This window comes from Alligator mississippiensis, chromosome 1, assembly GCF_030867095.1.
Source record: "Alligator mississippiensis isolate rAllMis1 chromosome 1, rAllMis1, whole genome shotgun sequence".
Taxonomy (NCBI): Eukaryota; Metazoa; Chordata; order Crocodylia; family Alligatoridae; genus Alligator; species Alligator mississippiensis.
Genome location: NC_081824.1, coordinates 357,961,378 through 358,105,556, shown reverse-complemented (window position 1 = coordinate 358,105,556; position 144,179 = coordinate 357,961,378). Strand labels below are relative to the sequence as shown.

General features: G+C 41.5%; 2 protein-coding genes across 2 annotated transcripts; both read right to left on the bottom strand.

The window, feature by feature from the left end:
• Positions 1-69,848: 69,848 nt before the first annotated feature.
• On the bottom strand, positions 69,849-118,402 carry EFNB2 (ephrin B2). The gene is made up of 5 exons (XM_006265874.4): positions 117,428-118,402; positions 93,873-94,156; positions 75,951-76,043; positions 75,094-75,207; positions 69,849-73,502 (listed from the first exon to the last, which is right to left on the bottom strand). The coding sequence occupies exons 1-5, from the start codon at positions 117,568-117,570 to the stop codon at positions 73,120-73,122; spliced, it is 1,017 nt and encodes a 338-aa protein (XP_006265936.1). The 5' UTR covers positions 117,571-118,402; the 3' UTR covers positions 69,849-73,119.
• Positions 118,403-126,442: 8,040 nt separating this feature from the next.
• ARGLU1 (arginine and glutamate rich 1) lies at positions 126,443-137,261 on the bottom strand. Its single transcript, XM_059721094.1, has 4 exons — positions 136,660-137,261; positions 131,171-131,396; positions 128,734-128,817; positions 126,443-127,298 (listed from the first exon to the last, which is right to left on the bottom strand). The coding sequence occupies exons 1-4, from the start codon at positions 137,034-137,036 to the stop codon at positions 127,134-127,136; spliced, it is 852 nt and encodes a 283-aa protein (XP_059577077.1). The 5' UTR covers positions 137,037-137,261; the 3' UTR covers positions 126,443-127,133.
• Positions 137,262-144,179: the final 6,918 nt, after the last annotated feature.

Here is a 144,179-nt window from a genome sequence, read left to right as displayed (position 1 = left end):
CCCTAAGAATCAATGACAGGAAAGACTCAGCAGACTGTTAATCCCATTGTGGGAGATTTAAAAATGGATAATATGTGAAATAATTAGGATATGAACAATTTATGGCTTTACAGATTGTAACCAACAACTTGAAAAACTTTTGGAAGCAAAAAGGTGGCCAATCCTCAGTATGGAGCTAGACTTGTTTTCTTCCAGTAACAAGTGAGATTAAGATATAATCATTATCTTTATTAAATGAGAATAATTATTACAGTGAGGATGATAATGATGATTGCCCTACTGAAAGGAGGAATCTTGTTTTTTTTACTGGCTGTAAATTTCAGGCAATTTCCAAATGCAGTACAAGAGTGCACAACAGAGTGCACTGCTTTTCAGGTACTGGTTTAAAAGGTACAGATTATTAATGTAGCAAGGTCTGCATCCAGAATTCACTGATGTCAAGCATTTGGCAGAGTGGGGGTGGTGGTAAGAGAAAGATGAGTTTCAGTGACAGGTATGTTGTTCCAGTATTCATATATTCCTCTCTTTTTCTTTTTTTTTGGAGGGGCGGGTCTCCAGAGGAGTAAACACATCCCCCTCTCCCTTTTCACATAAATGAAGGTGTTATTTATGTCCCTGATATGCCGTGACCAAAGGAATCTTCTCTGGATAAATACAGGGTTTCGTCTTTCAATTGCCTCATCCTTCTCTTGCAATTAGTCTCACTGCTTCACTCCTTCACACTCACATTTAAAGAACAGAGCACGCATCTCAGTCTCCACAGACAGAATTGTATTCCCAACCAAAACCTTTAGCACTGAGCAAACTTTGAGAAGATCTTGCCACTCCCTGCTGTGTCTTGAGAGGAGGGACAGCCAGGCTGAAGCTCTTGCTGAGAGGCAGAGGCTCAGTGTCTTTGTGTCTCATGCCCAGAGGCATGGAGAATGGGGAAAGCAACTTCCTTATGAGAGAAGCATTGGGGAAGGGTTCATGACTCTATGGAGTTCCTTTATCCTCTGCTTTGGGAGCATGCCTTCAGGGGACATTCTTCCTATACTCACATAGGACTGACCTATGTAGGAGTTCAGAGAAGCTGGAGTGGCTCAGGAAGTGGGGAGAATAAAACTAGTTTCTCATAGTGATTCTGTTCAATTAAATGTTCAGAAGACAAAACGAGGCTCCTACGGGATAAGATGGGAAGTGAAGGGGAGTAAAGGGGACAGCAAGGGTTTGAGGGAGAGCAGTGGAGGTGGACTTTAGGGTGTGAACTAACAGAAGCATAGCTGAGAAAGAAACTATATATGTTACTAAATGCTAACAGTGAAAGTATCCTGGACTTTGTGCCCAGATGTGAGTTGCATCCACCAACCTGGGTTTTTTAACAGTACATCACTATGACTATCTTAAAGGCTTGTAATATTCAGTCACAGCTCCATCACTGTCCAGCCTGAAACCACTGCACCACACTGCCCCTCTGGATTCCTCCCACAGCACCATGCTATGGCTGTTGGGAGCATTTAGCAACCCCGGCAACAGTAGTGGTGGCGGGTGCAGGGTGGAGAAGACCGAGCAAGAGGAAGAGGGAGAAGCACTGCTTCATTGCAGCAAGTCACCGGCATGCTGCTTGCCCCAGAGCCCAGAAATTATTCCAGGCTTTGGGTGAAATAAGAGATACTGACAGTTATATACCCCACCCCGCTGCTCAGCCCATCTTTCACAACCCTGTCTGTAGAGCAGGGATAGAAGCCTGTCTGAGCTCACCAGACCTGCTCACCGGACCTCTAGTGGCAAGTCACAGCCATGCACATAGGAGATGTCACGGAAAGTTTTTAGTCTTAAGGTGTGACTGCTCCAAGCTCCAAGTTAGCACTAAGGTGATCACATTTGTGCAGCTCATAGCATTAAGCGTAACAAGGCCCTTAGTCATATAAAGACAATGAGGAGAAGGAGGGTTCATCTACCTTTTATATTAGCAGTGTTTCAGGGGTTTCAGCAGTGTAAAATAGGATTACACTTAAGCACATTAATCCACTCAGTTACTTAATAGTTGGAATATCTAGACCATTATTTCAGATATAGTTTTACATTAGGCTTTAGCTACTATTTAGCACATAGGCTGAAACTATGGCAGTGATCAACTTTGAATGCTGGACACTTTAAAATCTGGCCATTAGTTTCACAGCACTGGTGAAGTTTTGGTCCAACTGCCCTCTGTACGTTTCTTCCACTGGTACTAGAAGCCAACTATTTTTCTCATTTTGGGCCTAACATAAATCCTAAACTTTAAGAACGTATTGTTTTTTCAGGTTTTGAGCTGCCTGGAGAAACTTTGGATTTCCTTCCTTGGAATCTACAGAGGTTGTATAGGCATCAGGTAGGGATGGGTCTAGGAACAACAAAATCTGTATCTATGCAAGGGTTTGGACTACATTCCTTCCAAACTTACAATTCTACCATTCTGAATTGTTCAAAGGAAAATTGTAAAGACTGCATTCTATTTTACCCATTCCCTGTTAACCTATAATACCTATTATACATAAAATAAAATGCCCTACAGAAATCTCCTAAAGAATGGTTAATTAACATATAAACCACAAATGTCATAAATATTCAATGAGTGATGGATAGTGGGATAAACCCTGAGTGCATGCCATAAGTTTTTTTTTTATCTCCACAGCTATCTTGAGCTGGATATTTACAGTAAATTAAAGCTGCACATGCTTTACTCTACAGCCATATGTTTTATTATTCAACCAGATGTAAGCTATAAAACTTTTTTTATCTATTTTGTGGTTCAGTCTAGTACTAATAAAATAAACTACGAATACCTGACATAACTATGCTGGTATCTTTCCACTCCAGTGAAGTGCAATACTGATGCTTGATGTAGTGAAAGTGATCTAAAAATAGCACATTATTCCATTTTCTTATGATTTCATAAGGAGCTGTAAGATTTGAATGAACAGTGTTGGGCAATAACTTGCTCTTCTATTGATTTTTGGTTGATGGACTCTAACCTTCCTTGTTGGCTCATTTTTGCTTCCTCTAGACTGGAAAGGAAATATCATTCAGTCTGCTCCATATCTTGGAGCCTATATTATTGATATTCCTAAGTCATTACATTGGAGCATAAAGTTAATGTTATACTGAAATTATTGATATAACCTTGGCCAGGTGTATTTAGCTAAATTATAAAAAAAAAAATGATGCTAAAGTAAACAAGACAGTCCTTTTCCTAAGCCCTGGACATAGAAATGAACAAATGTGTTCACCTTGTGGGTATGTTGCTATCATGCTGCCCAGTAGAGTTATAAGTACAAATGCAAATATTTGCCCTTTGTGCCAAAAGTGTTAGGAGAAGAGTTGTAAAAATCTAGAACTCTTGGTTCAGAAATGATACCTTTTATTAGACCAACTAGGAAATTGCAAAAAAAATTATCTTTTTCTGTAAGCTTTCAGGCTCAAACACTCTTCATCAGGCTCTGAGAAAATTAAAAATGGTAAAAAGTCCCCATAGGTAGAAAATAAACTTAATTTTTGCACAAAGGGAGCTGGAGATGTCCCTCCAGGAGAAGAATTTGTTTTTCATACCACAAATTTTCACCAGCAACAAAATCAATATTTTGGGGGTAAATCTCACTGTAAGAGTATTCAAGAAAAAACAAATTCATCTCTTCACAGATGGAAGGGATAAATCTGGGGGGAAATTGTAAAGGTTTGGAAAATGCAGACAGTTTGGGGACCATTTGGAGATTCATTGTTGGCTTGGAATGATAAATTTAACATTAAGTTTGTCATGGCCATCTGGTAATAAATATCTCGCTAGCCAACCAACATCCATTCTCAAAATGTATAACCTCTAGCAGCCTAATGAGGGATTGAACACTGAATATTTATCAAAGGAAACTCTCTTTCCCTTCCAACCACTTCTCGTATACTTTCAATGAATTAATCCATTTTAACAAGGGAGTCCCTCCTCTTCCCCCACCCCTAATTCAACCACTAAAACTAAGGATTAAATCAGACATTCTCCTAGTCCAAAGTGAAGTGCTTTTATCAACTCTGAGTGTTAATTGTATAAAATCTGAAGCCTGGGGATTACCTCAAACTTCTAGTTTTATTTCAATTAATGGTTAAGATAAAAAGCTTTGTAAGCAGCACCATAAGGCTTGAATCTTTACTTCTTCCTCAGGATAATAGCCAAGTACTTGCTTAAGGAATACATGGAATTGAAAAAGCTTTGGTTGGTTTGTGCAATAATAAAATCAGAGTAAAAACAAAGTGCTATGTAATTTCCCCTCCTTAAATACCTTCGCATATCATTTATGATTGATTAAAAATAATTGAGCAGATGTTACAGGCAGTAATGCCTGTAAACCCTTTGTGCTTAGATTTAAATTTGAAATAATACAGATAAAGGGAGTGTGAAGAATTTCATACCATGGTCCCTCAAGTATTTGTAAAATGTAAGTGCTGTTTAGATACTTTCTTATACTTGCTACTTCATCATTTTTATGCTCCTGTTGAGCGGATAAGGTCTCAAGTGCTAGTTCCTGTGATAAACACATTTTCTTTTGGCTCACAAGTCATAGACAATGTAAAAAGACATTTTCCTCTCAAAATGCCAATATTGTGAACATCTGGTTCATACACTGCTTAACAAAATTTGTTCCACTGCTCTATTACATATAAACATCTGTCATTTATGTCAAGCAGTTGACAAATGCTCTATCATAAATTCTGAGAACCAACCTGCTAGATCATTAACTATCACTTTTATACAGAAAAACAGTTCCTGTACCTTCTTGAAAATTGAGAGACCTAATCACCAAAGGTGACACTATTCTCTACCAAGTGAGAAAATTTCTTTAATTTATACCAGCAATTTTCCATTTTCTTTCCTCCTGACTACAATACTTAATTACTGCAAATCACTCTCTACATAAAATACAATGATGTGCTACTGAGAGATGTTACATGATTACTGTTTAGAGAATGCGTTTATCTATTTAAAAGATTGAAAGTTTTCAGAGGCTTCATACCCTCAAGGTCTTCTAGCCATGCATGGTTTGATATGTAATTCATTATAAAGTGACTTTCCGTTGGCACGCAGTAGCTGAACTTCTTTTTAATTTCTTTCCATTTTATCATAGCTCTGACAAGGGGATAGAAATTCTGCGGCAATGGCAGTTCCTGTTCCTAAACATACCCCAGCCCCCTATACCATCAAACACTCCAGGCCCAGAATTACACCAGTGAAGATGCTCCTGGATCCTCCTGGCTGCCAGTTTTAAGCATGCCATGGACCAAGGTCTCAGAGTCAGCTGTAGAGGGATGCCCTGGAGTGTCTTCTGAGGTACTCAAGCCAAAATCTCTCATTCTACTAGAAAGTACCTAACCATTAGATATGTGACTACACTGAATGCAGGCTCTCCTCAATCTATTTTTGAAGAGGTTCTACTGGGTTCAAGGAAGAGGGACTATATCCCTGTAGTCCAGGGAAAAAAGGCATTCTTCTGAGAAGGGGGATCCTGATAATCTGGGACTAGTCCCTGCTGAGAAGACTGGTTTATATTAGTCAGCCATTGATTTTTTTTTAAAAAAAGGATTAACTCTAAAATAATGGTTTTCAACCTTTTTTCATTTGTGGACCCCTAAAAAATGTCATGTCCTCATACACAACTATTTCATCTTTGGGGACTCCCTATACTTACACATGCATAGCACTGCTATGGGCACATGTATGGCCCCCTAATATGACAACGTATTTATGACAGACCTTGAAATCTATTTCCTCTGTAGCTGCCCACTCTTCCCCCTGATATATCAAAGGTATGTTGATGATATCCTCATCGTATGGACACATGAAAAGGACTCTCTAAGGGGCAGCTGATGTCTGACGCTCAGGAAAAGGCCAGTCTCCTAAACGATTACTTTGCATTAGTCTTCTACCCATCCCAAGGGGTCACCCTGTCAGATAGGACCTAAAACATCCAAGGGATGGGAGATGGGCCCACAATTGAGGTAGATCAAGTAAGAGAACACCTCGAGAGGCTTGACATCCACAGATCTGCAGGCTCAGACAGAATGCACCCGAGTGTCTTGAAGGAACTGGCGGACATCATAGCACACCCTATGGCGAAGATATTTGAGAACTCATGGCACTCAGGAGAGGTACCAGAGGACTAGAAAAGAGCCAATGTGGTTCCAATATTCAAGAAAGGAAGGAGGGAAGACCCAGGGAATTACAGACCAATTAGTCTGATATCCATCCCAGGAAAGATCCTGGAAAAAAATTATCAAGGGTTCCATCAGCAGCAGGCTAATGGAAGGCAACTTTCTAAGTGCTAGCCAACATGCTGGAAGGTCCTGCCTGGTCAACCTCATCTCCTTCTATGACCAAGTGATGCATTGCCTGGACAAGGGAGATAAGGTTGATGTCATATATCTGGATTTCAAGAAGGCCTTTGCTTTGGTATCCTATGATGTCCTCATGGCTAAGCTAGAAAACTGTGGCCTCAACCATCTCATGGTCTGATGGCTGGGGAACTGGCTCCAGGGTTGGACCCAAAGCATTTTAGTTGATGGGAGCATGTCAACTTGCACAAGGTGACCAGTGGTGTCCCTCAGGGCTCAGTGCCCAAACCAGTTCTCTTCAACATCTTCATAAATGATCTGGATTCGGGTATCAGATGCAGACTGGCAAAGTGTGCAGACAACACTAAACTATGGGGGAAGGTGGTCACACTGGAGGATAGGCTGGGGATACAGGCTGATCTGGACAGGCTTGCAAGGTGGGTGGACCAAAAACTGATGGCATTTAACACAGAGAAGTGCAGGGTGCTTCACCTGGGGAGGAAGAACCAGCATCATACTTATAGGCTCAGCAATGCTACACTTACTAGCACCATGACCGAAAGAGACTTGGGGGTCTTGACTGACCACAAGATGAACATGAGCCAGAAATGCGATGCCATAGCCGGCAAAGCAAACCAAACTCTGGCATGCATTCATCAATGCATCTCAATGAAAACCAGAGACATCATCCTTCCACTCTATTCAGCCTTAGTGAGGCTGCAGCTAGAGTACCCAATCCAGATTTGGGTCCCCCACTTCAGAAGGGATGTAGATAAGCTTGAGAGAGTCCAAAGGAGAGCCACCCACATGATCAAAGGCCAAGAGAGCAAGCTTTATGAAGAGAGGCTGAGGAACATGGGACTCTTCAGCATGGAGAAGAGAAGGCTCGGGGGGGACTTGGTGGCAGCTTATAAGTATATAAGGTGGGAGTGCACCAAGATCTGGGAGAACAGTTGTTCAACAGTGGATAACAAGGTCTAATAGTCACAAAATTCTGGAAGGCAGATTTAGACTGGACATAAGGAAAAACACCTTTACAGTCCACGTGCCCAGGGTCTGGAACAGACTCCCCCCAGATGTGGTGCAAGCACCTACTCTGGACTCATTCAAATGGGGTTTGGATGCATATCTGGCTGGGATCATTTGACCCCAGCAGATTTCCTGCCTATGATAGGGAGGCTGTCCTCGAAGATTTCGCAAGGTCTCTTCCAACCCCTAATGTCTATGAAATGTATAAATCTATGAAATTTCACAGAAATTTAACATTTAATGCTCATACATCAAACTGACTCTGAAATACTCCAGCCAGCAAATTAATTTCCTAGGCACGACGGTGAAGGTTTACAATGGCTACACAGCCATGACATGACATTGTATCAGAAACCAACCAACCAACATAGCTCCCTTCATGCCACCAGTTTTCATCCTAAGCACACCACTAGATCCTCTACAGCTAAGCTCTACATTACAATCATATCTGCTCTGATGTCACTGTCTGGAATACTCACCTTAAGGATCTGAGAAGGGATTCCTACAGTTACAATACAATCTGCAAAATGTAGCTTCTCAAATCATCAAAGCCAGACTCAGATTTTGCTCTAACCTGCTACAATATTCTACAAACCTCTGGCTGGAATGATCTAGCTAGGAATGGTCCTGCTTTGAGCAGGAGGTTGGATTAGGTGATCTCCTGAGGACCCTTCCAACCCTAATTTTCTATGATGATATGATTCTATGATTCTAATACAAACTCTGTGACAAGGGCAACAGAGTTTCTTTAGTTGTCATCTAAAACTTCCAGTTTGAATACCTTAGACACATCATTAATGACCTCCAACCTCTCCTGGAAAAGGACAACTATCTGAAGGTAGCCATGGGGGACCAATCTGTCCTGGCTTTCAGGCAGCCCCCAATCTCAGATGTTGTCTCTCAAGCAACAGGCTACATACTTCCCATTCTCACTGAGGCACCAGGCCTTTCACCAAATGCTGGTTGTGCCCCAACAACAATACAGACCACATCATCACTGGACCAAATTATAATATCTGAGGTTCATTCACCTGCAACTTTACCAAATATATGCCATCATCTGCTTATAGTGCTCCTCTGCTGTCTACACTGATCAGACAAGGTGATCCCTATGTGTAAGAATGAATGAACACCGATCTGGCATCAGCTCCAGAAAGACACAAAGACCTGTGGCAGAACACGTTAACTACCATTGATCTCAGAGTAGCTGTTCTTAGGCAACAAATCTTTGAAAACTAATTTGAATGAGATACTGAGGAACAAGAAATTTATCCACAGACTGGATTGAGTTAAATAAGGTTTAAATGGGGACTATCACTCTTGATTCCCAGCATGCATTTGTTAAATATTAATCTACTATTGTGATATATGCTTACGTTTTTTTCAAGTATTATAATGAGGCAGTTTAAATTGGGATTGGTGGCATATGCTGACTGGGGTGACTACGGATGGTGAAAAATTATATTACAGTAGGGAACAGGCAGCATCTCTTCTGTGGTTCGTTGTCAGGCTTGCAGCATTTTTAAGAGGAACTTTTTCAAATGGTTATTTACAGTGTGGACCTTTTTGAAAAGAAAAAGTATATGTTGTTATCTCTATTGAAATATCTACTAGCAGAGGTTGGTTTCTATTTCTCTTCCCCCTTTTTTAAAAAATGAAAAGGAACAAAGGTTTAAACTTGCAAGAAGGTCTGCAAGAGGGAAGCCACATGCCAACAGACCATTTGAGGACTACCAAAGCAGAATTCTTTTCTTGCAGACATTAGCAAGCCCATAAAAGACTGTTTAGAGTTATATCTTTCCAGGACAAGGGACAAGGTTGCAGCAGCTGGTGGAGGAGAATGAAAGGGAAGGGAGAATTTTCCCCTTCTATATTATCCTCCTGTAGCTATAGCTTTCCCAGTTGACTGCACCCCATTTCCATACCCTCTTCCCCCTACTCCTGTTCTCCGTCCCCTTTCTAGTTCTGTCATTTCTTGCATCCCTGTCACCCCCTACTCTCTCCAGACATCTCTTCTTCCACTATCCCTCAATGATCCCTTTCCTGTTTGATGCCAAGAGGTACAACTCCATGTCATCACTCCATGTGCTCAAATTTCCTATGCCCAGTTCACACCTTTGAAGTGTCCTGACCCCCTTCTTCCTCTCTCTATCCCATTCCATCACTTTACTTTTACCCTTGGTTTCCCAAATGCCTCCTCCCACAAAACCAACAGCTGGCATAAGCATCAGTTTATAGTTTAAAATATTTATGCTGTAATTGTCATACACTTAAAACCTACTCATAATGTCTGACTAATCCTCTCTGAAAATATTTTTTAAAAACTCCTCGTAAAAGCCGATGTTGTGAGCTAGCTAAAAAAATAGAATATTTTTCATAAGACTAAACAACCATATTTTCACTATAGCCTTACTAATCTTAATTTTACCAAACTTCCAAGAAAAAAACTGCTTTCTAGCATGAGATGTGGAATACAATATTTTAGGAATATTGATTTCTTGCAGAAGTTTGAGAAGCTGAGAAATCATGCTTCTATTCAAAGCTAGCCTCAACCTTGCTCATAGTATGGTTCATAAGTTTTCATCTGGGTTGGGCCACCATTGCATTTCTAATTCATGCTTCCCATTCATTCCTTCAGAACTGATCTGTAAATGGCAGAAATAAAAATCCATTTCTTTAGTATTTTTTATAATTTCTAGGAACTTATGGGATGTTTCAGGATAAGGCCCCTGACACAAATTATAGTAATGGCGTAATTACTATGTTAATCACATCATAAACAGTAACAGTGCTACACATTCAGCCAACTTGTGGAATCATTAAGTAGCAAACCAGCCATAGTTATTACACAATAAATATGCATCATCTTTGTGGCTTGTTTGTATGGCACCATAAATTAAATGTGTAGCACCCCCATGTTGATGCAAACAATCAGCTGTACCCAGGGGTCAGCATCAGGACAAGGACAACCCTGGTCCCCATGCCAAAAATCAGCTGCCAAGAGAGTAGGCTGAAGAGCCCCTTCACTGAGGGAGCTGAGGGGCTCTGGCTGCTAAGAACCTGAACCTGGTAGCCTTTTCTGCCTCGTCCTGCAGCCTCTGCAGGGCCCAAAGAGGAAAGTACTTAAAAATACCAGGTTGCAGGGAGCCCAGCTGAACCCACATTTCTTAGATGTCCTGGGTCACAAGGACCCCAGATTGGGGAAGAGGCTGATTGTCAGATCCAACCCACAATAGCCCAGGGTCTTGAACCCACCTGGGACTATTGGGGCCAGTTTGACAATAACCTTATGTTGAACCTGGCCCCAATAGTCCCAGGTCTGGACCTTGAGATAGGCATGGGGGCAGCCCTGGCTCTAATACAAAGCTGATCCTGGCCCAGTCTTCAGGATCAGGCAGGGGCAGCTCAGCAATGGTGCATCTGGGATTGGAGAAATGTTATGTCCCATCCCAAACATTGCACCTCTTGTCGTGAACATCTGGCATGGCAGGAGACATGATTGGGTTGTGGAATAAAATTCCTCCAATCCCAAACTCACCATTGTTTGAATATCTACCAAAGCATGATCAGAACTGAATAAAAAAGTTCTCTTTGGAAGCAGCCAACTTACCCAAAATGAACTGGTAAAGACTAAATCGAACAGGTTCTCCTGAGATAGTACAAATGGGCATTGCTCCACTGAAGTCATTACAGAGAGGTTGAGCCAGCTGAGGATCTGACCTGAGGTTCATATGCTGAAAAGTGCATATGACATGCTGGCAAATGAGAATGTGGAAAATACTACACCTGCCCCTTGTCACAATCTACTTTGTTCACAATAAGGAGTTATTTCTTTGTAATTCTATATTAAATTATACTTTGATCCTGCAAGTCTTTCTCTCTGAGTTACCTTCATCTCTACTGGAGCCTTTACCCTTTAGGACTCCGTGTTTTATTAATGTAAGAAACAATAACCTTATGCAATTTACATGTATAACTAAACACTTGGATTTCAAGCCTCAAGAGTACAGTATTGGAACAGTAAAAGTTCCTTCCTGAATGAACAACCCATTTCAATTATACTCATAGCAACTCCATTTAGTTAGGAAAATAAAGCAACATTTATTTTATTTGCTAGCATGCTATTTATTCTGCTTTCTTATTTCTGTTGCAAGTATTTTCATGTATGTTACTCTGTTTAGTAACTTTAATGGATGAGCTTGTAGAGGCTGGAAATCCTGTCTTTAGGATAGTGAAAAAAGGCAACAAAGAAGCTGTAAATATAGAGACCAGAGGTGAAAATTCTAATGCATCAGCCGTGTAATTGCATTAATTCAATACAGTGATTAAAGAGCTTTGAAGCATTGCTACTGCCTCATCCAGACAGGTTCTGATTAAGCAACAGAGGTGTGAGAAAACTGTTATGGAGCACAGATTGATAGGATATAGGTTGAGGAAGAAAATAGGTTGGGAAGATTTAGAAAAGATATTAAGTGGCTCTGAGAAAAAAGAAAATGGGTTAAATATATAGTAGACCATAGACGATGCTATGGCATTACAAATCTGTCATTAGATTAATACTTGAAGGAGCACAGAGGACTGTTTGTAACCTCATAGGTTTTATTCAAAATTTACTTAGGAACAGATTAAATGAATGTTCATTTCAAGTTCAAACAATGATCGCTTGTACATTGAATTTAAACATCTGCTTTTAAAGACTGTTGTAAACAGTTGCTGAAATGAAGCAAATGTTATCTTCTGGATATGTGGAGAAGCTGCTTTTTTTTAGCCATGTGTGCATACATGCGTCCTATGTGAATCTGCATATACATAATCATAGCCACGTGGACATGCACATCCAAGGAAACTGTATCTTCTTGTAAGTCAAATGTTAGGACACATAAAAAAAGAGCAAAAAGAAAATAATTTGCTTGTTTAAAAACTGCAGAACATCACCCCAGTGGGTCTGCAGATGGAAGAGGGCCCTTAGCAGGCCATTTCCTTCCTGACTAAATAGAAAAGTATGTACTTCTTTACAAGTCAGTGCTCATGCACACTGCATGCCTGTCTCTGAACAATAAAACAGTAAGAAATTAAGCCAACAAACTTAGCTTAACCGTTACCATTTCTTCACCCACCAGCGTTGCTTTACCAACACAACTGAAAACCATAGGCCAGGTGTGGCACATTTAACTCCAACCCCTTCAATCTTTCCTCACTTAACAGCATCAGTTGTGGATATTCAGAGCAGAAGCGTGTTGTGCTGGAAGAGGATGGTTTCATAAAAGCCGTGAAAGAAAGCTTGGGAAACAGAGATAATATGAGGTGCATGGACCATGGAAAAAGGTAGTTGTGGTAATGGTTAGGTGTAGGTAAGTGAAAAATAAGAGCATATGTACTGTTAGGTGGGATTAACTTTTCATTTCTTTATTTTTGTTATTATTCAGTTGGCATGCAATGTGTGGAGTAATCCTGACTACTCTGAAGCACAGTTTTATGTACATTAATTTCCTAGTCTTTTTCAAAGTTTGAGTAGGGGCATCACTCCATGATGGCCTGAAAGATGTTGGAGAGAGCTGAACCCTAAAATGTAGGACATGCAGCTTCTGACAGGCAAATATAATTAACAGCTGCTGAGGATGAAGATTTATGGTCTAAAACATTTATATAAAAGCCTACTTTCATGATCAAAAGCTGCATGTAATAAATTGTATGTACAAGAAAAGTTTCCAAAATGGTTCAAGCACAATTTTTTGCTTATAATGAATAACTGCCAAAAGTGAGGTAAATTCTTTTTTCTTAATTACCGGTTGCACCATATAAATATGTTGCACCATCATGGTATGTTTTCTGGGAACACAGCATGCCTTTTGGAGAGATATAAGTAAACAGTGTATTATCAAATTGCCAAGGAATAATTCCCAGCCACAGCCAAATGCCCTACCCTTTCAATTAAAGAATGAAGAGAAATTAATAAATTATAATAAAAAAATTGATACAACCTAGAAAGTTCAAAGAACTGTTTTAAATTTCACACTGCAAAGCCAACTATTTTACAGAAAAGTAGGGATTTATAGATCCTTTTAAGCTCATTTTAGAACTCAAGACTAATGATGGAGTTACAATTGGAATTTTTCATAAATATGAACTGGATGCTCTGGTTTGGTCAAGTTGTACCAGACATGGGACTAGAGTGAATTATAAAAGCATCTTTAACTCATTTCTACAATTCCCTGAAGCAAAAGTGTCAGATGGCTTGGACCCTGGCTTACTTTACAGCAACCTCAAGGCCACTCTGTGTTCTATTTAGCAGTCTGTCCAAGAAGCCATTCAGACAGCCTATTGGAAGAATCCTGTTTTATGTTATGTGACCTCATGGCACTTACCCAACCACATAAATGTCATTTTCCTCACTTTCTGGGGATTCCCTTCCATGCTGGGTGAGTTGTCAGGAATCCACTATTGCTGTTTTTTCATTTTCTCTTAGTTATTTTTTTCATTAGGACCTTGGTTTTGCATCTCATTCAATGTATGTTGCTCTCTAGTCCTGTACTGCCTGTGTTGGCCCCGACCCTCTTCAATATGATGTTCTGCCATGCTTACAGATGCCTTTTGTGACTGTGACACTGGGATTGACATCAGTTACTGGACTGATGGCAAACTCTTCAATTTGAGAAGACTACAGGCAAAGACAAAGTTACAGGAAGTGACTGTTCATGATCTTCTGTTTGCTGATGACTGTTCCCTGAATGCCACATCTGGGTCTGACATGCAATGGAGTACGAACCATTTCTCTTCAGCTTGTGAAAACGTTGGTCTCACAATCAACACTAAAAAGACAGAAGTGATGCACCACCCTGTAGGCCTATGCAAATAGGGAAGTATTCGATTAGGATTCAGATTTGGATACAGCCAATTTGGAAAACAGAGAGCAATTCAATTCAGAGATTCAAATCATTGTCCCGAATTGATTCAGCTGAATCGGCTTCAGAAGATTCAACGCTGATTCAAAGAAATTCAGTGATTTAGATGGACCGGGGAAAGGCAGACACAGCTGAACAGCTGCAGGTTCTCCTATGGCTGCACAGGCTGTGCCTGCCTCCCCCTGGGTGGCAGGAGCCACAGGAGAAGCCTCCCATGGCTGCCCTGCCTGGCCCCATCCCCAACCCAACCCCCCCCAAAAAATCCCCCATACTCACTGGCTGCAGCACCAGTGATTGGGGCCTCTGGGCATTCATGGAAAAGCCCCCCTGTGCAGCACAGGGCAGTGGGGGGATCACTCCCTCCACTTGGCATCTGTGCGGCAGCTGCCCCATGCCATGGGTGCAGCGTGGCTCAGCAGGGCATCACACGTTGCCTGGGAGCTGGGGCCACTGGGGCTGAGTGGTTCTGGCCTCTGGCTGACTGCTGGATCCACCCCAGCTCCCAGACAGCACGCGGCACCCTGCCGAGCCACGCTGCACCTGCGTTATAGGGCAGCTGCTGTGCAGGTGCCAAGTGGGGGGAGGGCAATCCCGCTGCAGCCCACTGCCCCACGCTGTGTGGGGGGGCTCTGCCACAAGTCCTCAGAGACCCCAATTGCCACTGCCAGAGCCAGTGAGTATGGGCCTTTTTTTTAAGTGCCAAGAGGCTGGGCCAGGTGGTGGATGGGGCTGGGCAGGACAGCCATGGGTGCTTCTCCCATGGCTCCCCCAGCTGTGCCTGCCTCTGCACCAGCAGGGGGAGTCACAGCGGCTATGCCCTGCTGCCACTTGCCCAGCCAGTGGGGGTGGGGTGCAATGCAGGCACAACTCACTCCGGGGGGGCAGCAGGGCATAGCCCCTGCTCCCAGCGCTGCCCTGCCCACATGCAGTGCCCCCTGCCCCACTCCCTGAGTAACACACCCCCCCGCCCCAGCTAGGCAGTTTGTCCCAGTCCCAGCCCCAATCCCACCCTCCCCCACATCCCTTCCCTCCCCCCTCCCCCAATCCCAACAGACTTAGCACCTGGAGGCAGCTGTGTCAACTTCCTGTTTAGTCTATGGCTGAATCTCTGAAGTGGCTGAATCTTTTCCGAAGTTTTTCCAAATCAATTTGGATGCTTCAAATTGATTCAGAGCTTTTAATTGGTCTCCCGATTCAATTTGAATTTGGAGATTAGGTCCCTGAATTGGACCAAACCTCCAAATTGCTACTGAAGCTTTGCAGAGTCCTACCAGCCTGCATCAGGAAAGCCTTACATAAAGCCTACCATCACAGTGAATGGTCAAACCCTCCAGGCAGTGGGCAAGTTCACCTATCTCACATGGAGTTCACATTGATGATGAAACCAATGCCAGAATTGCTAAAGCAAGCATGGCCTTTGGCAGACTATGTGCAAATATGTGGTAGTGCAGAGATATCAATCAACAAACAAAACTGAAGTTTGTGTTGCATATCCTGATATATGCCTGCAAAACATGAACAGTGTACAGATGCCATGCTATAAAGCTGAATCACATTCACATGGGCTGCCTGAGGAAACCGATGAAAATGAGATGGTAAGATAAGATTCCAGACACTGAGGTTCTTACTCAGGCAGCCATTCAAAGCATCCACACTCTGTTAACAAATCCACAAATGAGATGGGCAGGCCATGTTACCAGGATGTCAGATGAGCAACTGCCAGAGTAGATCTTTTTGGTGAGCTAAAGGAAGGAAAGCACTCTCAGGGAGGCCAGAAGAATCACTTCAAGGACTCTCTCAAGTTCTCCTGGAAACATTTCAACATTGACCTGGAGCCTTGGGATGATCTCATTCATGATTGTTCCACCTGGCGAAGCCTCATCCATACTGGAGCTATTGTCTATGAGCAGAGAAGGGCTGAGGCAGAGCAGAAGCAAAAACAGCATAAATCTTGCAACAGCAGCATGCCTGCTGTTGATCAAGAAACCCAAAATGGCATCTCTTGCTCAGTGTGCCATATATAGTTCAAAGCATAACTTTGAAGCATGGCCTGATCAGCCATTCATGTGCTCACAGAAACCAAACCAACCAGTGATGTCATGGTCACCCTTGAATTCGAAGGATGAACAACAACAGCTATACATGGCTTCTAAGCTTCTGCCCTCAGTGGACAGTGTTTCAGCTACCAAATCCTAACAATTACTTCCTGTATGAACTATACTCAATATCCATACCTTTTGAGTCTCCTTTCCATATATTGACCCTGTCCCCGCCCCCTCCCCTGTCCCCCTCAACCCTTTTTAGATTGAGTACTGAGAGGAACATAGCACAAAGTGATGACACTGCAAGTCCTAGTTATAAATTGAGTTTGGAATTGTTAACATTATGTTTATCCCCTAAAATTGCTTATATTTGGAGCTTTCTTGTGCCCTTTTAATCCCACTGCTTTAAAGGCTGTATAGAGGACTACATGCTTTGCATATAATTATTCTTTTCTGAATACTGTCCTACTAACCCTGTGATGTTAGCTCCTTGGTATTCTGCATAGTAGCTTTATTTATCTGGATGAGTTAAAACCATAGAATCACAAAAAGGCAGAACCGGAAAGGACCTCCAGAGGCCTAGTCCAACCTCCTAGATCAGCCTATACAATTTAATTGTCTAACCTGTTAATAAAAATACACAGTCAACCCTGACACAACCGTAAGGTATGACACCCTAACCTGCCATTGGTAAGGCAGGGAGACAACAGTGGCCAATGTTCTGCTATTACAAGGTTGTTTAAAATACACTTAACTGCCTCCCAAGTGAGCTGTGGACTGATTTTAATGATCAGTGCTTTAATGATCAGCACTTGTAGATTTTCCCTGTTGCAGTCTAAACATTTTCCAGTGTTCTGCTGAGATTCTTTTATTTTTATTACTTTTTTACTCTTTTTTTTTTTTCTTTCTTTCTTTCTTTGGTCTTTTGGGGTATAAGCAAAAGTGTTAGTATTGAATGGTTTGGCAGGACATGATGGAAATCTCAGTGTGGCTAGGATGAAAACTAGAATTATGTAGTTAGCTGTATTGTTCTGAAGGTTTCCATTAAATGGATGTCTTTGGCTGGCCATCTTTCATTGTAATTTCAGTGTCTGTGAAGTTGACTCTCCCTAGAGATTAATCTATTTTAAGTTTAATAGATCAGAGGAAGCTATTGAAATACTTGTAAAACTCTTTACACTTGACTTCTACAGTCCAAATGAAGACAGTGGTGTCTATAATACATCCCTCTAAGTAATGCTAAAATGTATTAGAATATTAATTTGAGACACTTCCTTGGAACTGTCCCATGCAAATATAGTTGTACTGCAGTTCTATATATTTATATACAACCCTCCCAAGAGAATGTATATAATTGTTACAAATTAAATAATTTTCTTTTTTACCTGACTCGACTCCCCACAGTTTGCCATTTGATAGTCAGAACTAGCTATATACAAAACATCAGGATATGAACATAGTCTTTATGTTCCAGTAGACAAAGGACAGGATCTCATCCTCCTCTGAATTACCTTTTTTGCTACAGAGACTTTAAAACCAATGGAAGTTCCCAACACATGGGAGACTCCTCAAAAGGTAAAAATCCATCAGAGCAGGCTTCACACTATCCTTTCTTGCCCACATAACTCACTACAGGAGAAGTGACTGAGACAAAGAGGAACCACATAGAAGGACATCCTGGATGCATGAATGTCCTACTGTATGTGGCTGTCACAGCCCAGGTATATTAAGAGTTTTTTCTGCTGTCAGCCAGCCACATGATTCAAGAAGCAAAGAGGTGGCTAAGAAACAACTACATTATTCTTTCTCCCAAGCTGTGCTAAATAGGAACCTGGCACAGCTGGCATTCAAGCCCTATGCTGCAAGTAAGAAGAGGAAAGCATTGATAGAATAGGAGGTATGCCTCTTCTTTAATCAATGCCAGGAACTCTCACCTTTGTGACCTTCACTAACATGAACACATAGCACAAAGCACATATCATTTATGAACAATACACTACAATTTTCCACCTAGGAGAGAGAGAGAGAGCCACATGTGACCAATGTTAGTGACAATGCTGAATGCACTACTGGAAGGTGCATTGGTATCCCATTAGTGAAGGTCATGTAAAGACCTGATTAGAATAAAGACCAATGATGTTTACTTTCAGTATTCATGCCATAGTCACTTCTTGGTCACTTTAAACTCTATCTTGGTTCTCTCCCCAGTGGTGCTTGCCTTTGGTAATTTCTGAGAGCCAATTAAAAAGGAGCCTAAGCAAAATTAAGCAATCCTGGCATTAAGCAGACACAGACTTTACTGCACTTCAAATGGCCAGGTGAGAAACCCTGATTTGTATACAACTATTTTGCAAACAACCATGTTCATGCTTACCTCCCAGGAAGCAGGTGGGGCTGGGAAATGTTAGTGTCCTAAGCTCTCAGGCAATTTTATTTTGTAGCTCATGATACGTACAGCACTTGAATCTTTTTTGATAAGACAGAAAAGGCCAATTTATGAGAGAAAAGACTCATAAACAAAGGACAATTATATGACTCTCACATTAACAAAAAACGTAGTTACACCACCATCCCATGAGTTTTTACTTGCAGCTAGGCTACGTCATTATGACATGGGCCTGAGCTGGGAATGAGGCAGGCATGCACTGCCCCCGTGGGAGCAGAAAAAGGCATGATGCCTCCTGAAGTTTATGCCTGAGGGCATAATATGTAAGGTGACCTTGTCTACAGCATCAGTTCTAGGGCAAGGGCACATATTCCTCTTTCTCTCATTGACCAGTAACAGAACCCTAGTAAAACATCCTTCTCCCTCTTTCAAGGATTCGACCCCATAATAAGGAAAGTACCAGGACTTCAATTGAGTCTGTTCTCTACTGTCCAATTTCCATCTTTCTAGATGATCCCATTTAAAGTACCTAAGCAGAAGGCACCATTCTTGTATCAGTGTTACCTTTGCTCCATTTTCTACTTTGTTACCATTTTTAAACATCATTAGCAATTTCTAACTAGGTCTGATCTGCTCTGAACAAAACATGCAACAGGTTCCTCCATACCCTACTGTATGAATGAGAACTTTGAAACTTCTGCTGATTCAAGGAATTGGAGTGATTGACTGGAACAGCAGCATGGTAATAGGGTGAATTGTAAAGGCAATGTTGGAGCAGACAGCTGTTAAATTATTTTGGATAGGCAGTTTTCCTTATAAATATTTACTGTATTGAAAAACAGATAGCTATTGTAGTAGTGAGCTAGAAAATGTTATGAAAAATGACTGAGACTTTCCCCCATGAGGCCTTTGTCAGAAGCTGAAACTGAATATGTGTCTGGCAGTCTCACTTTTCAAAATTTGGGCTCAAACTTGCAGTCACTGTACAGAAAAAATTCCCACAGAATGACTGGATTTTTAAGGCTATGTAGTAGGCCAAAGGGAGTTTTTCTGGAATAAAAATTAAAAGGCTTACCAGTATCTGTACTAGTAATAATAGTAGTAATAACAGCAACAATAATATATACGATAAATAATGGGCCAGATCTTCGGCTGGTGTGAAGCAACCTAGTTCCATTGCCTTCATTAAAGCTATTCGCGGCTACAGCAGCTAGGATCTGGTCCAGCAGCTCTTTTCAGTAATCTTAAGTACAGAGAATCCAGTTTGATACTTGATTACATTTAAAATATTCTCCTACAATGCTGTTACTACTCAAATTCCTTTTATTAAAAACTTTTATTTTAAAATCCATCATTAAAAATAACTATGCAAATACATTTTTAAAATATCCCTTCTGTAAAATTAAAATAACTGAAAGATTTGAACCTGCCTTAATTTAGTATTCTTTAAATGGCTCCTTCATTATGTAAAATGCTGAACCTATGAGATAATTGACTTTTCCTTGCAATTAAACCTGCAATTAAAAAATTGTTATCATCACTTAAATAACTGCTTGTGAAACAATTCAGTGAAAAGACTAGCTGAAACCAAACGGATGGCCCTTTCTCAAAATCTGAATAACAACAAGGGTTTCATAGTCCGTCAGTCACAGCACCGGCAAGCTCTTCTTTTAAAACGCTTCCATTTTTCAAGCTGTTGGAGAGACTGCCATAGATCCTGGGGGCATACGCCTGAAAGAAAGATCATAATTCAGCAGTAGGAGGTCTGCTTATCTTGCTCAGCAGTGAGCTGGCAGAGGACAAGGACCCATGCTTTGTTTATGAAGGCAATAAACAGTACACCTGCTTTGTGGCCGAACTGGCTTTAAACCTTTTAAAGAGAGGGTGAGGAAAAGTGTGTGTGTGTGTGTGTGTGTGTGTGTGTGTGTGTGTGTGAGAGAGAGATCAGTGAGGCTATTTTGGGCTTTAAAAAAAAAACCTGTCTTGTCCTTATGGTATCCTTTGATCTCTTTGTTAAACTGTATTTTTTAGGGTTCTATTGAAATGTCATTCAGGAAATACCATTCCACTTCCCTAGAAATGGGAAGAGAGAGGATGATATTAAGTGGACAGTGAAAAGAAAGGCATGAATTGTTGTTATGTTAAGTTAAAGAGCAATAATTAGAACAGAGGAGGGAAAAGAGTAAAAGAAAGAAAATTAGATTCACATTAGTGCTTTGTAACATGTACCTCACAGTATGGGTCTATGATATTCTTATCTGCACTGCATTGCCCTTCCTCCTTGAGTAATACGTTTCATTTCAGTGGGGCTACTTGCAAGTATGGTACAACTTAGCCTGGGTACAATGCAGTCAGAAGGAGCTAAACTGATTATAACAGTGAATTGGAAAGAGCTCTCTTCAGAAGAAATGTATTTATACTGCAGTATATGATATTCAGGTGCTATAGGTAAATCTTACCAAGTGAAAAGATGTCTATTTATCTCTGATGGTAAAACAAGTTTTAAAAAGAAAAAGAAAAAAATGAATTGAGAAGAAGAAATATGGTGCTTAACTTTAGAAAACTGATAACATTGTTGCACTGAAAGCCTTTCGGCATCTGGTTTTTGTTTTATGCCTTTCTAAATCAAATGCATTATTGTATGTGACTGGGAACTACATTTGTCACATTTAACTGCATAGTCTTTAAAAATGATCTTCCATAAGTAGAAACTAAAGACTGCCATTTTTATTGAGGTATCAATGGGCCACATCTAACTCAAATGCATTTGAAAGGTTTTAAGAACTTTATAAAGTAAATATTCCTATTTTTCTTCAAGATCATACATTCTTTTTTCTCCTTTTCAGTTAAATGAATTAAAAATAGTTTTAACTGTTATAAGTAGAGGTTTAGGCGGTCTCAGTTTTCCATAAAGATAATGAGATATATTTCATCAAAAGGTTCATTAAAATTATTTTATGAAAAAGACGACACATCTTGCTATATATAACATTGTTAATTGGAAAAGCTGTGTTGAAGTACTGTTGAAGTTTGAATTCAAGTTCAAATTAAAGAAAATCTGTAACAATTTGTTTTTCCTTTGTACATTAGCCTGCACGATGCTATGACATTAACAAGTCCCTCAGCTACGTCAGCTTTCATTTCCCTGTGTGTTGCTGAAATAATGAAGTTTTTCAATATTACAATGGAATTTCTAAGCATGGCATATCCTAGAAAGTAACTGGCTGTTTAGCCAAACAAGTGTTGAATCATTATATTTCTAAGTGTCAGTCATATTCCTCGTATGTTTCCTGAATTGTCATGCCTCTAGTATCTTATTCACTTTTATAAGGTAAATATGGTAGCTAGAGAAAGTAATTATTTTTCATGTTATTATCTACACGGCTAATATCATCTAACAAAAAACAAATGTTTCCTTGAACCTATCACAAGCTAAACTTTCCCTGTCTGCCTTATATGATTAGTCCCATTAAGGTCAATCAAAGCCACTCATATATTTACTGGATTTGACCATTTCCTATTTTTAAGGTACAGCAAAGTAAAGCAAAATTTTGTCAATTTCAGAAATAAATATAACATGAACGTGCTAAAAATACATTTAATTTTAAACTCCAGACAGCAAAGAAATAAGTCAAAACAAGTAGCAAAAGAAATAAGTCAAAGCAAGCTTAATGGTAGCAGAAAAAATAATCATTAACATCTATGGAAGACTCACATTGCCTTTAAACTATGAGGGTTGGATCAGGCATTAAATCTAGGTTGAGTAAATCCACTTCCAGGACTAATTGGTAGATTAAGTCCTCTAAGGCTCAGAGTCAAGTTTAGCATTAGTGAAATCATCTTCCTTGATTTATGACTGCACAGATTTGCACAGTTGTTTTGGAAGAGGAAGTGTGATCTAGTAGTTAAACGTCAGGACAAAGAGATGAGAGTTCTAGGTTTTGTTTTGGGTTTTGCCACTGACTCTGGAAAATTGACTTAATCTCTCAGTTATTTTTCATGCCAGCACATGAAAAAACTCATGTTTTTTCAAAACTCAAAAAGTCTCAAGACTTCCAACATGAGCACCTAGAACATGCTAAAACACAATTTTCATTGTCTATAGTATAATTTTAAATGTATTGGGTAACTTTTTTTTAAAAGAACATATTTTTATTCTAGTGAATCAAATCCCGTAATGCTTCAGTAGCTCCATCTATAAAATGGAGCTAGATAATATGTGCCTCTTATAAAGGATTATGGAAAGGCTTAGTCCTTCAATGTTTGTACAACCATTTGACTTGGTGGAGAGAGGACTAGTTGTCACTAAAAACTATTATTTTTTAAAGTGTCAGAGGGGTATTGTTAATTAAACACCAGCAATTATGGAGCAGGAATTACAGAAAATGTTTTTGACTACTTTACAGAAAATGTTTTTGGCTAATACTTTCAACTGTTTATAAAGCTGTAAGCATGTGTAGTTAAAATGACATTGTGGAGTAAACCAGAAATTAGGTCACTTTGTGATTATTTGTCAGGTTAATTTATGCAGAAAGTAAACACAGTTATACTAGATTTAAATACACAATACCTGATTTTATATTACTTTATTCTTTGGCAGTTTTTTTCCCTAATGTCCAATTTGTACAACTCAAAATGACTATACAAGGCACAAGGCCACAAAGAATTAGGTATTACATTCTAGTAAGCTTATCCCTGAAACCTTTACTCAGTCCTTGAACAAGGAAAACTCCGGTTTTTCAAGACAGGACCCAATATTATTAATGAGTCGTGAAACTAAAGAAAAACTTGAAAGTAGAAGATAGATAACATGTGCCTCTTGTAAAGGATTATGCAAAGGCTGAGTCCCTCAATGTTTGTACAACCATTTGATTCAGTGGATAGAGGGCTAGTTATCACTATAAACTATTATTACTTAAAGCATCAGAGGTGTATTGTTAATTAGAGAAAAGCAATAATGGAGCAGGAATTACAGAGAATGTTTTTGGCTAATATTTTTAATTGTTCATAAAGCTTAAGAAAGTAGAAATAAATCTGAAACAATTACACAGTTGGTTTGATTTGCCCAATCAAAATACAAAATGTTCAGATGTTAATTGCAGCTGTTTTTCTCTTTGACTACTCCCATAGAGAAAAACATTAAATATCCTGGGACCTTGTCCAGTGGAAGGTTGTTTCTTATCAGGGAAATATCCTGTATTTGCCTGAAGATAAATTCTGCAGAATACCATCAAGAGAATACACCATTGTGGGCAATGGATCCTTTGAAAAGGCATGGTGCACTGAATATTAACATCATTTCACACATTCCCAAGATGCATGCAATTACCTCAGGGAGAAGAGCTGGGAATGTGAGGTCTCAAGGGCTTAGATAATGACATAAAATAAATTGCAATGATTACCTGTGTACTTTCCCAAGAAACGTATTATTTAAAACCTATCTAGGTCTTCAAGAATGCAAGACAGAGGAATGTCCACTTTATGAAATTGCTATTAATGTGTGACCTAGAGTTGAAGAGAAGGTTAATTATGGGTTTTAACAGAAGTATCATTCTGGCTTAATATCAGTGCCCAGGTCTTAAATATTGAAGTAAGTCACATTTTTCAGGGACAATTGCCTTTGAATGAAGAATGACAGGGCTCTGATCTTTGCTGACCCTTACAACTCCCACTGTGTAATCCATAGCAACTATGTTGCTACAGCAACCAAAGAACAGGTAGTAAAAATAGGAGAAGACCATGAAATCTGATGTCATACTTTCACAAGATACAAAATTGCAAATAATCTTCCAAAGCAGATTTATTAAATATTGGATGTATTTTATAGAAATTAGTTGAGATAGTCTTGCATTAACTAAGTGCATCCATGCTCTGAAACCAGAAAAATACTTGTGGGGCAATTAGTAATCCTGCCACACTAGTTGCATTAGTGTTCTGGTCTGTATTTTGTACCTTAAGAAATTACCCTCAGTTCATGCATCTTTCCTTAATGTTCTGATTTTCCTGAGTATTGTGTTCTGTTTCTGGTTACAATAGGGTTTGTAGTCATTCATAAATTTAATTGGAATGAATGGCATTTATATAATGGTCCTAAGCAAGGCTAGAAAAGTAGTAGTAAAAATTGTTTGCAAACTCTTCAGAAAGCTATGTACAGAATTTCATTTTGCTATGTTCACAGACCCTTTTTTTTCTCTTTTTACTTACATTCACCCAACAAGAATCTTCAGGGCTAAATACAGATAGTCAAAAAGGCTGAAGCTGAATCAATGCAATCTTCACAGGTTAGTTTAAGATGCATAGATTGAACCAATAAGCAAATGAACAGATATTCACTGTTGATTCTGGAAATGTATCCACATGCCCGCAGTGGCCCAGGCCATAAGCTGGTGGGTGCAAGAGCACACGTCCTGCTTCGCTAGAGCAGACTGCTTCAGCCATGGCTAGCCCACCCATCATGCAAGGAGGAGTTTGCAGGAGAAGTGCAAAGCATCCTGGGATGCTGGGGGACTGTGAGTTAACTTGAATATGGAGGGGATCTGGGACAGAAGTTCAATAAACTTAAATCAGTTAAGTCTGATACTACATCCATCCAGGTTTATCTTAAACACATTTCAGGCATTTTGAAAGCAATGTATGTGCACTGAACTTCTTTTGTGTTACAGATCTGAACCAGTTTCCAGTCAGTTGTACTGGTTTATGTGTAATTTTTGTCCCTAGCCCAGCTCAACATTCAAACACAACCAATATTATGACCTGACTAAAATATATATTGTGAAAAAGAATACTTAATCTATGATAAACAGAATATGTTTCAAAACAGAAGTATAAATACAAATACAATAAGAGCAATTATAAGTTAAACAACAAACATGAGAAATAAGGAGGAAATAACACAATGGAAGTTCAAAAAAAGCTGAATTCTTTACACGCATTTTTTAGAACAAAGGTCCAACTTTGTCAAAAGTTTCCTCAAAACAAAACCCTGTTCATTACAACTAGTTCACATTGCCCTATCTTTGAAAAGTGTATTAATTCCTGTAGCCCTCCAGTAGGCTGTTGTATGTCGCACTGAATGCATAGATTGTATGATCCAAATTACAATATATTCAGTACTCCTGTTACTATAATGAATGAAATCTGTTTTTGAAGAAAAGAAAGTTCCATGCAGGTCTACACCAATGATCCATTCAGTCCAATTTTTCCTGTTTCTAACAGCAGTCAAAGAGGAAACTGTAAAATCCCCACAATTCACCTAATTGTACCCTACTTTGCCATGGGGAGAAATTTCTTCCAAAACCCAGCTGGTGATCAGCCTATGTTCTGCATGAGAATTGATAACTCTTCAAATTTGATCCTTTCTAGTTAGTCCAACTAGTCAATGAGGAATGTGTCTCTTTGAAAGTTGCCTATGCATAGAAATAACCAGTAGCATTATGCTTTACTGCATGTGCTATGCTGTCAATTTTTTACCTTGAAAAGGAAACTGTGAAAAATGTGAAACTCAGTAAAACCAACATTTTTAGATGCAGATGTGTTTGGGGGGGTTTTTTGATACAGAAACCACAATTAGTTTCCAAATGAGATACAGACTTAAATGTCTAACAATGTAAACTGGGAAAAATATGTAAAAAAACAAAACAAAACAAAACTTATGGGTATGGAAGTTCATGTTCTTGTGAAGAAGAAGCAAATGTAAAGCTTAGTAACATAAAAAAAATCCAACTATTTAAGCTGGTCTAATAAAAGATATCAGATTCACCCAAAGAACCTTGTCTGCTCAGTAACACAAACATTTTAGGTGAATCCTTTTAATACAGAAAAGCAAGCAACTGGCAGTACTGGAGTACTGAAGATTTCTACGGTGGGTCAGTCAAAGTTACATCTGTGATCTCTGCAAACCCAGCTTCTTGAATTCATCATATGGTTTATTTTTTCTATATAAAAGACTTATTATCTGTATTTCTGTAATCACCAGCTCACAAGTTCATTTTAAATACATTATTATGAAGGTGGGGGGAATGAAATCTCATGCAGATTAAAGTGATTTAGGTGAGGATGGTTTTGTCTCTAGTGGGTTATGGAATAGAGAAAATCCCACACAATTTACTGATTTGTTTTGGTGCACTGGCTGGGGGAGTAGTTAACTGATTGCACGATTTCACAATGATTACACACTTGATTTATACAACACAATTTTATTTTAAAACTCTTTGCTACGTATATAACACTGCTTAGCTTTAAGAAACACCATAAACATTAAAAACACAATAATTACATATATCAGAAACAATGCTCCAAATGCATTTCCTTCCCAAACAATACTATAAGAATTAGTGTTATAAAAACAACTACAATTACAACTAAAATTTAAATTTGAATCAATACTATTATTTTTCATATTATACTTACAATCCTAGAATTCCGAGAAGCCAAATACCAAAATATGGTTTCATTCCTCAGTAGTACGATTTAATGGGTTGGCCTCAGTAGTACAGTTCAATGGGCTCACCTCAGCAATACAGTTCAATAGGCTGGCCTCAGCAGTGATAGGACTAAGTCCCCTTCCTTCAGTCCCTTTCAGGTGCTCCGCGGCTTCAGCGTGAACTAAGAGATTCATGTTCACGGAGAGGCTGGTTCAGGTGATCAGTCTGATCCGGGCTATACTTGCGATTCTTCCTTCATTGTTCTACAAGTATAGTCACCTCCAAATTGGGACAGTAAATTACAGTTTTTATTGAGTGAGCTGCCGTCAGTGAGCTCCTCCTACTCAACCTGTCATTACCCCCAAATTTGGGCTCAGATCTTACTCAACAGATTCTTTTGCCTTTGTTGAGCATTTTAAATTACCTTTGGGAAACTTCCATATCACTGCAAATGCCCTTTTCTTACCAATCTGGTCAAAAGGCCTTAGGGTTTGATCTCTCGGAATTCAGGATATTTGCTCTCTTTGTAAAAGACTTCTAAAGATGAAATTTAAATTAAGACTTTAAGCAAAGTCAGGACCTTTTGCACGTAGTCCCAAAACAATGACTTAGATAAGGATATAAATCTTATCTTCTTCCTGAAACTGGCTAATGGGCAACCTTTACAAACATTCAAACTATTTCATTCAATATGACAGGTTTATATGCCATTTTATTGACAAATACTTATTTTTACTACTCTCCATTCTTTATAACTGTTTTCATCACGAGTGTCACCCTGCCTGTTGCTACTGACAATTTATAGAAAAGGTAAAAAAATGGAATCAGTATTCCCATGTGCTTCATAGTTCCTTCCACAACACCATTAATAGGAATTTAGCCATTGAGTTCAGTGGGTCCAGGGTAAGGCCCTAAATACATTCATGCCATTTATGAAGAATATTTCTTTACATGTTAAATGTTATTCTTTGTCTTTTTTTTACTGCTCTCTTCCCAGGGTACCAACTCCTGGACACATCTAGGTTAATTATAGTAGCCTATGGCTATCACAAGCTTATCACAACCAACCAACCATCATGCTGAAGCTCTGTTTTCTTTGGGATAACACAAAACTGGCTTGGTAAGCATCATTGCAGCCAATCTCTAACCTCTGTTTTACAAAAAAGAAAATAAAAATGGATGAAGTTTACTAGAGAATCAACTGTATGGATTGTACCCTGTATGGAAGTTGAAAAGTTAGACAGCTTTTTTTTGTCATGAACTTATTATTCTTCATATACGTGTAAGGGGTTTATTTATATTCTTCGATCAATTTTTTTAAATCTATTTTCCAGGCTTCATTATTTTATCAGCTGACAAGCTGGAAAATATCCTTATAACTAAATGCTTTTATGTTTATATTTTGATTTATTTTCTTTAGCCAATCCCCATGATACCATTCTAATTTGATAATGTTCCATGAAACACAATGGTAGGAGAAGATGGAAATTTTCACATTAAGTTACCTAATAATCCTTCTCAGTCAAAGACATTGTTGAATATATAAAGCACTTGCAAGTAACCCAGTTACAAAAACATAAAACTACATTTTATGCTCTATGGGTATTGCATGTGCATATTTACTTGCCCATTATAATAGGCTGTTATTTTGTATAGACTTTAAAAATTTTATATGTAGTTTAGTTTTGTTGGAAAACATTAATTCTAGGAACTATAAATATGAAGTAAATCAAACCTCTATGATAACTGTACGATAAACAGGGCAGAGACTCTACACTTCTTGATCTCGAGTAAAGCATGATCTTGCAGACTGTTTAACTCTGATTCTTGTAAGGTGATATTAGTGGCAATTATATTTTGATGGTCTGTCAGATGTGAACAGCTGGTAAAATAATTGGCTCCAATTTAAAAAATAATTTTGCTATATAAATAGCCAAAGAAATCTAAGAAGAGGGTGAAGGGTTAAAATCCAAACCAAGTGCCCTTCCTCAGGAAAAGTCTGCATTTGTGACAAAGGGAAAATCATATATGAGATTAATTTGCTTTCATTGTATATAAATAAAGAGAAACTTTACTATGCAAATATTATCCATGAGGTTGATTTTTATAGGATGTCCTGACATCTTGATTTCATCATGCTCCAATATACCCCTTTTATAACATCATTTTAATATGTGAAGATTAATGGTGGATAATTAACACTGATCCAGAGCTTTTATTACAGTTTTGAACATCCAAGATATGTAAATGGTGAATGTCAAAATCATTACAAATGGACTGTTGCAAGGCAAGTAGTAAATACAGCAACGAATATGTGTAACTCTTTTTAAATTAATGTTTTCTGGGCAGTAAGCTTTCTCCCACTGAGAGACAGACACAGATGACAAATAGTAAAAAGATGTGGAAAGAGCATGACTTGGTTTCTCTTTTATTGCACTTTTTACTTTCTAAGGATTCTACTTGGACTTGCTATAATTTTTATGGGGTGGAGCCAGTGCAGAATGTGATGTGGATGATGTACTCTCTCAGAAAGGCTTGCCTTTTGTTCTTTCTTGCTTCTCTTCATCTCATCAAAAATTCATTTGCACTGAAAATATTAAGCTACATTTTACATGTATGGCACCAGGGAAAAGAAAAAGGCACCATCAGGGCATGCTGCCTTTTGCCCCTACTAAAGCCTTTTGATATTAGTTCCAGATGGTTAAGGGTCTGCAGGTATGGGGTGATTTGGATGAGTTTAGCACAAAATAGAATACATGCTTATTCAAATGAGTATATGTATAGAAATGAATGTAATAACCTATAATATTTTGGGGGAGGAGGATTAGACACAAGTTGGCTTCAGATGGCCTAGTTCCTAAAGATTCCTTCATGTTTTGGTAGTGATGTTGTAGTCATGATGGTTCTGGAAATATACAAGAGGTAAGGATTTTGCCGATTATATCTTTTATTGGACCACCTACATGGTTAGGATTGCCTGAGGCTTTCAAATGCAATGCCTTCTTCAGGTCTGAGGGAAAAGCAAACACAGAGAAAGTTCAAAAATAGTTTTCAGGCCTGTGAAATTGGAAAAGAAAGTCCCAGGGGTTGGAGAAAAACAAATAACAGAAGGAAGGGCAGCTTGATTAGTGGAAGATCATGGCCTTTCAAAAGGAAAGAGGGCTGTTATCACCTTTAGCATGAAGAAAGGTTCCCTGGAGTCAGGTAGATTATAATAAGTCTTGAAGTCAATATCAGTTTTCAGTCCTCGGTTCTTAGTGTCCAGCCAGCTTATGAATTTCCAGACCTCGCCTTTTGAAGGTGTTTTGTAAATTTCCCTTAAGTATGAGGAAAATGAGGTCAGAAAGTGAGTGGTTGTTGTGTGAAAAGTGTTCTACTACATGTGTTTGTGTGGCTCTGTCTTTAATCTTTTTCCTGTGGTCATTCAATCTGGTGTTGAGTTTTAGTCTACTTTCAACAACATAGTTTTCATGAGGGCACTTGGTGCACTGAGTGACATAAACTATATTTTGGGATAGGTATTTGCAGAATCCATGTATTCTGCTAGGTTCATTGTGTAGGGATGGATGTTAATTGTTGTTACAATGGAGATGTATTGACAGATTTTGATAGTGTTAAGGAAAGGCTGTATCCTATTTGATGTCTGTTATACAGTGTGGGGTTTGCTTCTGACGATGAGCTGGTCAAAGGTGATTTTTGAATGCCAAGAGTAGTGGGGAAAAGGGAAATATTTCTTTCAGGTCTGATTTTTATGGAGTATAGGCCATACTTGTTTGATGATTCTTTTTATGGGTTGAAGTGTGAGGTAGTAGGTGATCACCAAGTGCATACAATCACAGGAGGTTTCTTTTTGTATAATAGTAGATTACTGCAAAGTATCTGGGTAGCTTTTTGAAAGTTATGTTCTATTTTTCTACTGGAGTGTCCTTGTTGTATAAGGGAAGATTTCAGGCTGGCAAGGTGGGTGTCATGAGTATTCTCCTCAGAGCACGTGTAGTAGTATCTGAAGACCTGACTGTAGATTATAGCTTTTTTGGAGTGTTTGAGATGATTGGTCAACTCATCACCAGAAGCAAACCCCCCACTGTTCAACAGACATCTCTGAAGATCCCTGATACTTCTCATGGGAGTATAATCTGCACTGCAGAAAAGCTTTCATGCTAGTCTGTAGAGGATCCAGAATTTGCCTTCAGATTCTCTGAATTTACTTAGTTGAAGGCTGCTTCTTCTGCTTTTTCATTTTCTGTCTTTCCCTTGAGAGGACAAACAGTTGCAATTCTGCACACCCAACCATACCTTGACATCTTCTCCTACTGCTTTTTCTACAGGACCTGGAATACAGCCCTACATATGGAGTATAAAGGAGAAAATAACCCCACTGGGGGAAAAATAATTAATTAGATAACTGTATCAGAGAATTTCTCGCTTCAAAAATGCCTAATGGAAAGGCCTCACTCCAGTTAACAGTGACATGAATCTAATTATTTTTAGCCAAAATATTAAAAAAAATAAATCTTGTCCTTAGCCAATTCTGTGTTCTGTTTTGTGAAAATCCTATCTCACTCTGCAGAAACTCATTGTTTAACATCTGTGGAACAGCGCTTAAAGAAACATTATTGTTTAATATGATACAGCCTGTTACAACAATCTCCTCTTTCCTCTGGGCGTTCACCGCTTCACTACTTCAGATATTTAATAGGATTTGTTTTTTGTATAGGTGCCGAAGTTCTAAATTTATAGCTCTAGGATTACTTGGATACACCCTTGGGCTTTGTACTAGAGAAAGGAAGCTAAAGGAGCACTTTTCTCACCCTCCCTCTAAAGCAAGAACAAGAAAAGGATCCACAGACTAGAAGCTGAAAGAACCTGACTATTCACCACCAGCAACTCAAAGGGCTTTGCAAAACACCTTAAGAGAAAGGACTATTTTTTCTATCTTTATAGAGAAGAAAGCTCAGAAAAACTGCTACTGATCAGAAAGCAAGTATAGCTACAAACTGCCTTAGAATGTTCTCTCCACAACCTTTAAAAATTTAGCAGTAACAGTGAAGCAGTCTTTAAATACCAAATTTCAGACACCTGAAAAGAATTTGATTTTCATGTGTTGAAAACTACTAGGTCAGAAATATTAAAACATTCCTAAAAATATAGAAAATACCTTAAAAATAAATATTTGTCATTATTTACTTGAGTGCATGTCCTGATATACTCCATTATTACTTAGGAAATATCTACTCTACAGTCACAGTAAGTTCAGTGTTGTGTAGAGATAGTCAACTAGGTTTAACCAGGCTAATTCAGATTTGGTGGCAATCTAGCTGCAGCAGAATGGAGTTCAATATGACCAATTTATCCTGTGTCTTAACAGGGTAAATTGCTGTGACTGCAGAACAGACATAGCCTTAGAATAAAAAGTAGGTACAAGTTCCTAGACCAGATTTGCTCACTTCAGGCAAATGTTGACTTTTAATAGTGGCCACAGTTTCTCATTTAGATTTAGCCTAACAGATTTTTTTGAAATAGTGAAGATTAGGTAAGCACAACACAATTTGAATATAAAATGGCTTTGCCTGTTTTGGGTTGAGCTGGTGAAAGAACACTGAATATTTACAAATGCTATCATTCATGGCACTAAAATATTGGGTAGCAGAAATAAAAAGACAGGCTGATGCACTAAAGAAAAAAAAGGAATATGAGATTATGCCCGCTCTATTAGGCGTTCCCGAGCAGCCTTTGCCCAGGCAGTGGATCTGGTTTGTCCTGAGCTTGTGGGTGGACCCCAGAGGGTGCCTTGGCTGACGTCAGAAGACCCCCTTAACTCTTCTGCCACAACTTTGGATGGAGGGGGTCCACTGGATGGAGGGGGTCCCCCCTCAGTGGACGGGGTCTCCTTCGAGGGAGCCTCCAGGGTCGTCACGCCTCTCAGCGGGCACTCACAGGGCTCCTACCTTCCCTACAACCCGGCCAAATGCCACCTTCTGCAGTGGGTCTTCAAGCCTTGCTTTATCACTGGCCCCACTTGTTTCTTTGCCCAGACTTCCCGTTGTCCCACAGCAGCGGGACCTGGTGTCCTGGGCCGGGCTCTGGCGTGAAGGCAGAGGGGCCCTTATTTTCTGCCGCCCTTACCCTTATTCTAACACCCGCTGTGACACCACGTGAAATACCCTCCACCGTGATCACCTGAGGGGTGCAACCGTCAGACCAGAAGGGGCTTAGAAGGAAAGTATAGTGCCCCAGCCCTTGGGGCCCTGTGCTCCCCCGGTGCCTCAGTGTCCCCAGGTCTGGGTGCTTGTCCCTGCTCAGGGCTTCACTCTCTCTCCTCTAGGCGCCACTTCTATTTGGGGATGTAGCTATGGTCGCCTGAGGTCCTATAGCCATGGCTGGTTCCTCGTGGAGATGCTGTGGGCCTTCCTGTCGACACCCTAACTCCACTAGACTTCCCAGTTCAGGACTTCCTGCCACCTCTACTGCAGCTATCCCAGATGGGGTTCCTGCCGGTCTTGTTCCCATCACCTTCACTCCCCACTGTCCCTCAGCTCCTGGCTTCCCCATAGCGATTCCGGCTTTCCCAACGCTCGCTACCATGACTGCTTTCGCTGCTCCCCCTGCTCTCGTCACTCACGCTGTCCCCTTCGTTCTTGCTGCTTTCTCTCCCGGCTTCTCTGCTGGCTCCTTTGCCGGTTTCTTCACCAGCTTCGCTGCCAGCTCCTTTGCCAGTTTCTCCCCCAGCTTCTCTGTTGCTGCTGCAGCTGCAGCAACCCTTGTCATCCCGGGCTGTCAGCCGCCGCGGGTGCACACTGCTCACCTCGGGTTTTCCGGCGGGCTCTCTCATAGCCTGCCCGCCCCCTGTGCCCTCGGGGTTGCCTTTTATTTCCGCTGGGTGGTGTCTCTTGCTGACATCACCCGGTTCCAGCTGAATATGGGCATGGCTAATGAACCGTGCGGGCGGCTTTCCAGCGCGTGCTCCCCTGCTCCTTCCGGCCCCTGTGAATGGTAAGTCAGGGCTTTCTTCCCCTTCTATTTTGGCCTGGGGTTCCCCTATAGCCCCAGCGTCCCCCTTTTCTAAACCAGCATCCCGGGGACAGAGATACTTCTTTGATAAAACATGGCTGGTTTTAAAGTCTGAAGTTGCCACAGAAGAGAAGGCCCAGCTGCCTAGTTGTAAAATAGATTGGTGTGGAGATAAAGCACAGGAAAAATGTGGGCAACCAAGGCTGAGTTATTTTCAAACAGGAAATTTCTCAAAACCAGTTCTTTCATCTTGGTTTTCAATCTAAAACTTGCAGTGTTGAACAAGACTCCATCTAGTCTAGTTCAAAGATAAATGCCATCATTGTTGTCTTTGAATGAATGAAGAAGCAGGAATGAAAAGTAGATATTAAAGAGCATAGGGGCTAAGACACAGCACTGTTTCATCCCATTGTTGATGTCAAAGACATTTATTTGTTTCTTTGTTTTCATACACTATAGTTGCCTTCAGCTGAGTAACGTGAGCAAATGATGTTCAACAGTTGTGGGGGGGGCAACCCAATTTCTTCAGATAGTAAAAAGGCTCTGCCTGTTGACTGTATCAAAGGCCTTCGTCAGATCAATGAAGGCTATGTACAGTGGTATTCATTTTTCTCTATAACTCTCTTGTAGTTGCTTGACCAAAAATATTGTATCAATGGTGGCAAGGTTCTTTGGGTAGATGTGATATCTTTTAGTAGACCCACTGAGTAGTTCAAACAAAGTTTTTTACAAGCTTTCAGGCATAGGGAGATACTGCTGTTGTTCTGAGATCTCCAAGGAATAAAAGAAGCCAAAAGTGTGGCAGGAAGCATGGAAGACATCAAAGTTTGCCATTTGAAATGGAAACTCCACAACATGAATAAGAAAAAAGAAGCTAACAATCAACAGCAACGCTGACTGCCTGCCACACTTTTAACTTATTTCATTCCTTAGCGATCTCAGAACAACAGAGTCTTCCTATACCTGAAGAAGGGCACTTGTGCCAGAAAGCTTGCAAAGAACTTTGTTACAACTACTCAGTTGATCTAACAAAGGATATCACATCTACCCAAAGAACCTTGCCTGCCTATGTCCTTAGACCAACACAGCTACAGCCAAAAAACCTGTATCAATGGTGGAGCATCCTGAGTAAAAACAGCATTGATTTTCAGGATAGATTCTTTCACCTAGATATTGCAACCTAGGGAGCATAATGTGAGTGACAACTTTTCCAACAATGTTCAATAAAGACATACCTCTATAATCTCAAAGTAATTGTGAGGACCAGTATTAAAAGAGGAAAGAGGTGTGGCAAAAAAGGATGAATAAAATAGTGGGACCTATGCATACCTGATGCATGCATCAGGTACAGGATATCATTGATCCCTTCTAAGGATATCCCTTCCAAGGATGGGATTATGCAGTGTAGAGAAATGGATGAGGAAACAATAGAGCAAAACTAAGTGAATCTGGAAAAAATATTTGTCATCAATGGCAGAATGGAAGAGCAGAAGGGAACGTTATGAAATAGAGAAGCATTTTTGTACTCCTGCATTCTTCATAAAACCAGAAAAAGAAACATATATTATTATATTTTACTGAATGATGTTCAGGTGACCTTAATGCACTGTATTCATTCCTTCTCTCATTTTTAATCTTCTTTGTCTTCTTACTATGTAATACTGAAATGGTTACCACATCCTGTATAAATTACATTTTCATTAAGAAGCTGTGCCAATTAATAGCTGCCCTTGCATAGTGGCTATACTATTGCCAGATATTTTTTCAAATTAAGGTCACCTTTGTTAGCAGTTTCCCATAGGGCCAAGTTGGGCCTGCAAAGCAGTGGCCTATGTTGGTGGGCTGTGGAACTGTACTGCCACACAAAAGATTGGGACAGGATTATAGTTCAAAGGGGTACAAACCCTCCCTGCTGCACCCAACCTACTTTTTTCTTCCCAGGCACCCTTGGAATGATAAGTGTTCCCAGGACTAGAGGGAGGAAAGCATCACTGCAGCTGTAATTGGGCCCTGCATAGATTGTTGGGTGGGGGAGGAATGGGGGAAAGACACAGCCCTAGCTCCTGCACAAGACTCTCACACAATCAGCTTCTTGTTTAGTGCCACAATGTAATGATCATGTCAACAGCAGTCACTAAAAAAAATAGAACCCCTGGCATCTAGACAAGTTTCGATTAGAAAAAAAAAAATAATTTCTGCTGCTTGCAGAGGTGGAAAAAAACAAACAAACAGTGCTTTACTTAAAATTCAGTGCGCTCCTGCGCCAAGCCCAGCACATACCCAGAAGAGGCATCATGTTAGGATCCAGTTTTCCCAACATCTGTATAGATTGGGCACTTAAGTAAGGCTTTTTTAGCACTTTTATCTAATAGCTAATTGATAAAAGCTCCACTGAAGCACCCCATCTGTACAGATGCCATGGAACCAGGTCAATGTAATGCACTGATGCTTCCAGTAAAGCACTCGCCCCCCCCCCCCCCCCCCACATCTGTCAGCACCCTTCAGGCAGAAATTTTAAATAGATATTGTGTTTTTTCTTTTAAAAAAAATTCTGTTTTCAAAAACAAAATTTGTCATGTATTTCTTTCATATTTTGTAAGCCAAAAATGTTTTCTTTTATTCTGTGAAAGAAAAAGAAAAAAGAAAGAAACCTATTATTTACAAAAGGCATCTTTCCTCAACATGGCCATTTTCCTTTGTTCTTTTAAACTAGCTCTAATATCTAGTCTTACCATGGGATTAATAAAGCTAACAACCTCTCGTATCACAAGTAGTTAAGCAGTGAATTTTAAGTCATGGTCTTTGAAATACCTCTTATGATTTTGCACTCCTGCACATTCACCTTCATGTTAGCCTCTTCCTTCTTTCAGCTAGTTCTCATTGGGCATGTCTGCACAAGGCACTAACTGTGCAGTAGCCTAATAACACTGCACAGTATCATGCCAGGTAAAAACTGTGCTAATGCACTACTGCACAGTAGTACAAACAGTCCTCGACTTACAGCATTTCAAGTTACAACGTTTCACACTTAAAACATTTATAAATTGACACCCTGTTTCAACTTTATGATATCAGTTCCAACTTTACAGTGCTGGATCTGATGCGGCACCGCACCAGCAAACAAGTTCGCTGTGTCGCTCATCTCCCTGGAGAAAGTCTGTCCAAACTTCCTTGGACACTTTCTTTAAGAAAGCAGACAAGAGTACAGAAAAACTTTCTTTAAGAAAGAAAACTGTCTTTAAGAAAGCTGACAAGGGTCCAGAAAAACCTGCAGCCAAGACTCCTGAGAGATCCAGGGGTCAAAAAAACCCGTGGGAAAAAAAATGGAGCGGCACATGCAGGGGTAGCGCACACTGCTCAAAACCAGAGTCTGGCTGGCCAGAACCACACTCCAGTTGCCAGCCAGGCTTTAAGTGCCAGGATCGCAGCTGGTACAGCCCCAGGAGGCACCCAGGACCTTATGTAAGGCTAATGGGGCCAGCTAGCCCCAGTCGGGTAACCTGCAGCATGCCAGAGGGTATGTTGCACAGGCATTCCCTGAGGACAACTAGCAACGGCACAAAGTGTCCCACTGCTAGTTGTCTCCAGGGAACCAAATGTCAACGCTTATGTGTACATAGCCTAAGGGCACATCCACACATGCAGGCACACACGTTTGCAACAGCTCAAGTAGCAGTGGCACAAATTTGGGCCAGAGATTTGTGCCTCAGCATATGTGTCTAAACATACACTTTGGTGTGGGGCAGACTGTGCCACTTGGGGAAAACTGACCCTGCCCAGCAACTTGATCTGTAGCAGGGGGAGCTAGAGGATGGAGTCAATACCTATGCTGGCCCCAGCAGTATAAAAAGCTGCCTAGAAGAGCAGCTTATAGCTACTTGCCTTCAGAAGCTTCTGAGGCCTAGCCAGGTAGTATCTAGGGGCACTACCCCTTGTGCCAGCTGGACTGATAAAGCAGCCCCATAGGTGGTGGAAGGCCAGGGCTAATAGGGCTTAACCCCCACAAATAAGGGCCGGCAGATAGGGCTGCAAGACAGCCCAGCTGCAGGCTCTGGGCGGCTTCAGCAGGGGTGGAAAGGGGCGTACACGCAGTGGTGAGGGAGGGAGTGGAGCTGGGGCTGGGGCTGAGGCTGGGGCTGGGGCTGGGACAGGGGCAGGTGCTGCACAGCTGGGGCAGGGCATGGGATGGAGCTGTAAGCGGCTTATCTGGGGGGCATGGATCCTTCTGCTGCGCTTCCCAGGAGGGCATGAGGGGCATGTGTCCTCTGATCTGCACGTAGGGTAAGGGTGGGCTGCCATTGTGGGCTAAGGCTGGGTTGGCAACAAACCTTTTCCAGACAAGGGCCAGGCCGGGTTGTGCTCAGGGCTGGCAGCAGTGGTGCTGGGAGAAGAGCTATGAGAGGGACTGCAGCCATCCCAAAATTCACCATAGACCCCCCAGTCCCACCTCCCAGCACCACTGGCACCTGCCCTGAGTACAGTGCAAACCAAAGCCACCACTGAGAAGAGCCTGATGCAGCTCCCCAGTCCCAGTCTGCAGCATCAGCCTGCACTCACCCTGCGCGCAGATCCGGGGCACACACCCTACATGCCCTCCAGGGGTGATTGCAGTGGTGGAGGCTGCCATCCCTTCCCCATGTCAGGTGCTCCCTGGACAAGCTTTTCACAGCTCCAGCCCATGCCCCGCACCCCGCCACCTGCCCCGGCTGTGTAGTGCCTGCCCCAGTCCCACTCCCTCCCTCACTGCCATTGAGGAGACAGATTGAGGGCCCAGGGGTGTGGGAGGGAGAGAGGTACAGACAGGAGCAGGGGCTGGGGTGAGTGGGGCCCTGGCTGGGCTGGGTGGTGGGACAAAAGCAGGCTTGGGAGACACATCCCCCCAAGTCTGTGCACAGGGCGGAGGTAGCTGTTGCTGAGTGCTGCACTTTTCTCCCTGCTGCAGCTGCTGTGGGAGTGGTATGATGCCACATGCATGCTGTGGCTTGGCTGCACCACCCGCCCTCCCACCCAGCAGCAGGACACATGTGGTGTCATGCGGCTCTCAGGGCAGCAGGGCTCAAAGCCCAGGGCACAGTGGCAGTCGCCTCCACCCCACACACAGTTTGGGGGGGGGGTATGCCCCCTGGGCCTCTGCTTGTCTCACCACCTGGCCCAACCAGGGCCCCACTCACCCCAACCCCTGATCCCCTGATCCTGCCTATGCCGTGCTCCCTCTCTCACCACCAGGACATCAATCTGCCCCCCCCCCCCCCAACCCCATGGCCTTTTCCTCTCCTCCTGCCCCTTCCCCCACAGACTCACCTGCAGTGGGGTGAACATGCACACATGTGTGCTTATGCTTAACCCCCCCAAATAATTTGTTTTACCTCTGCCTATGAGCAGCCTTAACCTAGAGTGACCTCTGCACCATCTACCCACTGCAGCAGTCTGGCAGTAGAAGCTACAGCCTCGCTGTGACCTGCTGCCACCTGCCTCAGCACCTGCCCCCTTGGACCTGCAACCCCATGGCTGCGAACCTGCCAGACCCAGACAGGGACTGCATAGGCACCTGGACTATGGTTGGGCACTGCAGCAGAGCTGCCTGCACTTCTGACCCAGCTGCCAAAGGGCTATGGTTACACAGCTGGCCTTCAGACAGCACTGCTATCATGTCTTCTGGTGACCCCACTGCTATCTGGTCAGCTATCGCCTGGAAGATGTGCTTGTTACAGTGGCCCGCTTTGAACTGTCAAAGTGTGTCCTCAAATGGCCAGGAGAACAGCCACCTTGTCTGCCATCCAGTTGGATCCCCAGTGCTGGCCCTGGGAGTGGTTTGTGGGGGTGGGGATTATGGGTGGGAGTGTAGAGTTTTTGGGTGGGTTCATGGGGAGCTTGTTGGGCTTCTCATGATCCGCTGCAGGCAAAGCCCCTCAACAACACACAGCACTACCTGAGACCCAAGGGCTACACATGGCACATGGAACCGGCCTGGTCCACTGGTGTGTGCCTTTGGGTAGGGTCAGGGTGGCTTCTGCTGCCACCTGGGGCTCCCGGCATTGCAGGCAGGAGCTGCATGCCATCAGGATGAGCTGGCTCCTGCTTCCAAGTTGCCCACATGCCATCAGGCTGGGCCAGATCCTGCACCACCTGGCGGGCACTTGGAGGCAGAAGACAGCCCAGCCCAATGGTATACATCTCCTGCCTCTAGTGCCAAAGGGTCTGGGTGGTGGCATGAGCTGGCCTGGTCCTGTGTGAAGGCTCGTGCCAGCAGGCTGGGCCAGCTCTGCACACCACACGTAGCTCCCAGGCCTCAAGCAGTGCCATGCACCACTAGGGATCTCTGCCTATTGTGGGCCATGAGCTCCCCAAGGACCTGCTGCTGGCTGCTGCTGCTGGCTATGGAGCTGTGTGCAATGGGGGAAGGAGGTAGAGGACCCACACCACCCACACACACCCTCCCCTACCCACAGTCCCCCCCCACCCCACAGTCTTCCACCTTCACACAATGCCCCCACCCATAGTCCCTGCTTACCAGGGACAGAGCCTGGGTCCCAGCCAGCTCTGAGCCACTGCTGCCAGCAATGCCCCGCTCCTATTTCCTCTTGCGTGCTGAGGCAGTGTGCTGGAGCAGCAGGATCATGTGGCAGTCATAGAGATACTCTGGCTGGATGCTTGAGCATCTCTTTGGAGGACCCAGCCTCCAGTTGCTTCAGGGCACACTCCAGGAGTATGCTTGTTGCTACCTGGGCAACAAGCCAAAGCCTGCACCTGCACATGGTCAGCTTACCACAAGGGGCAGGGCCCTGGGCCCACATAAACCCCAGGCTGGAACTAGGGAGGGTCGTTCCCTGCTAGCAGCCAGAGGGGAAGGAGTCTCCAGGGAGGAAGTGCCCAGTGATGTAGCAACTGCCTGATATGCTGCACCTAGGGCTAATAGGGCTCCATGAACTCTGCAGGTACCCTTGCCTACTAGACACTTACTGCTGGGGGTAACGTTTGATGTTTTTAAAAGGGCAGAGCACACCCTGGTCTTTTGTATTATGTTATAGCCCAGGGGCTTATGTTTGTTTGCTGTTTATAACACTAGTCGTTTGGGTTGAGGCTATGGGGGAAGAAGGAGGCCTCATTGGGGGCCAACTGTAGCGTGGGGACCCCGGTGCCAGAGAGGGTGCAGCATGGGGGGGCATAGACCCCAGTACCAGAGAGGGCACAGCATTTGGGGAGGGGCACAGACCCCGGTGTCAGAGAAGCCACAACACAAGTGGCACAGAGACAGGGCTGCGGAGAGCCCAGGCGCCAGTGAGGCACAGAGACAGGGCTGCGGAGAGCCCAGAAAGGACAAGGGGGCCAAATCGCAGCAAGGCCTACACCGGACAATGTCAATGCCATCTACAAGACTTGGGGTGTGGTAAAGGGGTGGTTGGAGCTATGCACATAGCCCATAAGTCTGGGGTATCCCTGGACATCTATTTTGAAACAGGACCCACAAGGGGTTTGGGACCCATGGAGCTCAGGGAAGTCCATCAGGACCGTGCTCAAGTAGGCTTAAAGGCAGACCCCCCACTCATTACCATTACATCAAGACATGGTGGGCGAGAGTAGAGGGTGCCCAGCAGGCTGTATTGGCATGGTCAAGGGGCCCTAGGGGTAACACAGCCATTCTTGAGGACCCTATCCCATGACAGTGCACCTCTTTTGGCATCTCAAACTGCTCTGAAATGCCACAACAGACATGTGCTCCCTCATATGGACACGGCCTAAGGCCACATTCAGGCAAGCAGGGGCATGTGCTTACAGTGGCACAAATTGCCTCAGCACATGCGCCTGTACATCTACTTCATTGCAGGACAAATTGTTTTTGCTTTTCATAAAAAAAAAAAAAATTTCCTTCATCTACCAACCTCACTATTGGTGAAATTCATTCATGTGTTTAAAGGACGCAAAGGTACTTGAGCAATATTTTGAGGGTTTAAATTCAGTTTAAGTGCCTATTCTGGCCTTTCGCACAGGGTTTTATTTAATCCCTTAAGAAGAATTTCCCTATAGCTGGAAAACTTGTAACTTGCTATGCTTACAAAGACTTCAGACTTTCAATCTCCTTTATTATAAATGCAGCTTGCAATGAATGAGTCAAATGGTAATATGGTGACTCAGCTTAGCTTGTATGGAAGACTAAAAGTGACCTGTTACAGAGCATCAAGGAAGTCTGGAGGATCTAATTATCAATCCACAGAACTAAGCAGGCTGGTAAATTAAACTAGAAAACTGGCAGTAAACCTACCATGTTTGATCATGTTGAAATAAACATCATGAGAAAAGGACTCCTAGATATTTTAAAGGCCATTCTCAATCCCTACCTAGAAGCAAAAGGGAGATGTACTGCTTTTTTATTTTCCTTTAAGAGATAATAAAAGCACATTTGTTCCATTTATACAAGTGTTACATTTCTGAATTTTCAGACAAACTTTGACAGAAAACATCTGAGATTTACAAGTGTATAACACACTAGCAATAAAGAAAGAGACAATATCATAAGATGATTCCATTTAATCTATGGCTAGACTGACTAATACTATATGAGATAAAGTCATAGGGGGGTTACATAAAATACACATGTCTGTCATACATCATCTATATCAGAAAAAGAAAATGGAATTATGAGTGGTAGTGTTGGAGTAAGACTGTAACCACAATGGTACAAGACATACGTGAAAGGCAAGGATTTTTGTGGGAGATATCTTTTATCAGATCAACCATTTCTTTGGTTCAGTAAAAGATATTCCCCACAAAAATCCTTGCCTCACTGAAGGGATTATGAATTTAGATTTAGAAAGTTAGGAATTTCAGATGGCTATTCAGTTCTCTAGTTTATTTCCCTATCAGTGCTATTTTCCATTTCTATCTTTGAAAATAAAATCAAATACATAAATTCAAGCAGAATCAAATTGCACAAAAGGCACAAAATTATCAGAGATGCAACTATCTGCAGTGAGTACAGACTGACTGCCAAATAAGTCAGTCTGTAGTTTCACACTTACCTTTGGGTGTAGACACACAAACTAGTTGCTATGGAATAATTTACTACAGATTTTAATCTGTAGTAAATTACTCCAGAAAAAGGAGCAGACACATGACCTGCTATCCTAAGGTGACAGCAGGCACATCTACATGAGCCGCTACTTCAGTGGTTACTGTGCATTTATTTAGTACTTGTACAAGCAAGTACTAAATAAATGTGCAGCAACCTAAGTTACTTTATGATAGCGCCAGCAAATGCCTTTTAAGTGACGCTTACTGTGCAGTAGTCTAATACTACTGCACAGTAGCATTTTGGCACAGTTTTTGCCATGTGACGCTACTGCATGGTAGTATTGGGCAACTGTGCAGTCAGCATCTTGTTTAGACATGGCCAGCCTGCAGTAGGCACTATTATAGCACAAGGTAACTAGGTAGCAAGTGATTCAATTTGTGAGAGGGACCCCCAGATTAAACTGAGTAGAGAAGGGGATACATGACAAGTTCTAAATTTTAGTACTTCTACTAAAATGTGATGTATAATAAAGTTACATATTTGTCATTGGGTGACTTTACCCTGGATTCTAGTGATTTACTACATAGTAGACCTGTGCATTATGTGTCTACCTTGCTTTCATTACACAGTGGGTGCATCTACACGAGATGTTAACTGCGCAGTAGTGTGCCACAGCACAGACAGTGCTAATACACTGCTATATAGTATTATTAGGCTACTGCACAGTAGCATCACCTAAAAAACATTCACTGGTGAACTCCAGTTACTGTGCATTTATTTAGTACTTGATTATACAAGTACTAAATTAAATGAACAGTAACTACCAATGCACATCAGTGAATGTGTAGACACACCCAGTAAAGTCAATTTATTACTTTGTCTATTACTCTGTAAATGTGGCCTCATTTAAATGTGGCTGCATTTACATAAGACACTTACTGGTCAGTAGCTTGCTACTACTGTGCAGTAGTGTCACAGGGCACAAAACCGTGACACGATGTTACTGTACAGTAGTAATAAGCTACTATGTGATAGTAACGAGCTACTGTGCAGTAAGCATCACTACCAAGCCTTGTGGGGAAGTTACTGTGTGGTAACTCTGGTGCTTGGGTATGCAAGTACTAAATGACTGTGCAGTAAGAAAGTCCTCAAATGCAAACTGTGTATCCACATTCAAGCTTTTACATCTGACTGGTTCCTAAGAGTAAAAAGTGGATTTGGAATTATATAGTGCTAAAACTAGCCAGCAAACTAATTAATATATTTATCTGACTCTCAAAGTTGTTGTAATGCCTGCCACATTCTTGTACTACATTCACTTAAAGGGATATTTCTATGAATAAAGCCAAGAATTTGGGATATAAAGATAGTAAATGACTCCCTAGATTTTTTTACTAAGTCAGAAAACAAAGAAAACAAGAATTAAAAATTCTGATCAAAATAATGACGGTAGTAATATCCTTTATAGTTTTGTGGAATTTTGAGAATTTTCTTTAAAGTCTTCTGATGTTAAATGCAATTTAGGTTAATCATGTAATATATGTGCTTTTGAATGAGCTTTCTTTTGTTTTACAGTAACGTCTTATATTCAGATATAAACCTGGAGCCAAGTAGAATGAAATGGAAAAGAAGAAACAAACAACAATACCTTTGCAGAAATGCTGCAGGTTTTGGAACTTAGATTTACATTTGAGGATTCACATTCAAATCTGCATTGAAATCCAGATCTAACTTTGGAAAATATATAATAAAATTATCATTTACCTATCCAAAATGTTATTCCCTGATGGCAAACTATATTTCATTGCCCCATTATTTATAATTTCTGAAACTGATATAGAAGTAGCAAATAACTTTCACTTCAGCTATGTTTGTCGGGTTCTAGCAAATATAAGGTCTTGTGCTGCTGGATATGAAATTGATGTTATTAATGTATTTTCACTGATAGTGAAAAGCTTATCCTAAATTTGTAGTCAACCAAAGAGAAAAAAAAAACATATACCTGACTCTAGATAAGCTGAACTACTTAATTATCTAAAGCTTTCTCGCTATCTGTGATGATAACAAAATGCATTTTATATAGCATGGTTAACTTATTCACACTCAGCCTTGACAGCTAAAGTATATCAATGCTCATCACGCAAAAGCAGGATTGTCCTTTATCTAGCTATATGCGTGGGTGATTGTTAAAATATGCTCCAAACTGGAAGAAATATTTCAATTTACTATAATCAGCGTCAAAGGTCCATCGGAGCCTAGTAGCATAGTTAAGGCACACCTGTTTCTGTAGCCAAAAGCACACATGGGAGTGATGTGGCCAGCAACCTTTAACTTCCAGCCTGGGCAGCCAGGTACACATTTATAGCTGGGTCAATTGAAAACAACCTTCTGCCTGAGTTTGTTCAAACTGTAAGGCTAGAATAGATAAAGGGTAAATTGCAGACTGGCCCCTGAAATACCTCCAATTTAGGCTATGGTATAACTAAAAATGAGGCACCTATTCTTGGAAGAATGATTCAGAGAAATGGGATTAGGTTCCTAGGATCCTTTTACAGTCAGTGAGGAGAGTTACATGCCCTCAATAGGCAATTCAAAAAGCACAGAGTGGGGAACTGTACAGAACTACCTAACAGGAAAAACTAAATGCAGGATCTGTCTGAACTTGTTTTCTTCTCTAGATCTTAGGTATGTGATACAAGATCCAGAGCCCAGGAACAGTAGTTAGAGAACACGCTGGATGCATCTACATGTGCAGTTAATGAGAAGCATTAAACTCCAGCACATACGACTCCCGAGTTTATTGCTCCCAGACACCATGTTTATACGTGCGTCTGGGAACACAGTAAGCTGAGCTGGGTTGGAGTGGCCTTGACTGCCAGGGAGTCTGCGGGGGTCAGCCTGCCAGCCTGGGGCTGCTCTGACCTGGCTCATTGTGCTGTGGACTAGCTGGCCAGGGCACAAGGGTACAGGGCCAGTCTCATGCCCAGCCAGCCCTGGCAACATCTAAACATGTGTTGCTGTACAGTAAATAACACCGCCACAGGACAGTACTTGTATTTACGAGGAATAGCCTATAGTGGCATTTATTAGTTTACTGTGACCTAGTAGGGCCACATGCGTAGATGTGAAGACATTACTGAAAAGCTAACTAGGCAGCTCCACAGTAAGCATCTTATGCAGACGTGCCCTCTGAGATATTGGAAACTCTGTTTCTAGACCCTCCTTATCCTAAGCAGGGGGTTCAAGCACACACTTCCAGTTTCTCAGATAAAGGCCCTTAAAAAATAGTCTATGGGGGGGGGGCAAGGCAGGGGGGAAAGAGGGGAAGGGCACCTTTCACCCCTACTGTTGAAACTGAGACACCATGTGGACAAGAATGCTTGGAATGGAAAGAAAGAAACCAAGAGGAAGTCAGACTCAGCGGGGTTGGAAGCAACTGGGTTATCATCCCAGATCTGTGTATACATTTTATGTCTTATAGTCCTTGGATAAAAAACAGAAATAACCCAGATTGCCCTCCAGTGCTGCATTCCCTAGCCACTAGCTATGGAGTCAGGCTGCACCTTGCTTGCTTGCTGTCTGGCCCATGGTCTTTTGCATTGTGATCTTAGCTTTAACACAAGGAAAGGAGGTTGCATGCCCCCCAGGTCATAAGCAGATCTAGGATTTTGAAAAGGAGGGTGCACTTGCAGGGGTGACTACAACCCTCAATTCCCAACACCCCACACTGGGGAGGGAAGACCATATGGCTGTGGCAGCAGCCAAGGACTTTTTTGAGTCCCATGGCTCTTAGCACCTTCTCCCCTCCAGTGCTTCTCCGTAATAAGATTTGTCCAGGGTGCAAGCCCTGCTAATTATGCATCTGAGGAGAGGAAGGGGGGACCTTCTTGATGCTGCTACCATTCCTGGCTGACTCAAAACAGCTTCAGGGACTCTGGGGAGCAGCTGTGCAGAATGCCAGGCTAAGATGGGGACAACCATGGCAGCAGGGGGTTCCCCCTTCCTGCACCTGCTCCCTGTGAGTGGGGAACAGCTGGGGACCCTGGCACAAAGGAGGCACAGGAAGAGGAAACTGTTCCATTGCCACCACTGTCCTCACTGAGCCCAGCACCCTGTAAAGCTGTTCCTCCCAGCCCCCAGCTGAAGCAAGGCTCTTCCCTCCCTGGGTCAGCCAGAGGCTATGGCAGCAGCAGGCAGATCCTCCCTTCCTGCACTCACTATCTGCCTCCCCCATTAGGCGTTCCCCCAGCCTGGGGGTCCTAGTCACACATCTCCCCGACTTGTAGCCCCTGCATGGTCTGAGCTCTCTTCCTGCCCAGATTCTGCAAGAGACCCAGGTATCTGGGGCTGTGGGGAACTGGAGCCACTGGCATATGAGCTATGAAGTGGAACAAGGGGAGCAACCACACCACCACGTCCCCCTGGATTGGCTCCTGCCCCAACTATGTTGTGGTTTGGTGGTTAAGACAATCTTACGGGGGGTGAGAGATGTGAATTTGAGCCCCTCTCACTGAGCAGGAAATAACAATTTTGTTCTCCTATTTTCTCAATGGCTGTTAAAGGTGAGCTGTACTGAATGAAATTATGAAGTCATAACTAAAAAAATTAAATATGGCTGCTATGCTTTGGACAGAAGTTAGTGCTGTTGCTGTATGGTATATGCACTTTGAATTTACCTGGAACATCAGACCTCTCTGAGAACTAAGGCAACATTTAGGCAACTTCTCTGCTTCATCCTGGATCACAATGGAGCTTAGGGGTGCATACGTGCATGTATTTCATATATTTCATATATATATGAAATGCACACATGTATACACCCCTATATATATAAAATACATGCATGTATGCACCCCTACCTGTCATAGTTGTATGTGTGCACACATGCTCATATGCATGAAGGAAAAGCCATGCACTTTTACTAAGTAAGGCCCAACAGCATAAATGAGCTACTGTGAAAGCTCAGCATTTCAACTGAATCAAAAGGTAAACAGTTAAAGGTCTGAGTAGGAAAGTAGTGAACAAGAGTTGAGATAAAACTACTGGAGAAATGCTTATTGGACCACTCTTTCTTTTCCTCTCCAGCAACATGTATTGTTCCACAACAATGAAGATAGCAACTTGATTGTTCTCCTTAAGCTATGCAAAATGAATACTGAAGTTTCCTTTTCTGAATGCTAACATTACATATGGTTTCAGAATATGCCACAATAACCCATCAAATTTAATTACCACTTTGCACCTGGAAATTAATTTTTTTGAAACCCTCCAAGTCAAACTTTCTGGAGTTCTTCTGATGGGGGACTATTATTATTATTACTTTTGAAAGGTCCATTGTGTGAAACAGACTTATCCTATCATTACTCTAGGACATTAAATTGTTCAGTGGATTGAGCTCATTCCCCTCTAAGTATGTTGAGTCATGCAGCTTCTACACAGGGTTTTCAAAATTCTATTATCTCTTGCAACCTCTGTGACCTGCCCTACTGACTGACTCGCACCTCCACTGTGTGGGGTTAGGATACCTTGGGGCTTTCACTTTGAAGGTCTTTTGAAAACTGTTCTTTTAGAAGTCAAACAAGGATTCACAATTATAGAGTAATCCAGGAACCTTTTCTCTTTTTTTAAGTCCTTGCCCCTAGTCTCCAGTGCCTATGGACCCATGTGTCTGAATGAACTCTACTAAAAAAAAAGAGATAAAAATTACAACTCTGGTGTTTAAGCTGACCTGTAATTATCTGAATTGAATCTGACATAGATGCTCCTACATTTTAAAAGCTGCAGTGATCATTGGCAACCTATCAAACCCTGGCAGCTCAACAAACAGGTTTTAGGGAAATTTTCTAATTGCAACAGAATTATGACCCTGTTCACATTTTCATAGACAGGGGTTGGAAACTTTAGCTGATAATGTTGTCAGTAAAATCAGCCATCCTATCAACACAACTGATAGCCCTGGGCAATGATGTCTTCTTTCAATTGGCACTTTGCTTTACAAAGTTGGCCCATGTGTAAATTGGCAGGAGTACTTGATGAACTGAATCAGATGAAGCTGAACCGCCAAATATGTGTAGAGGAAGCACTTATCCTGGGCAACTTGCAAAAACTAATCAGAGCAGCAGAATATATATCAACATAATTCTGGATAATACACTAATGATTTTGCTTCAAGGGACAGGTAGGTGTGGAAAGGTATGGACTTGGTAAGTTTGGGCTTGATTTTTTTTAAATAAATACTCAACTACAAGTCTATTATTCTAAAGAAAAATTATATACCCTAATCTAGTTCTAGCTTGTGCATGAAAGATGCAAGTTTAAGGAACGAGATTGCAAGTAGCTAGTTGTTTTTATATTATTTTTTTCAGATGTATAGTCTTCTGGAATTTTACATGAAAACAGACTGGAGAGACAAAGGAAATTAGTTTTTCTATGAGTGTGTGCACTATCTCATGTGTTTTGACAGCAGAATAATAATTAACCAAAAATATTGTTCACAATCCATCTGGAAAAAAGGCAAAATAGTCCCAAATTCATAAAAGTACTTAAGCACATACTTTAAGTACATAATTAGTCAAACTAAAGTCAATTGCACTTCTTGGCTAAGTACAGACAGTTGAAAAGGGACCACAAGTTAAGCTGCATGCGGGAGGGGAACTGCATGCGGCCTGCAGGCCACCAGTCAGAAAGTATGGTACTTTAATCTATATTTTCTTGCTCCGTATTTCCTCAGAGCCAGCAAACAATTCAAGTTCCAATTTATTTCTTAATAAAAAAGGGAATATAGAAAGTGCTTGCTCTGCTTTTCATAAAAGCATAGTTTATTATGCAGATAATCCTTATGATCCAAAAAGAGAAAAATACCTACTTTATGCAGGTGTGTGGGCATGGCTGAGCTTATATTCACTGCCAGAAATCTAATAAAGGTCTGTGGAATTATCCTTGTTGGATAAATGTATAATCTTTCACTCAGTAACATTACAAGAAACTGTTTGGCATGGTGAATAAAGTGCAGTTTTTGCAAAGCCATAGGACAATAGTGATTTATCTTGTTAAACAGGAAAAACTGACTAATACCCAACTATTTAACATTTCTTAGAAAACTTCAAGAGGCTCTTCTTGCTCAGCCACATGAAAAAAAGAAAATAAAGTAAAATCAGGAGCATAGCTAAAGCTTCAGGGGTTTTCACATCAAATTTCAAAAGACTTTCCAAAAATTGCAGCATTTTTTGTCTGTTTTCATTTCTGCTTCCTAGTTCGCTTGTCTCAGCTCTTATATTTTAATACTATATAATAGAAAAGAAAGGGTTAGCACATATATTAGCTCACATAGTTTTATATCAGCCTTTATGGCTGCCTGAGTGAGTTTTAAAAGAAAACCCACAAAATTCTTCAATATCTCAAAGGTTCTGTAAACTGCACTACAAGATGAACAACATTTATTATTATGCATGACGTATTCCAGCAATATCTAAAGGCCCCAGCTACCAGCCCCTATACATAGCAGCCAGCCCATACTATGAAGAATGTACAGTCAAAATAGGCAAAACTGAGAAAAAGGTGATAGAGAAAATGTAAGTGGGTGACTTGCTCAAAGTCACACAGCAAATCAGCGTTACAAGTAGAAACCAGGTCTCACAATTCCCAAGTCAGTTATTCTTTGGAGAATGCTGCCTCTCAATTTTTAACTCAAAACAGTTTAACAACTTTCAACCTAATGTTTTAGTCACCTTCACTCTGTATCTCTACTAACATTTCCTTTAAGAGTTATTCCACTGATTTCACTGAATTATTGTCGTAAGGTAGTAGAGGATATCAGACTGCTTTCAGGACAATTTAACGCTCAGTCTGAGTAAGGTCGGAAGAATTTTGAATATGAAAAATTATCCATCCTTGCTCCTTTAAAAGTCCATTCAAAAAAGTCCTCTTGCATTGTGATGATGTAGCATGTATTATAACAACTTATGTAGGCAGGCAATTACATTTATTATTATTACCTTCTTTTGTTACAAAATGAATGCATGTTCAGGTTAAGACAAAGAACCTTTTCCCTCAGGCAAAGTCATGAGAAGAATGTCTTTAAGATTGTGTGTGAAGAGTCATGCTCACATGCCTGGATTTCTAAACTATAGATGTTTCCAATGAAACAAGTGTTCCAGGCAGTGTCTTTTATTTCTTTCCATATCAGATGATTTTTGGTTCATAGGATGAGGCAGCTTTTCTCTGCATATGTCATGAGGAACATCATGTGGAAGGTTTGCAGGATGTGTTGCTCTTGGGTGACATGACAGAATGAGGGGTGGTGAGGGAATATGTAAGGGTCTAGAAGAAGTTGAGAAGGTTGGAAAATGGAACATTTTGTCCTAGAAGAGGGAAATGGGGAAGTATGGAAAAAAGTTTTAGAATACAATATATACCAGTATGTCTATATATACAAACATACATACATACATATATATACACACGCATACACACACACACACACACATATATATGTGAATATATATGTGTGTATGTGTATATATGTGTGTGTGTGTGTGTATGTATATATATATATATATAGAAAGTGGGAGAGAGAGGGAGAGAGACTAGTATATATTGTATTCTAAAACCTTTATATATATATATATATGTGTGTGTGTGTGTGTAACTAACAAATAATTTTATGCCAATTTGAGTAACTCTTGTCCACTTTTTTCCTATTTTCGCCTGTTGTTTATAACGCTCACTGGTACCATGTCTATCATTAGACTGCAATCTCTTTGAGACTGGGATTGTACCTATCTGTATGTTTTGTAAGGCAGCAAATATACTGTGGGTGTCATAAATACATTTTATCCTTTGGTCTCACTGGACATATCCTTTTCTCTGCATCCTTAGCAGCTGCCCTTGTGAAAGCTCATATCATATATTTATTTGTAACTTGGCTCTTTTCCCTTCTCTTATATGCTGTTTCAGTTCAAGTAACTAAAGGTAACTTAATGGCAACTAGATTTTCTCCCTTGGCTTTCACCTGCTGCTTCTAGGCAGAAAAAAAAATTCTATCCAGTCTGGCCTCTGAAGGATGCAGCTGTAGGCTAATTATCTATGTGGGCTGTCAGCAGAAAATTTAAAGGAATATTACACTTCTTTATAAATAAGCTATGGACTACATTTTACTCCAGCTACCACTCTGTCCAGCCCTACTAGCTTCACAGGATATAAATAAAAGCTGGATACAGCTGCATATCTCTTTAAGTCATTTTTACAGTTCTGAATTCACCAGCTGCCCTACTACAGTTGCCAAACAACACTCCAGTTTCTTTTTCTAACATAATTTATTAACCTTACTTATTTGATCACTAATTAGTGAAACTGTCATATATGGGAACAGAAAAATATACCCACATGTTGGTACAGATATGTATTACTGTATTCACGTTGCAAAAGCTACTCTTTGGCATAGTCATCATGTAACTTGCCCAAGGCCACTGAAGGAGTAGTTTCAGCACTGGGATTAGAATGTAAGGGCTAACTCCTATGATCTTTTATCTCCCTAAATGGCATATACTCAGCAATGTATCTTCAGTTTTTGGCACTTACACAGTTTGAATTCATCTCTGTGCAAGCAAGCCCATGCACATACCCGCAGAGAATGCTCAATATGACTGCACTCCATCCCAGCAGCTGTACAGCAATATAGGATTGTCCAGATGCACATATGAGGCCATGCTGATCCCAAAGTTTTAGCTGCAGGAAAACCACAAATAGAAGTGCCTGAAGCCTCCTGCCTTTTAGCTGAAGAGCATAGGGATCAATGATACATGCCCCCAGTAGCAGGACACTTGGGTTTTGGGCTTACTTCCCACCTAGAATCTTCCCTGACATCCTAGCCCAGTGCTCTAACCAGCAGGCCACAGGTCAGGCATTGACCAGACCCTTCTCCAGCCCCACCTCTTGAAGATGAGTCACTGCACCTTGCATTTACTATTTTTTTAGATGAAGCACAAAGTCCTACCTCATCAGGAGCAGGGACTCAGGGCAGGGACCTCTCCTTTGTAGGGCAGCATCCTTCTCACTGCATGCTGCCCTCTGACTTGTTTTCTTCCTCCTGGCTTCACATGACACCTCTCTTGATCATCCAGGGGGCCAACTGCAAGAAGAATAGTAGAGAAGGATCTAGGTAATGCCTTGTTTATGGCATAGCAGTTAGAGCACTTTTTTAATAAAGTAACAGTTGCATGTTCAGACCCCCTTAGGGGATGAGAGGAGCTCTCCTGCTTCCTGGCAAGTGATAAAGTACTTAAGCTAAAGGGTTAGAGGGCCCTTTGCCCATAGGCACTGACTCTGTGGATGTTTCTGGGCTCAAGCACCCACCCAAAAAACCCAGCAGGTGCTCACTGCTCAGCACCCACAAGCCACAGCCATTTTCTGTTTGCAGACAATAAAAAAAACATGCTCTACTGGAAGAAGCAGCCTGTTACTTCAACCCAGCTCTGCAGCATCTGTAAAGATCATGTGCTTCAGTGGGCCTTTTTGGTGCATTTAGCTCAAGCTGATTCAATCAGCTATTGAATAAAATTACCAAAAAAGCCCCACTAAAGCACCTGATCGTTATAGATGCTGCAGAACCAGGTTGAAGTAATGTGCTGCCCCTTCTGGGCATGTGCAGGGCTCAGCACAGGAATGCACTGAGTTTAAAGTGGTGTGTGTGTGTGTGCGCGCCTGCAAGCACCCCCTGACGAAAACCAAAGTTAATACCTATGTCTTCTCCCCCTTCTGGAAGGTACATTCTCAAGATTTCACTGTAGCATGAAATAGAATTACAAACTGAACATAGGAGCTAAAAACTGTAGTCCTCTTACTATCAGGCACTAGTCTATTCACAGGATAGGGAACAATTTCTACTCTCATACTAATGCTAAACAAAAATTGAATTGTTACTTGGGAAGCAAGTTAGGGAATGACTGTAATCTGGGTACCACAAGGTTGGAGGAGGAGGTAGGAGTTCTGGGCTCCAGTCCTTGTTCAAAGGATTGTTTCTGTATTTTATCCAGTATTTATAACTAAGGCAGGGTGACAGGGGCAATCACATTGGTCACTGACAAAAAAAAAAGGCTTTTGCCACAGCCATTCAGTTAGCAACCGGAAGTCGCTGCTGCCCCTGCATGTGGCAGCCACCCTGAGCTCCTGGCTGCATTCTTATGCTGCTGATTTTAACTAGAAACTATTTAATGCATAATTTATGTTTCTTAGAGCAGCAACTAGAACCCATTACTCACTCTCTCCCAGATGAGTGTCATAACCATTAGACTACAAAATCATGCTCGTACTTGTTTCCTTTCTTCAGCCCATTACATCTCATCTTCATTACTTCACACTGGAACAAGCTCAACAACAGGGTTTGAGAATAGTGTCATGCCAAAGTACTTCATGGCCCTGATGGTTAAGGCACTCTCTTGGGCAGTGGGAAATATGCAGCATTTTAATCCTTTCAAACAGTGGAGGTAATTGAACTGCTTCTGGTATAGTCTGGAGAGTTGCTATAAACACTAAGCTATTGTATAAAAGAAAGGCATTTCCAATGGTAGCCAGGAGCATAAGTTGGGGGCTGAGCGGGGCTACAGCCCTGGGCAGCAATTCAAATGGAGGGACAGAATCACAGCAGAAACCCACACTACTGCCACCATTGCAGCAGCCCCTGTTCAGGAAGCTTGTGATAAAGCAGTAGCAGCCCCTGCCATTTCCACAGCTGTGGCAGCCCCTGCATACAGAGGTAAGCCCTTACTTCCTCCTCTCCTTATGCCTCCTGTGCTGCCCAGGGTGCCAGAATTTGAAGTTATGCCTCTGATCACTGCAGCCATATCACTGTCTCAGTAAATAAATCAAGAGCACAATTTTCTTCTTTCCTCTTTTCCACCTGAAAGTCATTGTATGTTTCAATTTGTGTCTGTAATTTGGGAGAAAATCCTGTTTCACTTCCACAGAAGGAGGGTTCCTTCTAGCAGCACAAGTCAGGCAATTAAGATGCATAAATGTGCTAGATTTGAGGGGGATTAGCAACATGTGGAAAGGCCAGGAGGGGGCTGGATATTCACAGCAGAGTTTAGCAGCTGGAAGGAGACTGGTAAGAGATTATTTCTATTAATAATCCACATAGGAATAAAAGCAGAAGGGTGACACCACTCCACCTCCAATATATGAGACTTGCTTGAACAAGCGGATGGAGTCATGCTGAATACAGGGTTGATCCAACAGTAACTTGGTTCTTGTTGCCATGGGGAATACACTGCACATTAATTAGTTTACTCATCCTTAAACTTTTTACATTAGCTTGTGTACAGACATTTCTAGGTTAAATCAATCATTTGTCAAGAATTGGATGGGTTAGCCATTGCCTTGTCGGGAAAAATGGTTAACATCACATTAAACAAGTAAAAATTGTCATCTCCACTAATGTAAGAGTGAAGAGAAACTGTCGCAATCTCATAGATGTAATTCTAAAACTGCAAAAGACATCAGAGGTTTTGTGAGACATTTGTTTTCTGTGCTGTTGCAGGGAAATTAGAAACTGTTTGGACACACCCAGGCAAGTAAGGCTGACAGGAATTAATAAGAAAAGACATAGAAGATATTATATTTGACTCTTTCTGAAAAATTGAATATGAAAGACTGAAAAATGACAGGAAATCATTTTGAAATAGGAAACAAAGAGTGCACAAGTTTGACTAAAGAAATCAGCATTTAGACTTACCCAAAAGAAGAAATCATGGGATCAAAAATTGGCTCACAACACTAAGGGTCAACTTCTCAATATGACCCTTCAAATGGCATAGATAGGTGTCTCATGATAGTAAGTGCCCAAGATACAATTTAAGCAAATCAATTGTATACAGGCAGCCAAACTTTCCAGATGTGGATGACAAAAGTTATTCTCTAATTTAGGAAGTAAATAAAAATGTCTGTATATATCACCATTACTTCTTCCTAGCTTTGCTTTGTGTGAGAGGGTGCTGACTTGTCTTAGCTGCCTAATTCAGTCATGGCTGTTGATCCTGAGTGGAGGAAAGTGCCCTCCAACCTGGATTTATGTGCCAAATCTCTTTCCTGGCATTTCCTATTGCCTTCCCATTTTTAGATGCCAGCCCTAACATAACTTCCTCTAATATTCATGAGCAGAGAGAGGTATTTACCCCATTAGCCTGAAGTCAAGCAGATGACAGGGCAGGGTGGCACTTAGGATGACATGTTGCTTGTGCACAAGCCCAGCCTCTCCCCTGGGGCTGTCAGCAAGGGAGGGAGGGGATAGAAGAGTAGCAGCATGGAGCTGCCATTTGCTTTTAAATGGCCAGAGTAGGGTGGCAGAGAAGGGTGGAACAGAGCCCTCTCATCTCACAGGCTGTCCCAGCTGGAGTAATGGGGAGAGCCAGGCCAGGCTCACAAGGTGAAAGGGCTCCAGCTTTTCCCCCTCAGCTCTGAGTCGGGGATAGGGCTCTAGTTCATGGTGCTTTATGTAAAGCACCATGAGTTAGACCAGGGACCTGAGCTTCTATCGACAACCTTAGAAACTGACTCGTTCAGAAAGGTATAAGCTTTCATAGACAACAGCCTGCTTTATCATGTAGTTTCTTCATTAGTTGTATATACTTTAGTTTTAGTGTATGCATTTTTCCCCCATACTAAAGCCTTAACAGAACAACTTTTCTCCCTCTTGTGCTTTTGGAAATGTTCATGTAGTAACTTGAGCACAGGTTCAAATTGTATGTCGATGTCTTGCAGTTTGATAAATTCCAGATTATTTTGAAACAGTCATAAAGCTCCTGGAATGCTGCAATGGGAGGTCATATCCTTCATGTATTGTGTACTTTTCAAAACTGTCACAATTGCCAGGCAATTCATTATACATGATAAACCAGACCAACCAGTTCTTTCTGGTAGAAAATACATGAATGGAAAAAAAAAAGGTAAAAATGTTAGACACGTTTAGATCTGTCTTTAATGGAGTTTTCTGCCTTCCCTCCTGATGAACAAAGGACGGTAGTTTCTTTCCCCATTACTGTCCTATTTTAACCCATTTAGATTGGTATAAACTCTCAGAAGATTTGGGATCATTGTAACAAAAGGGTATTGAAAAAGGTTTTTAAGCAAAAGAAAATGTGTGCCTCAACTCACCAAAATGTTTCAAATGTCATCTAAGATGCAGCATATAGGAGCTGTTGAGGAGCAATTGAACATAAAAACCACCCTTGTAAAAAGAACACTTAATTGTTCAAGTCCTCTAAAAGCGTATTTTAACATCTGGAGCTGTACAAACAGTGCAGCTCAGACCTGTACATCGAAGGAGAAAGCAAGGGATGGCAAGCGACAGTGGAATCAACAATGCAGCACCTGGTTTCTGACCCAAAGTTACTGAAGATCTCAACACAACACTGGCAGCCACAGCTCCCAGCAACATGATCTCTTTCAGATATCTTTCTTTCTAATGTTCTTTTTAGGCCTCCTGTAGCCTATGACTGCAGGGAGCAAGCCCTGTAAACTCTTTCTTTCTGTGTGGAAATTGGCAAAGAGAAAGGAAACAAAATATAAAAGATAGCAAATAGGTTTTCATTTTCTTTCATAAATTTTGCAAGGCCAGCTGAAATGTTGGCTTGCTATTAATTAACAAATTTAAGGTAAAAAACAAACAAACAAACAACAAACAATCAGGTATTTTATTTCTAGATCATCAAGGGTCCTGTTTTGTCGTATGCCCAAGTCAAACAATTACACTGACATCCCCCAAAGCACCTATGTATCCTAGGTATTTAAGTCTCTGCAAAGCTACCTGGGCACTGATACTGACCCACAGCTAATGAACTGCTTGGAGCCCTAGGTGGGGCCAAAACCCCATGGGCATTCAGAAAATAGCCATTTCCCTACATCTCTTGCCAGCCAGAACAATCCCGGTACACTCCTTGAAGCCAAGTCATTCAGTTGGGCTGTGGAAAACCCCTGTTCAAACTCTTGTTCTGCAGTGCCAGCTTGGACTGCCAACTTCCTGTATGACAGAACAGTGCTGTAACTACAAAGCCCTTAGATTAATAAATTAATAGATGTTAGGGGCTGGAAGGGACCTCAGAGATCATCAGGTCCAGCCCCACTGCTCAAAGCAGGAAACACTGATGAGGTCAGAAGATCCCAGCGAGATGCACGTTCAGTCATCTTTTGAAGATCCCCAGGGAAGGTGATTGTACCACCTCTGGAGGGAGTCTATTTCAGACTCTGGACACATGAACCATAAAGAATCTTTTCCTAATATTTAATCTGAAGCAATCCTCTATCAGTTTATGACCATTATTCACCTGGAGTGCCTTGGTGAACAGGTGTTCTCCTAGCCCCTGATGTTCACCCCTTATATACTTAAAGGTTGCCACCAAGTCCCCTCTGAGTCTTCTCATCTTCAGACTGAACAGTCCCATGTCCCTCAGCCTTTCTTTGTATGGTCTGTTCTCCAGACCTCTAGTCATTCGTGTGGCCCTCCTTTAAACTCTTTCCAGTTTCTCCATGTGGTGCCCAGAACTGGACACAGTATTAAAGCTTTGGCCTCACCAATGCTGAGTAGAGCAGGAGGGTGACATCCTTAGTCTTGCTTGTGATGCATTGGTTGATGCCAGAGAGTTGTTTGCTTTGCTGGCTATAGCATCGCAGTGGTGGCTCATGTTCTCAATAAGTCTCTCTCCAGCTACCTTTTTGGAGCTGCTTCACAGATGCATATCAGGGCAGTACTGATCCCTCATGGCACATGTGGCAGAGGCAGCAACCAGGCCAGAAGTGTGGTGGCACTTTTATGCCCTCCTCCACAAACGTTGGTGCCTACAGCTGCCCCAGTAGCTCTCCTGAGTTACACTACTGCTGCTCCACCTTTGATAACTAATGAAATATTTATTGAGGGGAGGAACTAAGTCAAAAGACTAACTCTTTGACCTAATAGTTGAGTCATTTACCTAGGATATGACAGGTCTCCTGGTTCCTGCCCCTGCTCCAGTAATAATTTAACTGGATGTTAAAAAGTGATGCTGAATATTAAAAAAAATGTATTTGATGGACGTTCACTTTTGTGTGTGTGTGTTATGAGGGAAATGTCAGTGTTTCCATCAAAAACAAACAATGATGTAAACCTCTTGAGAAGATTTGTGACCATGGCACCAAAGTATAATCTTCCCTATGGATGGGACCCCTAAGAGATCCCAAGCACATATATTAATGGGAATCGAAATTGCTTAATACCTTTCAGGATGCAGCTACTGTACAAGGAGGAGCATGTCTTAAGAATATAGCCACAACAATTGACCACAGTGGTATACCAGCACCACCTTACACTTCCTAAATTGGATGACAAGAAGGATTGGTGCAGCCTCCTTGGCAGACTGTGTACATTACTGGTCACCCTATATCAAAAAGGGCATTACAGAACTAGAAGGGATTCAAAGAAGGGAAAAAAAGCTTATTGGGGCATTGAATCCTATGGAAAGAGTTTGAAAAGACTGGTATCACTCACTAAGAAAATGTAGTGAATAAGAAACGTCTTGATAAATGTATACAGTGCAATAAATAACATGGAAAAGGTAAGCCAGGAGCTTCTGTTCTTCTTGACTCAGAAGACAGAAACAAGGAGGCATTTAATTAAATTAATTGATCAAAGGAATTACTTTTTCACACGGTGTAATTAGACCATGGAACTTATTGCCACAGAAAACCAATGAAGCCAACAACTTTGCGAGATTCAAAAGAGGACTGAACCTTCATATGGATAACAAAACTACCCAGAGTAATAATTAACAAAAACAAAAAATCTGGAAGGGCTATCCATCCCCATGCTTCAAGGCTGAGCTAATCTCTAAGTGTTATAAATCAGGATAATGATCGTTCCACATCTGCCTACTGTGGGGTGCTTATGCGTTCCTCAGAAGCATCTGGTGCTGGCCACTGCTGGAGACAGGATACTGGGCTAGTGGGGCCTCAAGTCTGAACCACTGTGTTTCTTATTTTCCATGCTGGCTGAACGGGGCCAGTGGTTTTCATTAGGCAGCAGGGTGCCTAAAAGTTAGGCGTCTCAGTGCCGGCTGTTCCAATGCCTAAGTTCTTTGTAGATACAGTCCTTAGTGTCTACACTAGGAGTGAAACTCTGGCCTCACCATTTTAAAATTTTGCTGCATTCTTTCATCTTTTGTATCTGACACCCTGTCTCTTACTTGTAATTAAGAACACGCTGCATTTCTGTGTATCTTAAGATAAAATAACAGTGTCTGAAAGGATTTTTGCATAAATAACACTCCTAAAATCCTTGGCAGCATTATTAAATGCTGCCATATATTTAAAATGGTTTAATTACCATCTTACTCATAACATTCACTGGGCTTGTAAGCATGGGTCAAATTCTCTGGTGGAATAAACTGGTGTCATTCTGCTGAAGTTGACACACAATATACATCAGCAGTGAATGCCATCCCCTGTTATTAAATACTATTCCTGTATTTCAAATGTTCTGCTACAAGCTGATTATAATATTAAGATGATTCAAGTCACAAAGTTAACTCAAGCCTAGTGTGATTAAGGCCTGACAATTTGTATAGCCAAGGGTATAGCTGGCATCATGTCTGGCTGCCTTTGACTCTGTAAGGAACAAATACTAGGGCTGTACAAAGCTTCAGTAGCCAATTCGATTTGGAGGAGATTTGGCTCAATTCAACAGACAGATCTCCGAATCCGAATCGAATCCGGAAACCCATTAAAAGGTCTGAATCGAATCAGAAGCCTCTTCTGATCTCTCTTGAGCTCTTTTTGAGTCCTCTGATTTCCATCCGGGCAGGTTTTTTAAAATCTGAGTAAATGTCTGGGATTTTGCTTTGCTCGCTGGTGGGAGTAGGGGAAGGATGATCAAAGGCAGCGGGGAGCACAGACGTACTTGCCTGTAGCTGCAGAGGCATGCACAGACCCATGTGGTGCTCCCTGCTGCCTCCGATTGCCCTCCCCCTGCTCCCTCCCATTTTTGAGCAAAGCAAAATCCCAGACATTTGGTCAGGTGGGGGCTGCGGCTGTGACAGGGGGTCGGGAGGGGTGTTTCCTGTCCCTCCATGGAAAGGGGTGAGGAACCTTTGAAGGCAGCTGGGAACTCTGTGGCTGGCTGGTAGCACGGGGGCCAGTGCCTATGCTTGCAGGGGCTGAGAAGCCAGGAGACGTTGCCAGGGGGAAGGAAGGAGACTGTGACCAGGCTAGCTGGTGCAGTGCAACAGCCCCATCCAGGGTGCCACAAATCTCCCTTCCTCTTCCCTCCAGCCCACGCTGGGGCCAGATGCACTCTGTTGCCGCCTGTGTGAATCGGAGCCACCTCGCTCTGGCCCGGTCAGGACTGGGACAGCTGGGGCTCATCTGGCAGGGCTGGGCAGGGGCAGGGGGCTACAGGTCAGGAATGAGGGACACCAGCGAGGATTTGCGGGTTGGGAATGAAGGGCACCATCATGGCCCAGGGCGGCAGGGTACTGCAGTTTGGGAGTTAGGGGCACTGGCAGGGCTAGGGTCTGTGGGTTGGGAGTGAGCGGCTGAAGGGGGCTGTGGCTTGGCAGTGTGCTGGCATGTCACTACCCCCCCACTGTCATATTCCCCCCACACACACACACGTGACAGGTGTCATCTTTTTTTGGACCTGGAAATATGGTAACCCTATGTTTATATCCAGGAAAGCTCCACCAGGAGTCCAGAGTGTAGCTGAAACTCACACCGCTGGAGCCATAGTGGGACACTTTAACTACTCTTCTCCCACACCTCAGGATTAACATAAATGTAATGGCTTTGTGCTTCTCAAAGTATCCATTATTTCCAGGCAACTCCAGTGAAGCATGGAAGGCGTATGTTCTGTATTGCTAAATAAGGTAACATGAAACTTCTCTGCTGTGTTTCCCATATGTAGTATGTAATATGCATGGTGACTCGAGCTGGGGTTGACTGTGAAGGCTATGTAGAACATCTAATAATACAGAGCAGTGTGGCTTTATACCAGGGAAGAACACAAGAAATACATTAAAGATATGTTGCTCCCCAACCATTTTCAAATTCAGCTTCAAATTCTGTTCCTAATCTTAGAGTATTCGACAGGTTTAGAAAATAATCTATGATGTACCGTGACAGTTATGCCTAAATTGGGGCACTGCAGTTGCATCTAATTACAAAAAAGTTCCCATTGATGTCATATCAGAATGTTACCCATAACGAGAAAGTGAGCACATGAAGATATATTGTTTCTTTTTCTACTCTCTGGGTACATCTACACATGCAATTAATGTGAATGAATACATTCTGGCACAGTCCACACCACAGGTTATTGCTCCTGGGCACTGTGTTTAGACATGCACCTGGGGTCACAGCACATTGAGCCGGGTCGGAGCAGCCCCTGCTGGCATAGGATCCGGTGCGGGGGGGGTTCAGCCTGCCAGCCCGGGGCTGGTCTGACACAGCTCAGCATGCTGAGGAGGAGCTGGCTGGGGCATTTGAGTGCTCCAGTGCAGGACTAGCTGGCAGGCAGGCCCCCACACTGAAGCACCCTTGTGCTCCAGTCAGCCTCGTCAGCATCTATACATGCATTGTAGCACGCTAAATAATGTTGCTACGGGATAGTATCTGTGCTTACAAGTACTAACATATGGTGGAATTAATTAGTTTACTGCTGCCTAATAGGGCTGCATGTGTAAAAGCTGAGACTTTACTGTAGAATTAATTAGGGACCTCCATAGTAACCATCTCATGTAGATGCAACCTCTGTGTAGAAGGGTCTGAATTTTGATTGTTTATTGGTGTGGGGTGCCATGTGAAAAAACTGGGTAGAAGTGGGTTGTAGAGGATCACTTTTATCCTGATGCCTTTTGCAAGTAAGCTTCAGATTTGTGAGTTGGAACTCATGACAAAATATTTGAGCACAGAAGCATAGCATCCCTCACAAAAAACCCTCAACCTATGTCAGAGCCAGACTTCTGCAAGAAGTTGTTTGGTCATGTCCAGACATGCAGGCACGTGCAGGTTGTGGTGCCACAAACATCTTTGCAGTACCACAAGCTGCACCCAGGGAATGTTAAAACATGCCTCATGCTGCAAATTTGCAATGTGGGGTCAAAATTTGCTACTGGCAAATCCTGGTAGCAAAAACAGCACTGGGGAAAAAGTGGTGTGGCATACACAACAGAAGAGTGCATCAGAAGCCACCAAGACAGTCCTTCAGGAAGATGCTATGGCTGCTGGCCAGGGCATCTCCACTCCTACAGTTGTGCCCCAGCTGCTCCAGCACACTGGGACCTGGGCGGAGCTGAGCAAGAGCAGTTTGCCCAAAGCAGGATAATTTGTCCCTCACCAAAGTGCGTATACAGGTGCGTGCGCTGCATCGAGAATAGCAGCACAAATTTGTGCCAGTACTATTTTTGCCGCTGCAAGTGCATGCACCTGCACATCTGGATGCAACCTTTTAGTATAAGTGTTCGCTCATGAAGTTGAGTTCATGGGGAGCCCAGAATCATTTCACACTGAGCTAAAGACTGAAAGAAAAAGTGGGGAAAGTACTAGCTACTTTTCCCAGGAGCATTTAAGAACTCCTTATGGGAAAAGGTATATTTGGCATCTATATCCCTTGATGAGAGAGCACAAAAGAAATATAACAGCAAGATATTTCTCAAAGCCAGTATATAAAATCTACACATAAATATATGCTCTCCTGAGCCTCCCCCACATGTTCCTAGGCACTAGTCTATTATTGGTGTCTTCTGCGAGGGAACGCTGAGCAAACATCACAAGCAGCCAGCTGCAAGAAACAAAACTGCTTGTGTAAGTACATTTTTGACAAATACAGTTCTTATTATTTTATCTTAAGAATATTTAAACTTGGGGGAGAATGGGATGTAGGGGGGACCAGAAACATTGCTGTTGTAACACAGAATGCTAGCATGGGGTAAAGGGATTTATGTTTCTGTTGGATGATCTGTGTTAGTATAAATTGCTTTGTATTAAGTGTAATCATATAGGTTACGCCAGCTGGGGTCTAAAACGCCCAGACTTCATTTTTATCACTGCTTGTCAGAAGGTACAAGAAGGACAGTGCTACATAAATAAGCCCAGTGCTGGCCTCCACCAGGCAAATGCACAGAGCAGTCAAAGTAGTAAAGCTTTCTAATTCTCCATGCTGTGCTTTCAAAGAAAAAGTATTGATTATTGCCAAAGTCATTCTATCTTTCAAATACATACATTTAAATGTGGGTGGCAAACCAGTCACAATTTCTTTTATTCTGCCCAAAGTAAACTGCTTAGGCTTTCCTGGGACCAGATTTCCTATTTTTTTTAATGGTTTAACATTTTTGTACACATATTCTACTGAGGAGAAGAAATGGACAACTAAGTAGATTCAAATGAGTTAAGCTGAGTTTATATCATGCATTCCTTTTTTTTTTTTTTTTGGATCCAGACGTACAATTTTAGAAATGCAATTTTTTTGCTAAAAATAACATGAAAGTTCCAGCCTGGAACTGAATGTAAAGTAGCAGTTCTAGGGGGAGAACTGCAAAATTGTTTGCTCTAATAGACTTAAAGGAGCCTCTTTCCATCATCTGTGCGAGCAGAAAGACAGGATTTCCCCTCTGAAGAATAATCTGCATTAGCTAGTGCAGCTGGGCCAACAGAAAACATGGTCTACACTCTACGGGTAGGAATATATGCCCACTTTGCCCAGCTGTGCTTAGTGGCCAAATGCACTTTGACCTGTAGGCCTGCCCCTGGAAGCCTGAACTAATCACTAAGAGCACCTGTAGCCTAAGATACAATTACTAGTGTTCCAGCTTTCCCATACTGCCAGCTCCGTAGCATGTAGTAGCCCTAAATGAGAGGTTCTGTTAAACAGTAAAGGGACTTTGGAGTTAGGATAATGGACAAGTGATTCGGACATGTGGGGCAAGTGTATGTGATAACTGGGAAAAATGTACCACTCATCTGGCTTGCAGGGCTGGATGGTTGAATATCACTGGTATAAATGATTGCCAAGGCTACGGTTTCATCATAAGTCAAGATCACAGAGACTGAATATGGAGAAACTCATTACTCCCATGATGCATCCTGCCATTCAGTTGGAAGGAAGACTGCATAGCCTCATGGGAGATGTCATCCTAGGAAGAAGTTGAGACTATGGGAAAGATGGAAACACTGGCCCTACAAATCCTAACACTGATGTCTTCAGAGTAGGAAAATGCATTAGGTGAGGTTGTTGGCTAACTGCTCGAAGCCAGCAACTATGCTTGGTGATTGTGAATATTACTTTTTCCTCACACATCTGCTGAGAAATTTACTAAAAATAACCATGACAGAATTGTAGCTTTAGTGATGGCTACCACCTTGGCAGACACCAGACATTCAAATGTGGTCTTCTGCGTTTGTTTATTTATATCAAAAGGATGCATTTTTCCAGGCTGAGCTAGAGGCAGGCTGTCATGGAGCCCATAAAGAATACACACACTTTTTGCATCAGTCATCAAGAGGATACATAACACATACCAATCAACAGGTTATACCTACCACTGTATTGGCAAGCCCATATATACCTGGTCCAGCCCATGGTCCAGAAATTGGCTTAAAAAATCACAAAGTAATAAATATGCAGATCACTTAATTTCCCTTCTGGCTTTTGAGCCTTTAGCATTCACATTCTCAAGTGATCCTCTACAATCACAAGACCTGAAACTTATTAAAACATGAGGATTGAGATTCTCATTTGGTTGTATTCCTCCAGGAACTGTGATTTTTAAAGCAACAAATATCATGAGACTCATGGTACAATTGCAAGAACCAGCAACACAGGGGAACACAAAACATAAAGAGTATAAAGCGAATATAGAGAATGTACAAGCTCTTTGGGAGAGTGTCTAGTATGCATGAAACAGAGGCTGGGCACCACGTCTAGGTGAGGGCATTGAGTAGAGGGGCAAAGCACAGACTGTCTGGGTGATGGCATATGATACAGGGTGCAGAACCACATACAGAGCACTTGTTGAGTGGCTGGTATAGAAGCGGCAGGTAAGTGAATGCATAGAGCACAGTACAGTTTGGATGTTTATATTAAGACAGGACAAAAAGAACCATTCAATTTATGTTTATTATCCATGTGCTAGTAATCCAATCAAATACAGTACCTATTTTGAATAAATATAAAGAGCAAACCACTATGTATATCCAGTAAAATACAAATTACAGTTATGGAAATTAAATAGCAGTCTTTCATACACTTTGTTGTTAGTGTGTTTTTTAGTACTTCCTTAGTGCTGTGTGACACTCCTATCCAAAACACTCTCCCCACTGAGAAGCAATTCAATCTCTGCAGGCATTGTGGGAGGGTGTGGAATTCAGGATGGTTGGACCAGATGCAAAACTGAGCAACACCAACATACAGACCAGCTGAGAAATCTGACCCTGAGAATACAACAAAACTGTTTTTTCCAAACATTGGCCCTGGCAGCTCAGGGAGTTGGACTCAGGTGGGGTTACTAGGCATCTGAACAGCCCAGCACCTATTTACTTAAGATTTAGAGGACTATGGGGCTGGATTTGTTTTCTCGTATATATGGAGAAAACGAAACACATTATAGGTGCTAATGAAATAAAGCCAACTAAACAAGAAGGGAGGGCTTGCCTCATCATTCTATCCTCCAACCTTTCTGTCACTTCTACTGGTTTCCACACTATCCCCATTTCTAGCACTGGTTCCCACTGACTTTAGCTGTAACATCTTTCTCTGCTCCCAGCATCCATTAGCAGAACTGCCTACCACCTGGTTTTCCTACCCACTCAGATTACTGTCCACCATTCAGCAATTCTCATCTCCCTTCCATGTCCCATTCAACTTGGCAATTTTTTTTTTTCAGTTTCTGCAGCAATCTATTATGAGCAGCAAATGACACCATTACTACCACCACTAGGTCTGACAGCTAGGCCCAGGTTGGCTCTCCATTGCTTTCTAAACAGCTCATTTTCTCCATTCTCCCATCACCGCTCTGTCCCCCTACTCTACCCTCTGGGCTCCATATTCAGCACCCACCCTTCTCCAGGCCCAGTCTGTCACAGTCGCCCTCTCTTTTTCCAAGATATGTGGGTGAACCATTGCCTCTGTGTGGCAAGACTGTTAGGCTCTGCTCACAAGTTTAGTTTGGGAGGAAGTCTAGGCACAGCTAGGAAAATGCCATATGATCCTCACATCTCTTATCATGTTCATTTTATTACTATTCCCACCAACTTACCTTCAGGCAACTCCCAAGAGGAACATGAAGACCTAATTAATTAAACCTTAGAACATGTCTCTAAGTTATATGTAGGTAGACATTACTTCATTATTTTATGGAGGTTCAGCTGAGGCCAGGGACACACTATTAGTAGCATGGCTGGGAATAGAAACAAGAAATTCTAACTCCCAGCCCCTTCCCTTTCCAAAAAAAGCCCATTATCCTATTTCTAGTCTTATGCTTCTGATGCTGGTTTCCTGATTTCTCGCTCTGTGGCTGCAAAAGAGCATGCTCTAAAAGTAGTTTGCCATATTGTACTTATAGTTTTACATACCCAATAGGTTTTACTTACTTATAGTTCTACATACCCAACATGTCTCTATTTAACCATTACAATAGATTTTGAATAAGTAAGTTTTCTGCAAAAAGGGAATTTATAGAGGCCACAGAATCAAAGTAAGTATACCGCTCACAGAGTGAACATGATTGATGTAATACAGTGATACCCAAAAAACGAGGTATAGCATTTCAAACACAGGTAGTGGTGTTCTTTTATGCTCACTGCCTGAGACACTGTTTTATGTAATAGGTTCCTATTCCACTTTAGACCGATAACAACTGTGCATTATAATTTTATTTTTCACTTAGCAGAGCCTATTGACTCAGACAGACTTGCTAGGGAACCAGGCTTCATAATGAAGGCAGTAAATTCTGATTTTGTGCTTGTTTGATAATTAATAGTGCAGTGTCAGCAGCAGCAGTGCAAAAATACAAGTATATTTTTCTCCTGCAAGTTATAAAGGATGTGCTGCATGCAATGGCTTTGTTGGATATATTCCTATAAGGCACACACCATTCACAAAAAAAGTGCAATACACTGAATGGAGCTTCTGTTTTTTTCAGATGCTCTGCCCCCTTAGCCTAGTATCTTCACCTACCCTGAAAGAGTTTTGTCAGGGTAACTATATGGGTAGGGTTATACTGGCCATTCCCCTCCATATAGCTTACACTAACAAAATGAGGTTTGACTACTACAGCTTAAATTTGTTTCCCAAACAAATAAGCTATACTGGAAAAAAATGCATGATGGTTTTTGCCAGCATACATGTGCAAGCATAGATCAACCTGAGTACCTCACAGTCTTTAATAACATTTTTTTCCTCACAATGCCCTGCCATGGTTGAGAGATATTGTTACCCAGATGGTTAAAAAGATCTGGAGATGGAGAAATGAAAATCTTGATCTAGCAAAGCTTGGAAGGAACTCTTAAGTACTTGAGTAGTGCCAAGTAAAATTGCTCACGAGTAACTTCTGTAGGATTGGCCAAAGTTTTTGAGAAGCCATTGAAACGCTCTGGGATTTAAAATGGGGTGTTTTCCTGGCTAGTCCAAGTGACCTAACCAAGATCACACAGGAAATCTGGGGCAACATCAGAAAGTGAACCCAGATCTTCCAACCCAAGTCCATAACTTCACCTCAAGACCATCTTCCCTGTGAAAGCCAGTGATCTGGACAAATTGTACTGTACTAGCTCTGCCAGCATGGAGATGCGTGTTTACCATACTAGACAAGCTGATTAAACTCATTGATATTCTCTAGGCCTATGTCACGACCAGTGTCAAAAAAACGTGTCACCGCACACACACTTCACCTGTAAGTTTACTTTTTACCTATCACTTATTCTTTCCTTGATTATTCAGCAAAGACAAATAATTTGACAAATTACACAACTAAAGCTATGAATAACTAGCTGCCTTCCTTGAATGGAACTGCTCAGACAACTTGGCATCAATTGTTAAAGTGACAAAAGCATCTTTCCCCTCCTCAGACCTCCCCTTATATTACTCTGCGCATGATTGTTCAAATTATGCACTTCAAACAGACTGAAAGATATTTCACTTTCAAGGTGACTGGGCTTTGTTAAAAAATGAAGGTATTTGTTAAATGTGGGAGTCAGTTGTTTTAGGGAAAATTACAGAGAGCAGCTCAGTGACAGACTTAGTAGTGAGGCTCACATTATTGGCATAGCATAAAGCCTAATCCTGAAAATTTTTACACATTTCCTTGTCTACCGTGGCCAGTCCCCACTGCTTGTCAAACTGCTACTCCTACTCATAAAATGAGATCTGAAGGCGTTAGCAGGACTGAGGCCTTGTAAGCATTTTGCATGGTTAAGACACTTCGGCCCAAGCACAGGAAAATAGCTGTGCCTGTATCAAACCCAATTAATCTCAGTGAATCTCATGATATAAATCAGCTTGCAGGACTGGGGACTCAGTCTGAAACAAAAGCAGACTTGCCTAGACTAAACTGCTAGCTCTCCCTGAGAGCAACTAGAAGCTATGGAGAAACATGTTTCAATTTGCTTGTTTTAATAAAGGAAAAGAAAAAGGAAAGGAAAAAGAAAAAAAAAAACCAAAGGAAAGAATGAAAGAAAGAAAATACTTAGAAGGCAAGATTTCCATAGGAAAAAAATATTTTATTTTTTTAAGAACAAATTCAATTTGAAACAGACGTGGAATGTGATTTTCATAGTTTTCATTTTCTGGGAGCTAATTGCAATGTGGAACTAAAGGTTTCAAACCTATGACAGGCTAGTTAAAAAAAAACAAAGAAAGAAAAAAATTATTTATAACTCAAGCATAATACTGTGTTACTTACAAACTGGACAAAGAAATTCTTAAATAAATATTCATGGTACACAATTACAGCACAAATATGCAGCAATTTGGCAACCTTTTATACCATTTTTTTCCTCAATACAGTGCAAAGGGGAATGACACTGCCTTTAAACAAGCTGTAGCTAAATACATTGCAAAATTCAAATTTTATACAAAACATCTTGCTTAGACTTTATAAAAAACCAACATTGCTCTATATACACAATCTGGTTAAGAAAAGCCATTTCTGTCTTGTTTTCATGTGTATTTTTTTATTTAAAAAGGTGAATAAGGCTACTGTAACACCCCGAATCCATATACAGTAAATCTGAACCTATTTACAGCATCTTCACTTAGACATGATGGTGCAAATTCCAAAGTCAGGTGACTAGGGACGATAATACAAGCAAGGCATTTACAGTAACTTTTTGAAGCTGAACCAACGTCAAATAAAGGAACAGTTGGTAGATTGTCATAATTCTGCACCAGACACAAAACAGACGCACAGTACATTTTTTTTAATTGGTTGCAGGTTGCTCTTCGTCAATTCCTCTGATTTTCACAGTTTAGAACATAACCAGAATGTAGCCAACTGATGAAACATACACTTGATTAAAAAAATTTTAAATCCCCCCACCCCCAAAAATAAACCAAGCTTACTATACCCATCTTTTCCCTTTCTCCCCCTCCCCCAAAATAAAATCTTTAATGACTTACAAAAAAAGCCTTATATGGACAGATTCACAGAAAGGAGGGGTTGTTGGAAAGAATTACATATGTACTGTAGTTAGTCACCATGGTAACCTTCCAAAGAACCATGGTTGTTGCTTTAAAAAAAAAATTTAAAAATCCCCTTCCGGACTAGTATCCCAACATCATTTTCAGGTTCAGGAAATAGAGAGAGTAATCATTTCTATGACAGTTCATTTCTTTTTTCTTTTTTGCAGGTGCTTGCTGGAGGTCTGAGAACCTTAAAATGCTGTTGCTACATTTTCTTTCCAAATCAGAAAGCAAAGTGTTACCATAGTAACATGACTATGTTAAAGATGTCTATTTTGCATAGCACATAAAAAGTAAATTCTTTTTTTTTCTTCAGGGATGGGGGTTGTGAGGGTATAACCAAGCTAAAGCAAAAACTTTAAATCTGAAACTCACGTCTGTGTGACCTGATGAAATCTACAGAACACTTCAGCCCGTAAGGCAAGGGAAAACACAACACAGAAAATAAATGCCGGAACATCTTGTCATTGTTAAATATATGATGCAGTAACATTGATTTCCTGGTATTTTTGGGCTTGTATTTCCTAGTCTACTGTTATGCGAGACGCCTTTAGAGGGCTTTGTTATTTTTGTGTTTGCTCTCATTATTGTTATTTTTGGAATGAAGTTGTTTTTCCCAGAAGCAGTTATCCATTTTTTTTAAATGCTGACAAGTTAAGACTATTTAATTGCCACAATGAATTTCACATCTTCTGGTGTAGATTCTGTGCAATCTCAAAATATATTAGTAAAAAAGAGAAAGAAAGAAAAAAAGAAAAATTCTCACTTTATATTCCTTGTGTTTTATATACCTATTATAAATAAGATGCATCTTCCTTCTCTCTCTCAATGTCATAATTTATTTTATCCTTATGGACTGTAAGAGGTTTGCCATATGTGCTTTTACTTTGAAACAGAGCACCAATGAACTGCTGTGTCAGTTAGAGTACCTACACTGCACTGTGCAGGGACAGCACTGCCATAAACCAAAGTGTCAAAAGGCTCAAGTCAGAAGCAAAATTCTGATCTATTTTTAGAGATGAGAAAGTTTTTAATAAAGTCAGTGGTGATGGAATTACAGCTCATTTGACCCTTTGGTTTATAGTCAGCTAGGTCAGATTTGGCTCTCTGCTATTTTCTTAAATGCGTTCCCTGTGTTTAGTATGATGTGACAGTATAGCAGCTGAGTCTGCTTAAAAATCATCCAAAGCAGACTAAGTTTTTGCTACAGCTTCAAAGCTGTATACCTTATTGCCAGTACCACAACAGCATTGCCCTAATAAATCAGCGGCCTACTATTATCTTGTCCTCCGAGCTTGTTCACTTACTAACAATACCCCTTTGTCCAACTGTATTGAAGGTACTATAGTTTTCTGCACATTGCTAATTGATAACTGTGAATTCCTTCAAGTGCAGCCCTAATCCACTGAGCGTGGTGTTGTGTCCCCTATACTTGCCTCTTAAAACTTAGCATACCAAAGTGCTGTGCTACCTAAATAGTTTTTCTTTCCAGCTTCTATTTCAGAGGTGGCAGCAATCAACTGCGATTGCAGTCAGTCCTTCCTCCCCCAACACTGCCCAGTTCTGGTCTTAACTCTGCTGACAGCCTAACTTTTGGCTGGAAGGCTCCTTATTAGCAAACGTAATTTCTATAGCTGTATTACCCATTCAAGTGAAGCTGCTGCAGCTGATGGATGGAGCATGGCACTCCGAACATTAATGTTCTATTAGTGATGCAGGAGGTGGAGTGAAAGGAAATCTTATGTGAAGGATGGCAGAACTGTTATTTCTGGGTAACAGAAATAAATGTAACAGTGACGGACTAAAAGCAAGAGAACTTTAAAAGTCTTACTTCGACGCTGAGGTCTGTGTGACAAATCCAGTATGCACTGAGAAACACTCTCACAAAGTCAGAAGATTGCATTTCAAGCTTGATATCCTAGAGCACCTTCCCAGGATGCCTAGGACTATTAACATCCACGAATCACTCCATCTTCTCTTGGCTTTTGTACACGCCTGAATGCCTGCAGCACATGGCTTAGAGGATGATGAATGTAACAAGAGTACAGCAATCAGAATGGGTATCTTCTACATAAAGTCTTCCAGCTTTTAGTGAATATTTATTCACTGAGACAGGAATCCTACAGACTAGATAAGCTGTCCAGCTCAAGAAGGCTCTCTGAGAAAGAGGTCTTGCCTTTACCCCTGTGCTTGAGTCAATATTAGTGCACAAGGCATCATCACAAACCCCAACAGAAAGCATTTGACCAGTAAGTTTCCTCTATACCTCGAATGTACCACATAGTTTTTTCAGACCTTGTAATAAATGTTTGCTGGACTCTGAGGAGGCATCTCTTGAACTATATACACTGGATGTCCATAGTCACCACTGACCTTTTCATAGTGTGGGCAAAATACACTGTCTGCAGTCCTTAAAGGAATGATAATGTCACTGGGCTCAGATCCATTGTTGTTGCCACTGCGCTTTGGGGTGGCTAATGTACTAAGTGACAGAGTTGTAGTGTGCTGTGGCGAATGCTTCCTGTGTCTTCTCCGGTACTTCAATAAAAGAACCACCAAAGTGATGATGATGACAATAAAAATGATGCACCCTGATGCAATCCCTGCAAATAAGGCCACCTCAGAACCGAGTATACTGGACTGTCCAGCCTTGCTGCCACCTGTGCCAGATCCTAGAAAGAGTAAAAAAAACCCACACAGTTATCAGCATTCTGTGACTATTTTATGGTGCTAAAATATGTGAAGACTAAGCAGGTCTGGAAGAATTAACTGGCAGCTAAACTTTGACAAAACAATTACCCTGTTAGGTAGCAAAATGCAAACAGCCAAAGTCAGCAATCAATATTAAACAAGACTTTGTGTCTGTTGGTCTTACTTTTATGCTGCTCCCAAACCACATTGTTTTCATATATCATCATCCATCAGCAGTAAGGACTGGCTCTGACAAAGCAGCCTTTGATGCATGCCGCATCTTTTAACAGATGCTGGCCAGCTCCAGGCAGCAAAGAGGGAAGAAAAAAAGGGAAGAGGCAATGCTCAAGCAAACTGACGATTTTTGGTATCACACTGTTCTGCTACTTTCTCTTTCAGACACTATTTTAAGTGAAACCACCAATTGTTTGTCTACTTACATAGACATTTCTTGCTTGTTACTGAAATAAGGAAGCTTGAGGCAGTGTAGGAGATGGGTAAAATGTTTATGACACATAACCAATTTTTATTACTTAATTTGCATTTAGTTTTTGGAAAGAAATAGATTTGGAAGACGGATTAAAAAAAGTTCTCACGCTGAACAGGCTGCTGAATGTTTGGCTTCATCACATTATCAGTTTGTCAGAAAAATTAAATGAATGTTCACTTGACACTTTCTCACTTAGAAAGTTTGAAATAACTTCCCTCCCTTGATGCTCAGTTCCAGATGGAATAACGCTGTGGATGCTGAATTTACATAACTATCAACCCTGCCTACTGTAACCTTAGCACAAAATTGCTGATGCCTGCTTGACAACTGCTAAATCAAAGATTCATTAGCCTAGAGGCAAATAATGAAGCTGGTAAAGAAAATGTTAAGCCTTCATTGAGAACCCAGAGTCAACCATTTTGTTTGGAATGTTTTCAATTTGATGCCTTTTATCATGGCCTTTTTTAGGGGTTTTTTTCCCTTCCTTTTTTTTTTTTTTTTTGGACACTTAAAACACAAAATGTAGTTTGAAGATTAACTAGCCTAGAAGCCATTCCTTCCTTCCTTGTGTTAAAATACATATATAACTCTCCCCCCCCCCCCAAAGATCTTTGAATTTAGTGAAGGATTGGTTGTTCATGTGTACATTTTATATATGATCAGATAAGAGATCAGAGCATTAATTATACACGCATTAAAATAAAACTTATAGACGGATGTCGAGAACCACTTGATAATGCATCAGACGGGAAGAGAAAGAGAAATACTCTTTCATCTGCCAGGGTATTAAATGAAAGGCAGCACTTACAATCATAAAGCTATTTAGGGAGATTTCTATCCAAAAACTTTCCTGGAAATGAATGATATTATTATAAGGTATAATTAACTCCAACTGTAAAATGAGAGACGGGGGACACTCATTCCGACCAAAACTTACAGCTCCTAGCCACCACACACTAGTGCATCCAAATGCATTTTTTCCATTCAACTACGTAAGTAGTCATCCTTAGCAAATAATAATGTGGGGTGTCCGGGATCCCTTAAGCTGCCCACTCCCCAAACCAAAAAATCCTGAAGTCTACCTGAATGGTCCTTTACAAATGGACTTGTTGTGGAGCTTTTCCCATTGGTACCAGCTTCCTGTTCTGGACGTTTAGTTGGATCAGTATGACGGGGTGACCCAGCAGAACTGGGATCTATAAGAAACAGAAATGATTAATTGCTGCTTAGACATCTGACAACCATAACATGTATAACCATCTTTATCAGCTGGTTATACATACCTCATGAGGCATGAATAGCTTTGAACGTGAGATTTAAGAATATATTTTTTCTTTAAGAGTAAAATAGTTATAATAGTTACTTAAAAGGTTTAAAGTTGAGGCCATATACAGAAAATATAGGGATTCCTGTAATTGGCAAGAAAAGCTTTGCAGATGACATTTCAGTTTAACTGAGAAAATTGACTGACTACTAAACCAACTTCTAGTTAGAAGAATAATTCTCTCTTTCTGCACAATAGGTTATCTATATATGAAGAGAGACAATGAACAAAAACCTCTTCTGTAGTCAGAATTCATAACAAGCAAATTACAGAAATGTTAGCTTTCCTCCTTTCATTCATTTTAAATAAATTTTGAACTGTGAAGTTACAGTTTTGTTTTTAAAATAAAACTAAAAATGACTGAAACACGTTATTCCCAGATGACCTTTTCCTTCCAGGGAGCTCTCCAATAAAGAGATCTTATTACATCAGCTCTCCTCTTGTAGAAATCTGTCAGTAGCTTAGGTACAGAAAATAGGCTTTGCTTTCAAAATCTAAGGAAAGAATGACCGCACTAGACTCACTTGGCACTCTACGCCATGCTATTAAAAGGAGCCTGAAAACTAAGTGGGGTACTGATCAAAGTGATTTCATGAAACAGCAGATGGTCTTTACCTTGTCCAACTTTCATAAGGATCTTCATGGCTTTTGTCTGGCACACCCCTCCCTCCTGGTTATCCAGGCCCTCCAAAGACCCATTTGATGTTGCTGATTTAGGGGGAGGGGGGAAAAAAGGAAAAGAAAAATCAGGAAAAAAAATCAACAAGCAAAGCGACATGAACACAAGTGTCTGCAAACAGAGATTCCTTTGGTCTAACAGAAACAGTTCTTGCTGCTTCAGCTGTAAAATGCTGAAATCTAAAAGGATGAATACAACACTAAATTTTACATTATACACACATGTGGGAACGTGTTATCAGGTTTCACACTTACTCAACCATTTTTTCTTCTATGCACAATTGAGTGGCCTGCTATTATGCCCTCGAATGAAAGGGCAGCACCATCCTAAAAAAGGCGACATCCAGCTGAAAGAGAGGCCCTGCATGCTCAAAGGAGCAAAGTACTTAATTCAATCATTTTTTAAGCAATATTATTATAATCACTACATTACACCTGCTTCCTCTATTATATATCTCCTGTTTAAGGAAATACATGCACACAAAGGACCCAGGTGAAATCCGAGATTCCATACTGATAGGAAAACAGTATTTTTTTTTAAATACACTCTTATTTTTCTTAGGGGTTTTATTTTATGTTCAACTTCTACAGAAATCATTTAGAGCTTATGCAAACAAATGGGTGTTTCCCCATGTTTAAACTGCTCTTTCTTATCTGCCTGCCTGCTTGAACTCCACACCCACTCAACAACCCCACTGTGAACTGTTACTGTAATTTGAGTTGTGCATTAAGCATAACTCCCTTAGGGAGGCTGTATTAAAAAATCATAATCTAAGGGTGAGCACACAGCGCAGTCCCACTGTAGCTAGTTTAGGTCCTAGCAGAGGTCTAGTTGCAGCAGCACAGAATTTGGTGCGGCTATAAACCCTACCCAAGAAGCTTCGTAAATATTAGGGGAACCAGTTTGTGCTGTCATGATACTGATACCCAGGCATGCTAGTCTGAAGACTGTTCAAGGATGTGTATGCTACACTGCAATTACAGTAATGTTGCCACTGTAGTGTAGACTTACCCTTAGCCACTTTAATCTTTCTGCAATAATCAAGGCGATCACTATGTTCCTTTCATGCAACATTAAAGGTTTTTCTTCCTTGCATTTTTAGGACTATAATATATAGCTCCAATACTAGTAGTAATTGGCCTTCTACTACATTTCTACAACTATGACAATACTATAGATATACCAAAAAAAAAATCAACAATGTGTAGCACCTAATAGAGCATGATGATTTCAAACATTAGTTCATTTGCTATTGTCAAAATTTCTATGAGCTTCTTGCCCATTTCCTTTCATCTCCCAACACACACATTTTAGGCCACTGTTGCATAAGTAAGCAACCAAATAAATAACAGCTCCTAAGTGTTTTACTTGCTGAGGTTCCCATGAGCGATTTGCTGCTTTAATAGCACTGTTCTTCTTTTAGACTCACTCTTTTCATCTGGGGACCTAATACAATACAGCGAGAGTTTCAAGCTGCTCAGCAATTTGTTTTTAGTTTTCTTTTTCGCTTCCTTCCCTTTCCTTTGGGATTCACCTTTAAATGCAGCTCATGTGTATTTCCTATTTCCTTCACAGTGTCTTCCAGATCCATGTTAATATTTTCCTTCCTCTAAGCTTCTCCCGCGCTGTAATGTTATAAATGCTTTACTGCTGAACCTAGCTTCCTAGTCTTTGATCCACCTATTGTTTTTGTTCCACTTCTCTCTCCTGTGTGTAATCTGATGCGCCTCCACTCGAACATCCCTCCTTACAACTCCTTCTCTTATGCTTTTTCCTTAGATTTGGTCCCTCCCAGTTTTTTCCCTCTACAACCAATCTTGTTTCCACCCCCTCCCCCACTTACTGGAATTTGGGGTTTGGGGGGGTTTTTTCCTCTGAGGTTGAAAACACAAAGAGCTAAAAACCCACAATGAGTAATTTAAGATTAAAGCAAATCTGAAATGTGCCACTGCATTGCCAGACCCAGAAAATAATGGAGACATATAGTTTTGTTTTGTTCCCTGTCCACCCCCCTGGGGGTGGAGGGAGGGGGAGGGGGGAGAAAAAAAAATCAATACTGAGAACCAGTTCTGGATATAAATCAAACGTGTCTTTGCTGAAAGTGTTTTTTTATGACCTAATTTGCCAATGTACAGACGCAAGGACAGTTAAAAAAAGAGTAAATAGAAATACCAAAGTTGAGCATCTGATGAAATTATACTAATGAATGCACACTTCTGTCTTCTTGTAGCTGTTTTTTTTCAACATAGGCTGCAGGGGTTTACATTATTTTCAATGCCGTTTCCTTAGATTATACTTGAATAAAGTGAAGCCTCTTCTGAACACCCTTCTGCTGTAAGTATCTATCCAAAGTACCCTACAATGCGGGACGCCAAGAAATGTGGAGGACCCCATTTAACTTCAGAATAATGTAAAGAATATAAAATGGTAAAAGGAATGCAAAACTATTTCAAATGCAGTCTCCATTGATAAGACTCTAATTTAACAATGAAGCTGGAGTATACTTCTAGAGTTCAAACTGGCTTGATAAAAAAAAATGCTTTCACAGCTTTGATGCTGGATGAATGAATGTGCAGTATATACGGGTCCCCACCCAGTCTTTTAAAGGGATCTCATGAAAGTCTGTGTTATAGCTTATAGTTGAGAATACCATATCCTGAAAAGGAAGAGTATTCAAGGAAGAGTATTCCAGCAAGAAAGCAATGGTCCACTCTCAACATTTCCCTTTAATTAAACTGATAATTAGCCAAGGCCACTGGAGTAAATTATTTGCAAAATTTCATCATGGCTGTCAAAATGTCACCTCGCATATCTCTGTGTGGGGGAGAAAGATGGGTTGTTTAAACACAGTGTTAAGCTTCCAAAAGATGAAGGACTTTCACAAAGAATGAGAAATTATCTGGGATGTCAGAGAAAACACTATTTCATGCTGTTAATACTTGTTGAAAGCTTCGTGTGAAGACAAACAAGGGAGCAAGTGCAGAATATTCCTAGAACACCTGCAGCTGTCCTTATATTTGATCTCCAAGTGAAAAATGACACCTACCATGATCTATAATTCCTCCATTATATACATATTTTGGGAAGATAACACTGAAAATATTCATGAAATCAAAACTCCAGGAACACTCTCAGAGATTAATAATAATAATAAATAATAATAAAGTTGTGGAAATTTGTCCCCATTTTTAATATTACTGCAGGCAATGAGCATGAAATCACAAACTAAATTTCTTGAGTTTTAAAGTGGAATGGCTAATCTGAGACTTCTGTGTTTATAAAAATATTTGCCTAAAATCTTACTCTTCTCAGGATTAGACAAAGCACTAGCATTTTCTAATGCCTAGGACTAAAAATAAACCTGTTTCAGGAGCACTTGCTACAAGTACTTGATACAACATCTTACTCTTGTGCCAAGACAAAAAATTAATGACAGTTTACTTTATTAGGCTCTAGATAAATGTTGATCTTAACAGGAAAAAGATACACACGCACACAATCCTACAAACCTTTAAGAACTTAAAATTGCTCACAGGCATAAGCGTTCTCAGGAAACTGAAAGAAACACATTGCTAATTGGATAAAACCACTTTAGTACTTTTTAACTGTTTTTTTTTCAGTGGCATAAGGTACATATGAGCTTCTGAGATCCTACTTCAATAAGGTCGATGGCTAAATTTTTGTTGTCTACAGCAAAAGCAGAACAGGGCTCTTGGGACTGGATCCAATAACAGACTTAAATGCCTGCAAGTTAGGTACTGTAACGGTCAAGTTTTATTTGCTTGGCTGTCCAAACCTCACACTGGAAAGGAGTCTAATGACTAGACCATAGGCAGGGGTGGAATGAGAGACCTTTCCACAAGTCATATTGAAGTTGGACTGCCATGCAGCAAAGTGTGTAAGATTCAAAGGAGTGTAAGAAAAGGGCTAGCTAGTATCACAGTAATCTAGCCACTACCACACACAGCTGATGGGGAAAGAGTTCCTGCTCTCCAGACTCCATCTGCTTTAAACCAAGGACAAAATGACGAAGATTATCAATGGTCCATAGAACAGAACCCAGGACTCTCACGAACCACTAGGCTACGGTCAGCCTCCTTCCGAGCTTGTACGAACCTTGCATTATTTGCTGCACAGTGGTCCAGTTTAAAAAAAAGAGGTCCCTCCCACAGCACAGCCTACAGTTCTACTTCCTGGATAAGACCTATATAACCAGTTATAAAAACAAAACAAAACAAAACAAAACAAAAAAAACCCCAGGCATTGCACCACTGGTCCTGTCCTTGAATGAAAGTGGCCATGGCTTGTGTGTGTTAACAGTGCTGTCAGACTATGTTAGGCATATTCCAGGCACATCTACATGAGACACTACTGTGAGTAGCAATGAGCTACCGCGCAGTAGCATTTGAAAAACAACTGCAGCAATGGTACCATACAGTAACGCCAGTTACTGCACAGTCATTTAGTAACAACTGCACAGTCCACCACTTTTGTAGATGTGGCTTCTGATAACCAGGGAAGGCCACTTAGGTATTAAGGCATCACTCTATCCGATTTCATGAACAAAGTGGGGATTAAAAAGGAGCTAGGTACTGACCTACTCAAACACAAGCAGGGCCTGGGAGCATGTACAAGTCAAAACTGCAGACACAGGGAACTTTTGGATCTTATGAGAGGGGCTTGCTGAACTTAGGGTCAGGGAGCATTAGGCAGATACTGAACTGGGTTGTTTTTCTTGGAGAGACTGCAATTTTGGACATGGGTACCTAAAGTCTGCCTGAACCCCGTTTCAGGTGTCAGAGTCCTACTTTGGATCTGGCCTTTGGTCACCAGTTGCCCCCAAAAACAAACAAAACTCCTTAAAACATATATGAATTGTAATTGACCCTATCAGTGAAGGGTAGCAAGTTTGCAACAAGAAGCTGACATTGAGCTTTGAGCACTGTATTCCAGGAAGATACAGGTTTCCCCTCACTTTGTGCAGGCTGGATAGGTACAAATTTGCTCTTATGTGATGACCCTTTTTATACCAACAATTTGCTATATGCAAGGTAAATTCACTCTTACGCGATCTGTGTGGTGGAAACCCACAGTCTGCTGCTTTGTGTGGTACATTGTGGGAGTGACGAGCACCAAAATATAGGCTCCCGTGTAGATTGGTGTTCCTTGCTTGTTGTCTGTGATGTGTTTCTGTAGTTACCATCCCCATTATGGTTGTGTCCTGTACTTGTGTGTATTGTCTGTTGCTGGACAGTACTAAATTGTCTTGTAAAACGTGGTAGAAGTGAGTCTGGGGAACATATCCTTATTTGTTACTTTGTAAAGTGGGTTCCCTTTATGTGAATTTGAGTTATGCATGGTTTTGCAGGAACACATATACAGTATAAAGCAAGGGAAACCTGTAGAAGGAGGCCTTTAAGATAAGAGAAGTTGCCAGTGAATAAGGAAGTCAGGGTTTGAATTCAAGGAAAGGTAGTATATGGATGTGTGTTAACTGCAGTTTCTTAAATGCAATAAGGAGAACTGGCTAATTCTTGGTTTGAGGATGTGTACATTCCTTTGTGATCATGTAAAATGAATTCTTAGCATAGCACCAGATTTGCCATGGAAGGCAACAAAATTATCCAGACCAAAGCACAAGGTTAATTCTATCTTCTAGTGTAAAATAGACATAAAACTACTGGAAGGAGAAAAAAAAAAAAAAAAAAAAAAATCAGGTGAGTCAATGTTTGGTCTTTTATATTTATTTGCTTTTAGAACTTCACGAGTCCTGTTTATTGTATGAAATGCATTAGCCATAAATACAGAGGCAGGGAATCAGTGAGTGAAACAGAAATCAGCAGACAAGAATAGTTCCTGGCTATAATTTTTATATAGTCTCCATGGAGAGGAAGTAATATTACATTTTAATACATCTTCATTTGATTGTTATTACTCTGCCTCCCAGGAGGCTAAACCACTGCATGGATCTTGGCTGTTTTCAGCCTATCAGGTTTGTAACATTGCTCTAATCAGATGGCGAATTAAGCTGCTGGATTTGTGCCTGTATATAGCTTTTCATTCACAAAGAGATTAGAAATGAAGGGAAAGTCACAAAAATTAAGGTTCAGTCACTCTTAAAAATACACTTTACAACATTAAAAACTTCAATCACAATTACTTAAAGGAAAATGTTAGTGTACTGAAATTTTAAGCCTTTAGAGCTGCCACAGTTACTGACTGCACTTTTATGCTTTTGAGGCTACAAAATAGACTGCATATTTGCCAAATTGCATATCCTGTCACATGGATTAACTAAAATTTATAACCAATTTAATTCAGGGCTAGATTGTGACATTGATTACACACCCACAGAGAGAACTCAGGCTCACACCCATTCCCACTATTCCTGTACAAGCTATCTAGACTTTAGGCCTGGGCATACAGAAGTACATGCTTCCTCTCCTGGAGGAGTTGGGTGTAACTATGACTCTTTCCCCACTAAGTGTGCTGGCCAGCACAGCTGACTCACTGCAGAGGTGGTGTAAGTTTGTTGAAGGCATAGATTATAATAAAGAAAAAGTAACAAAGGAATTATGGTTCAGGAGGTTGGTGTTTGAGGTACACTGCTCCCAGGACTAACCTCAAGGTAGGGAGTCTCCCCTCTCTACTGCTTCCTTTCCAGGGTTGCGTCTACAGCCATTACAAATTAGGTCTCCAAAAATTAGTGAGCCAAAACCAAATAACCCTCTAAATCTGAGTGCTTATCCAGTTTTAACCTACTGCTGTTCTTGAAAAGAAGAGGAACAGAAAAGCTCAAGAGCAATGGTAAAAATAAATCAGTCTACAAAAGCTCTAGATTCAATAAGAAGTTATTCTTAATCCAAAGCAGTATTTGATTTGATGCGTTTACAGGATTATGAAGTACATGTTTCTTTTTCTTTCCTCCTAAATAAAAGAAAATTCTTCCATCACCGAATCCTTTGTGCGTGTTCTAGCTACTTCTGGTTTATTCCAGGTTTTTTTTTTTTTAAACGACTCTCTCAGTAAAGCATGAAATAAATGATTCTTTTCAATAAGTTATCAAAATTTAAGAGACAAGTTTAAGAACACCAAGATTCACATACTGAAAAGCCACAAATCAAGAAGCAGTTATTTCTAGAATGGCCAGGAATGGAGAATGAGGCAACTGAGGAAAAATACAAAGTATTTTAATTAAAAAAAGGAAAAAAAAAAAAAGAACAGACCCCCCCCCCCCACACACATTTTCTTATTCACCTAGCAGTGATGCCAGATCTTTGCGAGTCTGAAACAACCTAAGAAAATCATTCAGATCCATTCAAGCAGGTAGCTTAGCATGCACAAAATTTCCAGATAGTGTAAAAACTATTTATTTCAGCTAGAAGAGGATGTTAGTTTGCTTTTTGGTATTAATTACAAACACTGCCACTCTTATGTCAGCACGTATTTAAAAAACTTCTACTGAACCGAGTCAGTTATTTGATGCTTTACACAGGGAACCAGCTTTCAAATGTTATCAAAAGACTGCCAAACTAAGTCTCAATTCTTGCAATTACTTACAGTACCTCTTAATTCTAAAGTGCATAAATAATCCCATTGAGTAAAGTCAGCAGGTTTACATGCCTGTTACTAAGGCTGAAATTTTCTATGGTTTAATTCTGCAGGCTTGTGCTCTAAAATAGCCATGGTTTTTCTATTGCATGTACTGCATCATAAGCAGGGATCCTGGTTTTCTCTGATATACCCCCTCCCCCCCCAAATTTCAGTTTAGAAAAAAGTAACCCAGAATCCACATTTTTCCATGTTTACAATGAAACACCACTAGTATTGGTGGTGTTTCATTTTAAAAGTCATGGGAAAAAAAAAAGTGGATTCTAGGTTACTTTTTCTAACCTGAAACAGGGAAGGGGGGGGGGGGGGTTAATTGGAGAAAGCCAGGATCTATGGTCATAAGAAAAATCATAATAAAATTAATCCAAAAATTAAAATCCTCTAAGTTTACTTGTTTAATAAGAGCCTGGAACAATATACAAGACAGGAATAGTTATGGTACAGATATAGCAAAAAAATTCCAGTTTGTTAATTATTTTGCAAATTTCTAACAATTTGGGCTTTGTTTTGCCTACTTGCTAGAAGTTTTAGCAAAATGAAAAGGGAGCACACACCACAGCAGAACTTTGTGAAAGCACTACTCAGTGTAATTGGCACTGCAAAAGGTCACCATTCTGTCAGCTTTACCCAGACATTTTTTCACATTGGTGTAGAATTTGCTTTATCTTAAAACAAAAGCTTAGTGGGTGCTTGTGAATATTCCTAAATTCAGCTTTTTTTCATCATCCCGCTGTAAGTGAGACAAAACTTCCAAGCAGAAGGAAAAACAAACACCAAACTCTTTTCCTTCTCCTTTCGCTCATGTCTTTATTGATTTATTTTTATTTCAAAGAAAATAGTCACTTTAAATGGTAAACTTCTGTGTCTCAGGATTTGTGATATCCCCCTGAAACAAAAAATGGGTTTTGCAGGGGTCACAGATAGCAACAATGTCTTCTCTATTGAGGCTTTAAATAAAACAAAAGTGATGCCTCCAGAGGGATCCTCTTTTCCCTGGTAAAGGAAGTATAACACTACAGTGAAACTGTACAAAGCACTCCTGAAATTACGCACCTCTGTACCATGTTCAAACACTGATGATTTAACTTGTGTTAATTACATGGGGCCATCAATGTATTGGGGGGAGGGGAGGGGCTTTGTTTAAATGCTCTACTTTATAGCCAAATGTTTAGAAAAAAAGAACATTATGAAAAAAAAAACTCTGAGCACATGATCAGGACAAGTCGGTATGTTATGCAGATCTGCATTAGGGGCTATAGAAAGCTATAAACCAGCTACAACAGTAGACAAATCTGAACAATCTGTTTTCCACATCTCAGATTCTCCCATGAAGAGACTGCTTCCCAAAAAGGACGTAGGAAAGGGAATATGTTACAGTCCAATTTTGCATCTTTAATGTTAGGAAGTCCCTTGTAATTCCATTGATTCCTGTGGGATGTGGTATCAACCAACATGAGTAAGGGTGGCAAGAGTCAAGCCATTGTTATTATTCAACATATACTTTTTTCTTTTAAGGAAAAAGTGACATTGAGCAAAGCTGAGTCAGGAGGTATCCAAAAAGTTTGAGAGTTGCCGCTGCCTGTTATTCCAAGAAGAAAGGCAGCACCACTGTCATCTCAGGATTAGCTATGGGCAAAATGCCAAAACTTTGCTACAATTATCCCACATGGCACCATGTGGCCATGGCACCCAAAAAAAGAACTACTTGTTTCACTGCTGCCTTCAAGTCTCTCCTTTTAAAATAATTTAAGTAGTAGAGACACTAGTAAAACTCTTGTGATTTTACTGTTCAAATATGATTTCTGATAAAGTTGTTCACCAGAGTTAATGCTGGAAAAAAAAAAAAAAAATGTTGTTTCAGTTGCATATATTTCTCATCAAAAATACCCTGGAAAACGTCTTATTGCCATAGTGATTTAACTCCGGCATATCTATAGCACACATGGTTGTCTGTAGTTCACATAATTTGTTTGTGCATTTGAGAATACTGTACAGTTAGTTCACCAGATGCAAGCCTACTAATTATGATGTATTAAGTTTATCATTTTTTCCCCCTAAATAGATTACTGCATAGTTAACTTCACCACATTCTACACAGTTTGTCCTTTTTTATAAGTCTGCTACTGGCAAAAGCCCCACATGGAAGAAAGAAATACCTCCCTACTGCCACAATGGGCTTTGCTTAACAGTTCAGCTGAATAGAACTAATAGAATTAGTTAGCATTCAAGTTACACTGATTGTCCCTAATGACAAGCAGGCTTGTTGGAAAGTAGAGCTTTAATATTATATGGGAAAATGTTTTCTGAATCACGCAAACTCAACCTCTTCATTTAACAATCTGTCTATGCCTTTAAAATCTCTCTGGTTTGGGATTGAAGCTCCTGGATGAGAAAGGGTTATAGTAAAAAGTTCATAAAAAACAAACAAACCACAACAAGCCTCTTGCTCATTCTACTGTCACTAATTGCATGCAATGATATTAATGACCCAGTAATTGCTATACGAGTAGCACCGAAGTGGAAAACATCATTTTGAAGCAGAGTTCATCTCTAGGTGGTAGAACTTCACCAGTGACTTAGTTAATGCCTAGTGACAGTTTAGAATATAACACTACAGATGGGAAAATGTGCCACTCTCATGGTTATAATAGTTTAGATGGACAAGACGTTATTTGCTTTGACCGCATAGAGTCCAGCAGTAACCCCAATAAAGTGCCACAGTCAGAGTTTGCCCTACAGATGAACCTCATTCCTTTCAGGGGAGATGCTCTATACTATAACAATCTAGAGCAATTTTCCACATGTTTGCTTCAATAAAAGAATACCTTCATCTTCTGCTTTTACATCAAGTACAACAAAAGTGCGCTGTATTGCAAAACACAAAAAGCTATTTATGTCAACTAACTATCCCTTAGCAACGCAGTTTAGCACCTTAGTACTTAGATCAATTATGACACTATTGGATAACTTGCACCTTGCAAAGCTGATCAGCACTGTTTTGATTGTTGTATGCATGTTTGCATCAGATACTGTAAGCAGTCTATGTATAGATTATGGCTCAAATTTTCAAACTTAGATGCAGTACTTAAAGAAAATCTAACTTTCAAAGATGTTGAGAAGACTTTCCATCCATTGACTTTTTACTATTTGGAAAGTAGAACAATTACATATTATACTATATCCAATTTTAGTACCAATAGCTTAGTTCTGGAAATCCAGGTTCAAAAATTTTTGTTTGTACATACTTGTAACAGGATTGGAGGACAAATATTTTGAATAAGTATATTAAATCAAATGTTTACATGCAGTTAAAAAACCACTCCATCTTCCAGCTTTAAAAAAAAAAAAAAAAAAAAAAAAACACCAAAAAAACCTCACAGTTCAATCAGTTACCAGAGAAGACAGAACCCAAGTGATGTCAATGTGTACTACTGCATGAAAACAGGTGTCATTGCTATGCTGTGACCTCTTTTCCAGTTTCTTTTCAGCTTACTTGCTAGGAAAAGTTCAGAATTCTGGGTTTCCCTTCCAGCTACTAAAACATCACAGGCATATAAAGATGAATATTTTACTACACCTTCATTTGCTTGTGGGGTCCTCATCTAGTGTACAGAAAACAGATTATTCAACTAACAATTAAACAAAAACCCCATGGCCAGACCTTTTGTTTGCTTGCTTTGTGTTTAAGTTTTTACTAGGATTCTTCCTTGTTAAAGAAAGATTTGTCTCCAAAGAATCAGAGGCACCAATTAAAGTTAAAACTTGTTCCTCCTATAAAAAAAAAATTAAACTGATTCATTTGGACTGAAAAAGGCACTTATCAGGGATACAGTTCATAGCAGAGATCAAACTCTGCATCCAAATGTTAATTAAAAATCAAGAAGAGTAGTTTGCAAAAATTCACCAAATTTTAACCAAGTTTTTCAGTCCTTCAACTTTATTTGTGCAATTCTATGACTATAAATAAAACAGTTAACACTAACCAGGGAAACTACATTCTGGAAAAAACATTTTGGATCTGAAGGTAGAAAGATTCCAGGACAAGAGACAAATAAAGCACCTGAAACCTAATACTAATAATAGCCTTTAGAAATACTTATGCAATTCTCAGGGCTCTTGTTGAATTAAACTTGCATAGTATCTATAAACATAGTATTATGCCGTTCTTTTTATTATATAAAAAAATGCTTATCCCATCTTGTCAGATAAATATTCACCAATGTACTTGCATTATATACAAGTGTAAATGTGTTTCTGGTATGTTAATATATGGTTCTAGCTTTCAGTTTATATATGCTCTGCCTTAAACTTACTCTCCTGCCTTAGAACTCAAATCTCATTGATTTTAAAAAGTTATACCCTGCAGCAAGAAAAACAGCTGCAAAGCTCTGATCCTGCAAAGACTTATGGTGCATACGCTTGAACCCCATATGCGTTTGAGTAGTCCTGCTGAAGTCAATAGGACTTCTCATGTATGTAAAAACACAATTCTTTGTACGATCAGGGCTATAGTTGCTTGGTCTTTTTTTTTTTTTTTTTTTTTTAAATGTTTCAAGTCTCTCTCAATGTTAATATGCGAGATAAATATATAAAAAAGTTTATGGGAAGAAAATTGTTTGCCCTTGCTCATGTGCATTTGCAATATTATTAAATCATTTAAGTGATCTAAAAAACTGCAGTAAATAGTGGCTGAAAATATTAAATGATTTCCAAAGAAATATTAAAACCCATTTCATTCTAAGTAATTCCTAAATAATTCCTTTTTCCATTCTCTGTAATCATTCTTCATTTCCTGTCTGCTTCCATATCCATCTTGAATTTAATGTTTTAGTCTTTTTTTTTTTGTGCTCACCAGCTCCTATCCTGTTAACAATCAGAGCAATCTTGTTCTTTCATTTGCTGCCCTTGGGAATAGAGAAGTGGTACTTACAGATTTCCTGCTGCAGTCCCTCTGTCTAGCTTTAAATGAGATAAACTGTCAGTATTGCCTAGGTAATGGCACTAAATATGAACAAAGAACAACAATCTAAAATAGCCTTATTCTCTTACAAGCCCTGTGTGGTCTGGGACAAAAATCCCAATGGACCATGACTCCATTAATCCTGCAGGTCTTAGACTGGTAGGAATTTGAAGCTGTGCAGACGCCGATTTTTTTTCTCCTCCAATAATATTATTTGTATGAGTTATATTTATATTTAATTGAGCAAGAGTCAAGTGGTATTGCTGATGTATTCCCTAAAAAACTTTCCACTAAGTCAAAGACTGACATTTACATATCATTTTACACTAAGAAGAGTTAAAGGTACTTTATCTACCCATAAGTTTCTGAGAAAGAGGAGGCAGAGGAAGGGAGAGAGGAACTGTACCTCGTGTATGGTCCATGTCAAGCTAGCTTTTAAAACACAAGGCTGACTACTGGACAAATGCAAATTATATTAAATTGCTGCAAACGTATGATTTTTAACAACTATGAATAATGCCTTTGTGAAATAGGAATGAAATGAATGTCTGATACAAGCTTTTTTGCAGCTTTAGGCCAGTTAAAAAATTAAACCAAAAATATTTTACTGCTCCTTTGGAGAATTCAAAACACTTGTGCAAATTGGTTGGTATGTTCCAGAGAATGACACTGTAAGAGGTGAATGTTTAGCCTATTTGATTAGCTAAAGTTTGATAAAATAAGGGTTTTTTTTTTTAAGAATACTAAAATAAAATTCATGCAAATCTACTGGGCCATAACTAAAAGATTTACTCCTTCCAAGTGGGCCACATTTCATGGCACAATCTGTATTGTATTTTAATGTGTTCTGTCCAAGACAGTTATTGCTTTTTAATTGTAACCAAATTACAAGCTGGTAACATAAAAGCTTTATGATTTTTTTTAATCCACTTAATGCTAAAGATTCAAAACGATTATTTAGATCTTAAAAGCCACTATATTATATCGTTTAGTGCTAGCACCACTAGCCTGTCCAACCTTTTAGATCAACTAGAGATTAAAGATATTTTTTAAATTTAAGCCAGTGGCCAATTATATAAGTAGGTCACTTGAAAAAAAAATTGACAAAAAACATTTAAGGAAAGCTTGCATATTCCATTTTGCCCATGTCAAAGCAAATGATCATCTAACAGTAAGCTGAGCTAATGAGGTCGCAGACAGACCAAGGGATTCAGTGGAAACTTTCATGGGGTCATTTTGCAACCATTCCCCAGGTCTCAAGCATTTTCAATGGAGGAAAACAATTTATCTTCCCAGCTTTTAAGATGCATTAGTTATATGCAACATGGCTATCATCATCAGGGATCCTGGTTTTCTCCGATAAAAAAAAACCAAACAAACAAAAACCCAACAACACTCCAATTTTCCAATTAAAAAAACCCAAATCCATGTTTTTCCGTGATTAAAATGAAACAGCGCTATAAAGACATAGCTATACTTTTTTTTTTTTTTTTTTTTTAAATCAGAAAATTGGTGGGGGAGGTTTATCAGAAAACCGGGATCCCTGTATTATACCTTTATATTCAGATTCTTTTAGGCTGTAGAGCATCTCTCTCTCTTTACGTTATGCAACAGAAGAGATGAGAGGAATGAGAATTTTGTCCAAAAGAGAAGTGATTTGGAGTAAGGGGAGAAGGGAGGGAGAAAAAGACACTTCCCTTCTTCCCCTATAGAGAACATTTTCTCCACAAGCTCAGTACTGGTGCTTTGCAGTTTTGTTGAGGGTAGTGAATATGGCTGAAGGGGAAGATGTCAGAGTTGGAGAAAGGCTACCGAATGAAATCCTAGCTCTGCTGAGGTCACCGAGTCTCTCTTGATCCTTTTAAAGACTTCCTCCAATATAATGGCTTATCGTATTATGCTCTTTTGCTCCATATTAATAAGTTTGCCCTGCTCGGGAAAGGATGATCCTGATAGAAGTACTACTGCATGAAGACCTTGTGGCTTGCAAGTGACCCAATTTCAAGGAGATTTTCTGCGATTTGGGGACATCCAGAAGATGCCCCAACAAATCCACACTTCACAAGAAAATTCACGTTCAGATTATTTAGTGCCAACTGCATGGCCTCAAATTTACAATTTACTGCTTAACTTTGTCCTTCCCATTGACATTTACATAGAAGCAAATGACTCAGTCTGTGAATTCAATTAAAAGTTTCTTTAGGGAATTATGGCTTGCTGGCTAAATGGCTGCATATAAGAGTGTAACATGAACATCTCAGATTCCATTTGACCATATCCAACTCTGCTCAACGAAAATCAGGTAGCTACAGGAAAACTGTTCCATTAATTTCCAAGAAACCAAGAACTGATGAGAATAAAATGGGCAAAAGCAAGGACAGCCTCTTACGCAGCATGCACAATACCATGCACTGTCCTTTTTCTGAATACCAGCACTGGCACCATTCACTATTTGGACTAGATGCTAGTGCTCTTACACTGATTAGTATCTTACTCTACCTCTAGCCTGACACAGATGTGTTAGATTGCAGTTAGTCCAGTGAACAACTGAATGTCAAAAGAGGTATTCAAGGCCTTTTTAAGAATCCTTTTAGTTTTGTGAACACAAAATTTTGCCACATCTAGTGCAAAGGTATTATATACTTTCTACTATGTCCTTCAGCCTCTCCAATGTTAGCAGCCTGACATAATACCTAGATTTGAACTCTACCAAGCCATTGTGAACTCTCAACAGCCACTGTTCTCAGTAAACTTCTCCAAAGATAATGGCATATGACCCTGCATACACCACCCTAAAATGCTTCCAAACCAGAATCTCTCACATGGGAACTTGCTGTCATGCTCATGTTATAAAAGAAGAAAAGGAAAGTGTCAGCAAAACATTTTTGTATTTAATGCAGCAGAAGATCCAGTGCTGCCTTTAGGTATATAGATAGCCCTGTTAAACTGCAGGACTAGGGATCTGGATTTCATGTGAATAATTCATGCACTGATTTGTATGCATGTGCAACATGCATTACATTATTTACCAAAGTGACAGCAAATGCCTTTATTACTAGAAATTTCTCCCTTTAGGACTCTATACATTATATGCTTTCTAGACAGGAATTGCCAAATTCTGTCTGGATCTGGCAACTCTTGTTGTCCAAAATGTCCCTAGACTCTTCTTGAAGTGAGTTTCCTCTACTGATGCCTTATCCCAGACTGGGATGGAGTTGTGGGCGAGTCACTGGCTTCTAGTACCAGATACTGCTCATCCTGAGCTACCATTTTGTGGGGGGTTGGGATTGGCAATATTATAATTTGCCATTATTACAACTGGCTCTTGAGTTCTTGGCCCTGTAATACAACCCCTCCAAGTAGGAAACAAAAAACAAAACAAAACTGTAGAACAGAAGTCAGTTCAGCAGGATTTCAAGACAGATCCTACTTTTGTTCTTCTAAGTTCCACCTGAATCTGTACCTACAGCAGTATAAGTCAGGAGCAGCTACAGCTATAGTTTTATGTAGAGTTGCACTGACATAAACCTGGTATCAGTGAGAGACAAGGTCAGGCTCACTGCCTTTCTTTTGAATCACTGAGGAAGAAGGCAGGATTCTTAATTTTCCAAACTATGGAACTTGCCAGGTCCCACTGCTTCAGCTGGGTGTGTTCGGCACATCTGAAAAAAATAATCAAGCTTACAGTGCTTAAGGGCACAGCCAGCATAATACCAACTTGGTCTTTTGTCAATACCACAGTAAGCAGTACTCATGGCAGACACAGAGGCAGTAAGACAATATTCCAGGTCTACAGTGACTCCTAAGGTACAAGTCTAAAGGCTGAGCAGGTTCTGCTACCCAAAGAATGCAATAATCCTCCAGGAAATGCAGCATCTATTAAGTCCCATTGCTTATAATTATTTTAATTATACAAAAACAACAAAAATGAGTCCTTCCCAATAATTTTCTGGGGAAAATGACTCATGATAGAACTGACAGTCTGTTGGGAAGTTCCATTTGTGCCCATAATTCTCAAGGTCATAACAATGGTGCCATTTATTCTACTACAGGTGATCTGCTGTGGCTTTTTGTCAAAGCAGCATTAAATAACTGCAATATTTCAATTTTAGATTTGGCTATTTGAGCGCACAGGCATTTTTCATTTAAGCATTTTCATTAGGATTACTGGCAACTGTATCAGTGCCGGATTCTGTAATTTACTGAGATGAAACTCACTGGCTTTCAGGGAAAGTTTTGCCTAGGTTAAGTATGACAGGAGTAGGGTTATACCTACACTGACTCCATGGTGGAAGATATTATCTAGCTAATATTTTAGACAGCAGTTTCAAAGTCACCTATATTTGCCATTTAATCCTTTTTGTGATACAGATATATTACACTGAATTGTTACATGTTTGGGTGATCTTAGCACATATTGTATATATTACAACAGAGTCCATATATTTATGTAAATGGCAAGTCGATTTCATATAATTACTTCCATGTTAACATCCTCAACTTAACTCTCAATTTTCTTGCTTTTGTATGTTTAAATGATTTTTACTTATTTTAGATTAATAAATATGAAGAGCAGTAAAAATCCACAAACCCCCCTCCCCCCCAAAAAACCCAAGACTTCTCAGGGATCCCATTTTTCCAAGACTTCTCAGGGATCCCATTTTTAAAAAAGAAACCTAAAACAAGATAGAAGGAAGCAAGATGCATTAGCTGCAGGAAACATATAACACGAACTCCTACACTCCTGCTTAATTCTTCCAAAGATGGAATGGAATGTATTCAAGGCTTTGATTGACTGAGATATTCTAGCCTAAATATTACAGGGCCAAATACTCAGCTAGTGTATACTGGAAGTCAGTTGAGCTATCTGATTTTATATCAGCTAAGGATATAGGTCAATCTTTATTAAGATTTGTCTGGGGCCAGATACAAATAGCTTTACTCAATTAGAAGTATATAAATTGACAAGCAGCTCCACTGACCTCAGTGGAATTTCTCATGTTCTGAAATTCTCTTCAGCATGAGCAAGGGTATCACAACCTGGCCTTAATGGATATACAAAGCAGGTGGGAGAAGCCCCTTTCAAGCATAACTGTACAATCTATATTGGTTCTATACAAGCCTGAGGAAGAGACAGGAGACCCTACAGATGTCACACATGATGAAAACAAGCAAGAAAATATTTTAAACAGAAATGCAAAAGAAATACAAACTCATTTGACTTCTTATGGGTATAGATCACACATACACAAGAAGAAAAAATAAACAAATGTTGTTTTTCACTTACATATGATGTAATAATCTTTCTTTCTCTGAAATTCCAGGCCCCACAGATTAGGGCTGAACTCCTGAAACTTGATGGTAAATTTAACATCTTGATCTGGCTTGGCACAGTTGAGTAGAGGAGTGTTGTCCTTTTTAATAGTGCAGCTATCTGCTTGGTCTTTATCAACCATGTAGACCTTATAATACTCATACTGGCCAACAGTTTTAGAGTCCAGCTTTGGGCATATAATATCCAGTTTGTCTCCTATCTGTGGATATAGTACCAGTCCTTGTCCAGGAAGGAATCTAAAAGAACCAGGAGAAAAGGGGAAACATGAGACAATAGATAAACACAGATTCAGAAAAATGGCAACTGCAGTGGGCAGAAAGGAACAATACATTATCCAAAGCAAAATAATAGTGAGTAAACTGTCTTTGCCTATGCCTGACAATTTGAAAGCAACAGGGTATTTATTTTGATTTTGGAAAATTAGAGCCAGATTGGCTCTAACTGGGTTTTTATAAGCAGTATCCACGTTCAGGGATTCATGAAGGCACTGTCTCATTTCCCAGAGCTTCCTCATACAGTTAGGCAACATCAACTGCCAGTGCAAATAGAAAGGGTCAAGATCTTGCTTCTCTACTCTGTTTAAATGTCCCTAAACTTGCGTTTAGGAGTAAGATTTCTTTCACATCCTGTGCACCAATGTAAGGCAGAGGATACTTTAGTCTTTGGATTTATTAACATATTAATTATTAGTGTTTGAATTAAGGTAGTCCCTAGGAAGCTTTGGCAATGGACCAGGAATCTACCGCATCAGTTGCTGTACAAACCAAGAACAAAAAAAGGCAGTTATTCTACCAAAGAGCTCATATTCTACTGCTAACATTGCACCCCACCCCTGAAATACAGTAAAGCAATTAGCTTTACTATAATGACTTCTCCCACCTCAGCACCACCCTGTCAACATGGTTTTTCATAACTTAACAAGAAGTTTATTTTTGTATTGCAAGTCAAAGCTCCACCGTTTTCTTTAACAGGCACTTCTGTCAGTACTGATGAAACACTTGTACACATTTCAGGGAACCACAACAGTACTAGCACACTTTTTTGTCCTGCCATTAGACATTTTCTATTGGCATTAACTAACAGACAAGTTTCATCCAGAACCTTTCAAATCACTTATTATAATTAGTCCCTCATCAATCAAAAATGCAACAACAGAAAGGTTTTTAGAAACCAATAAAGGAAAACTAGAAAATAATTAGTTGTAATATTGATTCAGCCATCAAACGAAGAGTCCTATTCTTGCAAGGACAAAAGCTGGAGCACTTCTTTGCTAATCTTTTTTCTTAAGATGTATTTGCTCCAATTAATGCCTAGAAGCAGGCCTTTAGAACTGGAGCTACTGATACAATATCCTCTATTGCCTACAGCTAAAAGCCTCCCTTTCCTCTTTCTCCTGCCTGCCAGCCCTACTGCAGAAAGATATTTCTTAATGGAGAATTGCTCTGAAAACCTGAAACAATGGCTTCCTAATGAACATCCAAGTCCTAACATTAAACAACACTTAGAAAATCCAGCTCATTCGTAGGCAGTCATCCTGCAGGCTCATTAAAATATTAAAGACAGAGAACAAAGCTGTAAACCTAGAATACCCCATCCTTTTACTTAAAGGCAGCCACCAGCTAGCTAGCCAGCCATATTATTGGATCAGAACTTACTAACTAAAAAGTAGCGACGCCCCAAATTTCAAACCTGTAATTTGCAATTGCCTGGTCCTACACAACGTGAGTTTATGGATTTGTACCTAATAAGCGGGATTATATTCCCTCACAGAGCCTGTGTAAGATTTATATTTGTTGTGAAGCAGCATGTAGCAGGACAAAGAAATGTAATTACAGATTTAGGAAAAAAACAATGCAGTGTTATGGCAAGAAAAGTGCATGTTGATGTATAATTCACTGTGCTCCTCTCTTGTGCAGTTTAAATTTCAGCATTACAAAAGCTGAGCCTAGTCATTCTGCCTAGGCAAGCCATGCAATAAAGGACATTGTGGAGCTGCACTGCCTCCCCAAGTTTGAAGGCATGAAGGGAAAAAAAAAGACCCAAACAGCTGGTACAACACTTTTTTTGGGGGGGGGGGGGAGAAGAGGAGAAGGGGAGGGGCTTCATGGACTCCTTGACAGCAAAACTGCCCTACTTCCTCCTTGCCTCTGGAGTAGCCAGCATCTGTAGGCACACTAAGAGAGAGTGGCTAACCTCTGCATAGGAAAGGGAAGTAGTAGTGATAGAGGTGGTATTGGTACTTTCCTACCATAGAGGCTGGCTAAACTCTTTTGGCAGGGGGTGAAAATTAATTTTCCCTCCTGCTTGTGTACCAGGACAGAGGCCTGCTTCCAGTCCCGAGTTCCACTGCAATTAATGGGAATTCTTAATACACAGACAGGTTTGCAGGACTGGGCCCCCTTAAGAAACCAGTTTGAGTTGGCATGTAGCCTGGGCACAGATGTAACATTTAGTAGCTTAGAAGCAGGCCCACTTATTTATCATTATACTATGATTTACACCTCTGAAATATAAAACCAAAGGCTTCTTGAAGACTATCCTAAATTTCTCATGCAGTGGGGGAGAAGTAGAGCCAACAGGACTGGTGAGTGCAAACGACAGGCAGAACAGAGCCCACGGTCAATACAACAGGGTAATTTCCATTTAGAAATAGCTACAAGATGGGAAACATTCTTATTACAGAAATAAATAGTTTAGAGTAGAACAGAATGCAATAGACCCACAATGCTCAACCTTTTCAGCCAGCAGGCTGGATGGGCAGTGCCCAGGGTGTCTGTGGGCTGGGTCCCAATCTAGCATGGGATAGTTGCAGCAGGGACTCATCTGGCTGCACAGAGGGGAGCAAGGGGCATCAAGGCTCCAACCTGGACCCACGGAGGGGAAAGGAGGGGGCATGGCCCAGCCCCACAGGGGAGAGGGGCCATGGACCAGTCTCATTCAGCCAGTGGCAGGGGGAAGAAGCATCACTTGGCCTCAACCTGCTGCGAGGGATTTGGCAGCAGAGGAGGGTATTTACTGCCACCGTTCTCCTGCTGCAAAACTTCTTGATCCGGGGGCTGAATACTAATGGCACCATAGGGCGGAGGTTGAGCACCCCTGGAGTAGGCACAGGAAAGAAGGGTTAAATAACAGCCCAGAATTAACATGTAAAAGCTTAAATGCAAGTTAAAAGAGCTCTAACTGGATGCACAGGTTAGATGCTACAGCAGAGGCAATCCATTCCCCATAATCTAAAGTTTAAACCTGACAATTTTGATTCCACTCCAATTTTTGTGCTTTTAGCCCTTAACATTGATGACATAAAAAAGAATAAAAGAAAAGAAAAAGAAAGGGACTGAAAGTTAAACTATTGCATTGAGAGCCTGCCCGTGTTGAAATCTTTCCCCACAGTTTGTGGCTTTGACTGTAACCTTTTTATAAGGAAAATTTGTCATGCTGTTTCCTTGTTTTCCTTGAGACAGTAAATTATATGTATGGGTGGAGACAGTAAAAGATTAAGAGCTTCACCTCATGCATTTCAGTTCCACCACAGAAACTTACAGTAACCCATAGCTAAGAGCAGTTATTACTCAGTAATATTAAGAGTTAGGTTAAGGTTGCAAAACACAAGTGTAAACCTAGACTCTGGGTGCATTCATTTAGCCTCCAAAGTAAATCATCTGAGTTTCAAAAATATCAGGTACCCAAAGACTCCCACTTAGGTACTCACCACTTTTGAAGACTCAGACATTTTACCCCAAGTAGAATTTAGAGCATAACAACTTGTTAAAAACTTGGCCTGAACCTATAAAAAAAAAAGTGGACTATATTCAGTCTTGCTATACGTTAGCCGATTTTAGCCAGCAATATTTTTACTTCTGTAACTACTACTGTCAAGATTTATGCATACTACGTTAAATTCAGCCCTGGTCCAGTGTGTGTAGGACTGCATCTTTGAATATAAAGCCAAAAAAGATGTACTCATGCTCCGGTTCTAACAATAACATTCAGTGTTGGAGGCCAATTAAGGTAGTAGCTAGCTAGCTGCAGTGTTAAGACATTCACACATACAAAACCCATCCAAGTTTCCTGGAAGTGCTTTGAAAGGTGTGCATTAGAAGGTGCCTTCCACTAATGAAAAACCTTATTTCACACAAAAGTGTAACTAATAGGGAGGATCAGAAAGTCTCCTGAATCCCATGAATGATGCCAAATCAGTAGTGCCAATGGCATATGTTACACTAAAGATTATAGTCTGGAGCCTCACAGCAAGGATACATTAATTACGTCCGATTCATTTGGGGCAAATTCTAGAGCAGAGGTGCACACTAGGAGGCTTAGAGGATTAATACAGATCCTAGAGTCATAAAATGCTGTCTTCCAGCTGCCAACTTTCACTGCAGAGTTGTTACTGCTGGTGAATTCAAGCACAGGCTACTTCTGTTAATCTATCAGGGAAGTACAACAGTACAAACAAATATTCTGTACTTCTCACACATGCATATACAAAATAGAGGATAGATCCAGCTTTGATTAAAGTCTATGGGAACAGAGAATATTTTCTGAGAATACAAACGTAGGTGTGCAGGCATGGAAAGGACCAAGGGACAAAGGAGCCTTTCTCTGCATAACTTTGATTCTGCCTCAGGCTTTTTCAATGTCTGTGCCTAGTCATAGCCAGTAGCTGCCTGGTGTCCCAACAGATCTTTCCAATGATTGCCTGAAACACCCTCTTGGCAACATCCCTTGTACCAGAAGCTCTGACTAGGGTTCCCCCATTTTAGATTAATCTTTAGGGGAAAGGACTGGTGTACATCTCCTATATACCAGCAAGGAAGCAGTTTGGTAAAGAATCTACTCCAAAATAACAATCCGGATAAGTACCCTGGGAAAGAGAATAGAAAACATACAAGTAAAAAATTGTACATTCAAAGTAATATACTCTCTCAGAAGGCATATTCATGTCAACAGTGCCATTCCATTGGTGACCAAGTATCTGTTCAAAAGCCTTCAGACCCTAATGCCATGCATTGTTAAAACAAGTCATTCAACTTGACCTAAAACCAGCTCCATTGCTATTTGTTAGTTTCTTTGGGAAAATGGTGTCACATTCTCAAACCCCCCCCCCCCCCCCGTTATTTTATTATAGTCATAAGGGAGGGGGACAGAGAGAAAGGGGAATAAAAGAACTAGAATGAAAATAAGTCCATTCCCCACTCCTATTGCTGTTACAGCAATTATCTACACTAGACTTCATGTATCCACTTTAAACCCCAACAGGTTTCTAAAAAGCATGGCATTAATACTCCCTACCAGTTAAAGTCCTATAGAATTTAAAGTTTGATGCAAGAGAATTCCCATTCAGACTCATTTCATTTTTTCACATGGAAATCTACTGAATTCACCTCTGTTGAATTATATAGGACTGTTTCCATAAGTATAAGATGACAAACATGCCCTGCTTCTGATCCTAGTAAGACTTAATATGCAGAAGTATATCTTTAAGATGAATTTTTCATTGAGAATCTAAAACAAATCTTCACTCAGTAGCCTCACTCTGAAGTTGTAAAATATGAATTCGTCTCCCTTGACTAGAGGGACTGTATTAATTAATCCCGATGCCAAAAATGCGTACTGCTGTTTTTTTACCAACCTGGGAAACTGTACATACTCTTAGCCTTCATGATGTCCCACTAATGTTTAAACAAATGCAGTTATAGAAAGCATGCTAGTACTTGCCAGACCCTTGAAAATATGTAACTGAGGAAACAATGCCAAATTTCTGTGTTCCAATACCATACCTGAACTGATTGGTGTAGACATTTAGTCTGAAATTAATGTGATAAAAATAACCCTAAAAATGTGAACAATCAAGATGTTTCTTAAGAATGCAATATGAAATCTTCTGTTAAAGACTCCTAGCTACTTAATTTTATGAAGTTTAACTACCAATCTGACTAAAAAGCTACTCATTGAGAAGTTTCATTAAGGTAATGTCATAAATACTAATAGCAAAGTCTGTTAGATGTGGCCATTTTACTTGTAAAAGTACAAATTCCAGCAGACAAAAGAATCACTTGTCCCTACTAACAGCAAGGGCCATTAAATAATATATTCACCATCTTGCTTTTGCAGAAAAAAGATATAATATTTTACATATCCTTTTATCTGTAGGAGAAAATATTTAAGCAGTGTAAAAGTTCCAGAGTTCTGATCCAAAGTCCAAGGAAGTCAGTGGAAAAAAATTTGGCTTTAATGAATTTGAGATCAAGCACCAATGGCCCAACTCAGTCAGTATGACCCTCAGTATAGTGTAAAAATCAACCCTCAAATGAGTAGGTCCAGGTTCTACAGAAGCAATTTTCAATTCTGTACAGCAATGTAAGATTTACATCACATACTTAGTCCCTTTCAAACCAAAGATTGTCATCAGGGATGTACTGTATGTCTTCTTAGAAGTTTGATCTATGCATTTTCAGAAGAAGTAGTTATGGGTCTAGCCACACCCCTGTTTAAGTTACTGAGATTTTTGCCACAGAGATCAGAGTCAGACCCATCAGCCTCAGCAACTAATTTTTACCTTTACTTTTTCATGAAAATTCCCATCTCAGAACTCACATGGACTCCAGCTAAAAACAGAACAGTCACTATTTCTTAACTAATCCTAAAATACAAATTACTTCTGACTGGATTTAATATCAAAAGTATGTGATGACTGAATTGGCTTAATAGAATTATAATTTTGGGAGGGGGGGGAAGAAAAAAAAAAAAAATCAAGGAATGCATTCCATTTCATTTTACTAAAATGGATTTAAAACATGATCTGGAAGCTAGCTTTATAGTAATACTCTTTCTTGTCAATGTAATGCAACTACTAGCAAGGTCTGACACCAAAATTTTAAAAGCCTGTTTTTGAAAATCACCACCTCACCAACCCAACTCTGAGGGATCTACCAAACCCTCACTAGTATAAGGATGTTTTCCCCCTCATTCAAGAAATCTCACTTATTTTAATGGGACTCTTCGTGTGAACTAAGATTGCTGCAGCTGGGGTTTCCAGATCGGAGCCCTAAAGACAACATCATCATAGTTATGCCAAAAATCAATTAAAAACCAAAAACTAAGATACTGCAGTGCACACTCCTAAAGGTAGGGCTTTTACATTCCACATTTATTAAAGTAAAAAAAAACCCAACCAACAACTTTTAGGTCCAGACGCTCCTTATAGATTCTTATATTACAAACTATTCAAATGCGGCATTCAACACAAACTCCTATTCCCAAAAATAGTACCTATTCTGTATACTGCACTGGACTGTGCAGTGCCTGCTCACCCCTTCCTCACTTCTTGAGTACCTCTTTTTCATTCAGATGGAAATGTGTGCAGTGTGTTGGAAAAGAGGTCCTAGGCAGGCCAGCACCTTTGGGGTCACATACAGAAAGCAGTTTTACACTGCAAGATCAGAGAGGTTGCAAATATCATGTGCTCCTTGATGAGCAAAATGCTCATGAACTGGGTATACTCTGGCACTGAATTCACCTTCCTGAAAATTTTAGGAAATTAGATGGTTTAACCATGTTAAAAAAAATCTGGTTCTTTTAAGGCAATGACTTCAGATTAAAGATCTTGAAGGGAAACAATCCATAATACTAGAAAAGTAGTGTAGCCCAGCCCCTTTACAGCTACTACAGACTGAAACAATGGCCATTGATCCTCTGTGCTTCCTAGGCAGGGGATTTTAGCAACTGGAGCCTGTAACCGAGTACTCAGTGGATTCTTTTCCACTCAGGCAGCCCCAGCATCTCTCATACTCTCCTATTCACAATTCACCTTTTTAACAGACATGCTTTAGAAGCTCTGCTCTCCCCTTAACCCTGTGATGCAGTATTTCCAGAAGGATTTTTTTTTTTTTTTTTAAGTACATCTTTTTTCCAAAGCCTTTAAACATGGGGTGAATGTCATTTATATTACATTCCTGCTTAAAAAGCAAAATGTAACTTGTCTGATGAACTGCCCAAGGGAAAAAACAAACAAGCAAAACACCTAAGCCACTTAAATTTAGAGAAGGGCATGCTTTACCCTTTTCTATTAGACATACACCTGGGGTCAGCAACTGGTACAAAATAAGCAATGATATGGAAGAAGTGTGTTTTTCCCTCCTTAAAAAAAAAAAAAAAAAAAAAAAAAAACAACAAAAGGAAAAACAAACCAACAACAACAACCCACTCCCACAGCAAATGTGTACCTGGCTTTTTTCACACCAGAACTGGGAGCAAGGTCTGGCTTTTTTTGCACCAGATTGGAAAGCGTTGCTTAGAATATTTACTTCCCAGGTAGTACAGCCTGAAATTGTGAAAGTGTGGAGGATCCAATCCTCTCCTGACATGAAGGTTTTTTTCAAAACTGAAGAGTTTATAGTCAGCTTTTATACATGACCTCCACATAAAGTACTATTAATAGCAATTAACATTTTGTATTATTGTGCAGAAAGCAATTACTGCACTGCCATAAGTACATAAAGCACTAGAGAATTCTGATCCATTTGCTGAATCAATTCTGGTTACCACAAAAGAGAAGTTAATGTGCTGCAGGTTTGGTCTCCTGACTGAAAACTGTTATGAGTATGTGACAAATATTCTATTTTAAAGTTGTATTAGCTTATCAGTTTGGCAAACTTCAGAAATATGAATGCTAACAACTGTACTTAGCCTTCAAAAATTCTTCTAGAAATCACTGTTTACTTTGTTTCTCTCCGACACATGCACACCACTTTGTTCTATTCCATATGGTGCACACTTATACTAAAATGGAATAGAACAAGTGATGTGTGTGTATATATGTATATATAAAGACCCACAAGCCATGCTCCCCCACTTTACGCGAGTGCTTGCAGAGGAAAGCTGAAGCCTGTCTGCATAAATGGGTTATTCTGTGGAATTTCTGAAAGGGAAAACACTCAGTAGGTACATTGTAATTAGTTGCTCTTTCTAGTTACCTCTTGATAAATGATGCATGCAGCTCTGGATGAGAGCCCAACTCTTGACCCATGACACCACTACACACTTTCGTACTTCAACCAGGAATCCCTGGCCTCCAAGTTCTTTGTGTTTTGTTTTTATAAAAATGCACTACTGGCAATTCACAAAATGAGAGCTAGATATTATGGGCAAAGTTAGTCTCCTTTCAGAAGTGCTTAATGTAGTTATGTCCCAAATACACTCGAGAAAAGATTTCTGCCTCAATTATTCCAAATGGGCAGACTGCTTCATGCATGGGTTAAAGGACAGAGCACCGAGCTACATAAGCCAGGCATTCACTCCCACAATACTTAATGTTAAATTTCTGCTACATTATTTTTCTCTAGGTGCAGAAAATATTCATAAGACTGTTATTTTAAATACAGGAGATCATAAGCCCATAGAGAAATGCAACCTCTACCATGAAAAAATACCCTTAAAAATCAGCATTTTTTTGAATAGCACTTTACTGCCCCCTTTTGCACTTTAACATTAGAACAGGCATGAACACACACGAAATGCTGTGAAATACTGGAGTACAACAATAGGGCACTATATTTACATAGGCTTAGGCGAACAGACACTGCTTTTGGAGCAACTTGCAATTATCTAAAATGTAAACAAGCAAGGCATTGAGCCTTCCTTGCCTTCAAACTACCAAGGAACAGATCGGTAATCGGTAGGTTGCATTGACATTGTCTGCTTTAAGCTGCATGCATATGGGCATTTGGGGGGTATTTGCAGGTGGCCCTTTCACATTTTTCCTAAAGCAAAGATGATCTGCAACTTGGACCTGGTATAGTCATGAAAAAGAAGAATGACCGAGGGGGGGGGGGGGGGAGGGGGGGGGGCAAGCAATCCCTGAATAAAAAATGATGAGTAGTTTTTAAAACCAGAACTTCTGGAACTGAAAGGCCTTTACATTTTTCAGGAAAGGTGAGCACACCAAGCCTAGCCCTAGAAACCTTTAAGTATAAACCCATTCTGCAACTCCACAATGTAGCTACAGCCATTACAGCACTTGTGTGTCTGTGCTTATGCGTGTATATCTCTCTACTAAAAGTAATGTCTACAGACTAGAGGCCAGTTATTTACAAAATACTAATTCAAGATGACAGGGCCAGAGAGGGCTCTCCCTACCCCAATAACCTTGGTTTCCACTTGACAAAGTCCATGTGCTGTTGTGTACACTTATATTTAAACTTAATCCATTTCCCTCTGTCATCCTACAAATTACTATACAAGTCACAATAATATTAAATTTCACTGCCTACAGCACTGCACAACTGAACTATTACAGTAATGAAAACTGACTCCCTTTGATATGAATGCTGGTGCTTTCTCTCATTTGCTAGCCACAGAGTACAGGAAGAGCCTGACGTTGACTTAATTACAGAACTGTTGTTCAAAATATGCTACTGTGAACATTAAAATAGTGCTCTGTTGATGCAGAAAAGATAATCAGATATTTATTTGTTTTTCGCCCTCTTAAATCTGTGCCCTGAATTCTGTGCAACACAAGCCTGATGCTCCACGGATCCTGTGGCCTGAAAATGAGAAACAGCATTTTCTTGAAAAGATGCAGGGCTTCAGTCTGTATGGAAAGGAAAGTCAAACCAAACCATGCGCCTTCCTTACAAGAGTCACTGAAGTCTCTGCTCACAGCAACCAGCTGGCATCTGCCAAAGCACTGGCTTTTAAAGGGCACTGTAAATCACAAACTACGGCTAGTAGAGACAATGAAAACAGATTGTTCCATTGCTGTGCTTTTCTGTTCTATACTCCGCTGTTCCTATAGAACAGTGAAGTACAGAAACAAATCTTTTGTCAACAACAATGCAAAGAGACAAACTAAAGTTGTACATCTCCTTTTTCTTAACTACATACTGTATTTTCACCTGTACCATCTTGTTCCAGCACTATTTAAAAATCAGGAGTCTATAAAAGTGGGTGGGGACTGCTTCATTATTTGAATAGACATTAATAATCAGCGACTATCTTGGTGAATAAGTTCAAAGGGAATTGTTCAGCTGTTCTGCAAATGTTTTGAAAATATTTTTTTCCATGATGCTTACTTGAGTCAGTGGGGTGCTGTGAGCCCTCCTCAGGGATATTGCAGTGGCAGCAGACAGGTAAAACTGCCCTTCATATGCTGCATTAGGGCTGTGACCAAACAAAAGCAAGCAGGAACTGGCTCAGCTGTAGCCCTTCCCAGTCTGGCACCACCCTGGCATGCACGTACAGGACAATTCTACCCATGCTTCTGTTTCTGGGAGAACCATACAAAGGGACAAATCAGGAAAGGCTACACAGTACAAGGCCACTCCTGCCCGCTTTAGGCCAATTAAAGAGTTCCCCAAAACAGGAGGACCGTAAGCATATGTCACAGCCTGTCCTGGGCTGTGCAGGGCAATTTAGTCTGGAGTCACCAGAACCCAGCTGTGAAGCATAGAGGAATGCCAAAGCAGCACCAGCTGTGGTTCTCAACCCTGGGTGGTACTGCATTAAAAAAAAAAAAGTGGTGCAGGGATGTAGTGCCCCTGAAAATGAGAACCACTGGCCTAAGTAATGAGACCCTAAAGTTGGAACAAATACCTAAATCGGGTCTCTCTAGGCTAAGATTTGCCATCCTACCATATAGAATTTTTCTGAGTATTTTCACAAAGCCCAGCCACAAATTTCTTTTAGCTTTCGTATTTCCATCCAAATGTGTTCTTCTCTTCACATGCATAAAGTTCCAAAAATTGCACAATAACCTCCCCACACCCTCCCTACCCCATCTCCTGATACTGGCCTGAAGCACACACACAAATACAAACAGACACCTGAAATCCAAATGTAAATCTAACTTCTTCCCAAGTTTTGGATATTCAGCTTTAGCTCTTCCTACTTAACCCATTATAGATCTGGGTTCGAGTCATGAACCAGAATGTCAACAGGGGTTCTGTCAGATCTAATAGCGTATAGGCTTGCTTGCAAATGTCCATGATTCAGCATAAGTGGCAGCCAGCCTAACTGGAGGCAAAAACATACAATAGTTTGCAACAGCTGACTTACCAGAGCAGCAAAACCGACGCAATCTCTTTGGTTTATCGTTGTTTGCATTAGGGAGCCAACACTCCCTGCATTAGGGACTTTTGCCTCACTGATTACTCCCCCGCCCCCCACCACACCCCCCCCCCCAAATGTAGATAATGACAGATTTTGATTCAGGCTCATTTATCATGTAAAGGCATTAAGATAAAAAAAACACCCTTGGAATAAATGTGCATTTCTGTTCTTAATATTAAAAAACTAATTCTAGCTTCAACTCAAAAAAGCACACACTTGAATCTACTTTTACTCAACCACTTAGGGATGGAATTCCATTGCACTTTACAGGCCAAAATGGCAGTTATCCAACTGCATAACCCTTGGTTTTTAATACTTATAGTTTACAATCCTATTCCATGTGCAGTCTGGGTATATGAGCATATACAGCTATTGATCAGTTAGGCTGGCCAGGCTGGTTGCAGGTGCCTTAATCATTAAGTTGCAGCCAGTAAAAGTCCATGACTAGCAGGTGTTAAAGCCTAGACAAGGCCCTTCAGTGTTTTCAGAATATGGTTAGAGCACTTGCCCAAGAAGCAGAACTTCCAGGTTATGCCCTGGGTGTGAATGTCAACTTTCATTTTTTGAGCTTCTCACTGGGGTGCTCTAGCAGCCAGGGCACAGGCTGGATGGACCTTATTCCCTGCCTACTCCAGTGCTCTTCTTGAAGCCATCCTCCTAGACATCCAAAAGATATGTGGAGATATTCTGGACCAGAGGGGACCCTGGACACTTGCTATCAATGTGACAAACTTCCTTACTGCTCTCCATGCATTTTATCTAGTTAATATTAAATGCAAGGTGCAGTCAATCTGTTTCAACAGAGAAGCTGGATAATGTCCAGCCTGTGGATATGGGATATTTATTCAGATGTACACATAAGGCACCTATGCATGTGTAGCAAGGCTGCTCCAACACTGCAATTACAGCGCTTTGGAGAGGACTCCACTAATAGAGTCTGATGGAGTGTGGTAACTACCATGCTCCAGTAGACTCCATCATGACGTGCATCAGCGTCCCCACACTGAAAAATGGTGGTGCGAGTGCTTAAACTAAAGCTCATTCCACAAGCTTTAGTTAAAAGCACCCCCCACTGCCATTTTTCAGTGCAGAGATGTTGATATAATTGACACTTCAAACCTATAAACTTTCTAAGAGCTGCTAATTAAAGTGCACTCCTCCTCCCCCCCCCCCAACCCCCCCACTCCTGGAGCACAAACACCCATATAGAGCCATGCAACTGCCAATCCAGTGTATAGCCCTCCTATCTATGTGTACACTTACAAATCCACACTGCGTGCAGAGTAGAATCACGAACTATGCATAATGGGCAAAATTTGCAGTTTCACAGATGAGAAAATGAGACTTGGGCATGTAAAGTAAAATAGGATTCTACCCTTCTGGTTCAGCATGTGCTTAAGTGCTTTGGTAAACAATAACACTTCTCAATTGGGACAGAAATTCCCAACCAAGCTCTTGTCCTTTGTAACAGTTATTATGCTGCCTAGTAATCTTGCCTGCCAACATGATTTTCCCTGCTCAGCTAACCTATAGTCTGGAGTTACCTTGAAAAAACCCCCGAAAGGTTAAGTGTTGCACAGTGATTAAACTAGACTGCTCCTGAACTAAACTGAAATTAATTAAACATGAAGAAAGCAATTGAAGAGCGGTCAGTGAATGCAATGGGACTGCAAAGCCCCAAAAGGAGTCAAGATGTTCCTAACTCTAAATTTGCACTTTTATCCAGTCAGGTATAGAAAGCAACTGCTGCTCAGGCAGTAGGTAAGCAGATGGCAAGCACCAGTGAAAATGGAAATGCAAAACGTCCTACCACTTGAAGAGTCAGAACTGCAGCCACGTATGGATTCACCAGTGTTCAGTGCATAGGTTCCTTAAACAAACTGCTTCAAACTTGCAGAACATCAAAAGCCAGATGGGCCTTACTGAATGAATCCACAGGCAAGGAGCCAGAATTCCAGTTTGCTGTAGAAATAGGCCTGGACTTGATTTGAGTTTTCTCAGCTCTGACAGACTAGAATCTGGCAGAGCTCCCAAATCCAAAATAAAATGGCATTCAATTGTGCCTAGACTTGGAAGGAAAAAAAATCCACATACTTTCTCATTAGCTTAGGACACACCTACCCTTAACTCAGATAATGTGCGTTGTTAATCTTATCACCATGGCTTTTTGTAAAGGGTAACTAATCACGGAGTAACACACTATTTTAACAGAGACAATAAAACAATAAGTAGTAATTTATAGAGTCAAATGTAAGCTAAAAAGGAATTTTCTGCAAACCAAAGGTCAGAGAATTAATTGTTTTAATTTACCAGTATATCCATATTACTTGTTCTTTACCATGTACACAGGTCCAGAACTACTAAACAAAGTAGTGTTAAAACAAGCACAAACCATTTTTTTTTTTAAAAACAAATTCTATAGATTTAGGAAAAAAAAAAAATCTATACAGACAGATGCATGTCATGCTTCAGGAATGATTCACCTACTAAAAGATTGTGTTTATCAGCCATTCTTGGCTACAGAGTAGTGTTCTAAACCAGAAAAAAGCCTAGACTATTACATCAAAGTTTAAAATCAGCTGCATTATAATTATCATGTTGATACCACAAGGAAACGCTGGCTGTTGGTTGGTCAGGATTGCCAAAAATAGACATAAGTTCTGTACTTCTGTATTCTTCCCCCCCCCCCCCACACACATATACAGAGCAAAGTTCTATACACAAAATAGAGCTACCAAGAAAAAAAAAAAGTTGCAGATGTTCTTGCATTAAATACATGTATTAAAGAATATGTTCTCAGCATTACTAGAAAATTTAAAATGGTACTTTTGATGCAGAGAAAACAACTTTAAACCTTCAGCCCAATTAATCCCCGCCATAGTCTTTTCACCGAGAGTCTTTTCACTGATTTCAATGCAAGCAGAGCATTCTTAAGAACGTAAGCATAAAGGGGCAAGGATAAGATGCTCAAAAGTGAGAGCCTATAGTCTTTTCTAAATCCATATTTAGATTGCTGAAAACTTACCACTTATGACAACTGGGTCATTTAACTATAAACCAAACTATGGCTTCAAAGAGTTTAAAATTTAAAAGAGTACCCTTTTTTTTTTTAATCTTAACCCAAAGCTTTCTTATCAAGCCTGACAACCTTAGATATACCTAGAGGTAAACATGGGGAAACAACTCGGGGCCATATCTTGCCCGACTAACTGAAGTTTTGTCATTGACCTCAGTGGGAGTTGAAGCAGGACCTTCAGAGACAGACTTACTATACTTAAGGTTGTGTTACTGCAATATACTATCATGTATTCAAAGTGATGTTGATAACTCATTGCGTGCACACATGCACAGAAACTTAAACTTTTTTTTTTCCCCTTTAAATTAAAACGTACTTGTACATGCTCTGGCAAAAGAAAACAAACCACTCTTACTGCCATTTTGTTCTCATACTTTGGTTTAGACAAATGTACTGAGTGCGATATGCTTGTTTTCTTGCTCAGGAGTTTTAGCAGCTATTCTCTTTAAAGTCAGAGAATACAACTGCCACCTGCAAAATCCTGTGTTTTAAGTATGCAAGTGAAAAGTATTTCAAGAGAGCAGGACTTGCGGATGGTGCTGAACAGGAACAACACAAATAGGCATACCTGACATCCCCTGCGTTGAAAAAGATGATATAAAAGATTACCTATTCTTTTCTACGCTTTGCCAAATGTACATAGCCTTATCTAGTACATTTCTGAAATGTGACATGACAGGTAAGTTCGAAAGCTAAATGTTCGATAATGGTTAGCAAACAAAGGACATCGGTTTTTGCATTATTTCTTTAATTACTTTAACCCTTGTTCTAACAGAAAGCATAAGGCCAGAGTAATTCAGCTTCTTCTTTTGTCATTTGCCTGCCATAAATATGCACCAGTCTGCATCTGAAAAGCTGAAGGAGGCCGCAAGCTTGCTGGACATTTATCATGCTCTGTTCCCTGTTAACAAGCAAATACTTTAGTTGAATGGCCCATTAGCAATCATTGTCAAATGCAGAATGCAAGGTGCTTGGATGTGACCAGCCTGTAAATTAGCAGAGGGTACCCCTGTGCTTTGCAGAATTTCAGCAAACCAAATGGGTCTTTTGATACAAATTTCTGAAGGGTAAACTAGAATGGAGGCAAGCGTCTGTCTGAATGCTTCAGACCCCATGTATTAAACCAATCTGCTCAAGTCCACATTTCTCTCTTGTAAAGGGTATCAACTAGAACAGCCTGTTAATTTTGGTTTTGGAATTGAGTTTTGTGTCAGAAATTTATAAAAACTTTCCAGTGTTCTGTCAGTGAAGGTAAAAACTGCAAGTGTGAGCATGTAATTAGCATCTTACTCAGCACTCCCTATACCATGGAGAACTTGCAGAAACCTTTAAATTAACCAAGCCGGTGCCAGCAAACAGTATTGAGTTCCAGTTTATCAAATTGAGCCAAGGCCACCTTCAAATAGAGACAGAGTTAATGTAAGCTTCAGTGTTTTTTCAGTGTCTAGACTCTCCCTGACAAATGCAAGGTGCTTCTTCCTAAGGAAATAGTGAAGCGGCAATAAAGCAAATATTTCCTGTTTGAATCGCACCCGCCCTTTGAAGCTCAACATGCAACATAAGAGGCTGTTCCAAGATCTTTTTTGTTTTCTTTTTCAACATTATAGGAGCACCGCAAAAAAAAAAAAAAAAAAAAAAAAAAAAGAGACCCCAAAATAAGTCTTAGCTATTTACAAGGCTGATTAGAAGAGGCAATGGAGGATCCATGTAGCAGCATCAGTTTAGGAGGCAAGTTTAGAGCACACTTAGTGACAAAACAAAGGAGCAGATTCTCATCTGGCCTAACTCCTTTGCGGGCAAGGGGTTAGGCCAACAGCTAAACTTGGCCCAGTGTAAGGTGACTGAGACGTCTTTTAAATCAAGAGGGGTCCTATCTCATTCAACGCTGGATTTCAAACTGCCTTTCAGGAATAAATACCACCTGGACTAATTACCATATCAACTTGGTTATCAGCAGCTTTAGAAACTAATCTGAATTAAAGCTGGATTTTTTCTTTTATATTTTTTTTGAGAGTGGGAAACAAAAATTGTAGAAGAATCATCTGGCTAAGGGAGAAGGACAATGCAGAATGTTTATCTTTGCTTCTCCCATGGAGTGTGAGATTGAGACCACAGTCTGAAAGATGGCTGGAATCAAAAGGTCTCTGTTTTCTTTTCAGATAACCCAGTCCTACCTATCCCCTCTGTTCTCTGTTCCTTGTCAGCGTGTCCCTGCCTGAACCCCAAATAGATTAAGGAAACAAACTCAAAGTGCAGCTAATCCTACAGAATGGCTTCTGCTGCTAGGGCAGGAGTTAAAAAGGAAAATCTTCCACATCCTAACAACTGCAGTGATCTGAAGTTTTAATCAGTCCAAATCTCAATAAAAAGCAGTAAATGAAATCTACCTTTACCATATTATACACCACCAATGAGCAAGAACTGAGCAGCTTTTCTTTACTGCTTTAACCATCCCAAGCCACAAGTAGGCCTTTCATACTTTCTAATCCTGGCCTCCAAGTTTTGTGCAGTTCTCACATAATACCTTATAGCCTGGAGCAAGGCCCTTAGTTTCTAACACCCCTTTCAGAGACGTGTCATTTCTAACATCAAGCTAATCTATATGTTGCCATGGCATCACCCTTTATCTGCCTTTACATCTTATGAACTGCATGGATTTACCACATTATTTTTTATCTGAAAGACAGAAAATGGTGGTTTTATTGCCATACAATCAGATTACTGCTGCTAGTTTCTCTATGCCTTTTTACCATACTTCAATCAAAGGGGATCAGTTTCTTTATACTCTGTCCTTGATTTACATTACATCTGTAAAGACCTAGTCTGGGTTGTAATCCCCTTATTAACTATGACCAGGGTTGATTTGCCTAAAAATAAAAGCAAATTGTGTCAGACCTTTTCACTTTGTTTTTGATTTGGAACTACAAAATGGATTACTAAAGAAATCTTCAGAGTTCACACGGCTGGTATAGTACGGAATTTAAAATGAGAATTAAACAAGTTAAACATGGGAGCCGTGTCAACGGTTTACATTTTCCATCATGGGAGAAGGGCTGAATTGCGTATGTCTTTGTATTCTCTGGCTTTAGAAAGACAATGAAGCCCCAGGAGTTTTTCCAAGCTGTTCTAACACTGTCCATTTGCCATCCTCCCTTCCTTTGCCTTTCATATACTATACCCACCTCCTCCACCCCCCCCCCCAAAAAAGAAAATCAATCAAAGAACCAAGTCTTGACTAGAAGTTTATACTTCTATTGACCTGCATATTTTAATCAAAATATTTTAAACAGTTGAGCACTCCTATTTATGTCTTCTCAACACCATAGAAAGGGTGAGCTCATAAGTAAACCTATGCAGATGCATGATAAATGACCTGAAAAACAGGTTTCTTTATGTCAGCAATCAGGGAAGGCTGAGATTAGACACACATGAATAACAGTTTGATCACTATTTTTCTTAGAAGAACACTTTCTTCTCATCTGCAATATGCAATTTTGAGTAGTACAGGTCACATGATACTTTAAGACTAGATCCGTTTTAAAAAGATTATGGCTGCTATGCAGGTCCCTGAACAGCCTATTTTTGCCATCATGTCACTATAGGCATCTTGGAATTTCAACCAATTTCCCATTGTAGGAACATTTTGTTAACATGAGATGCTCCTAAGCATCATACTAAAGCAATATGAACTCATTATAAGGAAATAGAGGAGGAATTAAAGTGGGGGGGGGGGGTGAAGGAGAAAAAAAAAAATAGTGCTTTCAGCTTGACTTTCAGTCACTGCCTATCTAAAGGCAATTACTTCACTAAACAAAGTGCTTTCTTTACTTTAGTAAGGTTTACAGATAAGAGGCTTTAAGGTAATTACTATAAATAATATAGCAATTATACTCCAACTGAGCTGGTGTAAAAAGTAAGACCTGTAGAAAATCAGAGTACAAAAATTTAACTTTAAGCTTGTTCTAGGTTTATGTTGCTAATTCACCTGAGCTAGCACTTGGCTATAGGTGTCAGAAATACCAAACAGGACAGAGGACACTAATTGTCTTCATCGGCATACCAAGTATCAACGGCTATGTTTTGGTAAAGACTTAGAAGCATGTGTTTAAAGCATTTTAACCTCCGGCTCCCATTTCTTCAGCTTGAAGCTGTAATGGTTAAGGTTAAAAAAGTGCAGTCCCATGACACAAGATTCTCAAATAAATTCTTGTCTAGAAAGAGGCTACCAAACATGTGAGATATCGTTTTAGCAAGCTCTTTGTGCTGCAAGTTGGCTCAGTTGTCCTGTGAAACAACGACTGTCCATTACCTACAGTTTATCATCCTGACAAAATGTGAGGAATGTGGATGTGAAAGCACTAACAATTCCACCCCTGGTGCTTTCTCCTTTTTTCTCTCTATATTAAAACTGACAAGATTAACCCAAACGCAAACTGCAGAGCATAGTTCAAGGGGCTATTCAATCAGTAGTGAATGTGCATTTGTTTACCTACAAAAATAAGAATTTCAGATACAATGAGAGGCAGACTGGTTTATATGCTAGTGAATAGACTGTTTAAACAGGGCCATCAATTGTAGTTTGTGTTATCAATCTCTGACACCTTCGTATTTCTTGAGAAGCTGACGGTAGTATAGTCCATACATAATAGCATATCAGAGAGAGATGATTTAGCTCATATTTGTTTAAGTCAAGCAATATCAAAAAGAAAGCTGCTTAAGAAAAAGCTTCAGTGTGTTCAGAAAGAAAAATGCTTTAGCAGGCCTGTTGTATGCGAGAGATGCAGCCACAAACATAAGAAACTGTTTTTGATAAGGGAAGTTCTGTAACATCCGACTAAAATGCACTCCATGGAACTACCTTCTACAATATATATTCTGAAAGCCGTGCTGTGCCTCATGAGATAACACTGAGGTAGTGCACAATCTAAATACACTATTTATCTGGACAGAAACAGTGGCCATGGGTAAATTGTCCCCGATTGAAGTATGACAATTAAGTAACCAGAGTTATATTTACACAATAATTTCTACTTGTAGTCTGAAAAGCATGACACTGTCTGAGATTCTGCTTGTTCTAAATGAGAGTTCTATCATAAAAAATAAAAATAAATAAATCAGTCACTGCCACATCATCTAACTGAACATCTTCACCAAAAAGCATGGACTGGATTTGAGATGGTCATTTCATTTATACATTTTTAATGTATATCAATCAAGGCATGAAAGCAATATCTAGAGAGAACCTTAGGGCCCCGGAGTTTATGTTCAAATGGCTACTGCTGCCTCTGTCTTAACCACCTGCGAAAAATTATGACCTCCAAAACTAAGCACAAAACAAATTTAGTTTGTGTTCACCTCTACCTAAATTTATTATTCCATGCCTTACATTAACCTGACTAATAAATTCTCAGGGCATTTTAACTACCACCCTGTTAAGCAGATTTATGTGCTGACACTTTTGACAGAAATAAATATTCAACTTCCATAACTAAATTAACTAACCCCAAAGATGGCAATTGTTATAAAGGGTCTTTAATATCACAGTGTATCCATGTCCTCCAAGCAGCTTCTGAAGGAAATTCTGTTTTCTCAGGCTAATAGTCGACTTGAATCTTCCAAGAGGACGACCTTTTCTAAGGAGAAATTATTCAGTATCCTCCAGGCAAACAATTGTGACAAGAATTAGAAAGAAATCCTGCTCCTGAAAAGTGGAGCAATCACACCAACAGCAATATCACTAATGCATTTGTAAGCTCTCTCAAACTACAGGCCTCCAAGTAGCCTATAAATCACTAGCCCCAGCAATTGAAAAAGACTAATTTTAATAGTGTACTTCTTCACTGCAGTGATTAAACCTCAATGAATCACTCAAGAAAACTCAATTACATCAACAGGCAGAACCTATTTTTTAAGTGTGCATTTAAGTTGAAAAAGTAATTAGACAGTATCATCAGATCTACCATTAATAATGTGTAAACCTTTTCTGTAATCAAATAGCTTAGAATTAGCAAAAGGGAAAGTGCTACTTGTAGGTAAGTAGGTAAGGTAAGCAAATAACTAGGTACTATAAGACAGGTTCAATTTGGTTATTTAGGCATGAGAGAAACAGAACTGTCTAATGAGAACAACTAGCGTAAGTATAAAAAAAAAAAGTGAAGGAGAGCTGAGACTGAAAGAATGGCATGGAGGCAAGTTTAGTGCATGCTGAGAGTGTTCTGTATTGAAAGAGTGACCTCTGTAGGAATAAACTGATCACTTGGCTGTGGCTACAGGATGGGTGCTCTGTTCCTCTAATGCTGTACTAAATCTCTCCACAATCACTGCAGGCCTACAAATGCAATGCAACTCAGTCTTGCAATCAATCTGTGATTTTAAGAATTCAGCTGATACCGTGAGTTTTTAAACCGCCTTGTTTATTTTATTCACAGTCTAATGTTTTCTAGGTCAGAGGAAGAAGGATTTAGCTTATAACATCATATAAATGTAGGTTCACAAATCTAGACTAAAGTAAGTGTGATTCTGTGAACTGCCTTTTCATCTCTGACTGTGTGTGATCACTTGGCATGTAAGACAAGAAAAAAAATAGTATTGTGAAATGAATAAGCCTATTGTTTTCCTGCTAATGATAATCAGTTTCAACATTCTAATGACAAATCAGGTTGTCTTTTTAAGTTTTCCTGTACGCCTTAAAGGATCTTAACGCACTCAAACCCCTCTTTTTTTTTTTTTTTTTTTTTTTAGGAATAAAGTCAGGAAAATTCTATAATGAATTCTCTTCTCAGTGGAAGCAGTAGTAGTAAAGTCCTGAAGTTAAGATGCGATTTCTAAATAAACTGTTTCAGTCCCTCCATCTAATCCAAACTTCCATAATTTTATTCTGATTCCCTACATACTGCTAATATTTCTGATTTAGGAAATACTTCGCTCCTCTTCTCTAGGCAATTTCCTGGGTAGGTCTTGTTTATTTAAGGGCACTTTAAACTTCACTTGCTGGGTTTCATAAGAAATCCTCAATTCAGTTAATATACAACAAGTGCATTGAAGATTGTATTAGGGATCTCCTAAGCGTTTGGTTTCTTTTGAAATACCCTCCTTTATTACAATTTCTGAGAGAAAAATCTTTCTAAACTATTTATTAAAAAAAACTCCCCTTCCTGTGCAGTGGCTAAGTACAGCTAGGCAAAGAAAACTTCAGTCACAGCGCAAAGGTTTTGATGGGTTTCAGAAGTTGAGCCAAGCCAACTCTGGGTTTTTTGCATCTGACAGAAACAACATAGGAGGGAACAGGGCACTTTTAAAAACAAAAAAAAATGATCATTTTTACATTATTGCCTAGATTGTCTTGACCAAGAGAATTCAGCTTGCCCTTCTTTTGGTCCCTAAATAACATCCCTAGCTCACGCGCCCAAGCTACTTTTGGCAGAACATTTAAGGATGTGTCTTCCTACTCAAGTCTGGAGAGACATGTGCTTTCTGCCCCAATTTGATAGTGAAGAGAGACATTAAAAGGTTCCCCAATGGACAACACTTAGTTCATTACTCCCTGACATGAGTACTTCCAAGTCTACCAAACCACTTTAGCCAGGACTGTGACTTCATTGAAGTCCATAGGCTGGATCTGGCCCTGCATCTCCACATGGAGAAGTTAAAACAGATGGCCTCATTCAAAGGCTGGGAGAGGAAAAGGGGAAGCCTTTTGCATTCCCCGAGGGGAGCAAATGTCCTTTCTGTGCTGGTGGTGAGGGGCTTCAAGACTATCCACAAGCCCTACAGGATTTCACCCGCTGGCGCTGCTGCTAATCTGAGAGAGCACGCTCCAGTCCCAGAGGCTCTGCACCCAGTGCTGCCCCCTCCCAGCCTGGGGTGGGGGGGAAGAGCCCCTCAAGCACCAAGCCAAATCCATGATCACTGTAGCCCTTAGAAAGCCCAAGCCCTGGCCCTTCGAGACCCCAGAACAGGCAGCAGGAGCTGTACAACTGCATCCCTTGGGGGATACCGGGCCGAAGGTCCCAAGATCAGCACTCCCCCTCATTTCTGGGTGCTGGGGAGGATTTCCACCTTCCTTATACCCCTCCTTGCAGATTTTTCCCGCCTGCCCTCCTGGAGCACAGTGCCCACGGGCAAGTTTCCAGGCACAAAGGCCCCCTCTCCTCCTTGAAATCAAGTCCGGTCCCCTGGGCAAAGCACAGCGGGATGGGGACCGGGTGGGTGCCCTGCACAGCAAGGGGGCCGGCAAGCTGCTCGTCGGGCAATTAAAAAGCAAAGTGCAAGGGGCTGCCCATGGAGCTGGGGATGGAGGGGGAGCAGGAGGAGGGCAACTTACTTGGGGTTGGTGGAATTCCAGTAGACCGGGTCCAATACGATGGACCTGGCCACGGCCGTCCGGCACAGCACCATCGCCACTCCCCAGCAGTACTTCCACAGAGAGGAGTCGCCCCTCCGCGCTGCCATGGTCGCCGGCGGCATCAAGTCCCTCTCCGCCAGCCTCCTCGGGGGCCAACTCCTCCGGCCGGGCGGGCTCCCGTCTCTGCCCCCCCTCCAGCCCACCCCAACACCCCCCTTCCCACCCAGGCAGCAACACGAGGGGGAAACACCAACCCGGCGCCCCCCTGCCCAGGTATCTTCTCTTTTTTTTTTGGCAAGACAAAACGCCAAGGATGAAGGCGGTGGCCGGGGAGAGCCGCAGGCAGATTTACTGAGTCATGTGTGCCCCCGGCGTGTAGGCAAGGCTCCCGCCAGCTCGCAATCCGGCTGCCTCCCAAGTCGCAGCGACGCGGGGAGGAGGAGGAGGAGGTGGCAGGGGCTTCAGTCCTCCGAGCTGCTCGCGGGGGGCTCCCGGCTGCCGCTGCCGGGCGAGCGGGCGTCCCTCGGGCTGCAAACTCCGCGGCGGATCCAGGGCGCCGGGCACACGCACAAGCCGAAAGAAACCGAGGGGGCGGGAGAGTGGAAAGGGGAGGTGGGGGGAAAAAAAATCAAAGTGGAGGTGGGAGAAATCAAGAGGCAGGCAGGGACACCGCCGCTGCGAAGGAGGCTGCTCCTGTCTCTAGTGCCCCCCGCAAGGGAAGCTCGGCTCTATAAATCCACTGGGAGAAGCGGTTCCTCCAGCCCCCGGCAGGGCTCCGGCAGGCACGAGGGGTGGCCTCTCGGGCGTCCGAAGCGGCTCCTTCCCGGCGAGAAGCGCAGCGGCCGGCGCCCCGAGGGAGCCGCGGGGACGGAGCCGCAGCCTTTCCCAGCCCGGCTCCGAGCGGCGGCGGCAGCTACCGCGGCGAGTCTTCAATGCACAAAAGTCGCCGCTTGTAGCGCGCTGTCATAGCAATATAAACTCAGCCCCCCGCCCCTCCGCCCCGCTCTCATAGGGCACCGGCGGCACCGGCGGCGCTGGTTGGGCATCGCGCCTGTCACTTACGCACCTCGGGCCCCGACACGCTCGGCCGGGGCGGGGCCTGCGTGGGACAGGTGATCCCCTGCCCCGCCCGGGCCTGGGAGTCCGGCCGGGGTGGCGGCGGTCCGGCCCGGGGCAAGCGTCTTAGACGTGGGCAGCTGGTCCCTCTGGGGCATGGCAACCTGCGGGCCCTCTGCGTTCAAAACAGGAGGACAGCTGCGCCTCCCTTCTCCTCCCCGCCAGAACTGGAATAACAACTCCGCTGAGCTTGGGGTGCTGGGGCGTGCTACCCAATTGGCCCTCGAGAGGAAAGATTCACCGCCCCCACCACCCCTCCAAGGGTCATGTCCCCTGAAAGGAATGATCCCCTCCCCCCCCCATCAACCTTCCAAGGGTCATATCCCCTAACCGGAAGGATTCACCTTTCCCCCCACCCCCAACTCCTCTAAGGGTCATATCCCCTGAAAGGAATGATACCCCCCCATCACCCCTCCAAAGGTCATGTCCCCTGAGAGGAAGGAGTCACCCCCCCCCCAGGGTCATGCCCTCCAGTTGGAGCAAGGGAAGTAGAGGTTAGGTATTAGGAGGAACTTTTTCGGGAGGAGGGTGGTGAAGCAGTGGAACAGGCTACCCAGAGAGGTGGTGCAGTCTCCATCCTTAAGACCCGGCTGGACAAAGCCTTGGCCGAGGTGATCTAGTTGGGGATGGTCCTGCTCTGAGCAGGGGGGCGGACTAGGTGCCCTCCCAGCTCCCTTCCAAGCCTCCTTGTCTGTGAGTCTGCCATTCCTTCTGATCAGCGGTGCCGGAGCCTTGCTTTACCTCCCAAACTAGGGCACTGAGAGGCAGGCTGGCCGGCAGGCGAGCGAGCAGGGGGTGATGGCTCTTAGGAAAAGAGGGCTGGAGGGACCTCCAGAGGTCATTTAGTCCAGGCCAAGCCCGAGTTGGCACCCTCCAGGGGAAAAATGTCAAGCCCGCCCATTTCGTGGGGCAACTAACCTAGGGAAAAAAGCCCCTCAAGCATCCCCGCACCAGTGTTTCTGTGTCCAGTACCCTTCCTGCCCTTCTCAGGCAAGATTCCCCTGTGGGCTCCCTTGACCCCAAATTTCCGTGTGTGTGTGTGTGTGTGTGTGTGTGTGTGTGTGTGTGTGTGTGGTGGGGGGGGTCCCTTGATCCCAAATTTACTTGTGTGTGGGGGGGGGGGGATCCCTTGATCCCAAATTTCAGTGTGGGGGGGCGGACGGGAGGGGGTTCCCTTGACCCCACATTTCAATGTGTGTGTATCTCGCACAACCGGGCTTGGCCCCCTGACTTTGCAGCCGCTCCCCGCCCCGCCAAGTCTCCCGTCCCTCTTGGGCTGGCTCCCGACGTGCTCGTCCCCGGGCCACGCAAGGCGAGCCCGGGCAGATGCCGCCTCCCGAGCCCGGCCTGTGCCCCGGGCCCGGGTGCCAGCGGAGCAGCGGAGCAGCCCCTGCTCGCTCCGGCTCTCGCCCCGCTGCAGGAAGCCGCCGGGCTCGGCCTCGCCGCAGCATTTCCACAGAGCCACAGCGCCCACTAGCGACCCGTTTTCCAGCCGCTTGCCCATTTAACTACTAACCCCGCTCCCCAATCTTGCGACACTTTCACTCCCCCCCCAAACTCCCCTGCCTTCCCCCCGACTACAGCAATACTAGCAGTGAATTTTGCAGCGTGCATTTTGGAAGGGAGCTGCAGCGCTCAGGGCGCCCTGCCTCGTTGGCACCCGGCAGGGTCAGCCTCCAAAGGATGCGTCCTTACTTAGCTTTGCCCTAAAACAAACCAACCCAAGAAACCAAAAATAAAACACTCCACGAAAGAAATGACACTCGAAAGTCTAGTGAGCCCCAGAGCAGTAGGGCAGGGAGCGAGCTCCAGAGCTGCCTCGCTCCCAGAGCTCTTTCCCTACCTCTTAGGGGACAGACAATACGCCTTAAAAAAGAAGAAGAAAGCTCGATGTCCTTTCTTGATTAAGGGCCAAATCTGAACAACTAGTTATAAAGGATAATTGTGCCCCCCCCCCCCCCGGGTTTGTCCTGAAGCCTGGGACAGGAGCGAACTGCCACTTGCACTGGATTTCTTTGGGAACAAGCGGCTGCTCTCCCACTTTCGTCTTTGCATCCGGCCAGTGAGTCGGGCTCTTTCCAAAAGAAAAAAGGGGGGATTTCAGGGTGTTATTGCTGGGGGACCAATGGATCACCGACCCGTCCAGGAGGAGGGCTGAGAGCTCAGTTTGCTTTTCACACCAACCATAGAAAAAGGTTTCCTAATTGCATAGAGCCGGCGACTTCCTTGGGGCAGGAAAAAGATCCCGGGCTGGGCAGCGATCTCCTCGGCTCCGGGGAGTGCATTTGATCACAGTTTGGGGAAGAAATTTGTGACCTGCCTCCCGGCAGTGAAACGAGGAACAAGTGGATCTCGCTCTCGAGTTTGTCCCCCTTGCTGCTCGGGCTTGTTTGGAAGCAAAAGGTGACGGCGCGGTGTTTGGGGGGAGTTGGGAGTGTAAGCTGACCTCTAGCTCTCCGCATCCTGGTTTTAAGGAAAAGCGGAGGAAATGGAGAGCCCTGCATTGTCTGAGAGTATCCCCCCCCAGGAGCTAAAAATACAGCTTGTGACAACTCCTCGCTTCGCTTCCCAGAGGAGAATCATTTGTGTACGGAAATACAATTGTTTCAGCTCATCTCCCAAACCAGCCAGGGCCAGATAGAATTGTCCTTGTCTTCTTCTTCTTCTTATCATAATCATCATCATTATCATCATTATTTAAACAACTGTTCAAGAAATGCCCATGGACTCTTCCTACCTAACTTCTTTTGGAAGTAGCTGCAAAAGCAACGACTCAGGCATCACCCGCACGTGCGTCCTCCTAGAGAAGTATTTATTAGTTCAGTTACGGGTCTTCGATCCCTTTTGGATGCATTTGCTCCAACCCAAGTTGTTGCCTGTGTGATTTCATTTCCCCGCCACCCTGAGAGGGGCCCCCGGGTCGTAGAGCGACCAGGCAGCTGGGACCTGTGTGCGTCCAGGTTTGGGGCATCCAGCCCTTGCCTTTTTCTGTCCCTGGGTCTTTGCCGGGCACCATCGGCTCCCCTTGAGATCAAGGGGGTTGGAAAGCCCTTGGCGCTTGGCAGGATCGGGCACTTAACTTTTTGCCATCGTGTGGAAGCAAAATAATAGTAATAGTAGTAGTAATAGTACTAATCGTGCGTATGATCATGATCATAATCGTGATCACAATAATAGTTAGCATAAACTTGATGATAAAAATCACGATCATCATAATCTCATCATCATCATGACCCTCATCGTGATCGCAGCAATTATGATCATAATCATAATAATCTCGCAGTTCTTCCAAAGGAAATGCAAGGCTTGCGGGACGCTGCCCCCCTCCAGCCACACAGCTTGGCCCCCGGCAACGGCTTTTTTAACAAAGGGGCCATGTATGCGAGTGTTTAGCCAGAGATCGGGAAGTTTGGGACGGGAGCTGCAGGGTGCTTCGCCTCTCATCGAAATCCGCGCTGCCCCGCTGTGTAGAGCCCGGGCACGGCGGCGCGGGGGTGGAGGGGCCGAGCCGCCCGCGCCCGGAGGGAGCCCCGGGGGAAGGGGCCGCATGTGCGGCCCCCGGGCCGGGAGCGAGTCCCCAATCGGGAGCCGACGCTTACTTGGGAGCGGCTCATTTGGCTGCTGCCACTAGCAGGCAAGAGACTGCACGGAGGAAAGAGGGGCTCTCCTCCTGGCCCGGGAGAAACCTCCAACAAAATTTCCCAAGAGGATCAGGATCCAGCCCACGGTTTGCAGGAGAGGACTCCTGCTCAGATCTCTCCCTCTTTTGGAAGATGCAACTCAGTAGTTGCAATTATTACCAAACCTAATAAAGACAGATCGGCCCCAGCCAAGCGCACGGGTTTTAAACGGGCTGTTTAGAGCCGATTGGACTGGTTCCCCAAGTGGTTGAGGACTCCCTCCCTGCCTGGTTAGCGAGCCGTGCTGTCTCTCTTTATCTCAGGGGGGACGTAGATCTTTCGGGTTAGTGTCATCTGGCCTTTCCGGGTGTTTGCTTTGTAGCCCAGCGGTTTTTGGTTGGCCCCGTGTTTTCAGGAATTGAGCTTGGCTCCTCTTTCAGAGTTCAAACAGCTCGAGAGGAATCGGAAGTGCAGGGGACTTCCAGGGATCACCTAGTCCAACTCCCTGCCTGAGGCAGGATCATCCCTATCCAAACCATCCCATACAAACCAGAGTCTAAACAGTTTCAGTGTGCAGTTTAGCCCACGCATTTGAGTGCTCTGATTTTTTTTTTATCCTGGAAAAAAAAAGGAATTTAACATACACCGTTTTTTTTGCTGCAGCCTTGGGTTGGGCTGGGGTAGGGGGAATCAGGAAGCAAAGCCCAGCTGTAGCCAGCAGGATACACAAACCTTAATAATTAGTTATAAAGGACATCTTCTCTGTTTTTGTCTTGAAACTGGGTAGCTACCTGGTAGGACTTTCCTCCAGGGGGGAGGGACATAGCACCAACTCACACCTACCTCAAGGTTTTAAAAGTGTTTGATATTTTTAATGAAAAGTAAATTAGGCCCCAACAGAAAAAGCAACATTGTTCCCATCCTTTCCTCACAATCTAGGGCTGGGACTACATAAAAACCAAGTGATCTTGGACTAGTTTAAGGCACAGAAAGGTGTAGGAGGATGGGGTTCTTGGTTAAATACAGCTATTTCAGTGGACTTACCTTTCTTATTATGACCAGATATAAACCCATCTGTAACACATGATAGAACTTGTCTAACTTTTGCTTGGACAAGTCATTGTAGGGAGAGAGAATCAGAGATACTGAGACTCCTCTCCTGGCTGCCAGAAGTGGCAGTCCTGAGTTACCACAAAACATAGCAGGGAAAATATGAAATGTTTCAGAAAGCAGGTGCTGGTTTAAACACCTAGAAAACTGGGAGGAGTCAAGGGTCATATGTCAGCTTCTGTAGCTGCAGAGCTATTCCATAGAGGGCTCTTTTCCTTATGTTTGTCCTGTGGTGGGCCACTAAAGGCCACTCTGAACTGCAGCCTCCACCAGATTTCGCTGTAAAATTAGCAAAGCGTTGCAAAGGAGAGCAGCCCCTCTCCATACAAAAGGCCCACCCTACTCCCAAGGAGTTTAGTGATGAGGGAGAATCAAGTCCCAACAGGAGGTAGGTGAGCACTTTCCTTCAGAGGGGAGGGACAGAGCATCAACTCACACCTACCTCAAGGCTTTAAAAATGTTTAATAATGTTTGATGATCTTTTAAATTAAAAAGGAAAGTAAATTGGGCCCCAAGAGAAAAAGCAGCATTACTCCAATCTTTTCCTCAGACCTTAGGGCTGAGAGTTTACTGTACATAAAGACAGGGCAAGTGATCTTGAAAGCATTTAAGACATAACCAGGTATAGGAGAATGGAGTTCTTGGTCAAGTAAAGGAAAGAGAAAAGCAGATGGGGATACTGGGGACAAAAGGTGTGTTTGAGGAAGGACAAAAGAGTGGAGACAGGTATTACTATTTCCCCTCCCAAAAGCAAGATGGGGTTTCTACCTTGATGAGGTAGGTATAACAATCACTCATTCCTGGGGGGAGGGAGGGGGGCAGGCAGGCTTTTAGTCTTCTGCCTGGACAGCTACCGACAAAGTGCCTGCTTCGCCAGGCTCCAGGGCAGAAGCATAGTGGACTTCCCAACTTCCACTTGTATTTACAAAGTAAAGGAGAAAGATAAGGAACACTTGAGATGAAAAGGGTGGTTTATTGGGCCCAAAAGGAAACCACTTCCAATTTTGAAAATGTTGATTTATACATAGGGAGCCAGCTCGTTTATCCCATCCACCCTGCAAATGCTGGTAAAGGGTTTAAATAAACCAAAGGTCCAGTAGTCATCTCAATGGCAGTGATAAGAGAGATAAACGCCTCCTTTATTATTAGATGAAAAAGTTGATTGTATGATGCATGTACTAACAGCTTTTGTTCCATGTAGATAGCAACCAAACTGCCCCCTCCAATTAGGCTAATATTTAAGCTAAAAGCAAAGGCTGAAGACATTAAAATGTAACCCCCCCATCCCAAAAGAATAAGAAGTTGTAGCTTATAGTAGCAGCTTCAGCAAATACAATCAATGCAACTTAACCTAATACGTACTTGATTTTTTTTTTCCTTAAGCATCCCCAAGTTTGTACTTAAAAGTTGTGTCTGTCTGAGCAGATACCAAGTATCAAGCAAAAGAGGCAGTTTTGGGAATTTCTTGTGACAGGTATCAAATAGGAGAAAAAAAATCTGGAAGAACTGCCAGAGTTTGTCTCAACTGTCTTGGAACTTCACGGTTGCCACTCTTAGCTGCAACTTAATTTAACAAGATATCTATAAACCCTTCTCACACCCAACCACAGTTTAAAAGAGAGGGATCAGTGACACATAGTATTTCTTTCTTGTTTCCATATAGGGGGGAGGGGTATGAAATGCTGGCTGGCAAGTGTAACTTCTGAATTTAATAAAGCTATGAAAATTTACATCAAATACAACAGAGTTATTGGGGTGTAACTTCAACTTTAAAGAAGTTCAGTATTTTGCTAGACAGAAAGGAGTCTCAAAAATTAAAGTTCAAAGACAACTCCTCAAACTGCAAACGCAAGTCAACACAGTTTGAATGCAAGGTATTAATATGCCATCATTTAATAGCAAATTATTTAGTAGAGAAGAGTGAAGTGCCCAACAGCTTGACAGCTGTAGTCTGCATGAGTGAGGATATAGTTTCCTGGGTTTTGAATAGCAGAAGAGACAAAATGCATGTCTGTTTCGGTATTGACTTTTAATAGCTTGTTTTGCATAAAGGGAACACAGGGATGTTTTTTATTTTGGAAATACAGGTATCAGTTAAGTTCTAAATACAACCTGATCCTTGCAATAGATCATGAACACAGTTTGGCTTCATTTCTTGTGTTGACTGAACAAGCATTTTTGTCAGACAAAATTTATAAAGACAAATTTAAGTACAGTACTGTTGTAGATATTTGACTCTCTTCACATTTATATTGACACTCTGGACAAAATAAGATGCGTCACCTTGGCCCTGACTCCAAGTTCCACACAAAGAACGCTGCATATTGTTACAGCAATACATTCAACCTACCATCACATTTTACTTGTCACAATAGGACAGATCAGTTGGGAATATCAATAATTCTTTCCTTCTTTGTCCAGAACAGTCAAATGCTCAGTCAATTAATCAAGAACCTTCACTTAAAATTATTTACTAGACACTGTAATCCAATAGGGAAATGGAATTTTAAAGGTTGACATGCTGCTGTAGTTGAAGTTTCAGAGGAAATTGCATACAAAAAGGGATTTTATATATGGTTTTCAATGTGTATTTTCATTTGTTAAAATAAAACCTACATATAATTGATGACAGTCAAGATTATCTCATATATGAATAATAGTTGGTTTGTGGCCAAAATAATATATTTAAAACCGACTCCCATTTTCTGTTTTTTTGATTTCCTCAAGTGTGCTTGCCCTTCCAACTGTAAAACAAAACAATCCTCATTCTTCTTCCCAGATCTATCAGATTCATTTACTGGGCAATAACCTTAACTTATACAACATACTATATAATGAGGCCAACTCCAGGGAATTAGATATTGAAATATTTGGCTTCCTGCACTCAGACAAACAGCTGTCTAAACATGATGCAACAGCTGAAATAAGTCTGTTAGAATAAAACCAACATTCATAAAAACAGCAACAGCCATCTAAAACATTCACAACAATAGGGATTTTTAATTCTATGTGTAAATCTTGCATTAGATTTTTCTGTGAACAAAAAACATTTTTGTGAAATACCACTATATCCTTAAAATTCAGCAACTGAATTGTCATCCTTATATAGTAGTTTATAAAGTATACTAAAAAAATTTACTTAAACATATGAATTTAAGACTTTACTTTATTCAGCAAATTGGTTTATTTACACAATGGGGAACGCTGGTTGAAGGTTGTCAATGTAATAAAAACAAACTTAGAGGCAATACTGAACTCTTTCTATATATACATATTCATAGTAGAATTGACCAATTGTTTCCTTACCTGTATCAGGAACATCAAGCGCAACAGTGGAACAGTATCGTGGGACACTGATTTAACAATAAACCACAGAAGTCCAGTAATACCTTGGGAATTTACTTTTTTTTTTTTTTTTATTAAAAACCTAGCAAAACCCAGCATTAAGCTCCATCTTATATAAGAATGGACCTCTGCTCAGTGGGTCAGTAAAAGCTTATCAGATCATCTGCAATTTATAAAGTGACCTGATCTCTTTCAGACCACCATTACAAAAACAAAATGGATGAGAACAGATTACTCTCTAAAAGGCAACAATGATCTGATAAGAATTTAACTTAATGGAAGTAAAAAAAAAATAAAATTCAGAATTCCAGAGCACAGCCCCTGTTAGAACAAGCTAACTTTCCAGACTTTCAAAAAAAGGAAAAAAGACAAAAAAAAATGAGGGGGGGGGAAAAAGGGAAAAAACAAAACAAAAAAAAAAACCACTTCAACATGAAGCTACCATACAAAGTTTTTCTGGTTCATTTTTCTTTTAAAGAGTTCAGAGTTGCAATTTAATCCTGGGTCTTTAATGAAAAGGACAGTTTTGGCCTAGATTTTCCCTTGCCCAGGATCATTTTTTGCTCTTCTTTTTGCTGACGTTGTCTCTCTTGTTCTAGTTTCATCCTCTCCTCGTGAATCTTTCTTTGTTCTTCAACAATTTTCAATTGTTCTTCAGCCTGAATATGAAAACAGCAGAATTTAGACCAATGCACGATATTTTTCTAGCTCTATATTCATTTACACCACTTTACTTGTTGAACCACCAATTATAGGGCCAATTCTGCACTTTACTTTACTCAAGTTACCAAGCCCCGTGGTTTCAGTGGTTTTATGTATACTTGTTAACAGAATAAAACTATTTCATATCTATTCTAGCTTTGATGCCAACAACTTTGCTTCACAGATTTGAAAGCTAATGTGCATATCAAAATCTTGAACATAGTGCTCTTCAGTCAACACCTTACAGGTCTTATTTATACACATCAGTATTGAACATAAACACTGTTATTTTTCTAGTATTAAAGTATGGAAAGAAGCATAAACACTTCCCATAAACAAACATTTTCCTAATACTTGTTTGTTTTTGAGGAATTAAGGGAAAGGCATCCACTCTCTCAAGTTTTCATCTGATTTCTTTTTAAACCTGATACACAACTCCTTGTGCTTCACACCCACAACATACACAAGACATTCAATGGGATAACATGTAAAGTTAGCTTCCTGTTTTTATAAGGGGATACAATTTACTAACCGAAAGATCTGAAAAAAGTTCTTTAAATTTTATCCTTCTGTTTTTATTAAATGGTGTATATTCTCTCTCAATGATGCCTTATTTGTTTACCTCCCCCCTCCACAAAAGATACAGGAAACATGACAATATGTCTGTAAAACCTGACAGTGAGATTCTAGAGCAGGTGTAATTCCAAAAGCCTATTTTAATAGATACCTTACCTATATGAAAGGGCTGCTCTGGATTAAGTAAGCACATAATTTTGGTAGCTAGGTGTGAACATCTGTCAGGGATTTGTTTCATGTTAAAGTAGGCTTATTCAGCTTAGCTTAAAATGATTAGGCATCAGTTAAAGCTAAACCAAAAGAAAACTGCTCAAGAAAATACCCGGTGTCCCATGGGGGTTTGTATTTTCATTCAGGAATGACAGTGCACCCCAGCAACTGCCCATCAGAATTTTATTTACATCAAACAAATTTTAACATGCTCTACGGCCTTAGGAAAAAATAATCACCCATCAGAACACACAACAGTATATAGGTAGCCATAAAAATAAATTGCATATTTCTAAAACTGAATTCTGATTCAACTTTTAAGAGATAAAATAATAATTTAGCTTCATGTGAGAGATAGGGTTAAATGCTTTAAATTTCAAAAGGTAACATAAAAATGTGTCCTTTAATTCTGTATTTACATGGTTTCAGGCTGTAGTTGTTATTAATGGTTCAATCTGCCCCAGGCTGAAGTCAAAGGTGCATTGCCACCAACTTCCATGGGAACAGGCAGGAGCAGATCCTAGAATAGCTCGGTTTTTACTAACTGGTGCATCCAGGAAAGGAATTGGTACGCATCTATATTACATAAGCTCCATTTCTACATACCAGCTTAGCTTGTGCTTCTGCAATTTTTCGATTATTCTCTTCTAGTATTCGTTCTAGTTCCTCACGCTTTGCACGTTCTTCCTCCTAAACGGGAGGACAGGGTAAGATGTTAGGAAAGTAAAATACTCATTCATGCATGTTCACTAAACTTCCTCAGAAATCTTTTGTGATCTGACTTAAAGGGGCAGCTTTATAGCCACCCATTTCGTCTCACAAACTGTAAGATGTGCAGCCACTAAAACTGGTCTCTAACACTAAATTTAAATCATCCCTCCCAGTCCAAACAGCAACCAACTAAACCCTCCCTAATCACAGAATCCTGACAATTTATTACTAGTATTTTAATATCACACAAATCAACAAGGACAACTACAAAAACTGGATAGTATTTACCAAATTAAAAAGTAATATATAAAATATAAATAAAGCGAATAGTTTGTCTCACCAATTAAGTATACCTACGTATTCTTTACCTATACTCCTTTAATCAGCATTAAAAGTTGAATATTTACTGTCTTGTCCAGTGTCCTGCAGAGTGTGCTCCTCGGCTGCCATACGCGCCAGCTTCCTCTTTAAAATGATTTGTACTGTTAGCTTGGCAATACCTGCATCAGCAGCTCAACCATTTATAAAGAAACAACATACAAGGAAGGCTGAGCTGAGGAATGCAGATGTTTATGATAAGAAGGAACAAAAATATGTAAATCATTCCTAAGGCAAACAATTAATAAGAAAAATACATTTACTGTTAGTGAAAAATACAAATGGTAATCCATACTTCATGGAACTAAGGGCTTCTTTCATGGGGAAAATGGATTTCAACATTCAATTTTTTGACAATTTTTAAGACAGCTTGAACTGTCATCTACAATCTGAACTTGGAATTCAGGAGTCCAGGCAAGGCAACATCAGGAAATAAAGCCTTATAAATTGTTGCTTCCTTGGTGAATTTTATGAATCTTTATGATGCAGATCATAAATATGAAGACTGCGTGAAGATTTTTTAAGTGTTTCAGTTCACATAATAAATATCCAAATTAATTTAATATTTGGGAGATTTATATCAGCCAGAGGTTTGTGTCTGTGTAAAAAAAAAAGTTAACATGAAACAAAGCAAGCATGTGAAGAGAAAACTTCTTACTATGACTAGTAACCAGCTACTAGACAGCACACTTCACTCCAGGAATAGAAGTTTATTCTATATAGTAAAGCACTGATGGAGACAACTCCACATCAGACCTGACCATTTTCTTTGAAAACCTAATTTTTGTCAGGGGCAATTGCTGTCAGATGAAATCCACCATATATAAAAGCATTTCCCAAACGTAATTGTCGGAATCTGAAATGGTTTCTTTCATTTTTGTTTTAAAAAAAGAGAAACTCAGTTTTCAAACAAATGGGATTCAGTATTCCGCATATCAATTATACTCCAGCAATCAACTTTTATCTCAAAGATATACTGGCAAACAAACAGGTCATATTTAGCCTGCAGGGAAAAGCATAAATAGTTGTGGCTTTCCTGTTGTAAATTAATCAAGTTATTCATGATACCAATGAGTTGGAGAGCGAGAACGTTATTTTATGCTCAGTGCTACTTAATTATATGTTTCTTTAAAGGTTTACAAATTTGACTTTAAATTTTCAGATCCTGGAATGATGGTGCAAGACAAGCATCAAAGCCTTCAGTAGCAAATTACTGTCTCACAGAAAGACATTTTCAGCTTCTGCTCCAGCTGCTGATTAAAAAAAAAAGAAAAGAAAAGAAAAGAACAAGTCACATGTTCAGCTTGACTTCAGACAAAGGGCAACCTGCTCTTTTATAACTTCAAGGGAAAAAAAGGAGTTGTTAGTTGTTATTAAAAGTGGACGCAATGATTTTGATATAGGTCCGTGGTGAAGACAGTTGATGGGCTTATGCTCAAAGTACTGGAATTAGTCCAATGTATGCTCAAGGAGAATGTCTGTTTTGAAGGGAGAATAAGAAAACCTATTTGTTAAAAGACAGGTACTGCAGCTCAGTGCTGGACCCTGCTCTTTTCCTGACTGAAGGCAAAAGCCTCTTACAGTCTAAGTAAACAAAACAAAACAAATGAAGGATACATAATTACAGATTTTAAAACCCTTCTCCCCAAAAAGAAAAAGGACTGTTGATAAATCCTGCAGCCATGGCAAAAGTTTCAAACAATTCTCAAATATGTAAGTCAGTTCCATTAAAAATTCAAGTATCCTTGTACAGGTTTTAGAAGAGTAACTGTTTTTAGTATCAGTGAGCTCCTCTGAATAAGCTAGAAATTAAGTTTCTCAGCAATGCAAGTTTACACGAGAAGGGAATTAGATTTTCTGTATTCCATCTCTTTCTGAACCGAACAGGAGGCACAAACCGACACTGAAAGTTTTGCCATGGACTGTCTCTACTTTCCAAACGACCGAGCGTTACCTCTCTGGCTTTTTGTGCAGCAAGTTCAGCTTGTCGCTGTCGCTCGAGTTCTTCGAGCAACTGCTTTTCCATGATGCGCTTAGCCTCCTCCACCCTGCGAAGAACTTCTCGCTCAATCTCATCTTTCCGTTTCTCCAACTCTTCCTCTACGCGCTTAGCCACAAGTTCTTCCACTCTTCGTGCAGTTTCTTCCTCTATGAGTTTCTCTTCAATTTCTTGTTGGCGGCTACAAGGAAACAAATAGGGAAATACTGATTTGGCTATTCTAAAAGTAATTCAAATGAACTAAATGTTTGTATATCATTTAAAGACTTACTAAAAATATTACATTGGGGGATATATATTTAAGTGCTTAGAGTTTATATGTGTAGCTTGTCCCACAGAAAGAGTCTTTGCTTTGTGTTTGGAAAAAGCAAGCCTGGTAATAACTGAGTGGGCCCACCAAACATCCTACCACCATACCATGTATGACAGACTTCAAAATGTTATACATAAGAAACCAGCAATTATGATGGGGTTGTGATATTACTTGATATGGCATACTCATCATTCCAACTTTCAAAGCTAGCTATGTTTTGGCATTAATGAAACTATGAACTAGGGCAGCCTTCCCCTTCCAAAAGTTCAGAACATTTTCTTTTCTGTTATACAAAGCAATAAAATCTTTCCTTAACATTTCCACAATGATATCAAACTGGTCTCCAATAATTACAGTAAAAAAACAAACAAAACAGACTTGTAATGGGAATTCCTGACTACACAAAGTTCCAACAATAATAATTTGAACCATATAAAAATTGCAGCTCTTTATGTAAAACATTATTATTCAAAACACATCAATTATGAAACACTGATTTTTTCATTACATTTAAATCTCTCTCTAGTTGGTTAGTGTCTTGAAGGGTTAAACATAAAATGTACTTTTCACACCATCTTAACCACAATAGGTCATGCTCTCTCAAATGCTTCCTATCATAATAGGAAGGGAGTTCACACTTGCAATATCAGGCCTACTTATGAAAAATATTCATATACTAACAGGATGGTCATTTCGTAAAATGAGACTCTTCCATAAACTGTTCTTTAAGCCATATTCATGTACGGATTATCATGTCTTATTTTTCACACTCATATTCCACTTTTCAGTTTAAACTCAAGTGCTGTAATTAAACTTGATTTTAACATTCAAGACACTACAATACCACAATGGTTAAATACTACAACAGTTAAAAAAAAATCTTCATGTATCAGCACTGATAAGATCCCGTTTAGAACTAAACTGGTTTTATTTCCTGTCACTTTCAGAAAATGAAACAAAGAAATTCAAGTATGGTTCACTGCATTTGTCTTAAAAAAAACAATAAAAAAACCCCTTTAATTATATTAAGAAAAAAAAAACCCTCCGGTGTTATTTCCCAATATGTAACATATGAAATGACTTTAAATGAGTTAAAGATATAACAAATTGGGTAAGACAGTAGAGAGAATACACTCATGTCAATAGCATGTTTGTAACATGGAGATGATGGCTCCAAAGTTTTATGGATTTACATGCCATCTCTTTAAAAACAGAACATCAAATTCACATTTTAGAACATGAACTGCTGACTCTTTAGAACTATAGCTTAAGCCCTCCAATAAGAGTCAATTTAGGTTCTCACTGTTCTGAGGCATAAGTGGGCTCTTTTTGGCAAAACCTTAAACCAATCATCTCTCTTCAAGTGGACACGAACAGATCTTATGACTCTTTTTTGAAGACCACCCAGTAAAAGTTTCTTTACCCATTCCTTCCTCTATACAGATACTTGCTATACTTGCAAACATACTACACTTTCTCTCTAGTGGTGGCTAAAAGGTTCTTATATCACCATGATGGGGAGTGTTTTTTAAAACTTTCATAATGCAGTAGACAATAAGTTAATATTTTAATTTGCATAGTTTTTATTTAGTAATGAGCGTCTTGTAACTACTAAATTGAGAAACAAATTGACACCTGGTATACGAATCTACTGAAGTTTATTTTTGCATGAAGTTGGTGGCCACAGTTGTCTCATGTTCAGTCACTTGAATAAAGTTAAACTCAGATGAAAATTTAACTGAATTCTAAATGAAAAAGTTTCAGGAAATTTATCATTTAAAAATGAGATGTTCATGTATCAACAAATGTGAATATCCTCTTAATTAAACACTGCACCTGTAAAGGTCTTGCCTCCTCTCCCACAAAAGTATTTAAATTCATAATTAGAACAGGGATGTGCACAACTTTCTTTATCCATATTTGGATCATTGTATTACAGCGATACATAAATATTCAGAAAAAAGGTAGTTTTCCAAGAAATGTAAAAAAAAAAAAAAAACGCAGAAAAGTTCAATGTGGTTTAAAAAAACCCACATTTTAAACAAATAAATGCAAGAAATTTATTATCAAAAGTTCTGTAATAAATCTTTAAGTATAAACGACAAGGAGGTTTAACCCTTCAAGTCAATGGCAGTTTCAGTTTTGCAAGAAATGTAGGATCAGGCCTACATATATTTATGTTGCAGTTCATATTACGGGTTCATGATATCTGCATGTAGATACAAATTTAATATCCTTTGTTAATTATCAGCTTCCAGAGACATAAGGAAGTCAGTAAACTGAAACAAGCATGCTTTAGTAAGTATTACAGCATTTTATGAAGGATAAAAGAAGGTAAATGCTTTCATATATAGCAAGCTCACTGAATAAAAGTGTTCATTTTAATTTCAAGCCTAACATAGAAAGGAAGTACATGTAGGGGGAAAAAAAAAAGTCTCTCAGTATCCAGTACAAAGTTTGGTAGAAGCAGACTCAGGAATAAAGCCATTCTATGATTACATGCAGCCAGTTCATTTGATAAGTAAAACCCAGCGTCAAATACAGAGGCCATGCTTAGTACAATTATTACAAGAAAAAAATTCAAATGTAATACAGCTTGCCACATTACTAGACCCAAAGGGAATATTTCATATTACAAAAGAAAAATTTGGGTTATGTCTTTAAAAAAAAATCCATATAACTAACAGGTCCTTTGAAACCTGATCTACTTTGAAAATGCTGAAGCTTTGTAGGCCTAATACATTTTTGTGAAAGATTGTATATTACTCTGCTGCTGCTACTTGGATCAACTTTCACCATATGAATGTTTTACATTTGTTATTCTTCGCCTTCATGGAGTAACAAAATTTATTTAAAAAAACTTAAATCACATGTTAAGAGACTAGAGCTGTGCATTATTCAGGGAAACAGAAAGACTTGTTGAAGGCTTGTTACAGTTTCAATCAAAATATTTACTGGCAACACAATTACTGAAGTACTTTATATAAATATCCTGTTTTTTTTCATTTTCCTTTTGTATTCTTTATGCCTTTCAAAAAAATAGGTTTAGTCTGAGATTGATTTATTACTTCTCACTGAATGTGTAGTACAAATTCTTTCACAAGTTACTGAATACTCTCATAGTATCCAGATCTGAGAAAGCTAGTGACTGCATTTACAACTCATTTAAAAGGACAAAAGAGAACCAAAAAAAAAAAACCTGACCAAAAATATTAAGAATGAAAATAAGAGGCAGAACATTTAAAATTGATTAAAACTGGATTCTGTCACTTATATAAAGAGTAGGTTCTCTGAAACTCTCATCCTGATTTTTTTGGATTCAATAAATAAAAGTCAGGACCAGTGACCAAAATAGTTCATTTTCAAATGCATGCGTTGGGTTACTCTGCAAACCTGATGCCATCGCTGCTGAACAGTTTAGGTGGCAAGGGACAAGAGCAATCCCAAAGAGCAGAGCGGAACTGAAAGCAGAAACAGAAATACCACAACTTCCAAAAATCTCCTCAGGTCTGCTTACTTCCTTTGCTATATATTAGCTTGAAGTGAGCCAAAGCAGCCAGTTTGCTCTTGCAGTACCACGAACAAGCCTAGCTGCCATTTGAATCTATGAATCCATACACTTAAGAATATGAGAATCAGATCCCCCTCCCACCAAATTCAGAAAAATAAATAAAAAAAATCTTCTTCTATTGCAAAGAACAGAGACCGCAACAGGCCAGAACGTTCTCAATGCTACAAATTCCTATTTGAAACCCCTTATTAGACCAACTAAATAGTTGGAAAGATTTTTCCAATTATTTAGTTGGTCTAATAAAAGACATCCCATCCACTCAAAGATTCTTGTCTGCCCATGTCCTTAGATCAACACAGCAACAACCAACAACCCTACTTGAAACCTCAGGGCAAGGGTAGGCAGCCTCTAGCCTGGGTGCCAGTGTGGCATGCAAAGGCACTTTGCTTGGCACATATGCCTTGGGGCAGACAGTGGGGCCACAACAAGGATCAGGTCCCCCACAGCTCCCCCACCATCCACCCCGGCACACCAACATGTTACAAGTTGAGGTTGCAGGTGTTTTAGGCACTTGGCCCAAAAGTGTTGCTAACCACTGCCTCAAGAGTTATCCTTCAGGACCACATGCTGGCAGGAGAGGCCTAGCTAGGCCTGACAATGGATCCCAACTTACTGGGATTGCCTCCCAGAACATATATTTACATATATCTACCTATATATCTACATAGCAAGGAGGAAGGTGGGGTGGCCTTAAAACACTGGCCTAGGCCTGACCACGGATCCCAACCATCACCCAGGATCCCCTGCCGTTGCCTCAACAAATATGCATTTATGTATTTCTATCTATGTATCTATACCTACATATTTACATAGCAAAGAGGAAAATGGGGTGATGTTAAGACACTGCCCTAGGCCTGACCACAGATAGCAACCATCTCCAGTGATCCCTTGCTGTTGCCTCCCAGAACGTAGAGATAATTACACAGATGTATATCACATAGCAAGGAGAAAAATGGGATGGCCTAGGCCTGACCATGGATCCCAACCATCACCCGGGATTCCCTGCTGTTGCCTCCCAAAATATATAGATAGAAAGATATGGATATATATATTTTGGGAAGCAACAGCAGGGAATCCTGGGTGATGGTTGGGATCTGTGGTCAGGCCTAGGCCTTAAGGCCACTCCACCTTCCTCTTTGCTCTGTAGATATATAGGTATAGATATAGAGATAGAAATACACAGATATATATCTACAGAGCAAAGAGGAAGGTGGGGTGGCCTTAAGACACCAGCCTGGGTGGTCTTAAAACACCTGCAATGTCTGAAGCCCTGCCCTACCCAGGCCAGAAGAGGAGGCAGGGCTCTTCACCCCACAGCCATCCCAAGCCAGGTGAAGCCAGGAGCTCCCAGGACCTCCTCCCTCCTTTCCTGGCTGCACTGAGGAGACCAGGCGGCCACCGGGCTGGACAGCGCTCCCCACCGGCTCCCAACCCTGCCAGCGCCAGGGAAGGGGGGGGGGGGGGGAGGCGGCCCGGGCCGGGGCTATCCGGTGGGAGGTTCGTGGCGGCGGAGACAGAGGCGGACGCGGGGGGGGGAGAAGAGGGGGGACACACGCTCACATTTTGCGCTGCCGCTCGAACTCGGCCTTCTTCTCCTCCTCCTCGCGCTTCTGCTTCTCGTCCAGGCTGCTGCGCTTGCTGACGGTGCGGCCGAAGATATCGATACGGTCGGGGGGCGACGAGGCGCGCTCCCGCTCGCGCTCCCGTTCCCGCTCGCGCTCCCGCTCGCGGCGGGAGGAGGGCGCCGTATTGGAGCGGGAGCGCGAGCGGGACTCGCGGGCGCGCCGGTTGCGCTTGCTCTCCCGCGACTTTGAGCGCTTGCGCGCCCGCTCCTTGTCCCGCGAGCGCGACCGCGAGCGGCTGCGGTTCTTCTTATTGTGCTTGGAGGCCTTGGCGTGCTTGGAGCGTGACGAGCTGCGGCTGCGGGACCGGCCCATGGCGGGGCGGGCCCCCCGCGTCGCTAGCGGCTGCCCAGGCAGGAGCGGGCCGCCGCGCGCATCCGCCGAGCCGGGCCGCTTCGCTGCCCCCCGGCTCCCGTTCGCCCGCGCCGCCAAGGAGGAGGAGGAGGAGCGGGCCCTGAGTGCGGCGGCGAGTCCGCACGGAGACAAGATGGCGGCCCCAAGGCAGCAGCGGCAGCGACTCTCCTGCGCGCCGCCCCACAATACACCGCGCGCCGCTCCTCGCTGTGGCCGGAAAGACCCGAAGCAGATCGGGGCTGCGCTCCGAGGCAAGGCGCTTGGGGGAGGGGCAGCGGCACGGCCACTCCAGCGCATGCGCGGAGCCGGGCCTCGGGGAATACCGGTGGCAGGACCCTTCCCGGGCCAGTTTTGCGCATGCGCGCCGCTCGGCCTCGCGGAACGCTGATGGGGAGACCTGCGACCGCCTCAACGCATGCGCACTGCCCGGCCTCGAAGGACGCCGGGAGAGGGAGAACTGAGGCCACCTTGGCACATGCGCACAACCCGGGCTCGGGGAACGTCGATGGAAGAGCCGAGGCCACTTTTGCTCATGCGCACAACCCCTACTAGGGGAAGCCGGTGGTGGGGAGAACTGCGGCCACCCCAGCGCATGCGCACAGTTCAGGTTCGCGGAACGCTAATAGTAGGGAGCCCTACGGTAACTGCGCATGCGGTTAGCCCAGCCAGAGCGGGATAAAGGTGTAGGGGAGAGCGGAGGCTATCCCTGCTCATGCGCCCAGCTCGCCTCCCGCCCAGGTTGGGGCTCATCACTTAGGCTGGGCTTTTGCTTTCGGGTGTCAGCTGGGGCGGGTGGTCAGAGGTGAAGGGCATGTTGGGTTTCCTAGCAGTCGGAATGTGCTTAGGTCCACTGTAGATCAGGCCTGCAGCTGTCACCCTATGTGAATATTTAGGCAAATGATGGGTGAGCCCATTGCTCCCCACTGCTAGGTGGGAATAGCAGGGCCTGTGCCTGCAAGCACTGAGCATGGCGAGCTGCCAGGTCCCTGGAGTGGGAATTGTTCTACAATGCCAGGTGACAACTAGTCATCCTGCCCCAATAAGTGATTGTTGTTGTTGTTAAAGCTGGCTGAGGTTTCTGACTTTCAAAAGCCTCAGAAAAAGTCCCCATCCTTTATTATGCCTTCTCCCAAACCTGCTGAGGTTCTTGCTGGCTTTCTCACTGCACCTGTTTTTGCTACACACACTGCCATCTGTGGCTCCACCAAGCCCTAAGACCTCATGGTCAACCTCCTCCTGGTTCTGCTCAAGCTGGGCAGCTACAAGACCAGGGGGGTCTGTCTGGGAAGATCCCAAGCAAATTTGGAGCTGTCTTCCCATTGCTCCTCCAGTCACATCTCCGGCAAAGTTTTACTGGTTGGTGCCCACAGGCGGCCTTGACTCATTCGCAGGGCAGCGAGTGCCAGCTGGTTCCTCTGCTCAGTGTCCCTTTCCAGATCCCTTGTTTTGGACTTGTGTCCCTCGCTCCCATTCTTGTTTTATTTTTATTTTTCCCAAGCAATCAGTCATTGCATTCTCAGTGGCCTCTGTTTTAAAGCAATGCTAACATGACTGGGAGGGTGCTAAAAACCCTGCCAGTCTACCCAGCAGCCAGTGATGCATTTCAAATTGGTTGGCTGGCAGCCAAGAGTTGCTGGCCTTCATTGGACCAGGTAAATGAGGTCATAAGGGCTATATAAATGAAGGACTGCCTAGGAGGAGGGGTAGTAGCCATGATGAAAACTCATAGAGAGAAGATTGACCATCTGAAGCTCTCTCTTTCTCTTGAAACTCATGATCAATGAGCTGTTTGCCTCCAGAGGGAATCTCCACCTGCCTCTGGATGATACTTGTAAGTAAACTACCTGAGATCTAACTAGCTATATAGCTTGCAGTAACTCGGATGCATGATCAAAGGCTACCATGCCACTGTTTGCTCTAAGGAATTTTTTTGATATTGCTCTACCCAAACCTACTCCTAGTAGCCAATAAAGTTCTCCTTTGTACCTAGTGTGGGAGACTTATTGGGAGAGGGTCTAGATTATGCCTTGGGGTCCTCTTGGTTCGGCTAACTAAGGGAGACCACTGTTTGTGCTTCAGACTGAGGGAAGACCTCAGGTTCTTGCAGTGGGTCAGGTACCCTCCAGGACTACTAGGCCTGTGTTTCCCAGAGGGTGCAGGTCCCAGATCAGTTCAGACTCTGGGTGGTGGCAGCATTACCCCCCAGGCTTGTGGGTGTGCTCCAGGAAGAGGGTTGGTGGGACGTGAGGTGCCCCCAGGGAGGCACTCAGAGCTTGGCAGGTGGACAGGCGCATTGAGGTGGGTGGCTCAGTGCAGGACTACCCCCTACTGGCCCGCCCCACGCTGAATGCAACAAATAGGCATGCATCACACAGCAGCAGAGAGTGGATGCTGAAAGGGAGAGTGAGTTGGGTATGGCCATTGTTTTTTCCACTGTTCCTCTCCCACTTGCAGCCTCCAGCATGTAAGTTCTAGGAAGTTTTGATTCAGAGGCTGTACACCTCAGTGTTCAATAGCTGCCGATGTACCATTCCTCCAAGAATTTGTCCAACTAGGGTCACCATACGTCCAAGAGTTTTCCCGAATACGTCCTCTTTTATGGCCCCCTGTCCTGGGTCTGGGTGGGTTTTTAAAATAAGAGAAAATCTCCTGGTCTTTTGCTGTTTCCTCTGCTCTCTGCTCTCCTCAGCTGGCTGCTTGGGACTGGGAGCAGCGGGCAAGGTGATTGTCTGTTGGGGGTCATGTGCTCCCTGCATGGGCTCCAGCAAGCCAGGTAAAGAGACACTGTGTGTGCAGACATGTGCTGCTTGGGCAGCAGGGCTGGGGGATAGGGGTCTGTGGGTCAAGAGTGAGGGGCACCAGCAGGACTAGGGGCAGGGGCCTATGGGTTGGGAGTGGGGAGCAGCTGGCAGTGCTGGGTTGGGCAGGGGCTTAGGAGTGAAGAGCAGAGGCAGGGCATGGGCATATCACTGCCACCCCACAATCATATGCCCCTCCCTCCTATCATCCCCCCTCCCAGGTGTCCTCTCTTTGGAAATATGGTAACTACCTGTTTTTTCATCTGGTGAAACTGTCAGCTTCTACATTATCTTGCCACAGTGAGTTCCACACTTGAATTATGCTATGTGAAAAAGAGTTTTATCCCCTTCTTTTTCAGTTATTTCTAATTATTTCTTAGTACATATTTTCCCTAGAGTGGTTACAGCAGTCAGTGGTTAAGAAAGGCAGCTCCAGAGAACAATGTGAGCCTGTGTTTAAAATGCTATGCAATCAGTGCATGTTCACTTCCATGGCTAGCACAGTGGTTCTGAACCCAGCCTTGATCCTGAAGTTCAGTTCACAAGATCTGCATCCTCTTAGAATCCTATTGGCATCATCCACAATCTGCCACATGAGCACTGGACTCTACCTTCATGTAGCCAAGCAGAAGTCTGGGGTTATGATTTGCGCTTATTTTGACCTGGAGGTAAATTGAATTCACTTTCATTTGTTACTGACACCTTTAGTCAGGCAACAGATAAATGTCATTTACATAAGGTTTGACTCTCTTTCTCTCTCTCTCTCTCTCCCCCCCTCCCCCACCTTTCCCTGCCCTGTTCCTTGTCCCCGACACCGTCCCCCACAACTCTTCCACTTCCTTGTCTGGGCATATGTCACATTTGAATTTGGACACTTCACCTTGCAATAAAATTTGGACCTGTTTGTGTTGTGCTGGGCCACTGAGGTGGTACTTTGCAGACAGCTGGTCCTACATGTGTAGCCACATGAGGGACCTGAGGAAGAAGGTTTTAATTGGTGTTTTTTGTTGCTGATGGGTATTTCATGCTTGGCCTCTGGGAGGGACACTCACCTCTGCACTTGATTTCATAGATTTTCATAGATTTCATAGACATTAGGGCTGGAAGGGACCTCGGAAGATCATCGAGTCCAGCCCCCTGCCCAAAGGGCAGGACGTCAGCTGGGGTCATAGGATCCCAGCAAGATAAGCATCCAGTTTCATCTTGAAGGTGTTCAATGAAGGCGCTTGAACAACCTCCGGTGGCAGGCTGTTCCAGACCTTGGGGGCTCGGACAGTAAAGAAATTCTTCCTTATGTCCAGCCTGAAACGATCTTGTAGTAGTTTGTGACCATTCGTCCTCGTCATCCCTTGGGGCGCTCTGGTGAACAAACGTTCCCCTAGATACTGGTGGTCACCCCTGATAAACTTGTAGGTGGCCATCAGATCACCCCTGAGCCTGTGCTTGTCCAGGCTAAAGAGCCCCAGGGCTCTCAGCCTGTCATCGTAGGGTCTGCTTCCCTGACCTCTGATCATGTGTGTGGCTCTTCTCTGGACTCTTTCAAGCTTCTCCACATCCTTTTTGAATTCTGGAGCCCAAAACTGGACGCAGTACTCCAGCTGTGGCCTCACTAAGGCCGAGTACAGGGGGAGAATGACGTCCCGGGATTTGCTTGAGAAGCATCTATGGATGCAAGCCAGCGTTTTGGTCGCTTTACTAGCCGCAGCATGGCATTGCAGGCTCATGTTCATCTTGTGGTCAATGATGACCCCCAAGTCTCTTTCTTCCATAGTGCTAACCAACATAGCACTGCCGAGCCTATAAGGATGCTGCGGGTTTTTTTTTCCCCAAGGTGGAGAACCTTGCATTTATCGGCGTTGAACACCATCAGATTCTCATCCGCCCACTTGCTGAGCCTGTCCAGGTCAGCCTGGATCATCCGCCTGTCTTCTGGTGTGGATGCTTTGCCCCAAAGTTTGGTGTCATCGGCGAACTTGGCCAGTCCGCTTCTGACTCCAGTGTCCACATCATTAATGAAGATGTTGAACAGTATGGGTCCAAGGACAGAGCCCTGGGGGACCCCACTGGTCACAGGACACCACGATGAGCGACTTCCATCAATTACTACCCTCTGGGTCCGACCCCGGAGCCAATTTTCCAGCCAGTGGATCGTGGGGGACCCAAGGCGACAATTGGCCAGTTTCTCCAAGAGACGATCATGGGACACCAGATCGAAGGCTTTTTTGAAGTCAAGATATATGACATCAATCTCATCTCCCTTGTCCAGGTGATAGGTCACTTGGTCGTAGAAGGAAATGAGATTGGTCAAGCAAGACCTACCCGCAACAAACCCATGCTGGCTATCCCTTAAGATGTTGGTGTCGGCCAGTCCATTAAGGATGGCCTCTTTAATAAACTTTTCTAAGATCTTCCCCGGGATAGAAGTCAGGCTGATGGGCCTATAGTTAGCCGGATCCACTTTCCTCCCTTTCTTGAAGATAAGCACCACGTTGGCCTTCTTCCAGTCTTCGGGCACTACACCAGAGCGCCAAGAGTTTTCAAAGATCCGCGCTAGAGGCTGGGCTATGATGCTCGCCAGCTCCTTGAGTACCCTGGGGTGAAGATTGTCAGGGCCGGCTGACTTGAAGGTATCCAGCTTCTCAAGATGTTCCTTCACAAAGTCAGCGTTAATGGAGGGCAGGGGATCACCCTCACCCGCACTTCCCGGCCCTGTAGCAGGCACAGGCGTCCCATGGGGCTGATGAAAGACCGACGCAAAGTACCTATTTAATAGGTTGGCTTTTTCCTGGGCGTCAGTTGTCAGTTGCCCCATCTGGTTCAGCAGGGGTCCAACGTTGCCCCTGCTTTTCCTCCGGCTCCCCACATATCTGAAAAAGGACTTTTTATTGTCCTTGATGCTCAAAGCTAGCTGGAGTTCAGTTGCAGCCTTGGCTTTCCTGGTCTGCTCCCTACAGGACCGGACCAGTGCAGAATAATCCTCCTTGGAGATGACTCCCATCCTCCATCCTTTGTAGGCCTTTCTTTTTAGCCTCAGGAGGTCTGCTAGGTCCCTGGAGAGCCAGGGACCTTGCATCATTTGTTTTAATATTTGTATACAAGAGACCCTCGCCATTCGCGGAGGATATGTTCTAGAGATCCCTGCGAATGGGGAAATCCATAAATACTGTACTGCGTCATCTGCATTGAAAACCTGTTCGATTTTGTGGGGGATAATCCTGCACTGCCTCATGATCTGCTGATGCCGATTTTTTTTTTTTTCCCCCATCAACTTCTCAACAAATCTGAGAGTAGTGAGCGTTTCCTGTAATAACATTTTAAAAAGTCAAATCTCTCTCAAAAGTGAAAGACTCACTTTCAAGGAAGAGGGTGGAGAGAAAAGTGGTGGTTAGGCTATGTATGGGTCTATGAGAGAGGAGGCCCGAGTTCTACTTCCAGTTCTGCTACTTGTTCACTCGTTAGTTTTATCTGAACTTCTCATTGATGTTGCCATAGGTTCAGATACATTGGTTGGAGCCTTTGTCCAGACAGTATTCTTTGCTGGATCCCTTTTTACAAGTGTTTGGATTCTAGTGGGACTTGTGCATTAAGACTTATGAGTCTTTAACAAAAAGCACTTCCTGATAAACCAGAATGGGCAAAGTATGGCTCACAGGCTAGATTTGTCCCACCAGGCCATCCTATTCACCTGTGGGACCCCTCCAAAAAAACATTCATTACCAGCCTGCAGCTGCCCCTCTGAAAACTGGTAGGAGGTTTTGTATTGTTGGACCAGGTGGGCTCTGTGCCTCCACCTCCATGGGGCTCCCAGCACTCCAGCTAGGAACCTCATGTGGAAGTACTGAGCGCACTGGATAGCTAGTGATTTGGTGGAGGAGTGTGGGGTTTGTGAGTGGATGTGTGGGTGCGGGATCCCCGTCGCATACCCTCCTTCCTCACCATGGTGCACAGCCCCCACTGGTGGCAGCAGCAGTAGGCAGCAGGCCCTCAGAGTTCATGGCCCACGGCAGGCAAAGCCCCCTGGTGGCACGTGGCTCTGGCTAAGACCCGCGAGCTGCACATGGCAGCACAGAGCCAGCCTGGCCCGCCAGCATGCACCTTCAGGCCAGACTGGGCTGGATCTGTGCTAGCATGTGGGGCTCCCAGCACTGCAGGAGGTGCATGCTATTGGGCTGGGCTGGCTCTGTGACTCTACATGGGGCTTCCAGCACTCCCAGTGGGGAGCCACATGTGCCTGGCCCAGTCCAGTGCTGTGTGCTCCTGGCTGCAGTGCCAGGAGCTCTATGTGCTGGCATGGAGCCAGCCTGGC

Coding starts and splice junctions, on each gene's coding strand:
- EFNB2 (XM_006265874.4), bottom strand. CDS start 117,570: ATGCCGCCGGCGACCATGGCAGCGCGGAGGGGCGACTCCTCTCTGTGG. Junction 76,044..93,872: donor GAAAGATTATTACATCATAT/GTAAGTGAAAAA, acceptor CCCCTAAATCAG/CAACATCAAATGGGTCTTTG. Junction 75,208..75,950: donor CCTTATGAAAGTTGGACAAG/GTAAAGACCATC, acceptor TGTTTCTTATAG/ATCCCAGTTCTGCTGGGTCA.
- ARGLU1 (XM_059721094.1), bottom strand. CDS start 137,036: ATGGGCCGGTCCCGCAGCCGCAGCTCGTCACGCTCCAAGCACGCCAAG. Junction 128,818..131,170: donor CTGCACAAAAAGCCAGAGAG/GTAACGCTCGGT, acceptor CCTCCCGTTTAG/GAGGAAGAACGTGCAAAGCG. Junction 127,299..128,733: donor CAGAAGCACAAGCTAAGCTG/GTATGTAGAAAT, acceptor TTTCATATTCAG/GCTGAAGAACAATTGAAAAT.